This window comes from Phyllopteryx taeniolatus, chromosome 22, assembly GCF_024500385.1.
Source record: "Phyllopteryx taeniolatus isolate TA_2022b chromosome 22, UOR_Ptae_1.2, whole genome shotgun sequence".
Classification (NCBI taxonomy): domain Eukaryota; kingdom Metazoa; phylum Chordata; class Actinopteri; order Syngnathiformes; family Syngnathidae; genus Phyllopteryx; species Phyllopteryx taeniolatus.
Window position 1 is genome coordinate 8,900,686 of NC_084523.1, and position 105,208 is coordinate 9,005,893.

General features: G+C 46.7%; 10 protein-coding genes and 1 long non-coding RNA gene across 30 annotated transcripts; 5 read left to right on the forward strand and 6 right to left on the reverse strand.

The window, feature by feature from the left end:
* Nucleotides 1-4,580: 4,580 nt before the first annotated feature.
* ntn4 (netrin 4) lies at nt 4,581-21,362 on the reverse strand. Of its 2 annotated transcripts, XM_061762010.1 has the most exons (10): nt 19,413-21,362; nt 17,691-18,244; nt 14,183-14,461; nt 10,995-11,121; nt 9,844-10,029; nt 7,435-7,648; nt 6,449-6,537; nt 6,089-6,157; nt 5,846-6,013; nt 4,581-5,245 (listed from the first exon to the last, which is right to left on the reverse strand). In XM_061762010.1, the coding sequence occupies exons 1-10, from the start codon at nt 19,459-19,461 to the stop codon at nt 5,106-5,108; spliced, it is 1,875 nt and encodes a 624-aa protein (XP_061617994.1). In that variant the 5' UTR covers nt 19,462-21,362; the 3' UTR covers nt 4,581-5,105. The 2 variants fall into 2 exon arrangements, with proteins under 2 accessions (XP_061617994.1, XP_061617995.1); XM_061762011.1 differs by lacking the exons at nt 4,581-5,245; nt 5,846-6,013; nt 6,089-6,157 and adding an exon at nt 6,197-6,310.
* Nucleotides 21,363-21,526: 164 nt separating this feature from the next.
* snrpf (small nuclear ribonucleoprotein polypeptide F) lies at nt 21,527-22,627 on the forward strand. The gene is made up of 4 exons (XM_061762029.1): nt 21,527-21,683; nt 22,053-22,178; nt 22,241-22,305; nt 22,403-22,627. The coding sequence occupies exons 1-4, from the start codon at nt 21,681-21,683 to the stop codon at nt 22,467-22,469; spliced, it is 261 nt and encodes an 86-aa protein (XP_061618013.1). The 5' UTR covers nt 21,527-21,680; the 3' UTR covers nt 22,470-22,627.
* A 798-nt stretch (nt 22,628-23,425) lies between these two features.
* Nucleotides 23,426-26,819, forward strand: amdhd1 (amidohydrolase domain containing 1). 5 transcript variants are annotated; one of them, XM_061762024.1, is made up of 9 exons: nt 23,430-23,708; nt 24,514-24,620; nt 24,694-24,758; nt 24,817-25,094; nt 25,522-25,747; nt 25,818-25,942; nt 26,013-26,106; nt 26,177-26,337; nt 26,505-26,754. In XM_061762024.1, exons 1-9 carry the CDS (start codon nt 23,569-23,571, stop codon nt 26,608-26,610), a joined length of 1,302 nt encoding a protein of 433 aa, XP_061618008.1. In that variant the 5' UTR covers nt 23,430-23,568; the 3' UTR covers nt 26,611-26,754. The 5 variants fall into 5 exon arrangements, with proteins under 5 accessions (XP_061618004.1, XP_061618003.1, XP_061618008.1 ...); XM_061762020.1 differs by having other exon boundaries at nt 23,426-23,708; nt 25,522-25,942; nt 26,505-26,819; XM_061762019.1 differs by having other exon boundaries at nt 23,428-23,708; nt 24,514-24,758; nt 26,505-26,819.
* LOC133471907 (tetraspanin-9-like) lies at nt 26,735-29,761 on the reverse strand. Of its 2 annotated transcripts, none has more exons than XM_061762027.1 (9): nt 29,622-29,761; nt 28,595-28,631; nt 28,444-28,523; nt 28,169-28,360; nt 27,706-27,780; nt 27,540-27,641; nt 27,327-27,458; nt 27,060-27,143; nt 26,735-26,987 (listed from the first exon to the last, which is right to left on the reverse strand). In XM_061762027.1, the coding sequence occupies exons 1-9, from the start codon at nt 29,640-29,642 to the stop codon at nt 26,916-26,918; spliced, it is 795 nt and encodes a 264-aa protein (XP_061618011.1). In that variant the 5' UTR covers nt 29,643-29,761; the 3' UTR covers nt 26,735-26,915. The 2 variants fall into 2 exon arrangements, with proteins under 2 accessions (XP_061618011.1, XP_061618012.1); XM_061762028.1 differs by lacking the exon at nt 29,622-29,761 and adding an exon at nt 29,068-29,086.
* LOC133471901 (endosome/lysosome-associated apoptosis and autophagy regulator family member 2-like) lies at nt 29,645-40,345 on the reverse strand. Of its 3 annotated transcripts, XM_061762009.1 has the most exons (23): nt 40,205-40,345; nt 37,946-38,159; nt 36,979-37,099; nt 36,662-36,851; nt 35,916-36,063; nt 35,752-35,841; nt 35,392-35,497; nt 35,174-35,323; nt 34,504-34,592; nt 33,949-34,129; nt 33,283-33,411; nt 32,972-33,062; nt 32,798-32,900; nt 32,587-32,724; nt 31,675-31,947; nt 31,443-31,616; nt 31,135-31,339; nt 30,955-31,051; nt 30,787-30,888; nt 30,349-30,475; nt 30,103-30,281; nt 29,865-30,030; nt 29,645-29,783 (listed from the first exon to the last, which is right to left on the reverse strand). In XM_061762009.1, the coding sequence occupies exons 2-23, from the start codon at nt 38,054-38,056 to the stop codon at nt 29,712-29,714; spliced, it is 3,042 nt and encodes a 1,013-aa protein (XP_061617993.1). In that variant the 5' UTR covers nt 38,057-38,159; nt 40,205-40,345; the 3' UTR covers nt 29,645-29,711. The 3 variants fall into 3 exon arrangements, 2 of the variants coding, with proteins under 2 accessions (XP_061617993.1, XP_061617992.1); XM_061762008.1 differs by having other exon boundaries at nt 32,582-32,900; XR_009786441.1 differs by lacking the exons at nt 29,645-29,783; nt 29,865-30,030; nt 30,103-30,281 and having other exon boundaries at nt 30,349-30,487; nt 32,587-32,900.
* klhl42 (kelch-like family, member 42) lies at nt 38,430-41,531 on the forward strand. The gene is made up of 3 exons (XM_061762018.1): nt 38,430-39,570; nt 40,212-40,405; nt 40,655-41,531. The coding sequence occupies exons 1-3, from the start codon at nt 38,711-38,713 to the stop codon at nt 41,101-41,103; spliced, it is 1,503 nt and encodes a 500-aa protein (XP_061618002.1). The 5' UTR covers nt 38,430-38,710; the 3' UTR covers nt 41,104-41,531.
* A 127-nt stretch (nt 41,532-41,658) lies between these two features.
* On the forward strand, nt 41,659-51,690 carry nrip2 (nuclear receptor interacting protein 2). 2 transcript variants are annotated; one of them, XM_061762026.1, is made up of 6 exons: nt 41,659-42,662; nt 46,888-47,163; nt 48,265-48,347; nt 49,273-49,367; nt 49,444-49,496; nt 49,573-51,690. In XM_061762026.1, exons 1-6 carry the CDS (start codon nt 42,507-42,509, stop codon nt 49,672-49,674), a joined length of 765 nt encoding a protein of 254 aa, XP_061618010.1. In that variant the 5' UTR covers nt 41,659-42,506; the 3' UTR covers nt 49,675-51,690. The 2 variants fall into 2 exon arrangements, with proteins under 2 accessions (XP_061618010.1, XP_061618009.1); XM_061762025.1 differs by having other exon boundaries at nt 49,273-49,496.
* On the reverse strand, nt 42,597-46,988 carry LOC133471911 (uncharacterized). Its single transcript, XR_009786443.1, has 3 exons — nt 46,897-46,988; nt 46,724-46,795; nt 42,597-42,659 (listed from the first exon to the last, which is right to left on the reverse strand). It is a non-coding gene; the product is annotated as an uncharacterized LOC133471911 (long non-coding RNA).
* On the reverse strand, nt 49,641-59,464 carry itfg2 (integrin alpha FG-GAP repeat containing 2). 5 transcript variants are annotated; one of them, XM_061762013.1, is made up of 12 exons: nt 59,410-59,464; nt 59,154-59,333; nt 58,358-58,453; nt 58,004-58,280; nt 57,782-57,921; nt 57,484-57,650; nt 57,321-57,415; nt 57,130-57,183; nt 56,759-56,850; nt 56,558-56,675; nt 55,691-55,864; nt 53,185-54,889 (listed from the first exon to the last, which is right to left on the reverse strand). In XM_061762013.1, exons 2-12 carry the CDS (start codon nt 59,247-59,249, stop codon nt 54,627-54,629), a joined length of 1,572 nt encoding a protein of 523 aa, XP_061617997.1. In that variant the 5' UTR covers nt 59,250-59,333; nt 59,410-59,464; the 3' UTR covers nt 53,185-54,626. The 5 variants fall into 5 exon arrangements, with proteins under 5 accessions (XP_061617999.1, XP_061617997.1, XP_061618000.1 ...); XM_061762016.1 differs by having other exon boundaries at nt 54,688-54,815; nt 59,410-59,455; XM_061762017.1 differs by lacking the exon at nt 59,410-59,464 and having other exon boundaries at nt 54,688-54,815; nt 58,004-58,172; nt 58,239-58,280; nt 59,154-59,310.
* A 2,918-nt stretch (nt 59,465-62,382) lies between these two features.
* Nucleotides 62,383-64,043, forward strand: ascl1a (achaete-scute family bHLH transcription factor 1a). Its single transcript, XM_061762068.1, has 2 exons — nt 62,383-63,343; nt 63,432-64,043. The coding sequence occupies exon 1, from the start codon at nt 62,790-62,792 to the stop codon at nt 63,327-63,329; it is 540 nt and encodes a 179-aa protein (XP_061618052.1). The 5' UTR covers nt 62,383-62,789; the 3' UTR covers nt 63,330-63,343; nt 63,432-64,043.
* Nucleotides 64,044-65,089: 1,046 nt separating this feature from the next.
* Nucleotides 65,090-97,418, reverse strand: LOC133472104 (uncharacterized). 7 transcript variants are annotated; one of them, XM_061762465.1, is made up of 15 exons: nt 97,239-97,418; nt 94,050-94,115; nt 90,437-90,605; nt 88,401-88,658; nt 87,871-88,170; nt 85,959-86,132; nt 82,431-82,616; nt 80,535-80,587; nt 79,836-79,932; nt 76,224-76,418; nt 70,265-70,335; nt 70,079-70,189; nt 69,705-69,802; nt 66,461-66,530; nt 65,090-65,455 (listed from the first exon to the last, which is right to left on the reverse strand). In XM_061762465.1, exons 1-15 carry the CDS (start codon nt 97,338-97,340, stop codon nt 65,204-65,206), a joined length of 2,202 nt encoding a protein of 733 aa, XP_061618449.1. In that variant the 5' UTR covers nt 97,341-97,418; the 3' UTR covers nt 65,090-65,203. The 7 variants fall into 7 exon arrangements, 6 of the variants coding, with proteins under 6 accessions (XP_061618449.1, XP_061618446.1, XP_061618445.1 ...); XM_061762462.1 differs by having other exon boundaries at nt 88,401-88,709; XM_061762461.1 differs by having other exon boundaries at nt 88,401-88,769.
* Nucleotides 97,419-105,208: the final 7,790 nt, after the last annotated feature.

A 105,208-nucleotide genomic window follows, 5' to 3' on the forward strand; every position in this document is an offset into this window, starting at 1 on the left:
AAAAAAACATGAACACAGTATTTAGAATGCTTTAATATAATAATGAATTAAAACTAGTAGGCTGAATAAATACAGTTTAGTCATATCATGAACTGAATTTCTAATTCTAATAAAAACATTTTTATGGATCAGGGCGTGGGTGGATGTTATCAGGCCAACGTCAGTGAGGTTGTACCTTTTTTGTCTGCAGGTGTAGCAGCTCATGCAGGCCAAATGGGGGCTGCTGGTGGCACAGCAGATCCTATCAGTGTTTGGCCCAAAACACTTTGTTGTTGATATGTCGCCCCCCCCCCCCCCCCCCCCCCCCTCAATTTCAGGCTGTTAGAAGGCTTGGAGACTGTCACTACTTGTACATTTTAATTGGAATTTCGACTTTAATTCAACATGCACACAGGTGTGTGCATGTGCGTGTGCGTGTGGGGGTGGGTGGGTGAGTGGGTGGTGTGAGTCAGGCTAAGAGGTATGTGTTGATGTGCCATGCAATGCCTGTGAATCACTTGTAATGTTTTTCTGGCTGCGTGTCTCGCGGGCCTTCGTGTCAGTACATGCCAACTCTTCCTCCTCCTCTTCACAAATACATTTTTGTGTCACGTTAACGGACGATTAAATGTATGCTTGACACCTCTTGCGTGTTTATTTAAGTTCGCTTTTAATTGCGAAACAGCGCTTTTGATCATGTTTGACCCACCGGGGAAAATGGAGCAACGGTCTTGTCGTCCACTAGTAGGCATTGTTTCTACATTAGGCTTTTGTCAAGAAAGTTTGGGATACTTTAAAAAAAATATATATATTTGATTAAATAGAGCACAAAAATGTCCAATTGATCATAAATGATAAATAAATGTCAGTTTTTCATAATGGGCTTCCATTGTTGACTATTGCTTTAAAAATGCAGGTCTTCTACTTAAATAACACAGACGAAATATTAAAATAAATAAATGGCAAATTCAAACTGGGTGGGTGCAGATTTATCTGGATTTTCTACCCAGTGGACAAGCTGTTGAAGTACAGTTTTAACTTACCCCCCCCCCCAAAAAAAATAAAAAAAATAAAATAAAATAAAAATAAATAAATAAACCATACAATTTTCCAAAGTGAGGAATCCGATGCCATTTGTGGCTTTCTTGGATCTCTCATTTGCTGTTATAAACACACTAAATGTTCCAAAAATATTCTATACATTTTGTGCTTACAAGCACTAGTCTATAAGCGTTACCAAGCATTTAAAGTACGACTATCTCCAGAGCTCTGGAAGACCTCAAGGTTCCGTCCTGAGGGTCCTCAAATTTGGTAAAAGTCGCGAAATCTCAGTTGCCGTTCTAAACACAGAATGTGAGCATGTGCTACAAATTAAATACATATGTTATATTTTGTAAGTGGATGTTATCAGGCCAACGTAAGTGTTTGCTAAAAGTAGCTAATCGAGTGTAATCTAACGTTAAAGTGAAAGGCGCCGGCATGGTGGTGTTGACACAGTTGATGCTTTACAAACACATCACCTATAATTTCGACACCAAGCGTCTCAATGTGATGTTGGCTCACCATCTTAAAAAAAGTGTGCGTGTATGACATCAGGCCTTAAGTAATAATAATCAGCGAGTATCTCAATGTCAACATGGGCCCTCCCTGTTCTGGCTTGCTCTCAAGCTACAGAAGCATTCCTGATGCATGCATGTGTGCGTGTGCGTGCGTTTCGGTGTAATTAAGCAGCGCATGGTCGCTCCTGGAGGGAGGAGGCACCTCCACGGGATATTTTTAGGCGACAAGGAGTTCTCGCCTTCACCTTAATCTTCTCCTTTCCCCCTGGGAGCGAATCGCAGCTGGCGGGATAATGGCCACCAGCACATGACTCGCAGATCCACTTCCAAGAGGAAAGATTTGAATTTTCCTCAGTTTTTGCAGGAAAAATACGACTATATTCCTAAAATTACTTTTTATTCACAAATACTTCAACTTTGTTATAATGAAATTGCAGATTTATTTTTACAAAAATGTGAAGTGACAAATTTTCAGTTAAAAAACTACAACTACTGCATTCTCAAAAATGTTCCTAAAAATAATTCTTGTCAGATCATGACTTTTTCCTTTAAAAAAAAAAAAATAAAATAAAAAAAATAAATAAAAAAAAGAATATTCTAGTAAGAGTACAGCACTTTTGTGGGAAAAATATAACTCCACTGTATTCTTTTAATTTACAACTTTTTCCTCGAAAAAATTACTTCATTCTCGTAAAAATAGACTGATCTTCTAAGATTTAAACTCCCCCCAAAAAAAAAAAAAAAAAAAAAAAAAAAAAAAGGTGACGGTGTTATTGCATCGCCATGTGTCTCGGAGGAGAGCGGCGTCGTGAAGAGAAAGAGGAAGGGCGGGGGCGCATTGCCCCGCACGTCTGCGGGGAGCTGTCGTGGGGCCAATGACGGCGCAAGAATGCTGACGGGACAAAAGGCCATAACTGGCTTCTATAGCGGCACAAGCGGCCCATTGTGCGCTTACAGGCACGCACGCAACAGCGCACAAAATCCGGAAAACTACCGTATAGCGCGGCCACAGCGGGGAAACGCTTTCCCACAACGTCGCCCACAGGATGAAGGTTCCGGGAACTTTTGGCTCTAAGAGGGAAGCGGCGAGCCAGCATTCTTGGCTGCGTTGTGTTGTTGTGTCTTCACACCTAGAAAGATTCCCAGCGCATGGACATCCTCGCGAAAGCAAACAAGACAACAACATACAAACAACACACCACAAAGGGCCAGGTCATTTATAGATGACGTACAAAAAATTAAAGTGTAAACGACGTAAAACGACGTTTTTTTTTTCCATTTTTCATTTCAAAATGTTTTCAAATATTTACAATCAATTAAACAATTATCTAGTAAAATATATTTTAAACGTTTTTTATTGTTTATTTATTTTATTTTATTTAACAAATCAGCTGATTAATAAAATAAAATGTACCTTTACATGTAAAATTGTTTATTTTACTATTTTAAAAAAAAGTTACAATAAAGCCATTACCCAATTTTAATGATATAAATCAATATATTTCTAATAAAAACAAAACATGGCTAAATTAATTAGATAAAATTGTTTATTTCAACCAAATAATAGTCATTAGCTATTATATATAATTATTTCAATTATTATTAACCAGCCAATAATTTGATTTAAAAAAAAAAAGTTTCTTTTACTAATATTTGTATCTTTTGATGGAACAAAAACCCCCCAAAAACTATTGAATGAGCTAAATGAATGAATGAATGAAGAACAGGACTGGCATATTTACATATGGTCACATTCCCGGTTCCCGCGTTCACCTCGTCTGGAATCGTCCTCCTGGGGCTGCAAATCTGTGAGCGGCCACTGCAAAATCATTCAAAACAACAACAACAACAAGTGAGTCTGCTCACCTCTGGCCGTCACACAGGTGAGCCACCTCGGACGAGCCAAGAATGCGTCGGCACCTCCCGGCCAAGCGCATCACGGGCGGTGGGCGGAAACCAGCCCAAACCCAAACAGCGCCGACGGTCGAAATTCTGCGGTGCCGCGTGAAGGCGGGCCGGCTCGGCTGTTTTGGGAGCCACGCTGACGGATTGGCTTCACCGGCCACGACAGAAAGCCGCGGTCGATAAGGATATTTTTGACAAATCCGTGTGAAGAATGTCAAGGCCTGCACGGCGAGTGCTCGAAAACAAGACTAGAAGGCCGTTACACAAAAACAACAGCGAGACAATCGGGAAACAATACAAACTGTCAAGTTAACCAAGCAAATTCCGCTTGTTTGTTTATATGTCAGCAAATTTTGCCAGGTAGTTTTAGTTTTGTGGTTAAATATGAACATGTTAGCCTAGCCTAGCTTCAGTTTCTGAGCAAAGTATGTCTGTTTGCATCAATTGTTAGCTAGATAGCTTCAGGTTTTGGGGAGGGGGCGTGGGGGAAGTTGAGTAAAGGTAGCTAGCAAAGTTAGCCTCGTAGCTTCAATTTGCTCGGGCTACGAGAGCAACCTTAGCCAGGTAGCTTCAGGTTTTGAGTAAAGTTAGTCAAATAGTATCCAGTTTGAACAGTTTTTGCGAGGATGGTAGTTTCAATTATCTCATAACCTTGAGCAACTTTGACCAGATAGCAGGTAGCTTTAGCCTAGCTTCACTTTCTCAGCAAAGTTAACCTAGCACCTTCAATTTTTTCAGGTTATGTTAGCAAATTTAGCTAGGTAGCGTCCGTTTTTGAGTAAATTTGAATAAAGGTAGGCAAGTAGCTTCTGTTTCTGAATAAAGTTAGCTGAGTAGCATCCATTATGTGGAGTCTATGCGATCATGTCAGCCAGTTAGCATCACTTATTCACTAAACCTAAGCGAGGCAACTCGATGTAACTTTTGCCGAATGCGCTAATAAAATTACCCAGATAGTTTACTTAGCTTGAGTCCTTTTGTCGCACAGTATTCTTGGAAAAGAAATACATGAGAAAAAGTCATGGTGCGTTGATAATTATATTATCATTGCATTGAAAAAGCCGTCGGGTTGGGAAACAGCGCAAGTGTAATGGTGATATGATGCTACATAAACAATACAAGCAAAAAAGTCTCATAAAGCTGAAAAAAAATTACTGTCACGTGACAATAATAATATTTATATCGATATACAAACAACACTGTACAAAGAGCACAGAAGGGGAGGAAGGAAGGACGAGTGGCAACGAGAAGAAAAAGAGCTGGACTGGGACTGTGCTCGTGCTTCAACTCCTCATTCGTACGCAGGCGCACACTCAGGCAAATACATTCACGCTCGGGAGCGATACGCCGCCATTTCCACGCAGGCGACAAACCTGGACTGGCGAGGACTGAACCACCTGCAGTGGCTTGTATGGCTTCTTCTCTCTCACTGTTTGTATGTGTGTGTGTGTCCACTGTACACATTGTACTTTGTGCGTGTAATTGCGTCTTTGTGCGTTCATATTCCAGTCCAGTCCATCTTGCTGGTTAAAGTGCGCAGAGACCTTTTTTCCTCTGAGGTCAGTCCAGGTAACAACCCCCCATAATGATAATCCACGTTTCATAATCCAGGCGTGCGTGGAGGACGTCTGCGGGGCAAAAGTCTTACCCGCGTGTGCGCGTCTACCAGTTGCAGTCCTTCTTGAGCAGCGTGAGCACTTTGCGTCCCAAGCTGGACGTCCATGGCTTAACGAAGCTCTTCATGTTGACCAGCAGGTGGCCCCGCTTCCTGTCGGCGTGGCCCGCCACCAGGTACTCCGCACCTGAAACGCGGCAGGACAAACGGTGCCACCAGTCAAACGGACAGCAAGCCTTCATGTCCAACTTTAAACCACACCAAAACATATTTTCGTGACATTTTTAGAACGATTGGATTGTTTTATTCACTACATTGAAAATAGTCCTTTTTCTCCTACTATGAATCCCTAAACCTGTCTTGACACCCTAACCTTGCTTAAAACCACAATCAATATATGAAACCCTAACTCGCGTTTAAAAGCCCAATCAAGGTTGAAAACCCTATTCCCAGTTTGAAACCCTAATTTGAAACCTTGCCACTTATTCAAAACCCCACTCCAGGCTTGAGACCATACATTGAAAGCCAAACTGCATCTTTAAATAAAATAAATCAAAATATTACATTAGATAACCCGAACCCTGTCTTGAGTCTTTAACTTTGAAGGCCGACCCCTTGTTGAATAATTCCTGTGTGTGCGTATTTATTATGTTAAACTGCATCTTGAGCTCAACAAGCGTGTCACAATTAATGATCAACTAATCAAAAGTAGGACACGGCCACACCGGGATAATAACCACGATAACGTCCGCTCGAGTGCAAGTTATCGTCGACCTCGCAAACTGACCCGGGTTGAGGATGGGGCAGGTGCAGCCCCGGGCCGTCCACGACTCGGGGTACAGGGTGACGCGGCCCCGCTGGAGCTTCACCTTCTGACTCAGCACCTTCTGGACCTTGGCCTCCACCTCGGCGTGCGAGCCCTTGTCGTGGGCCGACAGCACCTTCACCTTCAACACTGAAAAGCGCACACAGCGTCACCGTGACATCATACGCGCGTCCGCTCGTCCGCCGCGTGTGTGTCGTGGCTCACCGTACGCGTAGTTCATGGTGCAGAACAGATGACTGTTGGTCAGCGGCTGCTCTTTGCACTCGCACTTCTCTGCGGGGGGCAATCACAGCATCTGTCAGTCAGTGTGTGTATGTGTGTGTGTGTGTGTGTGTCGTCCTAAGAACTCAATCCCGGTGTGTGTGTCCACTGAGGAATGTGCCTATGAAAGCGACCGGTGGGGTCCATGACATTGTTGTGGGGGGTCTGACTCATGGGACACACACACACACACACACACACACACACACGAATCATTGTTTTGTGTCCTTCTGAGGTCCGATTTTCATAACTGGACGGTTGAAGAGTGGGAATAACAACACGCGCACTCATACGCACACACACCTGAGTAGTGGAGGGCAGAGAAGAGCTCGTCCACTCTGAAGATCCGGACGGACTCGCTGGAGTTTCCCTCCGAGTTGTACAAGTCCGAGCTGCAGCACAAAAAGCACACTGAGCGCCAAGCAAATGTTTTGGGACACTGAGGAATTGCTTGGCAAAAGGGAACGCTTCTCAAAAATGTGGGGTCCACGGGACACATTTCTCCCCCACACACACATAATCCCAAAACTAATTAAACAGACTACCATCTGTAGCCCTAACTGCCCAAAAAATAAAAACATTTCACAATAACAAATTCCTATTTTTTTTTTTAAAAGAAAAAGCTATTGTATGAATATAAACAGGATGAAAAGTCCTAATTTTACAAAGAATAAAGTTATATTATTAAAAGATTAAATTGTAATATATATGATATTAAAGTCAAAATTTAACAGGGGAAGTCATAAGGGAATTGCACCAATACAACTTTATAAAAGTAATAGACTCTGAAAAATAGGATAATTCTTAAAAAAAAAAAAAAGCTTTCTGTTCTCGAAAAAAAGACTAATCATGTAACATATTTTGTTCAACAACAACAACAACAAAAACTGACTATCTTTGCAAGGATATCAAATTTTTGTGAAGCTACGTCACAGTTATATCAGAGCTTCTAAAGTAAGTTTGCATTTTTTCTTTTGAAATGATACGACAATCATTTATTGCTAATTATTTCCACATTTGGTGAAAACACACCTAGTACGCAACCAGTCTCTAGCCCTGCCCGGCTGCACCGACGTGGATTTTGGCCTGTTTTACTGCCACGGAGGATTCTGCACCAACCCACCGGGGAGGGTCCTGAGCGTCTACCGGCCTCTGAAGCCCTATGAGACTTTTTTTGTACTTCAGGACTCCATAAATAAATGAAACTTGACTTTTGCAGACCCCAAAGTAACGTTTCGCAGGCCCCAGGGGCCTATATATGTTTCCAAATACTTTAGTTTGTGACTCACGCGAGTACGCAGTCGCCCGTGAAGGGGTCGCAGTCTCCAGCGCAGTCGCACGGCCGGCAGCCGTACTCGTGGAAGCCCCAGTATCCCACCATGCACCTGTCGCAGTGGGCGCCGCCCACGCCCGGCTTGCAGATACAGTCGCCGTTGGCCGGGTCGCACAGCGCGTCGCTGGCCGCGCGCACGGCCATGGAACCCAGAGGGTGACAGTTGCATGCTGGGAGGAGGGAAGAGGGAAGTTAGCCTTCAGTTTTCGAGTACTCTTGAGCAAAAAGAGCGCAATAGCTTTGAATTAGCTTTGTGTTCTGAACAAACATTTGTTATGTCTATCAATAATCCATTCGATCTAATCTCGACAAAGACAGACAGACTAACACACCAAAACACATCATTAAGATGAAGCGTGAGAAGATAAACAATACACCCGAGGCATACAATAGCAATAAAACCATAAAGATAGCGCATTTAGGGAGTTTACATTTATGTGCCTTTTTACGTGCTTATCTACTGTGTTAATGTTCAACAGAGATTGCAGTCAGCTCCATGTTATGCAAGCTAATGTGAAGCACAAATACTTGAGTACCTCCCCGTCCTGCTGTTTTGCTGTGTACCAGCTTGTGTGGCGCATGACAAGATTGTTTTCCTTACGCCGCCCCCAGCCAACTCTGGTATGATCAAAATGTTACTTGCCACGGAGGGAAATTCCTCCTTTGTCGGCACGAGAGGAGAGGATTTCAAAACCTTGATCTTCTTTATCCTCAGTCACACGCAGCCCCCCTTGGACACTTCATTAGGTACACCGAGTGTGCACTGCTGCTCATATTTCGCGCATCTTTTCTAGCTTACAAGTCAAAATATTACTTTTTTTTGGTTTGTTTTTTTTACTGTCAACCACATAGCTTTGCCTTACAAAAGTCAGTTCAGCTTAATGCTAACAAACAACGCAAAATGCAGTAGACGGGCTAATGAATAGAATCAGTGTCGCGGTGTCATAACCCTTTGAGTTGAACACAAACGGCGGAGCAACACTTGTAGACGGACAATAACACAACACGTACAGGCATATAGTTGCGAAAAATGAGTAATATTACTGCAGCTTAGTTAGTCATAATAATATATATATATATATATATATATATAAATAAAAGGTCTGGTGGTCACCATGGTTACCATTAAAAACGGCGCATTTATTGAGGGTAAACACGGTGTGCTTTGGGATGCCCTGGTGTATTTTGACAGTTGTTTTGGAGACATACAAATAAACACACCCACATATATATGCACGCTGCAGCATACCTGCAGGACTGAGCTCACAACGAGGTCACATCTGACAGATAATCGCTGGCGAGAATGTAGCCAGCGCTGCGTGTTTATAGATGGCTATCAGGTGTTTACTCAAGACTCGTCTCATCGGCGGAGGCCCGGCAGTACGCCCGCCGCTCGGCCCGAATGCGCACGCGCAGAGAGGACCCCGCCGCCATCTGATGATTAACTCCGGCGTAAACCTGACGTCTCACACACACACGGAGGGCCAGGTGCCCATCAGGAATCGGCGTTATCCAGCAAGCACGTCCCGGCTTGCGCTCTTCCTCATTCCTGGCGAGAATGAGAACGAGCGCGTTGGCGGCGCGCTCCGAGTGATGATGATGATGATGATAATGATGATGATAATTCACGCTGCATTAAAAATGAGTGATTCTCAACTGGAAAACAAAGTGCCATTTCAAAAAAATATATATCATTTTTTGCATCACGAGGAATTCATTGTGGCGCCTTCTGGTGTGTGCAACTTGGCCACTAAGGGCAGTATAATAGATTCATGGCGACACCAACGAAGATTGTCACGACGACTGTTAAGCGACTCAATAAGAGGAGCTCATATTAGTTGTTTTTCACAGAGGATAAAGAATATATGCTTGGGAGTATTGTTATATCGTCTGTCTACACGTGTTGCTACACCGTTTGTGTTCAACTATTTGTCTTGAAAAAAACTCTTAAGTCAGGTCACTCGTATCTCAAGGCGCCACTGTATCCATGGAAGCAACATTTCCAAGGGCTATTTTTGAAGAGTATATCCTTTTTCTTGTACTTTGTGACAACAGTGAAATGCGCGTCCGCTGTGCGAAATGATGCTTTTGAGACACGTTTCGCTGCCCTCAGGGCTCATTCTCGTACAAATAGCTCACATTTCGCCTGCCGTTTATGAAGCGCGTGGTCACAAAACGCGCACAGCTGCACGGAAGACCACCCAGCGCTTTGTCAAAGTTTTTACAAAGTGCTGTAAATATGCGCTGGAAAGTGCCGTGATCTTGTCACAAAGCTATAACGTCGTCGCTTTTCTGCGCTTAATCCCTTTTTAATTGGAGTGTGTGTATGTGTGTGTGTGTTTTACTACGTGCGAGTGGGTCTTACGCTTGCAAGAGTTGGAGGCCGTGTGCGGCCGCCGGGGGTCCCGGTAGAAGCCGGCCTTGCAGTTCTGACACTGCCGCCCCTCGGTGTCGTGCAGGCAGTCGCAAACGCCGCCGCTGCGCTGGCCCGAGTCCCTCCACGCCGACCAATCAAAATGGCAGCTGTGAGCGTGTCCGTTACACTTGCACTCTGGCGGAGAGAGAATGAAAGAAAGGAAGGAAGGAAGGAAGACAGGAAGAAAAGAAGGTGGGTGGGTGGGACGCACGCGAGGAACCAGTCATAACAAGGACTCAAAATACTGTTTGTATCTATAGTTACAGTTACTATTTACATTAGCCGGCTAATTAACTAGTGCCGTTGCTAGCCGACTGCACGTCAAAGCACCCGAGGCTCGCACTTGTACCTTACCAATATGGCTGACCGACACACGCATTTGACGCATTCAAATGTCACGGTGGGCGGCATCTTTACATGAGACTCGTCAGACACTTCATTAGGTACGTCTAAATAATCTCGTGACATCCAATTTAAAAAATGTGTGTAAAAATGTCTTTACATTGATAATTGTGCCTCAGTTGCAGGTTTTTGGCAGCCATATTGGTGTTGCCTGGTCTGGACTAATTTTTCATGGTGTTGGCGTGCCTAATAAATTGTCTAGTAAATTGAACGCAGTCGGTCCCGACCAGTGCTGTCCAAGTTCAATAATTGGTGCCAAAATGATTATTTATTTAGGACAAATAATATGTCTTTGTTCATCTATCTATGCCAGTGATGTATGGTGACAGGCAGCAAAATTAAATGCTCTTCCACTCGATGGCAGAATGTACAATTAACTTGTGTGTCTGCCTGCTGCCGTTCATACGACAGGCCTAGACTTCACACCAAGTTGTGAGTAAATTGACACGAGATCATCATCATTTCAGGATATTTATATATAATTTGGGGGAATTTTTCTATTTTTGGCAGTGTGCCGTGAGATTTTTCTACTGTCAAATATGGACCTTGGCTCAAAAAAAGGTTGGGAAACGCTGGTCAAATGTCCAAATGCAGCAGGTCGTGACAGGGAACACCTCAAATGCGTGGGTCGGGCGGCCATATTGGTCAGGTACCAAAGCGTGCGGTTCAAGTTAAGGCGCAATTCTGTCTCCACTCACTGCGACACTCGTGCGGCGCCCCCGTCAGGCCGTCGGCGGGCTGCCACGGCCGGTCGTTGTAGAGCGCGGCGCAGCGCTCGCAGTGCTCCCCGGCCGTGTTGTGTCGGCACACGCACTTCCCGTGGACCTGCCGCACATCGGGGCGAGGGAGGGCTTCGTTAGACACACGTTTGACGGGACCGACGAAGACGTCGCTGTTATGGCGAGACTGTTTTTCCCACGTGAGACGCTACGGCTCGGGCCCCCCCACCCCCCGATTCTTCCTCGCTAACCCGAGCCCACGCTGCTGCTTCTTTTTCTTGACAACTTTTCACCCTTTCGGAATATCCTCCCAATCCATCGCTTTCTCTGGCGTATTCCCTCCACTGAAATTACTGAATGGGGATTGATTGTTTGGCTTCATCGCTGGAAACAATAAAAAGGGGGCTCGGGTCTGAAAGGCCTGTGTGTGTGTGTGTATGTGTGTGTGTGTGTGTGTGCATGAGAAGAGTGCAAGTATGCAGCACCGAGAGCACAATAACAATCTCCTTGTCATTCCTGAGAGCTGGAATGCCATGTATGCTGGATAATGATTGAATGGGGGGGAGGAAAAGGGGGGCGCAAGGCATCTGAGGAAGCTCTTTATTTGTTTGCGTTACACCGTGCTACTGCTATGTGGGACACACACAGTTATACAACTTGGGACATGCGAACAAAAAGTATGTTTGCTAAACTCCAACTTTGTTTCCCACGATAGGTGTGTGTGCGTGTGTGACGTGTTGCCGACTTGAGCCGAACACGTGACGGGCCCAACGTGTCCCCTATCTGAACTGACCTTGGATCAGCTCGCCACACACACACACGCACGCACGCACGCACACACACACACACACACTCACACACAGGCAAAGTATTTTTGCATCGCATGTATGCGTCCCGATTGTATATAATTGACAGGCTCGAGACTGTTAACATCCTTGTAAAGTTAAAATAAAAGTTTGGCGAAAAACAGTATAATGCTCCAGCTCCACTATTCAGTACTACATAGTTCTCAGTCTTTGCAAATTTTTTCAGCAATTGTCTTCAAACACGTAGACTGCAAATAGAAACTAATCTCTGAATTCACTTTGCAAGGTCGAGGTTACATCATTCATTTTTGTAGATTTAGCACCCCCAAAAATGAGCAGATCAGCATTTTTCGGAGTGAGAGGAAGCAAGTAGCAGCAAGATTGTTAGATTGTAGCAATTAGTCCAGCCACTGTGTGTGTGTGTATGCGTGTGTGTGTGTGCGCGTGCGTGTGCGTGTGGCTGTCCAGGGACGTCATTATGACCGTGTGTTTATGACTTAGCTTTGTGGCTAACTAACAGACAGTGTAATCACTCTGAACAGAAGTTCCCTTCATCCAAACACACACACACACACACGCACACACGCGCACGCACACGCACAGTCTGGACTCTAATGACTCAGCTTACGCACACACTCACACTGGTCTGACTAGCCGTGTTGCTTTCCGTTGGGTTAGCAACTATTTTGAAGCATATTAAAAGTACGGATCTGCACTACAAACACACACAGCGGATATTACACTGTGTTACATTCATTTCCTGGGACTGAGCCTGGTCATAACCAGAACCTATACGGGCTTAGCATTTAAGCTAACCCTCTGTCTTCAAGCACGGGTGTCCAACTCAAGAGCCGTGGGCCAGATGTGCTCCTCCGCATCCTTTTAGTTGGCCCCAGCTCAACTTCTGGCTAGCGGACATCATGGCTAGCTAAATATACGCTGTACATGAAAATACAATACATGCGGTGAGTCGTGGTGCTTTTCTCGCTTGTATATCTGTTACGATTTTGCCGTCGAATGTCTTGTCTCAGTTTTGTTTTGTTCATTTCGTTTCACAATAAGATCATTTTCTCATTTTTGCGGGGTTCAGAAACCGGTGAGAGCCATGTTCTATCGCTGATTACTACGGGACGGAAAAAGCTAGAAACGAACTTTTGAAAGCAGAAAGACTCATCTTTCTTTTGGTAGGTTGGGTGCCCTCGTCCGCTGTCTTGTTTGGGTTTGGCGAGAGCGCACGCCACACAAAGCCGACTAGCGCGGGCGGCGCTTATATAACCAGCGCGCGCCGGTCCAAAAGGTGTCCAGGTGCCAGTCGCGCTCTCTCGCTCGCCCTGGAGACGCTTGAGAGAGGATTTGCTGCGCCGCCGCACAAATATTCGCGCAGAAAGAATCTCGCCTCGCAAAATACGGCAACAGCCGAGCAATCAAATATCAAATTACCGTTGTTATTATTTTTGGTTTGATGTGCCGAGCGAGGATTGTCGGGCCCTCGAAAGAAGGAAATCAAGTCAGGAGATGGATGTTTGCGTGTACGCTCGCACCTTCATCAGCGGCGTCATTACGCATGAAAAATGTCATCTTTGCTTTCGAGCCAGAAGGAAATGTCGCTGGGCGGGGCCAAAAGATGGAAGGGAGCACAAAAGGTGACCGACGTGCCAGCCGCCAGCGTTAGTTTTCTTGAGACGAGTGGCAACACAAAGCGAGACGGAGCGGCCGCACCGACCGCTAATGGAGCGTTTGCATCCGTTTGACAGTAACGAGGAAAACAAAAAGGTTAGCATGAGGACGGACAACAAGCGAAAATGTCAAAACAAAGCCACGAGTTACGGCTTGCATTAATGCCATCGTGACTCAATCACATCGCGTATACTGCATATTCCTGCAATATTTCTTTTGGTGTACCAAAATACCGCATCTGTACTGGAGCACTTTTGAGCACCTTACTGTTGGGGTACCAAAATAACGCATCGGCACCTTTCCGTTGCTGTGCGCCGAAACAACTCATCTACACGTTGTCACCTTTGGAGTGCCAACCGTTTTGTGAGAGCTACTCAAAAACCAAGAATAATAATCATCAACTTGTTTTTTTTTTTTTTTTTTTTTACTTTTTGGCACCTTCTTTTGGATTTCTAAAATAAAAGCATGTTTTGGCACCTTTCTGTTGGCTTACCAAAATAACTTTTGGCACCCTCCCATTGGAGTACCAAACATTATGTAAGGGCTACCCAAATAACTAATCAGCTATTAAAAAAAAGAAACATAAAAGATCAAAGTAAAAGCTAGCGGTGGCTAAGAGTTTTGCACTGACTGCCTCTCGGTGTCAGTAACGAGTATACGGAAAACGTTTTCTTGTCGGCTTACCACGTGGTTGGTGCGGTCCCGGACGGGCTGGTACCCCGGCGCGGGGACGCACTGCTCGGCGTGCCCGTTGCAGAAGCAGCTGCCCTTCACGATCAGGTCGTAGATGGCGAAGTGGCGCGTGGGCGGAATCTCGCTCGGCGCGGCGGCGTCTTTGGCCTGGCACGGGCACGGCTGGCGCTTGAGCAGTCGGATGCGGACGTTGGTCACCCGCAGCTGCCGCTGGCCCTCCGGGCCGAAGGGATCCAGAGACTCCCACTTGGGGAGGGTGCGGTAGATCACCTGCGGAGGAGAATTTCAAAATAAAATATCCATTCGAGGCTTCCTGTGAGGGTAAGGCTACCAAAATAAAACATCATTTCTTTGTTTCCCTCCACCCTCTCGATGGGATACCACCCATTTTTGGACAGGTACCAAAATAACTGATTTGTATTGTGCCACTTTTTTTGTACCCTCTTGGAGTACAAAAATATTTTGCACCCCTCTGTTGGCGCACCAACCCATTTTGAGGGGTACCAACTATTTGAAAGTGAATCAAAACAGATCATCAACTGTTTGGCACGCTTCTGTTGGAGTACCAATCATTCTGAAGCCTCGCAAAAAGGTAAATTTGTACGATAGCAAGTTTGCTCACCTTTCTGTTGGGGTACCAAAATAACCGATCTGTTTTTGTGCAAACAATTATTGAAGGGTCCCAAAATAAGAACTCTGTACAGTGGCACGTTTGGGCACTATGACGTCTCTCATTTGTTATTTTGGCGCTCTAATCGTTGCATCCCATCGTCATGGCAACGTGACCACGAAGATCCCCTTTATGGGCTGGCGTTGCCACGGCGACGGCTGCCGCCGGGAACCAACGCCCTGAGGAAAGTGCGTGTTTGCAGTGTGTGTCTTCATCAAAGTGTGTCTGTCACTGGTGTGCGTACGTGCGTGCGTGCGTGTGTGCACCGTCCCCTGATTGGTTGGCCCGGCGGGTCCCGAAAGTGTGATGGGAGGAGAGCTATTAATTTCCCGCTTGTTGCAACAGGCGGTGGGGTCGCGGCATTGCGGTGGCCGATTAAGGGAACGCCACAAATGAGGCGGTGTACGCTGCGGCGGATGGGGTGGGATGTGCCGAGGGGGGGGGGGGCACGCCCGTCTGCGGGAGAGCACGGCCAAACAAAGACGGGAGACACGCGCACATAACTCAGGACGCCACAAAAGGACTGAGACAGTGCGGCCATTCCTCGGCAACAAACACACATGTGAGCGGCAACACATTCCTTTGCAAAACGACACAATTGCAGAAGACATCCTCTTGGGGTTTTGACGAGTGCTCATACTTACAACTCAACTCATTTTTTGCACATCTGTGTTGTCCCACTTTCTGGCACCCTTCAGTATTCTGAAACAACAGATCTCGACTCTGCCACTTTTTGCACCCTTCTGCTGGCCTACTGTTTATATATGTGTGTGTGTATGTCTAACCTAAATAGAACCTTTGCACCATGTTAGCATATTAATGATTAGCGCTCAGGGTGAGAAAGGTTCCAAACGTTTGGGTGACCGGGATCCAGATTGGACTTTTTCAGAGGCCCGAGGCAAGCGAGCGGGTTCACCGGGGGCCACTCGTAATATTCCGAGCCCGAGTTCCGGCCTGTGAAGAAACTCAAGTAAGTCTGGCTTTGAGGCGGCTAATTCCATCAAAGCACACGGGACTGTAACCTGGTAAACGGGCACAATGGGCATTGTGGGGGGGCGGGGAGGGCGTCTGGCTCCTAACATCCATCAGAGCAAACAGCAGCAGCGCTTCCTTCCCAGCAGACATTCCGCTGACTTGAAGTGTTTACATGCAAGTGCGGACAGCCTTTCGCGACACTCACACTCTTCCGACCACATGAATTCATACGGGTGGACGTGAAAACGTCGCTCCCCGGCGTAGCGACTCGCCATGGCATCTTTATCAGATCCCAGAAAGGCCCCGGGTCTCACACGCGAGCCGACGCGAGCCGCGAAGCCGTGAACCCCCGCCGGAGGTCGGCCCGCGCGCGACGTCCTCGTCGGCTTACGTTTGAATAACTCAAGGCGTATTAATAACAGCCTGGAAGGCGGGGGCATAAGGGAAACAAAATCTTTTTATTGTCTATGTAATTGAATAGCTCCAAATTGGTGCCAAAATCAAATTACGTCAACTGGCGTTGGTGGTTAGGTGGTATGTTGGCACCCTTCAAAATGCTTCCTAACAAAGCAGAAGGCTGCCAACAAGCGCCGCGTGACCGGTTTCAATAACTTGCGGCATATTGATAACAGCCTCTCAGATTTAAGCGGGGGCAAAAACTTCCTAGTCTGAGGACTTCAATAGTTCCAAATTGATATCTAAACCAACGACGTCAACTGTTTTGGAGGCAAAAAGTAGTTATCAGCTATTTTGGTAACCTTCCAAATACTTTGCAACAAAACAGAAGGCTGCCTAAGGGTGATATTATACCGATTTTAATGTTAATGACTCACAACATATTGATAACAGCCTTTCAGATTTAAGGGGGGGCAGAGATGAAAAACTCCTTTATTGTCTATGGACTTCAACAGTGCCAAATTCTTATCTCACCGTATCCCATCCAAACCAAACTACGTCAAAAAGCTGTTATGTGTTATTTTTGATGACTTCAATATGATCGGCAACGAAGCAGAAGGGTCCCGAAAGGCCGTACGATAACTCACGGCGTACTGATGACACGCCTGCCAGACTTCAACGCGTGCATTGGATAAAAAGGCTTTTATGGCCTACAGACTGAAGAAAGTATGAACAGGCAAAGGCACACATTACAGATGCGCACGCACACACATCAGCTCTCGCACGCCTGTTCAACACTCACTCGTGCACACACAACACACCCTTTTTGCGCGCAAGTCTGACTGCGGCGTGTTGCGTGAGCATCTGCGTGGATTTGTTCCAGTAGGACGGGCCGCCATCAAAGATTTATTGCGCGCGCATTTCTCGCCGGCGATGACATCATCGCAATTTGACCCCAATTATGTGAACTCTCGAGGTATTTACATGCTTCAAAATGCCCACCCATTAATCGTTCAGAGGCGAACCAAAATAAAGGACCTGTGCGGTACCACTTTTGGGCACTCTCGTGCCACCATTGAACAGGGCAGCAAAATGACGCATCTTTATCATGCAAAATCTTCTTGTTTTGCAAAGCATTTTCAAAGGGTACCAAAATAAGAGCTCACAGTACCACTTCCGGCACCTCTGAGTCAGGCTACCAAAATAGTAAATGACTGATGATTTTTGGCACACTGCTATTACGGTAGAAACCAGTCCACAAGGCGGTACCAAATCAAAGGATCTTTACTCTATGACTTTTTGGTGCCCTTCTGTTGGGGTGCCAACCATTCTGAAAGGTACTAAAATAGTCCAAAAGTTGCTTTTGGGCTGTCTTTCTTTCCAGTGGGTGGTACCACACTTCCTCTTTCTTTACGTTAGCACGGCTAGCACGTTAGCGTTCGCCGTTGCGGGTCTCACCTCCCCTCGGGTGCACGGGTACGCCCTCGAGTACTTGGACGTGCAGGCGGCTCCACGCCGCGCCGACGCGGCCGCCTTGCCCTCCGGGATCCCGAACGCGGCGCTGCAGTTGCGGGCGTAGTACTGCAGCGTGTGCCACGTCCGCCCGAAGTCCTGCGAGCGCTCCAGCGTCATGGCGGCGGGCCGCGGCGAGCGGAAGACGGCGATGAGGTGCGTGAAGTAGAACTCGGCCTCCAGGTCCAGCTGCACCGTCTCCGACTCGACGCCCTCGGCCGACTGCCACCAGGTGTCGGGGTGGCGGAAGGACGAGTCGGACATGGCGCCCGCCAGGTGGGACAGGTGCGGCAGGGCGGCGTTGCACCGGGCGCACTTGGCGGCGCCGCACGGCGGGCCCGGCTCGGCGTAGGCGCAGTAGGGCTCGCTGCCGTTGTTGCCGCACACGCTCTGCGTCAGGACGCGGCGGCCCAGCGCCAGGTTGCCCATGCGCGGGTTGCAGGCGCGGCTCTCGCAGCGGGGCGCCACGCCCGCGCGGGGCGACGCCTCCGACGGGGCGCCTGAGGGACGGGGAAAAAAAACAAAAACCCAAAAAATGTGAGAAACGGTCATCGTCACAATGGAGGGAGGGAAGGACGGATTGATGAATAATGAAAGATGGATGGAGGGAGGAAGGGAGAAAGGAAGGACGCAGATTCAAAAGCCTCATTTGAAACCCGAACTTGAAATCCGAACCCTATTTTGAAACCCTCCTCTGAATTCCCGAGTTTGAAGTGGTCAATGAACGTACTGTGAAGTTATTACGAATGACGTTTTCCGACGCAGCCTATAAAATTCTGAAGTTTCAGAGAGAGGGAGCGTACAAGCCGAGCGGAGAGGACGCAAAAGAGACGGCGGCGCCGTCGTGCACCCGCCGGCCTCCGACCGTGACGCAGATGCAGTTTGGCAGCCGGGCGGCGTTCGGACGCGCCGCCTCGTCCCGCCCGCTCCCATTTGCCGCGTTGTTCTCCTTTTGTGCGTCAGACGCCACACACGTTGGCTCGTATTAAAAATGAAGCCTCGCCCGGGGAGCGCTCAAGCGGCGTGTTTTCCTTCCACGGGAGCCGCCGTTGAATTATGTAACTGTCTGCAGGTGGGGAGAGGTCGCCCGTCCGACGCATTGTGCTCATCGCCGGGGGGCAAATTAACACTTGTAACGCATCTTCTGATGCCAGACTTCAAGCCAAATCCCAGGAAATCAACAACACTGAAACTCTTAACATATTCACTGTTACTGCCTTCATTGGTGAGATTAAGATGAAAAATATGAGCTCGGCGATGTCATCGTTATTGCAGAACAAAAGCTTAACGTTGAATGTAAGTTGGACAATGTGTAGTAACTCTTCTTGTCATGTCACGTTAAAATTGACCAATATTCCAAGGGGATCAAATTAATGTCACCTCTTCATACCAGACTTCATTCTAAATCCCAGGAAAATATCAACTGTGGAACACTAACATATTTAGGGTTTATTGTGTTCATTCACGAGATTATGATGAAAAATAATCAGTCGATGGTGTTATTGTTATTGCAGAATTTAAGTGAAACACTTAATACAAGTGGGACACGGTGTTAAAAGTCCGCAGAAACTTCTCTGGGCATAAAAGACTCAAAATGAGAAATATTCCAATGGACTTCAGCGTGGAAGCGACACTTCAGCTGCAGTCCAACTCGAGAGCGGCACTGACCTGCACCTGACAACGCGGCCGCACTCATCAGCAGCAGAAGCGGCAGCATGTCGTCTCAACTCCGACGCGATCCGCAAAGAGGCGTTGGAGATGTTCTGCAATTTCCCCCCACCCCCCAAAAAATAAAAAATAAAAGTGCGCAGGTTCCAATCCGGTGCGGCCACTCTCGGTCACTCAGCTGAGATCCGGTGAGGCGAAGGCGCACGGCAGCCGAGGAGGAGGAGACGAGGAAGCATGATCCCGTGAGGAAGAGGAGGGAGAGGAGCGAAAGTCCCGCTCGTGTGCCGCCGCTCCGGGAACGGCAGAGTCTTTCATTTCCACGCGCAGCGCTTCGCCCCGCAAGTCGAACTGAGGAACACACACACACACACACACACACACACAGCTCCTCCTCCTCCGCGCTTGCGCTTCACTTAAAGGAACATTCCAGCTCCTCACACATCCACGGCAGTGGAATGAATGTTCATTTCCATTTCTGTGACACTGTCCGGCCCAAAATGGCTGCCCGTGCAGCTCACTCGCTGATTTGCACATTTTTTCATTTTATTAGCCAAAGCCTCGTTTAATATAAAAGGAGCGCTTCGGCACCATCTTGTGGTATCTGGTAGCCAAGGAACTGTGTTGAAGTCAACTGAGGAGCTTCAATTTCAGTGCATCGTCGCCATCTTGTGGCCCTTATAGGCAATTAGAAACCGATTTAGGGGCGCCCCAATCACGCGCAGATTTTCGCTATTCGCTAAAGACTTGGACACTTCATTAAGTACGCCTGCACAATGCAATATAACATCTGTCCGCAAAAATTGCAAAGACCTTTCGGCAGTATGTTTATTTTGTTGCTATGCGACACCATAGCGAGGTGCGCCTAATTATTATCTCGTTATGCAGTGCAAGCGACAAGCGCGATGCGTCAATCAAAACGAATTACTTCTATCTTTGCAAAGGACACTGAATGTCATTCGATCGCGTGTAACTAATAACGTGTCCAGTGAGTGTGCGTTACGAAAAAGGGGATTGTCGCACCCTGGTGGCCACTACTGGTATAACACGTCGGAAAGGAGTTTTCTCTCGTTCCATCTGGGTCCAGGCCCATTTGGGTCGAGCTCCGGCGGACACAGCACGTCTGCTGCGTGATGGGACCGCGACCTCCATTTTGCGCCCGTGACCCGTGTCCAGTGACGCCACCTTCCCACCTGTTGCACCTTTTGTCACTGACGTCAATCATCTTTTTCTTTTTTTTTCCCCGCCGATTATCTCTAAAGTCGGGATAATACTTTGCGCAAACGGAGCCGTCGGCACGCACGTCATCATCATCATCACGCCGTAAGTGACACGGATGCTGATGGACACGCTGCCTGTTAACAAGTCTAAAGTATTCCAAATATGCGGGAAATTATCAGGTTTAAACTTGCCAGATGGCTCAGCGACACTCGGCTGCGTAAAATGGAGGCACACCTTCAAAAAATAAAAATAAATAATAATAATGTTGCGCCTAGAGAGAAAGAGCTGCGCACACACAAAAGCACCACGACCCATTTATGACAATCGCTTCTTTTCGAGCTGCACTTTCTCCACCGGGGTCGAGCGGATGTCAAATATTTCTTAGTGTGCGTTATAAACACGCACTACAACAAAAGTGACAATTGTTTGGGGGCAATTAGGTGACTTTTTAATCAGTGACACTGGGCTTTAAATGAAGAGGTTCGCCAAATTGCTGCAACGGAGAGTGCGGGTGGCGGTATGCACGGTGAGCATGGTAAACATATCAATGTATTTGCTTTTTTTCTAAGTCATGGCAATACGCAAAAGTTGAATTAAGGTAAATAGTCTCTTTTTGTTTTTTGAAGATCCTCTTTTTTTTTTTTTTTAAACCAAAAACATTCAAATATGACTGCGGCAACGATGCTATAAGGCAAAGGATATGCATTTAAAAACATTTTTAACCTCATCTATGAATCCGTCCGATTTTAAATTCTAAATGTGGCCCTTGAGTACAAAGGTTTGCCCTCGCCTGTCTGTTCTAGATGTTAAATAATGTGAAAAGCGTTGATAACACGTTTAAAAGCACTTTTTTTTTTTTTTAGGTTAAGAGGAGTTTGCTGCAATGACGCCCTCCCGCCGACGGGCGGCAGTGTGTAACGACAACAACTTCAAGGAGGTCAACACCTTTTACTTCCGGTTGGGCGGGCAGCGTGAGTCCCAACGCTTTTGTGACGACAAGCTAACTAGGAAACTCCTAACTAACACGTTTACACTTCTAACAAGTCCAAAATGGTGAGTTTGATCTAGTTGGTCCGCATCGCTTTTGTGGAGTTAAGTTCGTCATCTCCGCGCGCTAAAAACTGCTGTTTTTTTTTTTAGCCGGTTAGCAATTAGCCGCGTTAGCTTCTTCTTCTCCGTGTGTTCCAATGGAATGAATGAAGCGCCTCGCATCCACTCATGCTAACATTATTAATAGACTAGCTCGATGACTTACATTTAGAACGCCGTTAGACATTTTGCCTTAATTTTGGCCACTGGTATTTGGTATTTGGAGTACAGGATGTCCCCAAAGCCTGCACACCAAACACCAAATGTTTTGAAGTGGACGACATTTTCAACAACATGGCTTCATAATATTTTCATGTTGTTGTTGTTTTGCAGAGTTTACCGCTGAACCCCAAGCCCTTCCTGAACGGACTGACGGGCAAGCCGGTGATGGTGAAGCTGAAGTGGGGCATGGAGTACAAAGGCTACCTGGTCTCCGTGGACGGCTACATGAACATGCAGGTGAGCGCGGTGAAGCATCAACTGAGAAATGCGTCAACTTAGCTTGTCACGTTTGCGGGCAGCTGGCGAACACGGAAGAGTACGTGGACGGAGCGTTGGCGGGTCATCTCGGGGAAGTCCTCATCAGGTCATCCCAATTGAATCTAGACGAAACGGGATCAAAAGCAAGTGGAAATGAAGCAGCGAGACTGACACATTGTTGATTTATTTGCCCCCCCCTTCAGGTGCAACAATGTTCTGTACATCCGAGGTGTCGAAGAGGAGGAGGAGGACGGAGAAATGAGAGAATGATTCCAATGACGGCGACGAGTGTGTGTGCGCGCGCGTTTTCACCGTGTGAAACCAAATGAACGCTTGATTTCTTTGTTGTTGTTTTTTTTTGTACTGTTGGAGACCAACAATTTTTGTTCTTGTGAGACAATAAAAACATTGTACACTTTGTTATTAAACTGGACACGTGTTTATTGAAAACATCACATCCAAATTTGGATTGTCGTCAGGAATAGAAACTGAAGATTAGTTCAAAGAAAGTGTAATAGGTCAAAAGTAAATAGATGTAGGAAAAAACAAGTATAAATCTAAACTATACAGATGAGTAAAAGTAGATTATGTACGATACGTTAGTTAATTACTGCACTTGACAGATAGGGCTACCCACTGCATTTTTAGACTTTATACATTTATGGCACTCTTCCACTGCATGTTTAGTTGTTGCACTTTGTAAAATGACCCCTGTTGCAAATTATTAGACTGACTTGAGAGATTACATATTGATTTACCGTGCTTGGAATTGTTGCTTGGAGTGATACAAGAAAAAAGTTAACATTCCGTCATCCAAAAATCAATGAAATTTGCGACAACAAAACAATGCAGAAAGGAAGAATTTATAACTTTTCTAGTCCCGCCCTCTCCAATTTCAATGTTCACAGTAGTTTGTCATGAATGTTAAATTTAGCTATCGCTACCAAGAGAAAACAATGATATACTTCATTCTGGGAGACTGTTAATTATTGCAGTTAAAGTCAAAGTATTACTACAAGTATGACTATTTTCTTGTTTACTGCACTTTAGACTTATCGGGTAGCTAGTCTTACTGCACTTTATTAGACTGCAAGTTCATTATTGCACATTATCAGAGCACTTGTTTCATGACTTTAAGCTTGTTTATTGTTCAACGAGCAGACTTGGCCTTTTTCATCTCGAATGACAGATGGCATTCTTACCTGTTTTTCTTTTTTGGAACTTTTTTTTTTTTGTTTGTTTATTTTTTTAGCCCCGCCCCTCGTGCACTTCAACCTCTGCTGCTCAAATATTTGTTTGAAACAACCAGAAAGAGAAGGCAGGCTGCCCTTTGAAGCGTTCAAGGCACCTAAAGAGAAACACGAGCAACATGTCGGTGAAATTGAAACTGCTGGTGAAAAACGCTCAGCAGGTGCTGGTGATTTGCAACAATGGAGAGAAATACCTGACAAAAGGCGACAGCGACATCCACCTTCACGTCATCCACAACGGAAGTGTGGCCATCGGCAGGTTAGTGGGGAAAACAATCAACAAAAACAACAACCTAACAAGGTTCCTGTGAAAAGTTCACTTTGGATTTGATTGGCATCCAGCAACACTCCAACAGCGCCCCTGCAGGCTCACGTTGGTCACTGCCCAACGGCACATGCCAATCAACTTCTTTTCTTTCGTTTTATGAGCATTAGCATTTGAACGGTGATTTGTCCTTTATTTAATGTTATCGATTCCATCCATTATCAGCATTCGTATTTAAACTTGTATTGGTGATTTCATTATTATTTCTTTTTTTAATCAGCATTTGTATTTAGTTTTAAGGGTGAATTTTAATGTACTTCTTAGTTCTATTTTCAGCATTAGTATTTCAAATTTTATTAATTTGTATTTTCCACGTTATAATAATGAATTTTAATATATTTTTGTCAGCATTTATAACTTCAACACTGGATTTGAATGAAAGATTTCTTTTAGTCAGTATTAGCTTACTTTTAATGGTGCATGGAATTTATTTCTATTCATTATCAGAATGACTTTTTATAATTTAACATTTTTGAATTTTGATTTAATTTAAATGAATACATTTTTGTGACGAGCTTTATTCATCATGGTTTTCATTTGATGTTTCAGTGATGACATGAGCGATGGTCCTGCACGCTTTAAAATATGGATTTGGGTTGATTTTTAGTTTCTTCATCAGTAATGGGCCTCGAGTCCATTTTGTCAAGAAAAAATGTTTTATGAGGTCTTCGAAAGCATTCTGAATGAGTTATGGCCCAGCGGGCTTTGCAACTTTTTTTGGGTCTTTTGCGCCGGCCAGCGACGGCCTAATTGAGGCGGCGGGTCCAGCCGATGTCATGGAGCGTCGCTATTCCCAAGCGTCCTTCGATCGCGTGATCGACGCCGCGGGAATGTGCGTGCTGCCCGGTGAGTGTCGGCCATCTGCGCTCACCGGTACGCTTATTGATGATGACGATGACGATGACGACGCTGACGGCAGGCTTGGTGGACGCGCACACTCACCCCATTTGGGCCGGCGACCGCGTGCACGAGTTCGCGATGAAGGTAAGCGCGTCGACGGCGGCGGACCGACGATGGCGGACTGACGGTGTTTCCGCCGCAGCTGGCGGGCGCCACCTACATGGACGTGCACCGCGCGGGCGGCGGCATCCACTTCACGGTGGAGCGCACGCGGGCCGCCTCGGCGCGCGAGCTCCTGGCGTCGCTGAGCGGGCGGCTGGAGCGCGCGCGGCGGGCCGGCACCACCCTGGTGGAGGTCAAGAGCGGCTACGGCCTGGAGCTGGCGGCCGAGCTGAAGATGCTGGAGGTGGTGGAGGAAGCCCGCCGCACTCTGCCCATCAACATCTCCTCCACCTACTGCGGCGCCCACGCCGTGCCCAAGTACGTCTGTTCAAAGGTTTAGCCGGGAACCCGATTTGACGATTACGTGACGAGGTTTGCCGCAAAAAACACATTCGCAAGTGTAACTGCGCCACGCAGCGTCCGTAAACAATCTCCTAAAAAGATTGAAGCTGTTGTTGGTTCATTTTGCTGCTGCTTACACATCCGTTTCTCCCAAATTGTAGAATGTGTACGTTTACTCAGGTCTCAAATAAACGCTATTCTTCTTTTATTTTTTAAGAAACAAATACCAAACTCTCACAAAGGGGGAAAAAACCCCAAGAGAACAAATGCAAGACACCAAACCTTTCTAAATCCAGTCATACATTTGTGGAGTGATTTTGTATTCGAAGCACGTAGCGAGTGTTGTGTGTACGAAGTGCGAGCTGAATGAAACGTGCTTACTTGCGGCGGGCGGACGAACCAGAGGGAAGAGCGTGGAAGAAGCCACCCGCGACATCCTGCAGGTTCAACTTCCGGCGCTGAAGGAGCGCATGGCGGCCGGGACGCTGCGGGTGGACAACATCGACGTCTTCTGCGAGGAGGGCGTCTTCGACGTGCCGTCCACGCGCGCCATCCTGCTGGCGGGCAAGGACATGGGCCTCAACGCCAACTTTCACGGGGACGAGCTCAGTCCCACGAACGCCGCCGAGGTAGGCGTCCGCTCGGCGCGCTTCCGGCGCGCCGCTTTTATCGCACGTCTCCTTCGCGTCCCGTCCGCAGCTGGGGGCCGAGCTGGGGGCGCTGGCCGTCAGCCACCTGGAGGAAGCGTCGGACCGGGGCATCGCCGCCATGGCGCGGGCCGAGACGGCGGCCGTCCTGCTGCCTACCACGGCTTACGTTCTCCGGTAACGCGCACGCAAACTCACGACCTTTCCCGAAAACTCCCGTTGCGCTGACCCCCGCACGTGTGCCCAGGCTCCGCCAACCGCGGGCGCGAGCCATGCTGGACGCGGGCGTCATCGTGGCGCTGGGCAGCGACTTCAACCCCAACGCGTACTGCTGCTCCATGGTGAGTCCGCCACGTGTAGCGCCCGCGCCTTACGCGGCATTCCCGATCTCGTCTCCCCTGCCGTCGCCAGCCCATCGTCATGCACCTGGCGTGCGTCAACATGAGGATGTCCATGCCCGAGGCCTTGGCGGCGGCCACCATCAACGCCGCCTACGCCCTCGGACGCTCGCACACGCACGGCTCACTGGAGGCGGGCAAACACGGCGACCTGCTGCTCATCGACGCCCCGCGGTAAATATCTTCATACGGTCAAGCCCCTGGCGTTTTTCTTGTTTCGTCGTGAAAAGCTCGCCTACGGGCGGCCGATGTAAGACGCCGCAAGATGGCGGGACGATTATTACGCTGTTGTCAATCGTCACAACGAAAAGGGCGGGGCTCTGATTGATGTTCACGTGCAGGTGGGAGCACCTCATCTATCAGCTGGGCGGACATCAGGAGCTCATCCGCTACGTCGTCGTCAAGGGCGACGTCGTCTACGACAACCGCCGCACGCTGCCCTTGTGAAGTCTTCGTGTAAACGACGGCCCGAATTCCTCGCCGATTCGTCGCATCTCGATGGACTCGATTCGTCGTGAATTTAGTTCAGGGCAAATCTCTTGGGACTTGCATGGAGAACAAAAAAACTGCATAGACTGTATGCTTTTATTGAACATGTCAGGAGACTTAACACTGGTAAGAAATATTTTGGGTATAAAAGTGATTACTCGTTAATAAATGAATGCAGTGTTATTGCAAACAAAAAGGAGTAACGTACGTTTGTAAATATTGAGGTGCGGCTACGCTGTCCGGCGAACGTAGAATGTACCGGCTCAGGCTCGGTACTTCTTGCCGGCGCGGTGGATCTGCTGGTACAGCGTCATGGAGAAGGCCATGCCGAGGAGCTGAAAGCGACACGGGTGCTTACGGCGCGCCGCGGCGTCACGGGACGGCGGCCGGCCGAGGTTTTGTCTCACCTGAATGACCAGCACGCACATGGCGACGGTGCCCAGCAGGTGCTTGTTGTCGTCCAGCCACTCCTCCACCTTCTCGTAGCAGCCCTGAAACAAACGCAAAATGTCACTCGCGACCGGCGTGCCATCAGTGCTCTGAATTGACTCCAAGTCACACCCCAAAATGAAAAGAAGAAGAAGAAGAAGTTATTTAACGTGACATCATTATTCAATCTAGACATTTCTGAGTTTTGATTTTGATTGTAAATACATTTGGACATTTGGACTGACCCGCGTCCACAAGGTGTCGGAAGCGTTGCGCCCGCACCCCAAGCGGACGAGCTGGCAGCAGCTGTCGGGAACGCCGTTGACCTGGAGCGCCGCGTGCCAGTCGCTGGAACTCGTCACGCCGCAGCAGCGCCACTGCACGCGCACACGCCATCCAGACATCAACGTCGCCCGCGGATTTTCCTTTTAATTCGGCCACGTGACAACGCCGCTCACCTCCTCCTGGATGGCGTTCCAGGCGTCCCTCAGGCCGGCGTTGTTGTCCGTGTTGTACAAGACCAGCCCGTCTTTCAGATCCCGTCTGGCGTTCTCGCCCACCTGCGAGGACGCCGGCCAACGGGTCAATTGCGCATTAACAGTCGCGTACGCGAGAACGGCCTACCTTGTCGGTGTAGACGAAGAAGAGGATGAGGAGGATGAGCTCGGCCAGCAGGATGATCAACAGGACGATGAAAAACTGGGACACATTTTTAGGATGAAATCCGTGCTTGAGGAATCATTCATCGCGACAGAATTACAAGAATAGCGACCCGAAGTGCCTCACGTCAGTCAAGTCACAATAAAGACAAACAAGTTGTTTTTTAGTATAAAAGACAATTTCTTCCGCCGGATACTAACAAAATTATGATTTTATTTTATTTTTTGCATCTCATGGTGTCAATTAGTGTTTGCAAATTTAACATTTGCGCTAACCGCGGCATATTTACGTCACGCACTTGCGTGCGTCCCTTTTAAATGTGAAAAGCACAAATTAAATAAGTTGAAGTTCCTATTTTCTTGCATTTTAAAGTGACATTTGCCAATTTGTCCCTTTTGGCTCTGGCGCGGCGCCCGCCGCGACTCACGCTGAGGAGGAGGCACTTGTTCTCCTTGATGGCGCCCAAGCACCCCAGGAAGCCCGTCACCATGACGACGGCGCCCAGCGTGACCACGAGGTTGGCGGCCGACGGCGACGGGAAGGACGGCGACAGCGTGGCGAAGTCGCCCTGCGACACCGACAGCCACACGCCTACGCCCAGCAGGCCGCACCCGCCCAGCTGCAACAAAGACACAGACGGGTCACTCGCTCGGCCCGGCGCGTGCGGGACGCCGTTTGATTCCCTGCGAGTCGGTCCGTCACCCAAAAGAGCAGGTTGAAGAGGAAGAGCATGTACTTGACGCAGCAGACGCAGCCGCGAGCCATGGTGGAGCTCACGGGACCTGAAAGAGGAGACTTTTCGTCATGCGGCCTGTATATGGATGTTATGACGTCACAAATGTGACAAACTCACCACTCGAATAGGATGACCGAGGAAAAACTAGGACGACCTGGAAAATATTGAGAGAGAGTTGTGTCACAAACAGGATCTGGACTCATTTAGGCATTTTATATTTCTCTATATGATGAGTTGAGTCAGTGGTTGATAATGAAGCCATCTTGACGCACAGTGCTAAAATAACAGCTTGAAGTGTGTTACTATCATTCTGATCCTACGCCAACATTATCTTGATTTAGTGTCTCCAGCTGAAAACAAACTTGTCACGTGACGTCACTGAAGTCAACTTCAAATGACGCTTGAACAAAGTTCTCACTTGAAAAACGAATTGCTGCCACCTTCGAAAGCCCAGTCGGTCAGACCACTGGTAAGATTGAAAAACAAAACTTGTAGCCCACTTTGGAGGTCTTTCTCGAAGGCCAAAACCGTTTTTTGCGCCATGAAAAATCACAACAAGCGTAGAGGGAAAATGACGGACTATTTCTTACCGCGCTATGAACTGAAGCTCGTCATTCCGCGGATAGCTGGCCAATCTTCATCTTTCACATGCTGCTTATTGCGGGTCAAGTCGATTTAAAACGAAAAACGAAACTCGTAGACGACGGAGAACCTTTGCAAAGTTTAACCGATGGCCGAGGAACAGCTGCAGTCGGAGGAGGTTCTATGTGGGGAGGGAGGAGCACAACGGCGGAGGGAGACGCCGCACAAGGTCCCGTTTGTGCGCATGACCGGAATCTTTCGACTTTTTTTGTTTTAAAAATCGGGTTTAAACATATGAACTACCATATACGACGCTTATGTTTGTTTGCTCAGCTAAAATAATTTAAAAGACAAATGTAAGTTATTACTACTATTACTTCCTGTAAAACTCGTGTGTAAACACTGCCACTCCCAAACGGCGGCAAAACACGGTACTGCAGCTGGATGACAAAATGAAGGAATAATCACACAACCGATCTGTCATAAAGGACTTTATTAAACAACACTGATATAAATACATAACTCTCAACAGTAACCCAAATAAAATGTACAAAAGAAATACCGCTTGTTTCCCCCTCAACATCTCATCGCAGTTGACAGATGGAGGCGGACTGGACGGAGCGCTTGGCGCTGCGGCCACGCTGGCCGGGGCCTAACCCAGCACCCAGCAGTCCGCCCGGGAGCTGTTGAGCTGCACAGACTCGCTGCTGTCTTCCCCTTCATGCTGAAACACACCATTTGGGACATTTTGAAAGGAGACAAATGCCATTAAATCCTATTCTATTCCAAACTGGCATCCCCTCACCTTGTTGGCGATGGCGCGGAGCTTCCCCAGCAGGGAGGGCTCACGGGTGTAGACGGCGTCGTCGGGGTCGGGGTCCTCGCCCTCGTCCAGGCCGCAGCTGTCGGCGGCGGGCAGCTCGCTTTCCTTGTTGGCCGACATCACCATACGAGAGTACTTGTATTCCAGCCTGTCGTGCGCACACTAAGTCACGTGACGGGGACAAAAAGTACGAGGGCACGGCTCCCGATCGATCAATCACCTCTTGTTCATCTTCCAGAAATAGCAGGTGAGGGCGACGAGCAGCACGGCCAAAATCACTCCGCCTCCCACGCCCAACTTGAGCCGCAGCGTGACGGACTCGCAAGGGGCGGAGCTTCTGGGAGGCAGCGGGACGCCTTTGATGCACAGCTTGGGCTCGTTCCACAAGGAAAAGGTTTCCTGGAGACACAGCAGGCAGATCGTCGGGCACTGGGATGTCGCATTATTGATGTGCGCGGGCGGGTACCTGGGTGCCACCCTTGCAGGCGCCGTCGAGCTGGTGGTAGTCGTCCTGCGTGCAGAGCGGGCAGGCGCTGGCGCTCTCCCACAGGAAGTGGAAGGCGCAGCCGTCACATGTTCCTGCAGGGCAGGAGCTAGAAAAACATCTTTTTTCAAATGTCGTTTTTACTCGATATAATAATCAATATTTTGTATTTTTATTATTTCTATTTTTTGGTCTAATACTTTGTATTAATTTAAAATGTCCCTGATATTTTTACATTTGTGTATTTTTCATTTGATTTCTGTTTTTAAAACTTTGTCAAAAAGTTAGATATTTTCAAATAATTGAATGTTCCGGCTCGTTCCCAAACATTTTTCGTTTTAGCAGTATCGTGACGATTCTGACAACTGCGATAAAGCAGCTTCCCGCTTTCCTTTTCGGCACACGATGTCATCGACTGACCTGGGCACAGAGAGCTCGCCACGTTCCGATTTTCGGGGATTACAACGAACCGCGATGACCGAACTACGGCCTCGATCGCACGAAGCCGTCACCCGTGTCGACCTGAAACGTGGAAAATGAATAAATCAATTGTAAGTTGGACAGAAATACACAAAAGTATTTTTCTACCTGTAGAAGAAGTTTATATCTGGAATATTGTTGGTGTTTTCCGGGAAGAGCTCGGCATCGGCGCTCACGCCGTCGAGGAAGCGCTCCACCGTCGCTCCTGCGGGAGGCGCCGAAAACCACACCGGTGAACAGCAGCGCAAAACGCGGTCGCCCCGCCCATTTAAAAGTCGACGTACGCACCGAGAAACGTGTCCGCCAGGCCGACGGACTGCGAGGAAATGGGCGTCCGGAAGCCGCGCCGGTCCGCCGGGACGATGGTGGACTGGCAGATGAAGCCCTCCGCCGCGTCCGCGAGTCGGGCGGCGCCGGTGTCGCCCCGTCGGTCTTTGCTGAACACGCTGTTGAAGTCGGTCAGGTTGTTCCTGCACACCGCTGCTCTCCTCCCCTGTGCACACACGTCGCCGTGGTTACGCTCGCACGTGACTCTATTACCGGAGACGGACCGTGTTACACGTTAAAAATTCCATTTTCAGAGGCGGCGGGATTACCTGGTGCCCGCACAGGCTGATGTTGAAAAGGTGAAGGTACTTGGTGCCCTTGGTGGTGAAGCCCGGCTCCAGGGTGAGCGAGGCCACGTCGCTCAGCGCGCCGAGGTCGTAGGTCAGCGTGCGGTTGCCGTGCGTGTGCGAGAAGGAGCAGTCGCTGTAGCAACGGGAATGCTCCTGGAAGACATCACCGTTTGTTTTTTTTGATCCGCACGCCGGAAAATCTATCACTCACCCGGTTGGTGACGCTGCCGGGCCCGCACGGCACGCACGCATCGCCGCCGTAGGCGTGGCGTCCCGCCAGGTGCGTGCCGGCCGGGCACTCCTCGCATCGGTTGGTCTCGGCGTGGATGTAGAAGCCCGGCGGGCACGGCACGCACGAGGAGCCGGCCCGCCGGGAGTTCTCGGGCACCAGGGCGCACGCCCGGCAGCCCGACGCCACGCCGCCCAGCACGTTGGTCACGTGGACTGAGAAGAGCTTGACGTTGTCGCCGACGTAGTGGCGCACCTGCACGCGCGGGACACTTCATTAGGAACGCTGGCATTGACTTTTGATTACGCCTCCCGCTGTTTTCATCTTTCATCGCGCCGTCATGAGCAAATTATAGGTTTACGGATCTGTGTAAACACCCGACTCGGTTTCAATGTGACGTGATTACAATTGAGTGCAAAAGTGCATGTAAAATATGTTTAAAAAAATGGTCATCTTTTTAATCGTGATATTTCTTCTCTTTATTTTTGTAATTTATTTTATTTTCTCCCTTAAAATAATACCTTTTAAGCAATAAAATAGGAATGCTCATCTAATTGTATTATTCATAATCAATTATAATTAAACAATGTTTTATTTAAAAAATATCTCAAATGTACGTGTGAAAATATTCATTTTACTCATGAAATTGAAATACATTATTTACAATAAATAAGGAGATTAAATGCAAAAAAAAAAAAGGGAATTCATCCATTTTCTGTAACATGAATGAATGCAACCTATATTACGGGACTTTTTTTATTACGGGAATTGTAAAGCCTCGGTGCATTTTGGGTCTTCACGTGCGGTGGGTGGCCAGCATCTGGACGTCCAGGTCATATTCGCAATATGATTTTTATGATACACCGCCAAGTGAAAGGAAACGTTTCACCGTACGTCCAGAGCGCGATTGGTCCTCTGGAAGGCCCACGTGAAGGTGACCGAGTCGTTCCTGCTCACGCTGTGCGAGTACGACTGGCGACCTTTGCTGCCCTCCCACGACTCCACCACGGTGGTGCTCTTGCTGCGCACGTCCTGCAGGGGGCGACCCGGACTCGTGAGAAACCCCGCCCGCCGCTACGAAGAGCGACGTCGGCGTCCCGCTCACCGTCATGAAGTAGAACTCGCAGTCTCCAGCGCAGACTGTCTCAAACTCGAAGGCGATCTGAGCCACCTCGCCGCCGCTCACGCCCGACAGCGAGGCCGGCACCCTGCGCCCAAACGCGACAGCGCTCTCGTTCACACGGCCGCTCGCGTTCGCGACCCGTTCGGGCAGCCTTACTTAAAGCCGGGCACTTGCAGGCTGAGGATGAGGTAGTCGTTGTCCGAAGAACCGGCGCCGCTTCGGACGTGGTCGCCCGCCACTTCCCAACCTGAATATCGGCACGCACACAAGCACACACTGAAATGCGCTTCTCGTGCGCCGGGACCTCCACCGATGAGCTAACGTTCACATGTGGCTTGTCATTACGCTTGAGCAAAACCATAGGAACTTTAGCGTCCTTCTGGCCAATTTATTAGGTCTGGGAAGTTGTGTTGATTGTGTGTGTGTGTGAGTGTGTGTGTGTGTGTGTGTGTGAGACAAAGTCTTGCCGTTCATGCCGTCGCATTTGGAATTCCCCACGTTGAAGCAGGATGTCTTCATGTTGGAGGGCAGCACGTTCCACCATCTGTACTCGTAGCCTAGAACCGGCTCGGTGCCTGAAGGGCAACGCGTGCACACTACGCGCACACATACACACACACACACACACAAGCAGGACTTGACATTTTTGTAGCAACGCATTTAATAAGCAGGTTGTCGACGACAACCCGGTGATCTAAAAATCACCAGAGGGCCTTTGTGTAAATCAGTACCAAAGAAGTCGCTGTCAGTGAAAAAAGGTTAGCGACCCGTGTCGTAAAACGAAGACGCCCTTTTCAGGATCGTCCGGTCTGTGCGGAGACTGGCTGCGTCGTGGGCCCTGCAGGTTGCGGGGGCGTCTGGCTCTCCCCTCACCGGGTGAAGCACGACAGCCCCGTACAAGACTAATAACTCATGTTTCATTGTTGTAGATAATAAACATCAATTATAATACGAAGAAACAACAGCGGCAGCTTCAAAACTCCACTGCGACACAGTAAAACTGTTCCGGCATAAAAGGGATTCAGATCCTCCAGTCTAACAGCCAAACAGGACAAAGAAAAAAAAAGGATCGTCCGGTCTGGCCACATTCCAGGATGGCGATAACATCGCAGCGAGTTTGTTTTGGCCGTTACCGTAAGTGCCGTCCGAGCGGGTCCCGGGCGGGCACGGCGAGCAGGTGGAGTCGTTGCTGTTGTAGAAGCCCGGGTTGCACGGCGGGCACGGCTTCACGGGCCCCGCGGCGGGCAGCGCCACGGCGGAGGTGGCGTTCTCGTCGCAGATCTTGGGCTCGACCCAGCGGTACACCGCCTGCGTCTGCGGTGGGAGGGGGGGCGTGGGGACAAAAACCACCGACTCATCGCTTACAACATTCGGGACACCTCTACAATCCAGTAGATGCGTTCAAAGTCAATATGTTGATTATTATGATCGTTGTTATCGTAAAGTGCTCAATTGTAGTCTACCAGGTGTAAATTGGTACACCACGTACGCACTCGATTTGTTACAGTGCTGCAATTTGACATGCGCCAAGTTAGCGTCCTGGACCATCGCAATTTTCGGTTTGCATATTGCATTGCCCCAAACTGCTTACTCACCTAATTATCATGTTGCGCAAACGGCTTTGGGGATGTGTGTGTGGCCTGGTATGAGGAACCAGGAAGTGCTCGTGTGTGCGTGGGCGCACAAACCTTCCCTTTGCTGTCGCAAGGCGTGTGGATCTGGAAATAGTCCTCCTCGGCGCACGGCGGCCTCGACTTGCACGCGGCCCAACCCTCCACTGAGACGCACGCAACAACATTAAAATTACAAACTGATCGTTCGCTAAATTCACTTTTAATTGGGGCGCGAGGCGGAAATGGAGCGGTCTATTTTCTCGGGTGGCATGACTCAGCACATGCAGTTGCGACAATTCATTTTCATCTTCTGTTCAGAGTTTTGTTTTGGAACGGAATCGATTTTACACACACAATGACATGAAAAAGGATTTTGGGATGGTTTTGGGGTGACGTTATTTATAAACAAACAAACAAAAATGTGAGCGTGTGAATATTTACTGTGCTGCATGCACATTTGATTTCTTACTTTGTTTTATTTGTAATTAATTTGCAACAATTTCCCCAAAACATTTTTCATGTCGCCGTTACGGGGTGTTGTGTGTAGAATTGTTTACCCGCCCCTCCCCCAAAAAAGAATTTCATCCATTTTGGAATAAGGCCGCAACAACACAATTTGGGAAAAGTGAAGCGCTGTGAATACTTTTTAGTGCATCTGGAAAGTATTCACAGCGCTTCACTTTTGGAGACTTTTAGAATGTGCAAGCAAGAAATGAGACCGCGGCAAACGCGGACGTCACCGTACGCGAGTAGTGCTTTTCCGGGCAGGCGGCGCAAGAAGCGGAGCTCTTGCCGGAGAAGGTGTCGGCGGGACACGGCCGGCAGAAGGACGAGCCGGCGCTGGCGCTGTACCAGCCGGGTCGGCACGGGAAGCACTCGGACGTGTAGGCCACACCTTCGGCGCACGCAAAGTTAACGAGCGTCCCCGCGGAGCTTTCGGCGCTGCCGGACGGTAAGGGTCACCTTCGATTTTGATGTCCTTGAGCAGCACGGGTTTCGCCATCTTCACGCCCACCAGGATGCCCGTGGTTCGCCAGTACAAGATGTTGGTGCCCGCCCACAGGTTGATCTGCAACACAATCAGTCACACGGACACTTCGTGTGTGTGTTTGTGCAAGGACGTGTGTGTTGCGCACGTGTGTATGCTTCGTGTGGTCGTGTTTGTGTTTTTGTATGTGTGTGAATTTACACGTGTATCGTGCACATCGTGTATGCCCGTGCGTCGTGTGTATGCATGTGTGTACACGTGTATTGTGTGCTGCGGACGCGCGTGGGTATATTATGCGTTGTGCGTTCGCGTTGGGCTACGGCTTCCCCACTGACCGTGTGCGTCCCCCATTCTCCGTCGCCGGTGACCTCGATCCACTTCTGCTCGTCGCTTTGGCTCATCTCCTGGCACTGCTCGTTCTGGACCTGAACGCACACGCGCAGCCCGTGACGCGAAAGGCGAGCGGCGGCGCGGACGCGGCGGCTCAAGGTTCGCTCACGTAGAACTGGAAGAAGATGTTGCTGTCGGGGTACTGGTAGGTGAAGGAGACGGAGCCGCGCTTCTCCAGGTGCACCATGTAGACCAGCGACACGGTGCACTCGTCGCGGTTGGACTCCAGGTACACGCCCCGCGGCGTCCACGTGGAGCTGCCGGCGAAATACGCACACGCGTCACGTGGGGAACGCGGCGGCCACGCGGCCCGCCTCCCTCCCTTCCTTCCATCCTTTCTACCTACCTTCTCATCTCCCTTCCTTATTTCATTCCTCCCTTCTATCATCTTTCCTTCATCCTCCTTCGCTTTCATTCCAATCTTAATTCCTTCTAACATTCTTTCTTCCTCTTTTCCTTCATCCTGCCATTTTTCCTTCCTGTCATACCATCCTAGTTTCCTTCCTCATTTCCTTTATTTTCATTTCCTTCCATCCTTACTTCTTTCCTTCCTCCATTTATTCCGTCCTTCCTTTCAAATTACCCATGTTTCCTTCACTGCATTCTTCCTTCCCTCCTTTCCCACCTTCCATTCTCGCTGGCATCCAGTCTTTCTCCCTCCTTCAATCTCCCTTGCTTTCATAGCATCCTGCTTCCTATGTGCTTGTTTCCTTCCCTACTTTCCATCCTTCCTTTGCTAGCCTTCTTGTTTCCAGCCTTCCCTCTTGGCTTCTTTCCTGCCCTTCATCCTTCCTCCCACCCCGCACACACATTCCGGGCGGCCGCGGTCGTGTTAACGTAAAGGCGGCGCCGTACTTGCTGCACGCCTGGAAGTCGCCGTCGGGCGGCCTGGCGTCGAGGAAGCTGGCGATGCTGATGAAGCCGGCGGGCAGGGCGTCCCACTGGTCGAAGCGCAGGCCGCTGCCCAGCGAGTAGGAGCCGGCCGCGCACGGCGTACACGACTGCGAGGACATCTCCAGGAACTTGCCGGCCGAGCACGAGAAGCCTCGACAAAGAGCCGCAAAAAACAAATGAAAAAAAAGGAACAACTGCACAAAAACTAAACGAGTTGAGGAAGGGGCAACAGTTCAGCAAAAGGTGACACGGGCGGACCCGGGTGGCGCTGTACTCACTGCAGTCGGTCCCTCTGCTGGGGGGCGGGAGGCCCGAGCAGGTGCCGGGGTTGAGCGGGATGGCCACCCGCCAGCGGGAGCCCGTGTTGTCGCATTCCGTGTACTGGTAGTAATAATCCATCTGCGCACGGAACACACACCCGAGCGTCAGGAAAGCGCCGCTCGTCACGTCGCCGGCGCCCACCATTGATGCACGGCCGCGGGGCCAAAGTGACGTCGCTGGCCCCGATCGCCGCGGCGACCGCCACTAAGCGCGCTAATGGGCCGGAAAGGTCATGTGCCACCCGCTCGTTTCATGCACATTTTTGCCTGAGGACCAGCGAATGCTTACTTCCTTCGCATGACCGCCACAACATCACAAAAATAGATTCTAGATATTTTCGCCGGGCACTCCGCTTTCCTCCCGCATCCCAAAAACCTGCGTGGTAGGTTGATTGAAGACTCTAAATTGCCCGAGGAACGGCCAGCTCGTGCGGTCTGCCGGTCTCCCGGGTGACTCGTGCGGGTTCCCATGACGACTGATGAGAGGACGAGAGGAGGGGGGTGCGGGCAATAAAAAGGCGGCGACAAAAAAAAAAAAAAAAAAACAGAACCGAGCGGAGACAGAAGGCAGAATGAAACCAAGCGACAAAAACAAAGCGCATTATATTACACGAAATGCGAGGACAGTTGAATGTTGCGTTTCAATGTATAGGAGAATGCAGAAGAAATGTTTAGTGCACTGCAAATACTGGCTATTCATCACTGCCAATAATATTTTTGCACTAACTCTACAAATACCACAATAGCATAACGAGACTAAATTTAGGAAAACTAAATATTAAAAAAGCTCTCACAGTGTCCATCAACACTTGACAGCTGGCTCTTGATTTCACAGCAAACCAACGCTGGTTGACATATAAATCTAAAATAATGAATGCTATTCATAATATAATATGAATATGATATATCAATAGTGCGCGCCCACCTCATCGCACGGCGGGAGTGTCGTGCCCGCGTAGGTGGCCCTGAAAGGGGCGATGATGGGGAGCACCAGCAAGCAGCGGGGGAACCAGGAGGCCCACGCCGGCTCCCGCATCCTCAACTCGGATCACGAACGGCGGACGGCCCGCTGCCTGGAGCCGGAGAGTCGAAGTGGTCCGGGCGTGTGGCGCCCAAGTCATTGATGCAACGCTGTCTGACTGTCACAACACACACATAGACACTGACGTCAAGTCACACGGAATGCAGAGATGACATTTCCTGCTTTCAAATTAAAAGTCTATCGGCGGCGACATACATGTCATTTTCGGGTGTACAATTAAAAGACTTAATTGCAACATTCAGGCTTTGCTGCAAACCTGTTCGACGAGTTATTTATTGTGAAAGAAGCCAACAGCGAATTATGACCAGCCAAACCGGACGGGCCGCTGTGCTGTAGCGCTCAGTCACCGCCAGGTGGCAGCAGCGCACCGCAGTTGCGCAATAAAGCCACCGACGAAGAAGAGCGCTCGGAAGCAAAACAATCCCGAAGTTGCCAGTGAAGGCTCGCAGAAAGAATGAGACGGAATTCACCACGCTCACTTTCGCACGTATTTCACATCACATAAATAACAACTTGACTATCCGGGAGCCTTTGAATGAACTCTCGTAGGGTGTTATTGCGCGGGAGCGGCGTATTTGGGGGCGGTTCTGTCTCGTCTTGTTAGCTGCTTAGCTTGCCCGGCTCGAGAAAGTTCCTCGATGACGACCTATGGGCCGAACATGGCCATATTTGGAGCGCTCCACGCCGGTGAGATGTAAACAATGTCCAGTCAAGCCGGCCTGCTCGAGACGCACTCTTTTCGACATGTCATCGGAGCAGAAGATCGCCATCGTGATGGAGGACAAAACGTACGAGGTGAACAAGAAGAAGCTGATCGAGAAGAGCGACTACTTCCGTGCGCTGTACAGCTCGGGGATGAGGGAGTCCACGGAGGACTCGGTCCAGCTGCAGGGCCTCAGCGCCCCCGGCCTGGAGCTGGTGCTGGAGTTCATCGACACCTCCAAAGTGGAGATCGCCAACGAGACCCTGGAGGACCTGATCGAGACCGCCTCCTTCCTGCAGGTCACGTCCATCCTCAAGCTCCTGACGGCCGAGATCCGGCTGGACAACTGCGTGGCGCTCTACAGCCTCTCTGAGGTTTACGGAACCCACGAGCTGCGTGACGCCTGCCTCGAGTTCATTAGCTGCTACTACCACCCCGTGATGAGACGACCAGAGTTCCGCAGCCTGCCCCCCGCCGTCAGGGAGCGGGCGAGGGAGATGCGCATGAGGGGCGTCGCCACCTTGGTGGCCACGGGGGACTTCGGCAGCCTGTGCCTGGACGCGCCGGACCGGAACGAGCCCTGGTCCATGCTGAGCTACGGCGAGGCGGAACAGCGCTGGAAGCCGCTGGCCAACAACCCGCCGGCGGACGGCATCAACGTGCGAGGCTACGGCTCGGCCGTGCTGGACAACTACCTCTTCGTCGCCGGGGGATACCGCGCCAGCAGCCAGGAGATCTCGGCCGCGCATTGCTACAACCCTTGCAGGAACGAGTGGAACCAGGTGGCGCCGCTCAACCAGAAGCGGTAACGTCGACGTGTCCGAAGCGGCAGTTTGGCACGTAGGCTTCAGGCTGTTTATTGCCGCGCTTACTTCAAGTAAACTTTCAACAAAGAGAATTATACATTGTGTATTTCGACAAAACAAACAACATTTTGCGTTAGACAAGTCTGCTTGATAGCTTAATGCTAACAAACACTACAAAACGCCATAGACAGGCTAACAAATAGCATCAGTCTCGCGCTGTTGTGAAACTTCAAGCAGCGGCTATTTGAACGCAAACAATGAGGCAACACATGTAGACAGCAGCTTTGTGATCGTCTCCATGTTTGTATTACACTGTGTGCATTACACAGTTTGCCGCAGGTGGCAAAAGTACTCCATCTGTACTTAAGTAGAGGTTACAGATGGCCTCCGTGCTTTAAAAACAACAAGTACAGATTCTGAAATGTATGTTCGTACAAAAGTTAAAATGAATGAAAAGACAACACGTTCACCACACATCTCCATTTACGTCGAGGTTGAAAATAGTAGCAAGCCTATTTGGACAAAGTAAGGAGTAGGAAGCACAGGTTTTGGTTTTTGTTTGTAAATGTAGGGCATACAAGTGCAATTGTTCAGAAAAAGAAATATTCAAGTGCCTGACAAAGTCGCACTCACCACTCAGGTCCAACTTCAAGCTTCTGGCCGTGCAGGGGAAGCTGTACGCCGTGGGAGGCCAGAGTCTGGGCACGGTGGAGTGCTACAGCCCGGAGAACGACTTCTGGACCTGCGTGTCGTCCATGCCCGACCCGCTGGCAGAGTTCTCGGCCTGCGAGTGCCAGGGCATGATCTACGTCCTGGGAGGGTACACGGCAAGAGGTGGGCGCACGCGCTGAAACCGCAAATGTGCGTTACTTTTACTTTTTACCGTTACCTTTTTGCGTTTTTGAAGTTTATGTTTGTCCAAATTTCCTGTTGTGTTGGCAGATATTTCTGCTTCAATGAACTAATATATTCCTCATTTCATGACTTTTTGTCTCACTCGTATCTTCAGGCACCACTGTAATATTTAGTTTTTTAAGCCGTTTTTTAGCAGTGCAGGTGTTACGGTTTTGTCTCTCCCAACAGTGAGGAACACCAACCTCCTGCGCTACTGCCCCGCGGCCGACGCGTGGACGGCGTTCCGCCCGTGCACGGTGCACGTGCGGAAGCAGCAGATGCTGTCGGTGGAGGACACCATCTACCTGGTGGGCGGCTACACGCACAAGCTGGAGCACGCCCGGCGCTGGCCCAGCGAGACGGAGGACGTGCTCACCGTGCAGTCGTACAACGTCACCACCGGCGAGTGGCTGCAGCTCAAGGAGAACACGTCCAAGTCGGGCCTGAACCTGACGTGCGCGCTGCACAACGACGGCATCTACATCATGAGCCGGGACGTCGGGCTGTCCACCAGCATGGAGCACCGCGTCTTCCTCAAGTACAACATTTTCTCCGGCGCCTGGGAGGCCTTCAGGCGCCTGCGGGTGTTCGGGCAGAACATGCTGCTCTGCTCGCTTTACCTCCCCAACGCGCTCTGACAGGACCTGAGCGACGAGGCTGCTGACTCGCTTGTTACCATGACAATCAAGAGTAAACACACCTACAAATTGAGGCCAAACCCAGCTAACTTGCACTTCATATTTCACACTCCACACCATCAGGGGGCAGCATATGAGCAGTGAGATGGGAAATGCTAACTTCCTTAGCATTGTTTGATGTTGAAACTCGGGTTAGCGGTCAAAAAACAGCCAATAGTTGGACTGTAAATGAAATGAACAGAAGGTCAAACGGTTTCAACTGTAAAAGAGCTGTTGAAAAGCAGAAAAAAAGTATTGCACATGTGCCTTCTCCATTTGGAACTTGATCCCGACAAAAGGACAAAATGACCAAACCTGCCTTTTTTTTTCTTTTTCTGTTGCTAAAGCAGACTTACTTTGTTTCAATAAAGGTGTTTTTCATTCTTCAATTGTTTGAAAACATTGAGAATTTTTGGGATGAATGATTTGACACTTCACTGACAAAGTGGACGCTCGGGTCTCTGTGTTGTTGTCAATTAAACATTTTTTAATTAGACGACTTATTTAGCAACCTCTGATCCCCTGAAAGGTGCTGTATACATCTAAGTTAACTTAGATGTAAAAGGAAGCTCTGGATGGTTAGAAATACGTGGCGTTGTGAGCAAGTGGCCAACAGAGGGCGACGAACCACCCGGAAAGCCAAGCTAAATCACAATCCTCAAGACTCAACAATGCAAGTTCACAATCTATGGATGATCATCTCCGCCAGTCAAAAAAAAAAACATGTACAGGGGGGAAATGATTTAAAAATAAAAAAAGTACTGAAAATCGGATGAGAAATGCATGTAGTGTTTAAAGGTGGCCAACAGAGGGCGACAAACACCACCCAGAATCCAAACCTAACTCCACCTTCACAAGGACTCAAGAATACATGTTAAAAATCCACACCAGACTTGAGTCATTATCTAAAAATGCATCTTAACATTAACGCAGACATTTAATTCAGTGTTTACTGGTGCGGAAGAGAATCCGTGTGACACGTTTGAATCAATCGTTGCTGTACGATTGATCGGCTCAGGCCGTGCGAGGTCGCACGTCGCCTTCACAGCGGGACCACTGAGGCTAATTTGCAAGCATCCACCGCGACGCGAGATCCAAGTGAGCAAACGCTTGCTCTTCCTCGCCGTCTGACAAGAGGAGGAGGGTCGAGGGCGGAGAGAAAGCGAGGGAGGGAGGAGAATCCGCTCGGAAGGAGGCAAAGAAGCGAAAACGCGCAGGAGGATGCTCATCCAAACCAGACCATCAGCTCGGAGTAACACTAAAAATATACACTGTTCTCCTTGAAGGGCAACATTCCTACTTCTCTCTGGTATTTTTTATTTATTTTTTGGTGGGGGGGAGGCGGGATTCCAGTTTTGAAGACCATGAGTGAGGCCAAGAAGAGCGAGCTGGCCATCCGGGATGAAGCCATCCTGCACCAGCAGCGCCGTCTCAAGCAGGCCACTCAGTTCACGCACAAGGACTCGGCTGACCTGCTGCCCCTGGACGGTCTCAAGAGACTGGGCACGTCCAAAGACCTGGTGAGTACGCACATCAATCATGAACTAGTGTCCATGTCACCGGTGCCTCTCCATGATTATTAAAGCAAGCAGCAAGTAGCGGTCAGCATGGGAGAGCTCACTTATTTTCTTCTACTTCTCTTTTATTCTAATAAAAAAAAACACTAGCGTCACTAATATTAGCTTAAGATTTATATAGCGCCTTTCAAGGGACCGAAGGACGCTTAACAATAACTCATGGTGGTAATTAAAATGTTGAGTATGGCCACCAGCTGATTGCAAAGGGCAGGTGATGAAAGATGACAGTCGAGGTTCTGACAGGCAGGCCAGGATCTTTGTGGGCTGGACAAAGGGTGGGAACGTCACGAAGGCAGCTAATGTTGGCGCTAACGTCTGGCGATAACCTCGGCCTTCATTAGCGCTAACGCTAGGCCTGGTACACACATAAGGATTTTGAACATCTTAAAAGATTGTTTATCTGCTCCAGACCCCACACGTGAAGATTTAACAGTTTTGGTGATATGGTGTGGTTTGTTCCGGTAATCTCAACACAGAACACCACACACATAAAGATTCTGTTCCACCACGATCTAGAAACAAGTCCTCCACGACAGAAATCGCGCATGATCAAATGTGATCTAACAAAAACGAAAAAGAATCATATGCTGCGCCGATGTTTCCCGACATTCTGTTTCACGTCATGATTCACGTGGTCATGACTCAGGAGTAGTCGGATTTCCCCATACACATTAAGATTTCTGGTCGTAAATATTGAACACATTTAATACTTGAGATTGTCGGCCTGAACCGTTTCGGACCCTATTAACGAGACAAAGAGGCTCCTACCACCCCTCACACCAAATGATAATCTTATAGGATAATCTTATAAGACATAAAATAGTCTGGCGCTTGGGATAAAGGGATAAATTGAGACAAAAACAGCCCAATTATCTTTATGTGTGTACCAGGTCTTTGAAATAATCCTGGAAGCTAACTGCTGAAGCTAATCTTGGAGGTAATGTTGGAAGCGGATGTTAGAGGTAATGTTGAGGCTTACATTGGAAGCTAACTTCAGAATCCAATGTTGGAAGCTAACATCGGCCTCCCTTAGCTCCAAGAACTCCAATTTAGCTCTAATCACTTTGCAACCCTTTGTGTGGAAATGTCATAAAAATTGAATAGTGCAGCGTATTGGCATTATATATTTTGGTAATCCTTGCTAGCTAACCGCGCACGGAATTGCTGGGGTTATTTTTCCTGCGTGGGGCGCGCAAAGAAGTCTCCAGGAAAGGAAATTTGAAATACCATGACTCTCGCTTTGAATTGCTAAAACTCGATTAGCTTTGAAGAGCTTAACACGCGAGTCATCCATTAGCCGCCTGTGCCCCAGCCGCTACATAAGGCACCCGGGACGCCTCTCGTGATAAAACCAATTATCTGGAATGACGCTCGTCTCGGCGCTGAGGGGTAAAAAATACAATCTGTCAAGCGTGGCGTTGACGACTTGAGCCGGCGGGAGTCAAAATTGTCCTCCATTAGACGGGAGCCTGGGTCGCTGTTTAGCTGCTGAATACATTTGAAAAACTCGTTAAATGACAAGAAAGAAGGTTCCGGAAGCATACTGATGACTCGTCAGGAGTTCTGCGAGTCTCAGAACGCATCTATCATGTCTATTTCTTTCATCCTTTTAGCACATATACTTGACTTCTGTGTGAATAGTAGCAAAATAACGTACGGGAGTAGGGTATCTAAATAGGCGGAGCTAAACAGAAGGGTCACTTCCTTGAAGCGCTGTCAATATTTCCGTATGCACTGTATACGAATACATCAATAATCCTGTCCTAATTGGCAGCTAAAAGCCAACCTACAATAACAATAACATGAGATGGGCATCAACAATCCACCGCTGGCCTTTCCGCTCCGATGTGTAATTCAGCAGCGTTGGTTACGCAACGTTTGTTTTTGTGCTCTTTCGCCCGAGGTGCTGAGCGGCTAGCATCAGCGAACTTGGGGGGGGAAGGCCGCACTCTAAAGCGAGGGAAACGCCGTCTTGAGACCAGGTCACAGACGACACGTGCTACCCGAGGGGGCCGCTTCATTATGTAATAGTATGCGCGTTAAATGTACGTAAAAAGCACAGACGTGTGGGAATTGCGTGTTTGTGAAGTCAACGTCTAAGTCCCGTGACACACAACGACACGCCACCATTTTGTGCAAAAAAATGGCACCTTTGACAATTTTTGCCAAAAGTCAGCCGGGAGAGACTCCAGCTCATTCGCCATATTAACAAGGATGAGCGCTATAGAAAATGTACGGATAAATGTTTAACGTGTCCCACAAATTCTACCTAGCAACAAAGCCATACAGGACAAGCTGTAACCCCCAGGTATGTTGCTGCTTGCCCGCTGCCCAGCGTAAATTGAAGGGAACGTGGTGTTCAGAAGATGTTCCGCACGCGGGCAGATGGTGCAGAGTTGACTTAATCCTGCAGCAGGTGTTTTATATTCATCTCCAAATGTGAGCTTTCCCAGCAGGCAGCAGCAGAGCAGAGCAGAGCAGAGCAGAGCAGCACTTCAAAGTCAAGCACACTCACAGGAAGCCTTACAGCTCAAAAATCTAGACGGCTTAAATGCAGCCTGCATCATTTGTATTATTAGCCGAGGGACAATTAGCTGTGTAGCATCAATGTATACGTGGGAGTGAGACTGTGTATACGTGGGAGTGAGACTGTTTTGTGCGGGAAGACGCACAATAGCGGGAAGACGCTAAAAATATTCGGCATAAACAATTCCAACAACAGTGACGTGCAAATAGATACGGATTGTAATCACTTGTCAAATGTTAAATGCTAACTTGTCGGCAGCTAGCTACAGGCTAACAACCTCTCAACAGTTGAGTACAGTATCAGCTAACGACGATTCAGTAGCTAAATAACTGCTGTCCACTTGTCAAAAGCTAAGCGCCAACTAGCCTGCAGCTATCAACAGGCTACCAACTAGTCAACAGCTAAGCACAGTATCAGTTAACTTAACACATGGTTAACAGCTAATCAACTGCTATCCACTTGTTGAAGGATAACCGCTGACTAATCGACAGGTAGCAACAGGGTGCCAACAACTAGCTACCTGACGGCTAGCTTCAGGCGAACAACCAGCCGCATCTAAGCGCAGTATCAGCTAAGAAGGGTAAACAGCTAAATAACTAATGGCTACTTGTCAAACGCTAAATGCTAACTAGCCAACAGATAGTAACAGGCTAGAAAACTAGTCAAAAGCTGAGTACAGTAATAGCTAACGTCTAGTCAACAGCTAAATAACAGCTTGTAGCTCTTCAGTTGCTAAAATGAAAAGTGCCAGCCAACTGCTGGCACTTTTCAAGTTTTCACTTTACAAGTGACAGCTAGCTACAGGCTACAAATTGTCAACCACTAAGTACAGCAATAGCTAAGAAATTGTAACTACAGGTCAACAGCTAAGTTGTGTGTCAAAAGCGAAGTGCTCGCTAGTCAACACCTAGCTACAGAGTAAAACAAGTCAAAAGCTAAGTAGAGTGCTAGTTAATGACTGATCAACAGCTAAGTGTCTGCGAGCGGCTAGCCCCTCGTCAAAAGCTAATCGCTAACCAGTCAAGAGTGCAGTAATTGCTAACAATTGGTTAACAGCTAATAAGCAGCTATTCACTCACCAACAGGTAAACAGCAGCCAGCCACTGATCACATTTTCTTTTGAGGTGTTTTCCTCTGTCCAGGAAAACAGACGAATGGCATAAATTCAATTTATGAATATAATTCAATTTGGCGCTCCATTGTCGTCTGTTTGTGCTCCGGGGGTCTGCAACCCGACCACAAATCACGTTAGGAAGCAAGCTGCTAGCAGGCGGACCATAGTGTCGCCACTTTATTAGGTATGAGCCACAGTAGTGAAAAATGGAAGGTATTAATTTAATAGCATTCTGTAGGCAGCAGATGAAAAACAATGGCCTCAAATATGGAGAGTAAAGGGTTTAAAATGAAGTGAAGGAGGGAGTCTTTTGGCTTGTTGGTGCTCAGCCAAGCAGACAATGCACTCTCTTCCTCATCTTACCGTCACACGGCTGCCAAAAACGACTCCCTGGTCCAACGACGGCGTGGAGCTGAGCTTCTTCACAGATGGGCGCTGAAAGGCAATCAGAGACATGGGCAGACATGAGAGGACTCGATTACATCTGTGACACACATCAGCACACTGATCCACTCTTATTTCCATAGCAACCCCACAGCATCGTGCAGCGGCGCTTCCTGGAGGGCAACATCACGCGGCTGCGGGGCGAGGCCCGAGACCCCGCCGCCCACGTCCGCTCCCCGCTGGCCGGCACTGCCGGCGAGGACGAGGAGGACGAGCCGGCGGACGGCGTGGACGAGAGTGCCGACGACTCCTCGGCCGAGGAGAGCGAGAAGAGTCTCCAGTCGGACGACGACGATAGCGGCGACGCGGCGGCGGCCTCGGAGACGACACGCCTCACGACTCTGCTCGTTCACTGCAAGGTAGCCAAAACCTTTGTCTACCAATCAAAACACGGCACTGATCGAATGTTTTTATTTATTTATTTATTTTTACAAATCTCACAATTTAGTGTCATCCATCTGTCAAGGTTCAAATTTGGTAGCAATCGCTATGAACAGTCCATCAATGGCGGACCCTAGGAAACGACCTACATGCCCTTTAAATGGCAGACGTCCCGTGTCTTGGCAGGCATGGCTTCTTCAGACTTTTTGTGGGTTTACTCATGAAAGACATGCCTGCCAAATTTCCTGCTCCGAAGCGAAACTGAAATTTTCACAATTTCCAGGGTTACTGTATGGGCCCAAACAACAACCATCCATCCACACGTTATTGATATATTTAATAAGTCAACCAAGTGAAATATTTGTGGAGCTTTTCTGCAATATTCAGCATTTGCCTTTGCTCATGTGCACCATTGCTAAATGCTGTGGTTGCACGGTTACTCATCCAGCGTCTATTTTTAAACTTCCCGGCGAGAAAAGAGAGAGAGATTTTAGCACGGAGACAAAAGAAAAAAAAAAAAAAAAAAAAGGTGAGCCTTTGTGGTGTCGCTGATAAGCTGCACTGCCTCTGTGGACAAAAAGAACTAGGCTCAGCTTGAGTACAGCAAAACAATAGGAAAAAAAAATTGCTCGCCTTTTTGTCCAAGGGGAAAATAAGCCGAGGAGCTGAAGTGGACCAGCTACTGATTTATCAGGCAGGCAACCCCAGCTTTGAACCAAAATGGACAACTAACTGTACTCTTTGGGGGGATAGGGAGTTGCTTTTGGTGGGCTTGCATCCAGGACCCTTCAAAAATTAAATTCAAATTTTTATTGAGTTTCCGACTATGTTGAAGGTGATTTAGCTGCTATAATAATCATAAGAATTCAAAGTACTGCGCTGGTGACCCCTGACTTGACAGGCCTGGTTAATATTTGATGGCGCAGCATCATGGTTTCATGTTTAACTCCATTCATTATAGATGATTAACCACTAATTGCTTATCAGTGTCAAAGTTTTACAACAAGTCAGCACAAAATGTGGCATCCATTTTGTGTTTTGACAACAAAAATGCTTCACTGTGTGTGTCCCGTCTGCAGTGCTGTGAGAGTGACGTGAAGGTTTCTTTAAACACCAGCAGTGCGCACAACCGCATCTCGCCATCCTGCTGCCAAAGGCTCGGGTAAGAACCCCGACGCACTCGCTTATTATCTGCATTTTAATCCAAGCAATTAGCGTACTCGTGTAGCTTTAGGAGCAACATTTAAACATACAGTGAGATGCATTAAAACATAAGAATGAAGTGGTAGAAGCACCAAGAAAAAGACTGACCATTATTTCCAAAAAAATAAAAATAAAAATGTTGTGGTTGATGCTGTTCCACTCCAGGCCTGTATGTGGCGGCAGTGCACACTACGAGTTTGCCGACGGCGCAACAAATGAAGACAGCGACGCGCTAATGTGAAATGATTTTCATAATTATTGTGCCGCAATTTCCTGGATCTGCACTTTTATCCCAAATATTATTCAAATCATAAAATATACAATGACAATATTTAAATGAAAAATTTATTGATTATATTTTGATGTTAAATTAATATAGTAAATGTATTTACATTAACAGTAGATTTTTATTGTATTCATGATAATGCATACTACTATTATTACTTAATTGCAATACATAAGTTAGTGGTATGATATCATGTTATCCTGATATAATATTTTAATGTTTTTTGTTTAATACAGTCCATTTATAAATGTGTATTAGTTTTACTTGATTATTTGTTTAAATGATATATAGTAATATTTGAGTGATACAATATAATGTCATATTTTTATTTAAGTAAATTTATATATATTGATCATATTTTGTATTTTTTGTGGATACAAATTATTATTATTTTTTTTTTTACATAAGATCATTTAATAAGGACAGATTATTTGAATGGAATATCATTTTTTTTTAAAAACGCAAAATGAAATGACGTTAGGTTGAACTGTGGAATATTTCCATAAGTGTTTTCAAATGTGGTTTCTTACCTGTTGTTGGCTCTGCGGTCCAGTTTGGACTTTGTGACGAAGATGAAGTTGTTCTCGTGTTCCCTCAGCCTCTCGGCAACCGGCCGGGACGGAAGCGGCTCGGTGAGCGGTCTCAAGCTTCAGCTGGGCTCCAGGACGATCCAGTGCTCTGCTTTGGTCCAAGGTACCAATGACAACAACTTTAAAACGTATACTTTGTTGAAGAGCTTCAAAACCCGTGCGCATCTTTTCCCTCAAAGAGGACGAGTTGAGCGAGCTGAGCCTCGGCCTGCACACTCTGCTCCGACTCAGAGTAAGCAGACAATAGTCCAAAAAATACAAATAAACATACGACGACGAAGTAATATGATCATACTTGCCTTCCGCAGTGCTGTCTGGACCTGAACCGCCGGGTCTTGAAGCTAGGGGGCGTCGTCGAGGAGCTTCCCTTCTTGAGTGACGACAAACTCGGCAGCGCAAAGAAGGTGTGAGCGCCCCCTGCGGCCGTGCTCGCGTCATCGTCGTCGTCGCGGCGGAATGGGATCGCCCGGGCTGTCGGACCTCGTGTGTTGCACGTCGTCGGACGAGCATTAGCCGCTGAAAAATTACCCTCGTTGGATGAGCCCATGTGTGTTAATTGGAGCTTTTTTTTTTAATTGACTCAATTGAGGTCATTGAGCAAAAAAGGGAATTTTTGTGATTGGGCTTCAATCAATTAATCAATTTTTAATTACAAAAGGTACACAAATCACTTGTTAAAGCGATAAATTCATGTTTTCTGATTGACTTTTTTCCTCGCCTGAATGTTTAATGCAAAGCGAAATATGAATGAGCAATTGTTAGCTTAGCCTAGCCTTGCTGAGCATTAGACCAAAAAACACACTGCCAATGAGTCATGAGCTTTCTGTCAATTCTACGTTTTTGACAAAGGCGAGCTAACTAGCAGTGGGCTATGCCAAGCTAACGACCGCCACGACACACTCAGGCAGGAAGCGGCTGCGCTCGGGAAAAGGCAGATCGAGTGTTTTGTCCTCCCGCTACCTCCTTGTCACACAAAGACAAAATCATTTTAAAAAGCAATTAGCGGTTTGTTAGCATCGACATGCTAACGGGTGTCCACGTGAGCTCCTTGAGCCAGTCGCACACTTGCCAACCTCGTCCTTTCATATTTCTCAAACCGATTCAAATTATTCAACACATTCAGGAATCCTAGGAACTATTTTTCACATTCCCAAATTTTCATTTCCTTCACAAAAGGAAAAATTCAACAGAGATGTTTGCCAAATTTACAGTCTTTCTTAAAATTTCAACCAATTCAAACCATTCCACGATCAAAAAGATGAGTTCATTCAAGGTTACTATTGGATTATCTGCAAAAATCGCATCTAGATTAGTTGCACTTGTTATGATTATTGTCCAGTCCCATTGAGAAGTGATCCTTTTTGTTGCTGTTCAAGATCATGCAACGTCCCGCTCGGTGTGCGACTGGGTTTTCCATTTCCTCCCAGTAAAAATAGTCCGTCAGACGTTTATATCCGAGTCACACTCGGAAATACGAAAACATTCCACGTGCATGACGTTGTGGCGTTCCGCATGCATGTTTGTGTACTCGTCTGATGGCGTGAACCTCGGAAGTGTGTGTGTAGCGTGTGTGTAACGTGTGTTTTTCCGGCTCACACAGGATGGAAAAAAAAAAAAAAAAAAAAAGCCGAGCTGCCAAACAAGCTGCCTTCCCACGCCGCCTTTGTCACATCTACAAAAGCTTTGCATCTTTTTTGTGATCATTTTGCGCATTTTAGCACCTTTGAGACCTCGACGCTTTTCTTAGCCAACTTTGGACAAAGAGCGCCGCCTGACTTTTTCATTTAGTTTTTAAGAAAAACAACAAATAGCATGGTAGGTTCTTGAAAACCACAGATGTATAGTTAAGCAAATCAATTATTTCAATAAGCTAAAGAACGGCCAAAACGATGACAAGTCAGTCAGTCAGTTAAATTGACGAGTATGATGATTTTCCTGACATTAAAAAAAAATAAAAAATCCTCGATCTAAATCAATTTGAATATCGTGGTAAACTGAATGTATTTCAGTTCGAAAAGAAAAATTCACGTATAATATCGCCACCGAAATGCGTTTACCAGATAGGCTAACAGCTAGCCTAGCTTCTTCACTTCTTCTTTGTATTTTGCTCCGTGGCACCATGCTGCCTCTCGCAGGTCAGTCCAGGAACTACGCCACACTTCTGGTCTCGCGCCGAGCGAGATGTCGTAAAAAGACCCGCTTACATTGATGAACACTTGCTTTACACGTAAATGTTAATTGTTAAACATCTGCGGTTGGCAGATAATTGGCGCAAATGCGAATTTTTTTCGTTTTACTTTTCACCTTCCACGCTCCGTCTACCAGTGACGTTATGACAGAATTTTATTTTTCGTGTTTCTTCTTGCTCTTCTTCTGTATAACAGTATTTTCTCTGGCAGACAAATAAAAGATATGTATTCTGGCTAGCTCTATGCATCTTTTTCCCCTTTGAAAGGGAACACGTGGAATATGTCTTCTTATCTGGGTGCAAGCAGACATCTTGTGGCTCGCCAAAGGTTAGCTCACGCCCACTCCCATGAACGGCAAAAAATAAAGCTCAGACCGCGCGACTAAATAAGGACTCTCGTCCGAGGTAGGGAAACAAATTGCTGTCACGACATTTAGCAACATGAGAGGCTCTCAAATACTTGAAACAGCTCGCAATAATCAACATTATTACTCCTTTTGGAATTGCTTACATTTTGAGGGCTTTCCCATACTAGCCCCTCCAGGAATGTTGGAAAAAATTTAAAATAATTCAGCCCCAGAAGCCTGTTTCACTTAGCAACATAAAATTTGGCAGGTGTGTCGGTCATGCGTACACCCACAAATAAGTCTCAAGAAGCCATTCTCCAAAAGACACAGCAACTCTGCCATTGGGGTTTGAAGCGAACGTTTTCGGGCCAACTTCCAGGGAACCTTGGCCCTTGGGTTTTAAAGAAAAAGTCAGCCCACGAACCCAGTTTCATTTGGCAATATGAAATAAGATAGGCGTGTCTATCATGAGTTGGCCCACAAAAAAGTCTGAAGAAACCAGGCCCGAAATGAGACAGGAAATCTGCCATTTTGCTTTGAAGTGACCATTTCGGGGTCATTTTGGCCATTTCTGGGGTTTCTTCAAAGGTGAGAGATTTGGGGGAAAATTCCTCCCCTGAAGCCAGTTTCACGTAGCAACATGAGAAATAGATGCGCAAGAGAGTCTCAAGAAGCCACGCCAGAGAAGACACAGAGAGTCAGCCATTTTGCTTATTTCCAAGGGTTCTTCAAAGACAGGCTACTGGCAGATTTAGTCCCACTGCTACCAAAATGGAACCTTGTGAACAACAACTCCGAGTATAATTTGGGGAGCAGGGCAGCGAAGTTTGATGTCTCGCCATAACACAGGAAACGCTTAGAACTCAACTTTTATAGAGATTTAAATGCAGAATTTGTATCTTGGCTCCAATTAGACTGAAGAAGTGGCCAAAAAGAGCCAGCACAAGCCATCTTCTCCTTAATCCTCCCCCGCTAGTGAGGTCTCTCCTTTCTTCAAATTGAGCTGGTCAGGCACATTTGCTTTTTTTTTTTTTTCCCCCCCCCCCCCTCATGCCGGCGACGAGCCGAACACGACAACGGAAAAATAAGAGAAGGCGTGCGAGAGAAAATCCCCCGCTTCAGTGAGCCGCCTCGCTCGCTCTCTTTTGTCTCACCACATCCTGTTAGTGAGCTAGCAGTGATACCTTTGCAATAAAAAAAAAAAAAAAAAACACACACACAAAAAAAGCTATTTGCTTCTCAAGCACAACCAGTTGAAGTAGCAGCAAAATGGGAACTTTATTCTGTGCGCGTCCCAATACTTGTGTAACTAGTGAAGCTCAGCTGGTCTCTTTGCAGGGAAGCCAACATTGATCGACCCGCCTGTACGCGAGGCTTATGTAACGCTCCCCAGAGAGAGAGAGAGAGAGAGAGAGAGAGAGGGAGCAAGAGAGAGAGAGAGACCCGTGAACCAGCCAGACAATGAAAAGCTCATTTTAAGTCCCACTCTCGCTATATTTTCACACACATGCTCACAAACCCTAGGGTGCACGAGCATCATGCAGGGGGTGCGCCGCATTAAAAGGTGCTATAATATGAGCATTTAATATCTAAAATAATTCGGCCCAATGAGCATTTGCATTGCTGAGTCCTGTAATATTTGTTGCATTATTTTTTAATTTTTAAATGTTACGCAAAACCCCCCCGAAATCTGCCTCTGCAAAGCTAACAATACTAACACAATAATAGGTAACACAATAACAGGCTTATTATTGTTGCATGATACGGGTCAACGTATTGGAAACGGCTCTCGTCGGCGGTGTCAGCTGATGAACTTCCCGAGGCGAGGGGCGCAGCTGCCTGTCGCTGCTCATCGGATCAAGCTTACGTAACGTGCTCGCCAACCAAAACGGGTCCAAAACAAGCAAGGAGAGTCTTGCTAGGGGCTTACATTTCAAAAACAACCAACCCCTGACCTTCCTTCCCAGAAAAAGTTGTTCAGGGGTGTGAAAATTGATGCACCTCACATTTTATCTTCACATCGGATAGACGGGCCAGGTCATTTGTCGATCAAGTAAAAATAATAACCATCATTGTAATTACTCAATTAAATCCATCAATCAAACAATAATTTAAACATGCATGTAAAACGTTTAAATGATAAAATAATTCATGCCATTTTTGAATTGTATCATTCATATTTTTTTAACCTATTCATTGTTGAATAAATTGAATGAATGAATTTTAAAACTGGAATATGTGAAATTGTTTTAGTTGTATTTTAGTATTTAGTATTTTCAATGATTCAACAATTTATTGAATGAGATGAATAAGAAATATAATACGTTTTTTTCCATTTGTACATAAAATTAATATTTATAAATGTTGTTATAGACTATCTGATGTATATTTAATTTTTTTTTCGAAAATTGAACCCCGGTCCTCAGAACTGTGAGGCGGATGTGCTACATTCACAACAATATATTAAAAATAAAAGTTCATTGAAATAGTAACTGTATTGTCGGCATCGGCGGGCCTCATTGACGACGAGGGTACGACTCTCCTGTCTGCTGGCGTCGCCCTTTTAAAACACGCTCGTGCACGGCGAAGCCGCTAAAAATGTCACAGGTCCGACCGTTGCGTTGAACGCGCTTCCAGTGCGCCGCGGCGACATGACATCGAAGGTCGGGTCAACGCGAGACGAGCGTCGTCGTTTTTATTTTTCCATCCGCCGGCACGTGCGCGCGGCTGACCGTCATCCTGGCGGAGGTTACGAAATGTCTTTGAGGAGAAGAAGATTGACGCGTGGGAAAGACGGAGGAGGAAGTGCGGAGTGACTGAAGCGCTTTCACCGGCCTGTCACGTTTGATTGGCGGCCGCTTACTAAAAAAGAGGAGGAGGAGGAGGCGTGCTGCCAAGTGTTTATTAGCATGCACAAAACAAGAAGAAGACGAAGAAGAAGAAGAAGAAGATCAGTGCGCATCCTTGTAGAGGACGTCTGACAGCAGAGATCTGACGGCCGCCGGGTCCTCGCCACCTGCGGAGAGGAGGGGCGACACAAACGAAGACCTCTTAGGGTCCTCCCGGAGTTCCGACTTATGCCGATGTCCGCTTGAGGCAGCAGAGAAAGAGAAAAGAAAAAAAAAAAACTCAACTTTTACCCCTCACCACAAATTCATTTTGTTAAAATTTGGAAAAACTGCCAATCATTGTTTTCAAGATTGGTTGCTACCCAAAAAGGAAAAAAACTCAAGAGGAAAATGGGAAAAGCAATCGGAAAAAAATGTTTGGAAAAAAGAGAAATACACTCTTAAATTCACAGATTTGTTTCTGAATATATTATACACGTATGAACGCAACTGCGGAAAAAAGGTGCAAAGCACTCCATTTGTGGAGGTATAGTGTTTCAATTTTTTTCTACATTTCAGTTTTCCGGATTGTTGGGGGCGTGGCTAAAACCGTGCCTAGTGACACACTTAACGGCAGGAAAAGCCTACAAGAACATCTGAACTTTATTTGGGGTTAATCAGAGGCACTTTAAATGGCGTCATACCAATCAGATCAGTTCATTCTGAACAAAGCCACATCCCCAGTTATTAGAGGGTGTGCACACTTGTGCAACCACATTATCTCAGTTGTTTATTTTCGGTGATTTTTATTTTTTTTAATTGGGTTGTACAGGAAAGTTTTGAAATGATTTATCTTGGTCTCCTTTTTTGTATCGCAAAAATCTGGCATTTGAACAGGGAGGGGTGTGCAGACTTTTCCCATCCACTGTAATTTAATCATGTCTCCCGAGACTCGTTTTCTCCGTTAACAAGCAGCCTTCTGAGGTGCCGCGCCGCTGACCGCGCCCGACCGGTGAGCTCCGACCTCGGCCGGCGACGAAAGCGAGCGTAAGCGCGTCCTCACCGACTCCGAGCGCCGTCAGCCGCCGCCTGAAGTCGGGCCGCTCGTCCAGCACGCGCAGCAGGTTGGTGGACTCCATGCGCTCCAGCTGCACCTTCCAGTACACGTAGATCTTGTGGTTGAAGCTGACGTAGACCAGACACGGGCTGTTCTTGCCCTCCTTGCACGTGTACTGACCTGCGCACGCACACACACACACACACACACACACACAAACACAAAACCAGAGGAAAAAAATATTAAACCAGCAAATAAATCACTTGCTCATGGTAATAAATCTTGAAAAAAAAATGAATAAACATTGGATATTATATTTCAGAAGTTAATTAGGTAATGAAAAATTAAAGGAGATGCTTTACATTCGAATATGTTCATATTTAATTGGCTTTATATATTGAAGTGGCACAAAAATAATCTATTGCAAGCTGGATGGAGAATGTGAACCTCTCTGCTGCCACCTGTTGGCCGAATGAGGTGGGTTATGTTTTCATTTTGTTTTGAAGGCAATGACACAAACATCCATCCAGCTGCTACAATGATGCAAATTAGAATCATAAAATAGAATTTGAAAAATGTAAATAAAATAAAAGATAAAATAAGATGTATAGAAATCAAAAAGTTTGAAAAAAAAAAGGAAAAAAGAGACTGATTCCATTTTATCTTCACTAATCAATCAAATGGTTTCCATTTGGGAGTTAACATTACTTTAATAAATACTATTTTTCATCTATGAAAACAATGATTTAAAAATCTATTTTAAGTAATTCGTTTGAAAGATCCTTTCTTTTCGGAGATTAAAATTAGTAAATAAAATTCTATTTCAAGAATGAAAAATGAAAGAAGAAAGCTAAGACGGAGGCCATTTCTCACCCGCGCAGAAGGCGTTAACGTTCTCGTCAAACTGGAAGCGCACCACGGCCCGGTTGTGGTCGATGATGTACGTCTGGCCGTCCCAGGCGCACGCCACCACCTCCTCGCGCCCGTCCCTCTGAAATCGTACAAACGGAACCTTGGAGTTCTTCCTTTCTGAGAGTACAAAACATCAAGACACAAAATGGCGAAAATTTTGACCGTGACGTCGAGCTTCTGCAGGGCGAAGAGCTGATGGTCCACCTGCACCGACCACAGCAGCTGCTCCGAGCTGTCCATCAACTTCAGGGTCCCTGCAGCACACGAGCACACATTACGATTCCATTTTGGGGGGACATTTTCTTTTCATTTCTCATTGGAAAATGGGGGAAAATTCAGAACAAATGCTGTATCATTTCATCCAAATGCCTGGGTGGAGGTCGGCGCTCTCCCGGGTGTCATTCCATTTCATCCCGGGGGTCTCATTTTTATTTATTATTATTTCCTTTTTTTTTTTTTTTTTTAAATCGCACACCGGCGGCCTCGGGGGAGGTCGCATAATCCCGCTCGTCGTGAAATATTGATGCGCTTACCGTCCAAAGTGCAGAGAGCAAACAGGCCGCATTTAGAAGACTCCTCTTTCGAGCCTGTTAATGACACGTCATCAACGTAGAGCGTACACACTAATTAAATCTCGCATTAATTTTTCAGATAACTGGGCGATTCCCAAACAAGGAATGGGCTGAAGAATATGACGTACGAAGGAATCAATTCAATGTGTCACCTTTGCCGATGCTCCCGATGAGATGCGTGGAAACGTTCTTGTTGTGGATCCGCCCGGTGGTCAGACGGAGAACGACATCTCGAGAGGGCCCGTCGCTTCAACGCGACAAAAGCGACTAACTGAGTTGTTCACATTTCCCGAGATCTCGCTTGCGTTTTCGTACCCGGCGGACGCGGCCCGCGCGTCCTCCTCCCCGTCGGCGGCGTCGCAGGGGGGCGGCGAGTCCCGCTGCGTCCACGAGCAGAGCAGGACGGCGTAGCCGCAGCCGGGCTGCGACACCATGAGCTCCGGCAGGCCCTCGGGACCCGGGTTCACCGACAGACTGTCCACCTGAAACACGCCAACGTTGTTGAATTCGGCTGCTAGATATCAATAGAATTTGAGCGGATTTCCCCAAAGTCAGCAATCTTTCCACAGGGAAAATTGACGAAAAGTCCAAAGATTTTCCAAAAAAGTGGAACCTGTCCTTCCAGCAGCCATTTCTTGAGCAGAAGCAGCTGACCCGATCCCGCGTCGGAAGCGTCCGAAGGTTCTTCCCATCGGAACGCTCGCACCACACGGTCGGTGTAGCCCACCACCAGCTCGCTGCGGCCGTCGCCGTCTAAGCCGTGCGGGAATCGAAACGTTGAGGAGAAAACGGCTGCAATGAACGCGACGGAGGAACAAGACGGAGCCGCCGGTACCGATATCGCTGATGAGGATGACTTTGGTGTTGGCGGGGATGTGCTGCGTGAAGAAAGGCTTCTGCTCGTCGGCGGCGAAACCTTCGTGCTGACCCGACGAGTCGGCCTTGGCGGCGCTCAGGTCGAAGAGGTGGAACCAGCCCTCCGCTCCCACGGCCACCACAAAGTTCTGCGCCCGAACTTTTCGTGAGGACCCAATGGCGACGGCGGCCGCGCGCTCGAGTCTCAGACGTACCTTGCCCTTGTTGCGCACGTCTCCCACGGCGACGCACGTCAGCTGAGGAAGACCACGCTCGCTGGGTGAGGAATTATTACGGCGGTGAACGTGAAATGAACGGAGCGAGCTTTGCTGACCGTGCCCACGCAGCTCCTGGTGATCCAAGCCTTGCTGTCGTCGTTCTTGTACACGTGCAGCTTGCCGCTCGTGTCGCCCACCACCAGCTCGTTCAGCTGCACGCGCGCGCAAATGAGCTCCGACGCCGACGGACGAGTGGCGAAATGCATTCGGGCGAGGGGAAGGGAAGGGAAGGCGCAAGGAAGGGAGGGAGAGGGAAGGGAGCAAGGAAGAGAGGAAGGAAGGAGGGGAGGCAAGGGGAAAGGAAGGGAGGGAGGGAGGGAGGGAGGATGACGGAAAGGAGTAAGAAAAGGAGGCAGTGAGAATGAAAGGAAGGAAAGAAGGAATGAAGGAAGAAAGGAAAGAACGGAGGGAGGAAAGAAGGAAGGATGGGGAGAAGGAAGGAAAGAAGTAAAGAAAGATGGAAGGAAGGGAGGCAAGAGAAAAAAAGGAAAAGCAGATAGGAAGGTCACGAAGGAAAGAAAAAAAACAAGCAAGCAAGGAAGGAAGAAAAGCGGGTCTGAGTTAATGAAGGCAGCGAAGAAAAGAAGTAGGAAAGGATGACAGGAAAAAAGTGGACTTGGAGGAAAGAAGCAGGAGCGTCAGAAAAGAAGAAGGGAAGGAACCAAGGCAGGCAGAAAAGCAGTTGGATGTAAGGATGCATGAATGAAAAAGCGGGTTTGAAGGAAGGAAGGAAGGAAGGAAGGAAGGAAGGAAGGAAGGAAAGGAAAGGAAAGGAAAGGAGGAGGTGGCAACGAAAAAGATGCCGGACACTCAACGCTAAAAGTCATGCGAAGCAACGTTTTGACAAGTTACCGTGTCGTTGTCGGCATCTCCCAGGCAGATGGCGTGAGGGAAGAGCGTGCCGGTGAAGTCCAAACTCACTCGCTGCACGTAGTTCAGCGACCTCATAATGTGCTTCTGGAGCCCAATTAGAAACCCGCTCGTCAGCTGCTGCTCGATTTCAATGAAAACACAACCTTAAAAAAAACCCAACTATGGCATTCTTCAACAGCCGATTCCCAACGTGCAATAATTAAAGTCTTTTTTTAAAAAATTGAAACAAGCTTACTTTTGCTTCGTGGTTCGCTAACTCAGTTGTCGCTGGTAAACAAAGTCACGTGACCAGCCACAGTACGGAATCGCAGGAAGGACGGAAAGCACTAATTCGCGAATTGGCTTTTACCTATTATGTCCACAGGAGGGCGGTGTTCGCTACAAGTTGTCATGCACAGACGATGAGATGAGCAGGCCATGACTGTTTGCTCTAAAAAGACTTCAGAATAAAAAATAAAAAAAACATTTTCATGAATGAGTCTTCATTGTGAAGGACTTTGGTATACATTTGTGCTTGAAAAGTTCTGTAAAAATGACGTTTGATTCGATATGTTGTTGTTTATTGATGCTCTATAAGACATACAGGAAGCTGCAGTTAAACACAAAAAAATGTATGCATGCAAATGCACTTTCTATTTAGTTCTGTTACGTATCTGCAGTTCTATTGTCCAAGGTTCAAATCTACTTCCTTTACATTCCCAAAACATGTATGTGAGTTACACTGAAGAAATGATCCAATTCAAATCTAATCATAAAAAGGTTGTTTGTTTGTATGTGTGGTGAGCAGTCCAGGGTGTACTCCACCCGGAAGTCATCTGGGATAGGCTCAACCTTAATGAGATCAACTGCTTAGAAAATGGATGGATGGATAAATGTGTTTTTTTTTTTTTCAAATAATCTCTAAGAGTGATTCTCAATGAGTGGTGGTGAAAGAGCTCCCTCTGGTGGTACGACCCCCAAAATCACGGCCAAAGTACAACAGTACGATTGAACTTTCAAGTTCAATACATTTGACCTTTAAGAACTGAATGTTTTAAAACACTTATTTAGAAAGAAATGTTTCTCTAACTTTTATGTGCAATAGATTTTAATGGAACCATTATTTCAGTACTATTTTTTCAGTAGCTGAAATGCAATACCTCTTATCAGCAGGATTTTCTGATTGGCGGATTTCGCCCTGACAAATAGCATTCTGTTTAAAAAAAAAACGTTTTTTTTTTCTTATGAATATAAAATTTTCAGATGGGAATTTTTGCATTCAGGTACAGTGCATAATGTCACAGTGGCATTTTCTTGTTTTCATTGAACATGAAGGCCTACTAGCTACTAGTGATTCTATTTCTTGTTCGTTAAACAGTCCCAGGGAGCGTGTGGAGAAGGGCGCCCAGATGACCCCCCCCCCCTCTCCCGTGGGCCAGCCTGTGCACGAGCGCACTGGAAGTCCCCACAAAGCGCTAATTGGACTCTGGAAGCGGCGAAGAGTGCGCGGATTGGTTTCACAGGGGCCGGCCGTGGCGAGGGGCTGCGGGCCCGGCCTGAATAGAACCCACGCTCCTTTTCGAAACTCCCTTGCTGTGCCAAACACAGAGGCAGGAATAAAGGGAGGGAAGAGGGGGGGGGGGGGAAATAAAGGGCAGTATTGGTGGAGTGAGAGAGTGGGGGTCTCCTTCAATGCAAGCTTGATTTTGAATGCCACTACCAACGCAGAAAATTGCACAATTTATTACAATCCCTCTTCAGGACACAGGGACAGGAATAAAGGAGGGAGTATAGGAAAGGGAGGGGGGTGCAGAGGTGCATGAGGGAGGGGGGCGTGTGTGTGTGTGTGTGTGGAAGGGGTGGGGGTGGCGGGGGCTCCACTTTGCTGTGTTTTGTTCCACCCTGACTGACAAGTCTTATTATGTCGCACTCTCCCAAAGCGACAAAAACACACACAGCACAGCGCCTGCTGGACGCTACTGTAACACTAGCAAGTGGAGACAATTGCACACAAAGACCCACCCCCTCACACACACATCCAACACCCTACCCCCCAACACACACACACACACACACACGCATACCTTTTAGCCCCACCCACCTCTACCACTTCCAATCAAAGTGGAAAATTTCAGCCTGGAACATCAACAGAGGATGCAACTCTTCTCTTTTGCAATTTTTGGAACAAAATACAACAGAAAATTGTGTGATTTCTAATGTTTACAGAATGTGATTATATCATATATGTATACAAATCAGCATTGCTCTTTTTGTTGTGTTTTTGTGTAAAAAAAAAAAAAAAAGCAGGCCCACTGGGAGAAACTCAGGGTTCAGTGTCTGGCACCTTTTTTTTTGTTTTGTTTTGCAGGGTCTTTTTGAAAAGTGACAGAACATACTCAAAAAGTGTAAATTTGTTGTTTTAGAAATGCTGTGATGGGCATATTTATACTCTCTTAGAACATAACACATTTTAGATGAGTTGAAAAATGACATTTAAATTGGAAATAAACTCACAGGGTTTATTTCACTCATCCTAGTATATTTACTATAGTAAAATCTCATGAAACAACAAAACAGAGCAGAAATATCGTTAAAATGTCAACCTTAACGACCACAATGTATGCATTTGATTTAAGGAACATATTGAGCAACTAGAAAATGCAACAAGTGAGACAAAACAAGGAAAGTAGGGCATGAAAAGTGTTAAAAATATGCCACATTTTTTTTTGCATTATTTTGAATTGTTCTTTTTTTTTTTTTTTTTTTTTAACTTTGTACAAATGGAGGGAGACAAACAAAGTAAGACTTTCCTCGCTCACTGCTTGCTACCTTTTTTTTGTGTTTTCACGGCGCGTATGACAATCAAGCCCTTGGATGTTGAAAGTGGAACAAAAAGAGACCAAAACAAAAAGAGACAAAAACAAACGCCACTTTGAAATGATGGCGACGCAATGGGAATGGAAATATTTTGCTTTTATGTCTGACGTGTATGCATGTATGTATTTAGCTATATCATGCACTGCGTATGATGGGAACTTGGATGTTTTTCACTGCACTTGTTTTTCGTCGCAGACACACAAAAAGAACGCACACACGCACACACACACACACGCTGTTTGTTTAGTGCTCCAAGTGGCACGCGTCAGGTGGGCGGAGCCAAGGTGTGGCCACGCGGCCGGCCGTTGAAAAGCGGCCGTCTCTTGTCTGCTGGTCACACTCCATGCACGACGCGACGCGACGCGGCGCGACGCGACGCGACACGGGACGCACGCACCGAGGAGACGCTTGCGTCAAACCACGTGACCGGCACGAGCGAGACACGCACAGAGAAAACTTTCATTGAATTAAACATTGATTTGAATTTATTTTTGGGCAATATTTTTGTTAGCGTACAAGTGTTATTTTCCCCCAAAAACTTTTTCACCCCAATTTTCTTTTTTTGGTTCCACGAGCGACAAGCACAACAACGTCCAAACTTTGCGGGAGGGGGAAAAAAACAATCAATTGCTTCTCTGCTTTTTTTTATTTTATTTTTTTATTTTTTTGGGGGGGGGGGGGGGGGGGTGTTTCCCTCAACTTTCTGTCACTTTAGAAACTTTTTTTTATTTGTTGAATTTCAAATTGTCGGCGCGCACCATGGAGCTCGCTCCCCCCGCCTGCTTGTTCACCGCGCAGAGCGTCCCGCTGAGCCCGAGCGGCAAGCCCGTCTCCGCCAAGCGGCCCCGGTCGTCCTCCCCGGAGCTCCTCCGCTGCAAGCGCCGGCTGAACTTCGCCGCGTTCGGCTACTCGCTGCCCCCGCAGCAGCCTCACGCCGTGGCCCGGCGCAACGAGCGCGAGCGCAACCGGGTCAAGCTGGTCAACAACGGCTTCGCCACCCTCCGCGAGCACGTCCCCAACGGGGCGGCCAACAAGAAGATGAGCAAGGTGGAGACCCTCCGCTCGGCCGTCGAGTACATCCGCGCCCTGCAGCAGCTGCTGGACGAACACGACGCCGTCAGCGCCGCCTTCCAAGCGGGCGTGCTGAGCTCGTCGCCCGGCGTGGCGCAGGCCTACGCGGCGGCGGACATGAACTCCATGACCGGCTCGCCCGTGTCCTCCTACTCGTCGGACGAGGTGTCGTACGACCCCCTCAGCCCGGAGGAGCAGGAGCTCCTCGACTTCACCAACTGGTTCTGAACTCCTACTGCCGGGTAAGGCCGAACAACCTAAACTAAGACCCCCCCCCCCCACCCCTCCCCGACATCCGATTAGAACCGAGCCTTGTTTCCCTTCACACAGGAGTAAGGATGCAGTCCGGAGGAGGCTCGAGAAGCACCCAGCTCTGGATTTTAAAACAAAACAAGGACCGCGAAAGACTCGGAAGGGGGTCTGGCGACCACACCCCAAAAACGAGCAGCACATTATTTCATATTCACAACAAAAAGCAAAAGAAACTATGCTAAATCCAATCAGCCCGGAAATGCTTCCAAGTTCGAGAAAATTCTATCAAATGCTCTGTTCTGGTTTTTTGTTTTTTTTGCTTTTGTTTTTGCAAATATAGTAACTATTTTTCTATATGTAAAGAGATTCATAGACCTTTTTTGTACACATCTTTTTGTGTTTTTGTATATATTTTGCTTACATCAGTCTATATATGTCACGTGTATTATTCCTTCAGCTTGTTCCCTGAACGCCACACCGACGTGTCTTATTTAAATATGTCAACTTGTCCATGATCAAAACTTATTATGCAGCTAGTGTCCAAACAAGCCAGCGTCACGTTGGAAACTATTGTTAATATAATGATCATCCGAATAATAATAATAATAATAATAATAATAATAATAATAATGTTGATGATGATGATGAACATATCTTCTATAGTGCAACAATAAATGATTTGCTACTGAATTATATTGTTTGTCCTTCGGAAGCTTTTTTTGCGGGAAGGATGCTGCACGCACACACGCACGCACGCACGCACACACACACACACAAAAAGCACAAATGGGACATGTTTGCTCATTGTACACACAATTGAACACTTCATCGTTTGCAGTTCAGCTGTAAGTGAGCTTTTGTGGTGGCGCTAATCATCCTCGTGAGCCCCGAAACGACGTAAATACACAACAGGAGTGTGCACAAGTTGAATGGAATCCCGATTTTGGTGCAGCACAACCAGGAGAAAGAGTGTGAGTGATGTGGTGTGCCGCAAGAGGGGCCAAACCAAGTTTGACAGGCGAGGGTTAGGGCCCGGGAGCTCACGGCGTGTGCCCGCCGCCCAAAAACAAGCGCTTTGGTGTGCTTGTTTCATTTCAGTTCCAACCAATTGAAAAACAGGGCAGGATGCAAATGAATTCAAACGCAAGAAGAATCCCTGCTGAAATGAATGAAAACAATGGCCGTCCAAGTGGCCGATTGCCGCATTATTTGTCATTTCGCCGGCGCTACTTGAACGCCACACGCCTGCTAAATGTCAGCGTGACGAGCGATAAAGAAAGTATACTTTTGCGGTGATTAGTCTGAGTCCCAAGTTCGCGCGCGGCGGGCCGTCAGAGCGCGTTAGGGTCCGTCGGCCGTGCGCGGCCGTGTCGAATTGCCGACAATGGCGCCGTCTAATATCTGATGGGCGGATTATTCATTGTCGTATCGCCGCATTTGCATGAGAACCCCCGATGAGCCCGCCCCCGTGCGGCACGGGAGCCGCGTTGCATACACAAAGTGAAAAAAACTACTGACTGTATTTCCAAGTGGACATGGAGAATGGACAACTATGACCGAGTCAAGGTGTAAAGTAGGTCAAAGTTTCACGTCGGCAAATATTGCCAAGGCAAGGTTAAGGAGAGGTCAATATTGCCGAGTCAAGATGTCGAGCAGGTCAACGTTGCCGAGTCAGGGTTCCGAATTAGAACCAAGACTTCAGGACCACAGACAGCAACCTGCACTGACTGTTTCGTTTTGTTTTGGCTTTTATTTCTTTATTGTTATTTTCATGGGACATCTTTGATCTTTCAGGTCAACACACTCACAGGACACTTCATTAGGTACAATCTAACGACTTCCAAAGCCGCTCAGAGCTGCGAGGCGTCGTCGAGCGGGTCGGCCACGACCGACGCGTGGATGAGCGTGAAGAGCGGCAGGTAGGCCAGGAAGTCCAGCAGGTCCAGCGGCGGAAGGTTCCGGAGCTCGCGCGCGATGGCCGCCTCCCGCTCCGGGCGGACGCCGCCCGCCTTCAGTTCCAGCAGGAGCTGCTCGGCGCTGATGAAACCTCGCCGGCCGCCCGAGTCCGCTCGCTGCTCCTCCAGGAGGAACAGGAAGAGCCGCTACAATTTTTGAGATTATGAGTGATATTCATATGTACATCATGTCAACCTCATCCGACCAACTAAGCAGGGCTGGGCAAACTTTGTGCGCGTGCGTGTGTAGTTATGTGCGAGTGCGCTCCTCAGGCGGGCGTCAGATTACCTCGGCTTGTTTGTGCTCTTGTTGGAGTGCACCTGTTTGCGCAGTTAATACAGGCTGGATAATAATTGCTGGAGGAGGAGGAGGGTAAGGGACGGGGAAAGGTGGGGGGGGGGGGGGGGGGTATGGGCTGCCACTAATCCCCACCCTGGCAATTAGCCAATTTCCTCCTGTAAAACCCGCAGGATAACAACGCTATCCCTGACAGCTCGGCCACGATCAAGCTCAACTACCTGCGAGGCGGACGGTCTTTTGTGTGTGCGCGTGCGCGTGCGCGCCAAGTCCAAGGCGGGGCGGCCTGGACGGCGTGTCCACCGCGGGCACTTTAATGAGATTAAGGCGGCGCTAATCTGTGAAAAGGGAAACGCAGACGCCTCCTTCCTCCCGCTGGGGAACGCTGCGTCATCGTTACGCCCGCGACAGATGACTCGCTTTATTTTGGGAGCTCTTAGCAACTTTGGCCAAAAATGTCAACAACCAAAACCCAGCCTAGGCAGAGCCGTGACCTCCTAAATTCCAGTCCGACTCTATGGAGTGAAGCGGTCTTGCGTTGGAAAAGTAGGCAAATGTTGCTGAGTCAAGGTGTAGAGGTCAATATTGCAGTCACCATAGAGTAATACCGAGTCGTAGTAGAACGTAGGGGAGTCCCTTTTGCTGAGTCAGCGTCTAGACTAGATCAACATTGCTGAGTTGAGGTGTCGACGAGATCTACATCGTTGAGTCAGGTTGTCAAGTAGTTCAATATTGCACAATGGCTATGTAGACTCGGCCAATATTGCCAAGTCAAGGTGTAAAGTCGTTCTGTTTGGCCTGGGTGGTATGTAGGGATGAGTCAAGGTCTCGTGTAGGCAAATCTCAAGTGTTACCTTGACTTTGAAGAGTCGTGCTTCCAGAGAGCGAAAGTCCATGTCGGTGACCAGCGACCTCATGAAGTCACTGCAAGAGGGAAAAAAAAGACCACGGCTCATTTTGGTGCCAGCGCCGTTTGGCGGCTGACGTCATTTTGGCGGGTCTCGTGCCGCGTTGCGTTTGCGTCGCCGTGATGGTAAAGTGTTGTGAGTTCATTGTGGTTGCTCAGCGCGGCCTGGCTGCCAAACAATGCGCGGGCGCACACGCACGTCCCGCCACAATAACGGCTACAACTGCTCTGGGGAAGAGGGGCGCACGGGGGGCCGCCGGAGCTGAGAGGGTGGCCTGTTGGGGTGGATGCTGAGGGAGGGGCAGCGTGCGGGTGACACCGAAAAGTAGGTCTGGCGGGACAACTAGAAACAATGGGGGATTATTTGATATAATGTAATATTAAAAAAAAAAAAAGCGGCTCACAAAATGGATGGATGGATATTCTGAAAAGAACATTTTAGAATGAGTCCCAAAAATTCCTCCTTGAACGTTTTCTACGCGCCACGAGAATGTTGAGCCCATCATCAGCAGGAGGCCTTTTTCATGAAAGATTGATCCTCTTTTTAAGAGTCAAGAAAGTAGTTTGAATTTTGAAATGGAATTCAAATAAATAGGAAAAAGTATGAACAAGAGGGATTTTTGTTCAATAATGACATTGCTAGTGATAATAATTAAAACAAATAATTTCATGTAATATCAATTTCAACTATTTTCAGGTTTTTGTCATCATACATTTTAACCTTACAAAGAATTATTTTAACTAATGTAATATTTTTCAAAATATTTTCTCAAGTAATAATTTTTGAAATAATTACAAAAGAAAAAGGAAATCTCCTGATTTAAATGGCACCATGCTTGGGTGTATTCTTCGCAACCTTAAAAGTATTTGCCCATTACAAACAAGATGGATTTTTTGTGTGAAATATTTGTAAGAATTGTAAAATAGTTTTTAAAAAAAAAATCACATACTTGAAATGGAATTAAATTATTCAATAAATACTACAATCATAATATATATTTGCAGCCACTAGGCTGCATACATTAGGGGGAAAATAGTTGAATATTTTTAAGAGTCATTTTCTAAAAATTGCAAAATTTAAATGGCAATATTCGACATATTGAAATCAATATTTTTGGGGAGGCGGAGGACAGTAGAAGCAAAAGGAGTGTCCAGCGTTAACGAGCCCCTGCCGGCTGGATGCGAAAGAATGAGCGAGCGCACGCTACGCCTCAGCGCTCCTGCCCTGTGATTGGCCGCGGGCCGGCGGGGTCTTTTCGGGGCAGCTTGACGGCGATGAGGCGGGACAGGGCGGCTAATGATCATTAATTGCACTTGGTTAGAGGTAAAAGAGTCCAAATGCTACTGTGTGCCGAGGACAGTGGCGCGAGAATGTCTCACGTAAAGGCGGCTGCGTGCCATTTTGCCTCCCCGGCCCCCCGCCGGGCGCACACAGCGGCCTTCTTGCTTACGCAATCCCCTCCCCAAAACGTTTTGGCGGTCTCCACCAGCGTCTCGCGACCTACTTCGAACCGCCGCGTAGGGCGGCACCGATGACGACTTCCCGTCGGCGTGTTTCGTCGACGGCCTAACGGGCCGGGGGGTCATGTGACTCGAGCGCCCTGTGAGGTTTGGCGGGAGACACAACGGGATAGATTTTTTCCTGCTGCTGTTGACACATCACACTTCTGTACTGTCATTTTGGCATATTTATATGAAAGGTCAGCTTTGATTGACAGTATTCTTCGTGTTTTTGCGGTTCGGCTTTTTCTCCCCCCGGCAGGCGTTTCGTGCGAGCTTCGCGGGCACAATCGATGCAAATTGGAGACGCCTGCTCGGCTTTCAAAGGGCGGCGAGCGTGAAAGAAAAGGCCGATTGTGTAAGTACAGTTGCAGCTCGCACGTAAAGCGGGATCAGACGACGGCGGGATTGGCCCGGGCCGCAGGTAAGAGGATCGGATCGGGATGAGACGGCAGAAGGATGCTCTTGTTCTTCTCCCCCTCGCTATCGTCCGCGACGATCTCCTCGCAACGCGCGGATCTTTCCAATCCACCGGCGGCCGCGACAATGAGCCGGCCGTAAATCTCGGGCCCCGTGACCCCGGCGCTGCCCTCGCAGCGGCGCGAGGACTCCGGGAGCGGGCCTTGACCCCGCCGGGACCTCCCCGCTCGGGTGGCTGCGGGCTGGCTCCCGTCACAAGGAGGCCACCAAGACCCCCGGGGCAGCAAGACGGACGGCGCTGTGTGTGGGAATGTCAGCCATATTGGGGGGAAACAAGAACAAGGCGTTTTTGTGTGCAGACATTTCTGCACACCAAAGTGCTACGTGAGGCTCGCAGCTTTTGGAAAATGTCTTTTCTCTGATTCTTTTGCGACAACAAAAGCAATGACGATGAGAACACGTAGAGTATGCAAGTTGTAAATTGTTATATGATTTGGCAAAATATTTCTGTGAAATGCTATACGTAAATATATATATTCAGCAAACAAAGAATGCCCGTTGTTTTTTAATGGGCAAAACGTGCAAGGATGATGCTATTGAAGGGAGCTGAAAATTGTCTTCTCAATTTTTATTTGTACTAATAAGACATATCTACATTATTTGATGACAACAACAACAAAAATCCCCATTTTTCAAATGGGAAAAGCTTAACAAAGAATACCTCCAAGGATGATTATTAGTATATTCAAAAATTAATTTCTAACGACTAAATATAAGTAAAAATATCAAATTACTTAAAAATTAAATCTGCATTGTTTATAAAAAAACAACTAATTTATAATATTAACCCCCCCAAATGCCTTGTGTTTATAAAAAAAAAATATATATATCCTATTTCTATCAAATTTGACTTGCTTTAAATGAAATTTGCTTTGTGTATGCAGAGTCAGCAATTATAATGTGAAAATTAATTTAGGAACTTCGACAAAAAACTTTGAATGTATAAGCATTCAAGACATTGTATATCGAATGTCATCAGATTGTCACGTGTTGTTTTGTGTCGTATCGTGACCTAATGTTTTTACCTATTAAAATTCTGGAATGACTCATTAATTTAGTTTCGATAAAGATCCAAGCCTTGACGGTGTTCGGCTCTCTGTGCCTGCACGGAAGAGGTTTCTTTGGGGGGAGGTTTTTATGAGCCAGTCACGAAGAACGACCGTCGTATCTGACTCGTGTTCTTCATATTTACGGCGGGGTCAGCCACTTACTCCATGGCGGCGATCTTCTGCGCCAGGCTGGCAATCACGGCAAAGAGTCTCACGTCCACCAGGCCATCGGTCACGCGGAAGTCCACCAGGGCCAGGATCTAAAAAAAAAACCATGGTGTTTAAATATACGATGAATATTTAAACACCAAAATGTTCAACGAAACCATCAAAGAACAAAAGTCTGCTAGCTTGGTGCTAACATATAATGCGATATGTCATAGACGAGCTAACAGAAATTAGCATAGATGTTACGGTAATTGAAACCTTCAAACAAATGCTACTTGAACACACACGGCTCAGAAACACAAAATAAAAAAATACAAAAATCAGCAATATAGCGAGGAATCCTTTAAACCGATGGAAAACCAACCAACCCTGTAGACGTAAATCTCCTCCTCTTCGGACAGGATCTCGGCCGGGATGATGCGCTTCAGGGCGTCCACCACTTGGATGCAGGAGATGTAACCGTCAGCGTCAGAGTCTTCCTACAAACACACTTGGATGGTTACATCGGGGCTGCCCCAATACCTTTGCCCATACAAAGTGTTGAATTGACTCACTGCTTCGAAGGCCTTTTTGTACTCTTCCAGCTTCTCTGGACTGAAGATACAGTACTTTGCCAAAAAGTCGACTGCAAAGACAACAAGAAGACGGACGTTGAAATTGATAAGGACTTCTAAGGACGCCAAAGTATGAGAGGGCTAGAATTGTCCCCGTCTGGCCAGCATGGGGTCAGGCAGGCAGACAGGACGATGCAGGGCGAGGGGGTCCACTTGGCCCGAGGGTGTGTGTGCGAGGGTTAATAGCTCCTTCCGCAAAAGCGGCTTAATAGATGTCGGAGGAGTCGTAGGGGAGGCCGCCGGGACAAAGAGTCTTGATTAAATTCCCAAAAGGACACCACAGCATCAATATGCTAATTTATTCATGATCTTCCACGAGGGAGGCCCAAAGAGACACAAACAATGGCTGGTCAGTTCATTAGGTACACCCGCCCCATCCAACGAGATCACAAAGTCTTTCTTTACCAACGGGATGGTGCACAAAATGTTGGCATTGTTTGGAAATTCAGCCCCTGAACCCAGTTTCTTTTAGCAACATGAACATTGCCAGACTTGTCCATCGTGAGTAGGGCCACCAAAAACTCTCAAGTAACTAAGGCCCAAAAGACACAGGAAGTCTGTCAGTTTGCTTTGAACTAGATATTTTAGGGGTTATTTCTAGGGATCCTTTTCAGCCCCCAAAGCCAGTTTTACTGAGCAACGTAACATTTGGTAGACAGGTCTATCATGAGTAGACTCCCCAAAAAAGTCTCAAGGAGCCATGCCTGGAAGCGCACAGAAAGTCCGCCATTTGGGTTCAAAGCAACCATTTTAGGGTCATTTCCACCTTGGATTTTGGGGGGAAAATTCAGCTCGCAAAGCCAGTGTCAGGTAGCAACATGAAATTTGGTAGACATGTCTATCGTGAGTAGACCCACAAAAAAGTCACAAGAAGCCATGCCCAAAAATCAACAGGAAGACAGCCACTTTGGTTGAAAGCAATCATGTTAGGGTGACCAACTTTTAGATTTCGTCCAATGGCTTCTGAATGAAAAAGTTTTTGGACGGCGGAGTCTTGATTGTGAGACATTCGAGTTTTTGTCAGAAGTTTGATGACTCTCCTTAAAGGTCCGAGCAATTCCAGTAGCTAAAGTGAGCGAGAGAGTGACAATCATGAAGGGGGAAGGTTTTGGCTTTTAAGCTGCTGCTACTTCAATTTAGCAGATGAGAGTGACCGTGCCGCATAAAGGACGTATTCATGGACCGTGGGGGGGGGGGGGGCGGCAGACTTGATATCGGTGCGGTTGACTTAAACCTCTGGACCGGCGGGCTTTGTGCAACTCGGGCCATTTATCAGCTTAGTTCTCATCCAAAAGCGGGCCTCCGCCTTTGTCATGCAGAGTGCGACATTGGCGTGCAGTCAACTTGACTTGTTGAAGCTTGATGGATCCAAAAAAAAGACGGGAAAAAAAGCTCCAGCATCTGTTTGCAAATATCTGGCAGGTCAGCTGGGTTTAAAGATGGCGAGGCGCTAGTTTGCGACTACCTGCTCTGTCTTGGTGAAAAGGTGGGGGTGAGGGCCACAAAAGGTGCAGTGGAGTGAGAGATTGAGGGAGGACCAGCGGCGGGACAAAGCCGGACTGGAAAAGCTCCCGCCTGAGAGTCTTATCTGATTCCACTCCAGCGCCTGACGCCTTTTTTTTTTTCTTCTCAGCAGCACAGGTTGTGCCTTTGCCGTCAAGCCGAGCAGAAAATGTTCATCAGCCAGACGACCGGCTGGAGAAAGACGAGACAGAAAGAGAGAGCGAGAAAGACACTGGACGCTTCAGTCCTTCCTGTTTTGGTTCGGCCATAACGCAGGCATGGCCGGAGACACCTATGGGGTCCTGAGCACCTGCGGGTATGTCAAACGACATACAGACATTTATTTACGTGCTCCCTCTTACATGTTCCAGTTCAGAAGCGAGGAAGCAACTGGAGATTTTTGAGGGAGGACTGGCTGACTCCAAAGCAAATGCACAAACTCCCCCGTGCTGCCGAAAAGCGGCTCGGTCTTCTGCCGTTTGGAAAAATTGCGTGAGTCTACACGCGGGCTTTCCAGGACAAATAACAATTGCTGTCCATCATTTCAAAACGTTGTCCGTCATGAGCGGCTCATTGAGCGGTCGCTCGCGGACGTCACGTTGGCCAGATGAAAAATGTGACAAATGCGCCGACGCACTGCGTGGGATTTATTTTCTGCCTCCTGTGGTTGCACACGCACGCGCACACACACACACGCGCGCACATTACCATCTGTCTCTCCATCGTCACACACACACACGTACCAGGTAGTTTAACTTGACATTTTGTCCATTTTAATGTTTTTATTTAATTTCATTTTTTATTCATATGACGACTTGAGAAACATGCCAATCAAATCAGCGCTCTCGATTTTCTTCATCGCAAATATTTTTTCGGGGGCGCTTATGTAGGCCGATGACGTTCTCCCGCCATGAACATTAAAAGAGAGCAGAAAAAAAAAAGTGGGGTGCGGTTGGGGGTGCAGAGGGGATGGGTCGCCCTTGCTGAATGTGAGCTTTGTTGACAGGAATTACGGGACACTTTGGAAACGATGTTGATGACGAGCTGAAAACAAAACTCAAGTCTGCCACAGATGAAGTGCACGCACACAAACAAAGTCAGCATGCAGCAAACAATAGCACACTTGAATGTGTGTATGTGTGTGTGTGTGTGTTGTGTGTGAATGTGTGAGAGTCTGAGTTTCTGCGTGTATGTGTGTGAGTTAGTGTTCGTGTGATTGTGTGCGTGTAGGCGTGTATGAGAGTGCGCGTGAGAACGTGTGTGCGAGCGTGTGTATGATTCTTTGATAATGAGTGTGCGTTTGTTTGTTGTGTGTGTATATGACAGTGTCAACGCGTGTGCGCGTGAGAGTGCGTGTACAGTCAAGGTCAAACAAATGCAGCCGCCACGCTCCCGGGATCTGGCCGCACGCCACCGAGTTTCGCACGCTGACGCACGCACGCATGCACGCTCCCCGCCGACTGATCGGCCGGCTCGGCACGCCCACCTTTGCGCCGGCGTAACAGATGTGCGCCGATAACCTTCACAAAAGCCAAATCACGGCCTATTATGACAGGGCCGCTCCCTAGCACGCCGCCGTCGACGAGGCCCATTGTACCGCTTTCGACAGATGCGGCGCCCGCGTCGCACGCCGCCCACCGCTCGTCAATGGCGGCCGACGGGAAAGCAAACACGCCACACATAAAAGGACTTGTTGCCTCCATTCATCGCCTTTAATTGCTCAGAGGTGACTTTTTACCTGAGGCGAGTGGGCGGGGCCTAAGTCGGGCTGACCGTTGGCGGCCAGGTATTTGCTCGCCTTGTTGTTGACACAAAAGAGAGAGAAAAAAGACGCTTTACTATTATTAACAGATTAAAACGACATAGCACAAAATGGACCAGGTTTACGCACTCCACTACATTTCCCCCGGGCACTGCTTGAAAAAAATACATACGTTTATATAAAGGTATACAAGTATTTACATATTGCTATTTTTGTCATTCTTGTTATTCAAGGTGTTTCTAATGATGAAATAAATGTAACAAATTAAGTCAAGTTTTAACAATCATTTTTTCTTTTTATGAGAATTAATATACTTGCAGGTTGACAAAATGTCAAAACCAAACACTTTCTCACCATTTTTCCGTCCGTTACACACGTACAGTATACGAATGTCAATTCTTTTCTTTACTTTATTTTTTTGTCACAAGAACGTCCGCGCGCCACATAATTAGCTATGCAAAACTCCAAAAGACTGCAGGGCGCCGACACCAGCACTTGGCAACAACAAGAGAAACAACAGTTTGGCGTTTAGCATACGGAAAGTGACGACATTGACGTGCGTGAATATACGGCAAATATATTTGAATGTTTACGCACGTCGGTTCATTTGTGCAACCACAGCTTGTATTTTTTTTGTTTTGTTCTTAACTCGCAACAATTCGGCCCTTTCACAGCGCTAATGAGGGGCCGCCGCCACAAGTGTTTGGACGTGAGCGTGGCAATGTGCGCACACACATACACTGTGTGTGTGTGTGTGTGCTTTTTAAGGGAACACATGCAACTAATCCCCCCCCCCCCTCCCCAAAAAAAAAGGAAAAGAAAGAGATGACAGATTGTACCAGCATACGCAGTGTAAACACGACACACCCTGTGCACTTTCCAACGACAACCCCAAACACACACGCAGGCGCGTGCGCACACACACTAAAAAACGTTTGTTCTGAAGCATCAAGATTATTAATTTGCATTGACGCAGACTGCATGGCCCCGAGAGGTATTTCTAAAATGTCGGTGACCTTATTTAGCTTCACCGGGTGGAATAAAAAAATAATCTGGGTGATACATGGTGGTCATCTACAACTGAGGTTGTAGGTAAGGTTAAAAATAAATAAATACATAAATAAATCAATACACGGAAAATATGCAGAATGATACGTTTTCTACAATAAAAACAATAAAAATGTATTTTTAATTTTAATAAATTAAAAAAACAATCTCACATTTGAGATGAGAATGAGAAAATTTTAAATGTTAAATGTATAGAGCAAATACATTAGAATAAATGGGTTAATTATTTAATGTGATATGCAAATGACAAAATAAAATACATTCATGTAAAATAGTTGATTTTAGTAATAGAATAATTACAAATTCATACGTTAGTTTCATTGAAATTAAACAAATTCTAATAATTAACCAATTATTTTATAAAATAAATGACAAATTTAAAATATACATGTATATATACTGTACATAGTTTATGTGATTTTTTTATTTATTAAGTAAATTATGTGCCAATTATTTAATAAGGTAAATGAAAAGAAAAAGCTAAAATCTATGCAGCATAGTGAATTCTAATAATAACATGAGAATGAGGACAAATCAAATTAATTTAATCATGATTCATTTACCACTGATTTATTAAAACAAATGACAATTGTCAATTGCTTGTGTGAAGTTGTTTATTTTACAATATTATTGACAATAGATCAATTAACCAATTACTTAACAAGCTAAATGGTGGCCAGCTGCAAGCGTCCTCGCCAAACTGTCCAATCAGAATCCAGGGTCAGCGCTACTCACGAGAGAGCAGCTTGACCCAGTCGCTAAGGACCCCCAACCCAAACCGCCCCCTTCAGTCGTCCTCATCAGCCTTGACCTGAGGTGCTGGCCGCCATTGTGGCCCGGGTGGGGGGGGGGGGGGGGTCCGGAGTGCTGGCTAAAGTGATGCTCGGCCCCCATAAAAAAAAAAAACAATCAAGTGCACTAATTGACGGGGAACATTTTCAGAGAGCGGCAAAAAGAAAAAAAAGGGCGGTTTCGTTTGTTTTGAAGAACAACCTGCCTTTTTAGTAGGCACACGTTGGACAAAAGAATTGGGACACCGACAGGGAGTCGAAGTCGCAAGAAAACCAAAGTTTTCTGAATGGCGGAAATTCCACCATCTCCGTTCGACAAGTCGTAGTCATTTCTGCGTGTCCCAATACCTTTGTCCACATATATTCCATGCGGTTATATGATCAGGTGTCCTGTAAAATGTGCTGCGTTCATTTTGCTGTTTTTTCCCTCCCAACAATTGCTTAATTATACATTCAATTCATACACCGTTATTCATTTGTTTTGTTTACACTCAAGCTAGATTGTAACTAATACAATGAAAATAATAGAATAGGATAAACATTTGAACATAATGCATTTCAATTTTCATTCGTTCATTCATCTTCCGTTCCGCTTATCCTCACGTGGGTCCCTAAGTTTATTCATTACAATTAGTGAGACAATTAAAGAACGAGAATAGAGACTTACTTTATTACCAAAATAAACTATTTTCCGTACACGTTTGCATATTTTATGAAGTGAAAATTACGATCTTTTCAATCGTAGTGTATGATAACTACCGACAGGCAGACTCACAGTCGTCAAAGTCGGAGCAGACGTGGGCGTTTCCGGGGGTCTGCCCGGAGGGGTCCTGCAGCCTGTACAGCATGTTCAGGACCTTGCGCTTCCTCTGCTCCACACTCCAGTCCTTCTCCTCCGCTCCCACGTCCGCAAGCTCTCCCGGAAACGCCTCGGTTTGTTCCCAAACACCCGCAAGACCCACATCAGAACCTGCAAGGAGGTTAAAAATGCCGCTCGTCATATACGCTCAAACCAGTCCAACTTGAAAATATTCTCAAAAGTTAGAACATCTCTGGAACCGTTTGGCCACATTCAGAAATTGCTACTTTCCCCACAATTCCACATTTGCCATGAAAATGAATCACTTTGAAATGCATTTGACAAACTGAAGTCATCGTTCCACATTTCTCAACCGATTCAAAGCATTCCAAATTTAAAATCAGGACAGTTTAGAAAGCATTTTTTCCACATTCATCAAATTTCCATATTTTTTTTAGTACTCTGCCTTTGCTAAGACGTTACCTTAATCATTTAAATGAATATTTTTTTTTCAATCTCATATTTCCACAGCTTCCACATTTGAATTCATTGTCCAGAATTTCAGTTCCGCATCAGCTCTTCAGCATTCACACCTTTTGTTGTTGTTGTCCTTGAAAGCAGCACGCATCTCCCCTCAGGAAGAGTCCGGAAACAAGCGTCCATTTTGTCACCGAGCAGCCAATTAAGAGTGCCATTTTGTGTCCACACAAAGAGCGCGCACTCGTGCAGCCAGAGTTCACACGTGGAACATTTTGGATTGCTAGCTTCAAGTAAGCGAGACGGACGGTGGGTCAGCCGCCGCGATCGATGGCGGCGGCGGCCATCCGGCACGCTGCACACAATCACACCGACGGGCCCGACCCGCGTCCAGGCACCGCGGATGACGGGAAGGACAAGATGAGGAATGTGTCGGGGGGGGGGGGGGGGGGGTCATTACGACGCCACGTCAAGCAAACGTCCGACTTGATGCATGTGGCAAAACCGACTCAAACCTTTGAAAAAAGAAAACAAATATCCTTTGCTTGTCCAACCCGCCGGTAGAAACAAAGCTAGTGGTTTGCAAACTTCTAATACAAAAATGACCCCCTTTTTTGTAAGAAACATTACATTGAAGCTAGCAGATAACTGGAGTGCTATGATTTCCTGCCCTTGTTTAAGTCAGAACTCATGCAGCAGCAATTTTGGACCAACGGGGAAAGCACTGTAGTCATGCAAAATCTGATCTCTCTTACATAATTGATATTTTTAGTAAGAAACAGTGCCATGAAGCTACTACCACCTACCTGCAGAAATATCCCTTCTCCTAGGTTGAGTCAGAGCTGGGGCAGCAGCATTTTTGGAACTCTTTAGAGGGTTCGGTCATCCAAAATGAAATCTCTAACACAAATGGCAATTTATTAGGATCTGAAAAATATGATCTGTTCTCCTAGTTCTGGTCGTAACTCAATTTTGGACCAGCTGGGGATTCTTTAGAAGGGCCCTGGTTATCCATCCTGTAATCTCTTATACAGTACATAATTGACCATTTCTTTAGTAACAAACGGTGGCACAAAGTTAGCACCTCACTGGAGAACTCCGATCCCTTCTCCTAGGTCGAGTCAGAACCTGGGCACCAGCATTTTTGGACCAGAGACTTTGGAGAGGATCTGGTCATCCAAAATGTAATCTCTAACACCCAATTGACAAGTTTTTAGTCAAAAACACAGGCACTGGGCAGGTCGCTGTGACAACCGCTGCATCTGAACCCCACTGGATTTGGGGGTCAAATCCCCTTACAGCGGACAACAAGCGCACAAGTCGCCCCGACACGAGGACAAGGCGAGGGCAAGGCGCTCCGACTTGTATCTCTTTCTTTACGCGTTTGGGAAAAGGATGGGCAGCGCTAGGACAATCGGCGGGGCCGAAGCTATTCAGCGATGCCACCCAGAGAACTCCCCCTCAAAGAATGCTCAAATTATTATTCATGGGGCTCCTTTATGCCGCACGTCGGCCTCTCAATCAGGCCTGACAAGTGCCAATCAAAGGCCTGCGCAGTCCGGGATGGTTTAAGAGCCACTGGAGGATTCTGGGGAGACAATGCCGGCAGACAATGGCGACACGGCTACTCTGTCAGTGTGTGGTCCTCGCGCTTACGCCGCTAAACTGCGTCCTCGGCCAGCTCAGATTAACGCTCTTTTGTGGCGAGCCGCACGTCGCCGTGATAACGTCTTTGGTAGCAGCTGAATGCTAACGGCTGGTAGTGGCGGGGATTAGTCCAGCTATGAATTCCTGATGAGCTCAAAGGTCTAATCGCGAGCCTCGCGGGGGAGCAGACGGCGAAGATTCCCCACAAGACTCGGCCGAGTGGAAAATCTGTGATTTTGTCACGCAGATGATGTTTTTTTATTAAGTGGCAAGGCAGTAAAGATAGCAACAAACCAGACAACTAGGATCTCTTCTCATAGTTCAAGTCAGAACTCGGGAATAAGCATTTTGGAACTGCTGCAGAGTCTTTAGAGGCTCTGGTCGTCCAAAATCCGATATCGAATATCCAACTTGCACTTTTTTAGTCAGAAACAAAAATCTGATCTCAAATACAGACATATTTTCAGAAAGAAACAGTTCAGTGAAGGTAGCAAATGGACTGGATGCCTATGATCTCTTCTTCTGATTCTAGTCAAAACATGGGCAGCAGAATTTTGGACCAGGGGAGGATATTTTAGAGGGGATCTGCTTGTCCAAAATCTTAACTCACTCAACTCACAACCAGAAGCTTTTTTGTAAGATAGCACTGGAGAGGTGCAGGAGCATTTGTGGACCAGTGGGAGAGAGTTAAGAGGCTTCAGTAGTCAAAAATAGAATGATTAATAAAAAACTGACAAGCTTTAAGTAAGCTTGCACTAGATAAATAAGATCTGCTGTCCTGGTTCTAGTCATAACTCGAGCAGTAGCATTTGTGGTAAGATGAAGAGTTTTTAGACGCTCTGGTCATCCAGAGTCTGATCTCCTACACATACTGTAACTAAGACATTTTTACGAAGCTTGCACTGGAGAAATAACATCTACTCTCCTGTTCTTAAGTTTTTCCACAAGATATCATTGGAGAAATATCATCTTGCCTCCTAGATTCTAGTCATAACTCGGGCAGCAGCATTTTGGAGTAGCTGGAGAGTCTTTGGAGTCTTGCTGCACAGATCATTGGCCTATCTGGTGGTCACAACGGCATCAGAAAATAGCGATTGTGGAAGGAACCTCCATGACGAAGATGGGGGGAAAAAGACAGATGTGCCGGCGTGGGAGGAGGACCCGGTCATCCTGACCTTTCTCCTTCGCTTCGACAAAAAGGCACGTCCACAGGTAAAGACGATATGCGGCGGCAAGGCCAGCTGGCTGTGGCGAGGATTAGGCCGGCTTAAGTGTACTGGAGAAGAGGGACGGCCAAAACCAGCGGCGACAAGCGAGGGAGACAATGGCGCCGATTACAAGCCGGCCCGCTGCCACTGAGGAGAGCTTTTAGCAGATCACCCGCTAATGAACAAAACCGACTCGCCGTGATTAACTTCTGACACGCGTGTGCTGTATACGTCAAGATTTAAAGGGGTACAGCACCTTGTTCAGGCGAAGATCTGGATGGGAAACAGTCAGGTGACGGACTCTGGTTTATGAGCCGTGATGAAGGAGACCTGGAACCTCCCACGGACCAATCCTGGAAGGATGGACAAATGAAATCTTTCGGATTACTTCAAACAAAGCTTCACGGTACATCCTAAACCAGTAACTCTCAAACTTTTTATACCAACAACCACTTAAAAAAATACTTAGTTCTCCAAGTAGCACCATCAGGACCAACGTTAAAATACAATAGCGTCGTAGGCCATCAAAAACGAGACAGAGGTATCATTGCTAAGAAGAGCACTACCAGTCAAAGTGTTTCAAAACTAGTAGGGTATAGTTCATATTATTGTAAGCCACTGTAACATTATGCACAATCTGAACATTAAAACATTCACTGCCATTGACGGCTTTAGAAGTCAAATATCTACGTTAACTGGGAAGGCTGGCAGTGAATGCGTTTCACTACTGTGCTTCAATATAGGAAAAAAGAAACGGATTCAATTGAAGTGGATTGTAGATAAAAGTTAATCAAACTGAAACTAAAGACCTGTCGTTCAGTGAATATGATCACTTGAGATGACCGATGCGGGTGCTGTCGTGGTGTTTTTTCTTTTGCGCAAGGTCCCTTTTCATGAAATGGGAGGGGTGGGGTATATGATGTGGGGGTTAGGGGGAGCCAGGTCGGTCACTCACCGACTTGCCATCTTCCGGGACCTTCCGGGCCGAGTCAGGAGTCCTCATTGGACCTGACGTGGGGGTCAACGTGAAAGCAGCTCAGATCACAGGAAGTCATTTGTCTGCGGTCGTGTCGGGCAGCCTGGCAGATATGTGTGCGTGTGTTTGTGTGTACATGAACGCTTACCTCAGGCACACACACAAACACACACTTATCTTTTGTAACGGAGTATGTGTTCACAGATATGAGTAATGGCGCACATCGAGCCGAAGCCGTGTGTAATCTGTGAGCAAATAGCGGCCCTCAAAGACGAGCACCTGTCTGCAGGAGCGTGCCAGGTGCAAACATTGTTAGAGTAAGTGGGGGGGGGGGGGGTGAATAAAAAAAAAAAAAAGAAAAAAAAAAAGCACAAGCTCATTGTTAACATTCATACAAATAGGAGAAGTCGTGTCTCGTGTCCAGATCGTGGGGTTTTGTCAGCGAAGACGGGGTCCCTGAAGTCACCTCACCGTGGAGTCCCTCTTGGAGATTTAAAACTATTTACAACAATTTGTTGGGTTTGAATGTCAAGTGGAAATAGGATGCAGTTTTCTCAGTCTCAACTCTCAAATCATCTTTCCGCAGTGAAGTGAATGGAAATGTCAATAATGCGTTCCAGCCGCCCCAAAAACCCGACTAAAATGTTTGTAATGTGTTTTTAAATAAATAGCACTCTATAATATTGTACTTCATAAAAGCATGCAGTTTTGACATAATTACAGTAAATAGATTGTAGAAAATTGAATTGTTTTTTCCACATTTTTTACTTCACTTCCAAAACTATTGTGCTGCTCCTCCTGGTGTGCAGACCTTGGCCACCTGGGGGCAGTACAATACATACATTCGGATATAATTTGAGACGGTCACTTTCTTTGCAGAGGATAAAGAATATATGCCTGTGGGTATAACTACATTGTCTGTCTACATGTTGACGCCGTTTGTGCGCAAATATCCGTTGCTTAAAGGTTATAACACGGTCACATAGATGCAATTGGTTAGCCTGTCTATGGTGTTCTGCTTTGTTTGTTAGCATTAAGCTAGCGTATAATTCAAAGGCAAAGTTGCATGGTGGTTTGAAATAGTGTGTAATTGTCTTTGTTTCATGTTCACTTTGACAGTAAACTCCAATTGGGAGTGGCCATAAACAGCATCTGATTGGCTACCACGCTACAGTTAGGGCTCATAGCGCCACCTGTTGCTTCGGAACGCACACCGAACCCCGCCGAGCGTCGTTATGGCCTTTTTACGAGCCCATAAACGAGTTTATCTAGCCGTTGCGCGAGCGGGCTATCTGTGTCGGACTTTCCCGGGTTAATGATCCACGCCAGCGGTTTGATCTTTATGAATATGGCGCATGAATATCGGGGGGGGGGGGGGGGGGAGAAGTTAAGCCTTCACGGGCGGGCAACACTTGAGACGCTAGCCGCCAATAAAGCCAAGGCGTCCTCGCCATGAATAAAAAGCGCGCGTACACGCACAGACACACCTGTCTGCTTATCGAGCCATCTCGCCCAACAATAAAAAAAAACAGAAGTAAAAAATATTTTGTACTCGGATTTCATGGAATTACATGTTGAATAAAATACTAAAATAATAATACAATAAGAATGCTAATGTAATTAATACAATTAAAAACAAAAATGCAAATGATGAAAATAAGTAAATAAAAATATGACAAAGAAAAATGAATTAAATAAGGAGCATGAATTAAATAACACAAAGTTAGCAATATTAAGAATATGGTACATCAAATATCTTACACAATCAAATAAATCGAAATCAAATCAAAGACTATTACTATTATGCAAAATATAATACCGATATAACTTGGACACAAATACTAGCGGCTGAATTGTAAGTGTAAGGGGCAATACCTGCCGAGGTCAACGTGACATCACGGCGGGGGCTCCACGCGGCGGGGAGGATGCGCTCCGGGTTCTCCGGCGAGCTCGCCGGCGTCGTGCGCCGCAGCAGCAGCAGCTGCACGCGGGACAGCGAGCTCAAATCGCCCGAATGGCGACCCACCGACAACGCCGCCAGGCCCGCACACAACCGCGTTTCTGAAAACAAAATGTTTCACATGGATTTTCCGATTTGCAATAAATCGAAAAAAACCCAACAATTCCATGAGATAAATTAATTCAAAAATACTGACGACTGAATACGGATTCTCACTTGCTAGATTATTATGGATAATCATTTTTGATGGGAGTTCATGAAGCAATTATCGAATGTGGTGATGAATGTTCATTTCTGGCCTTTTGAATGATTTATTGAAGTGGATTGGGAAAGTACACACGCGCGCACGCGCCGCGGTCACACCCAATTAAAAGCGGCTCAGTGACAGTGTGGCCGGGTGCCCATGCAAATCCCTCCCGGCCCACGCTGGATGGGTGTGGAGATGGAATTCCACACGGAGGGGGATTTCAAATACGCACACAAATGATCAGAACCACGGAGAGAAATTCAAACGGCATGTCGACTGGTGCTGGGAAAAGCTTTGTGGGACTTTGCGAGAGGAAATCCGGGGATCACAACAACGACGGCGGCGGCGGCGGCGGCCACACTTCCAGAAGCTCCATCATTAGCCAAAAAGTGACTGAAAAGACTGAAGGAAACAGAGTAGCCCCACCCGCCACAAAGCGGGGGCTAATCTGGGGGCTAATCCCGCCGTTGCCACCCACTCGTACGCGGCCAGCCGGACACACTGCTCGGAATATTTGCGGGAAGAAAAAATGAATTTCATACATCAATAGCAGTTGGCTTCTTTGCATTCAGCACTCTGCTCATATGTGATGTTATTATCATCACTAAGTAAAAAAAACAATGAAGTCATCATACATAATATTAAGACTAAACCATAAATAAATAATTGAGCAATGAAATCCTATAAATAATGAAATAAAATACAAATAAAAAATATATTCTGCATAATTGACTGATATGTAAAACTAAATATTTGTATAATAACTAAATAAAGAAAGAATAAAATAAAATTATTTAGTAATAAAAAGTAATAGAATAAATACATTTATAATACGATAAATATATATATAATCAATAAAAATATATTCAATGTACTTTTCTTGTATATTTCATGCAATGATAATTACATGAGGAATAAAATTCAACAATAAATAAAACAATAGTAAAATAGTATTAATATTCAACATATAACTAATAAAATATGAAAATTATATATTACATAATTAAATAAATATGTATATATATATATATATATATATATACATATTCACACACACACACATATATATATATATATATATATATATATATATATACATATACACATATATATATATATATATATATATATATATATATATACATATACACACATATATATATATATATATATACACACACTTTTTTTCTTCCACTTATATTTTATGCAAAAATAGCATCAGAAACAAATATAATAATGAATAAAATAATAAAATAGTTTTAAAATAGTTCATAATAATAGTTTAATAAAACGTAATAACACTAAGAACATATCTAAATAAAAAATAAAAGTAAACAATAATTTGTTATTACCAAGCAATAGCAATAGCAATGTGAATACTTAGATACATTGTTTTTTAAAATTTGTAATACATTTGCAAAAAAAATAAAAAATGTTCAGGTTGTCATTATGGGGTGTGGCGGCACGGTGGCGACTGGTTAAAGCGTCTGCCTCACAGTTCTGAGGCCCGGGGTTCAATCCCCGGCCCCGCCTGTGTGTAGTTTGCATGTTCTCCCCGTGCCTGCGTGGGTTTTCTCCGGGCACTCCGGTTTCCGCCCACATCCCAAAAACATGCATTAATTGAAGACTCTAAATTGCCCGTAGGTGTGAATGTGAATGCGAATGGTTGTTCGTTTACTATGTGCCCTGCGATTGGCTGGCAACCAGTTCAGGGTGTACCCCGCCTCCTGCCCGATGACAGCTGGGATAGGCTCCAGCACGCCCGCGACCCTAGTGAGGAGAAGCGGCTCAGAAAATGGATGGATGGATTATGGGGTGTCATGTGTCGAATCTTGTAGCAAGAAATACATTTCATCCCCTTTGGAATGAGACTAAAACATGACTATACAAGGAAAAAGTAAACCTCTGTGAATAATTTATGAATGCACTGTATTTCCTTTTTTATAGCTTTTTTTTTGGGAGTTGGGGGGGTTGTATTGCACTGCGGTTGCTGCGGCAGCGGCCCACCCTGATCCTCCCACGGCCTGGGGGGCAAAGGTCAGGGGGGTTCAGACAGAGGTTGTGACAAGCAAGTAAGCATGGAAGCAGGTTAAACACCTTGTCAGGGATTAGTTAGGAGGGAAGTCTTCATTTGACGACACCGCACGCACACACACACACACACACACACAAGCGTAAACACACACGCGTACAACACGTGAGTGGTTTTGTGCACTTTGGGCGGACACGGAGAGTCGCCCAGATGATCTGATCCACGTCGGAAGAAGCAAAGTGTGCCTAATTGAGACATTAGTCGGATGGAAATACGACGACAACAACAACAACAAAAAATCCTAATGTCCTCATTATCGTCGGGGAGTTCCCACTCAAGTGGACGTGCCCGATTGATGAACCAAATAGGACTGCGCTTCACTTTTTCCACATTTTCTTCTATTGCAGCCGAAATTCATTTTTTCCTGCCTCAAAATTCGACACACGAAGTTGCTGTTGCTTAATTGTAGGACATTTCTTCATAAATAAAAGAAAAGAAAAATATCACGTGAACATACAACACATGAAATTAATTCCATTTCGGAATAAGCCTGTAGCATAAAATGTGTAAATTGTACAAAATGGAATACATTTAAAATATTTAACTATAGTGAATGTTCTCCCCCCTCAAAATTATGCACAAAACACCCAATAATGACAATGTGAAAATGTATTTGGCACATTTATTAAAAATCTACAAAAACTAAGAAATCCTATGTAGATACAATACATATTGTGGGTGTGGCAACAAAATGTGTGAAATGTTTGTGTACATTGTGATTTTTCTTTTTGTATTTGCATAAATGATTTCATTAAGTCATATATCACACTCAAAATTCTACACACAATTGATTTTGATTTGTGCAAACAAATGTTTTTAATCAGAAATCAAATAGGATTTTGAATAAAAATGCACTGAGATGATAGCAAAATGACATTTTAGGGGGGTTAGTTTTTTAAAGTTTTTTTTTTTTTTTTTTTTTAATTAATGATACAATACACGATATTTTTAAGAATTTACAAAACAAAAATGTCCCCAAATTTGAAATATCTACAGTATTTTAGAAAATAAAATAACAAAAAAGACCGATTTGATTGTTGGTGTCGATATAAATATGCCTGAATTAAGAAAAAATGTTGTTAAATCCGCAATTTTTTTGCATACCGTGGAGAGGCGAGGCGCCGCTACTCGACAAGTCGCCCGCTCGGTCCAGTGACGAGCGGGACGGAGGCGACGAGGGGGCGACGGCGTCCAGTTCGTCGAACAGGCCGGAGGGAGTGCGGCTGAATTCCGGGTTCGAGTCCAGCGACGCCGCCGCCGTCGAGCGGCAGCATCGTCCTGCGGGCACAGAATCGCCCACAAATGATGCAATTTACACTTAACTGCCGTAATAGGCTTCAGAAATATGATTCATTAAAAAAAGAAAAAAAAATCATTACATTGACATATATTCAATCAATTTAGTACAGAAATGCACCGCAAATAGTTGAAATTTTTTAGGGGTTACCTGACTTTTTTTTACCCGTTTCATCAATTAATTAGATTAAAAAAAAATAAAGCCTTTGAAATTATGTAATGTTGAATTGGAATTTAGTAGGATTTAGTTGAACATTTTTACTTTTTGTTCATCAAGTAATATGAAAAGAAAACTGAAATGAATGAATGAAATTGCAAAAAGTGTTTGTCATCCATTTTTGTGGATGGGAAGAAGGAACTAAAACACATAAACAAGTTTGAGGTGTAAACAGGTGAGAAATTCCACAGATTCTCTCCCGAGGACCTCATCTAACTAAACGCGTTGTTATCACAGCCGAGATCTCGACCCGAAAGTCTTCTCGGGTTTAGTTAAATCCGTTCTCCGACCTCCGTGAGCGAGCGAAGACCCTCGGGGTCCGAGCGCGCTCCGCCGGTCACGGCTCGGAGGCTCAAAGGTGTCCCCTCCGCAAGTGCCGTTCTTGCCTTTCAGGCCTCATGAGTAGAAGAGTGTGCAGCTGATTCAGTACAAAAATGCAACGGAATTAGTAGCAAACTGACATTTGTATTTATATATTTTAAAAGTATTGCAATTTTCATGCAATTTAATCATTTCTTTGGCTAATTGATAGCATTTATTGTGTTTATCAGAACTGCGGCACTTTCAAATGATCTCGATACATAGCACTGGTCGACCATGTTTGTGGCGGCAGTTTTATCGGAACTGCTAGCCAGCGTGTATTATAAAGACGGCTTATTATGCTGCTGCGGCGAGCTCCATTCTTTAGCTGCTGAACGTAATGAAGCGGTGACACTCGCCGTGAAGAGAACAGCGGGTGACGATACAGCGCCCCTGCCCGCGGCCCCCGCTCGCTCGCCCGCCCGTCGCAGGGACAAAAAAGAGAGAAAATCCTCACACAATTTCCACATTGTTTGCCTCCTTTCACAAAGTTCCCGAAGAAGTCAGATGTCAGCGGCCTGGGCCTTTATCTGGGCCGCCGACGGTAAATTGGCGAGCGCGGGAAAAGGACGGGCCGCTATTCTGTTGTGGCGAGCGGCGGTCTGCGTGGATTTATGACCGTCGCCCTCTTCAGGCGGGGGGGGGCGCCTTTGAACAGCGAATTAAACGGTACCAGCTTATCACAGACACTGAAAAGTGGGGACGGGCAACACATCTTTTTGTCTGTCCAGTGGCGACGTCATTAGTGGCATTAGTTTTATTCAAACAACAAAAAACCAAATGTCGTTTTTTTAAATAAGAAAAACATCACTCTATTATGTTGTACTTTATAAAACCAAAATAATGACATAATTGAATTTTTGCTTCAATTCAACGGACATTGTGCTGCTCCTTGTTGTGTGTGCGCCTCTGCCACCAGGGGGCAGTAGTACAAAGATATCAGAGGAACTTGCTGCCAAATCATGTTAGAGATTGTGACAATTACACCACCTTCAAACAGGAACTAAATAAACCAGACCTGTTTATTTATCATGGGTAAACTATTTTCATGTCATATTTCTACATGTTCTGTCCATTTGTCATGATGTATTGTCTTTTTAAACTTTTTGAAAAGGACCAGTACGTACGTTTTATGGCTCTCACCGTTTAAGGAGGAGATGGGAGGTAGCACAGGCCAGCGACGGGGATCCGCAGAGGGGGTCCATCTCGCCCCTAACCTGGGACTCATCAGGGAGGAACTGTGAAGGGAGTCCAATGGTGAATTAACCTCTCTGGAGGCATCTACGGGACGATGGAAGGTGTCTTCGGGTTCGATGGAACGACGGCGGACGATAGAAGGTGATCCGGGTGGTCCGGAATCAAACGGACTTGAGCGATGATTTCGATGACCGGATCCTTTCGGAAGGTTCGGTGATGCAAGTGAGAAGCTTCCCAACCTTGTATCTTCGGCAAAATGGACATTAAAAGATTATCACGTGCATGAATCAGATAAGGAAGGATGAACTGCAACGTGATCAATCATTATATAGAATTACACATGCGGACATTTCACAAGTCATCTTATACTGTCTGCAAGCGCTTGGATTACCAGTTAAATAATTCATTCCAAAATAAAATGAGAAAATAAAAACTAGCATGGCACTATGATGGAGGAGGCTAAAGCTAAAGCTAACCAAGTAGCACGCTGCTCCGGCCGCTCGCCAGGTCGACGCTGCGGCTGAAGAGACTGGACGACGGACGACTGAAGTCCGACGAGGGGGCGGCTTCGGAATGCTCCGACCCAGTTGGACGGAGGCAGACTTCCCAGTGAGGTTCTCCCGGGTCGGGTCCCTCCACCTGCTGACTTGCACGTTTCCCACCTTTGGGAACAAGACCACTGTGGATGTCGCCGGCGCTGCTCTGTGGTCTCGCGGGGTCAGCGTGCAGGGAATCTGGTTTACGGATGGCGGAGGATGGAGGAATTGGCGGAATGTGAGGTAAGCCTGGAACAACATATCGCAATTCTTCACGCGGTCTTCCATCAGCTCTCACTTGGACTGATCCTGCAAAGACAAAACATCATGAAATGCAAATAAAAGAATCTTGTTTTTGTGACGTTCAGGTCATCTGTTGCTGACGTTCCCATTCCCAGCGGCCGCAGAGCGACAACTCGTTTTCCCTGCTGGGCGAGCGAACAAAAGCCGAGAAAAGAAAAAGCGCTCCGCCAGGCGCGCAGCAGCTGCCGCGATTCCCAACTTGACAATGGCGACGAGGCCCACGTTGGATTCAGATCAGCCAACAGCTGGAAAAACAAACTAAACGAACGCTAAGGCTAACAACTAAATGACTCAGAGAGGAAACAAATTTGAATCCTTTTCCACCATTAATGTGACCTACAGCTTGTACAACTCACTCTTTACATTTTTTTTAAGAGGACAAATGAACTTAAACAACTGAGATAAGGTGGTTGCAGAAGTGTGCCCTCTTATAACTGGGGATGTAGCGGTTTAGAATTAACCAATCACATTCTTAACTCATGTTAGGTGGGAGTCAGCCCACACTTGCCACCATTTAAAGTGCCTATGATTGACCCCAAATAAAGTTCAGATGTTCTAGTAGGCTTTTGCTCACATTTTTGCTTTCTAGCAAAAAAATGAAGGTTTTCGAACTGTTCATAATTCCTTCCACCTTGGCTAAGGCCCCAGTTCAAGCTGAACAATAACAGCACCCAAATAAAAGTTCGGCTGTTCTCGAAGGCTGTTACTGACATTGTTTGTACTAACACTGAGTACTATTTGGAACTGTTCATAATTCCTTCAACCTTGTCGAAGGCCCGAGTTCATGATGTAGAATAACAGGACCCAAATAAAGTTCAGATGTTCAAGTAGGATTTTCCTGACTTTTTTTTCCAGCAGAAGACTGAAGATTTTGTGCTAACACTGACTGCGATATGGAAGTATTTATAATTTCTTCCATCATTTACCTACTGATGCACGCAATTAAGACTCAGGGACAATTTGAAATCTTCCTCCTGGCAAACTTCAGCTTTTCCTTTCCAAGCCTCCTGCACAAACATGTAATCCCTGTGGCTCCGCCCCTTTCCCTTTGGCCTCTCTCTCCTTTCCCCTTTTGCACACCCCCAATTCTTTTCAGCGCGCTTACTTTCTTGGTCGACCACTGATTAGACGTGTATATGTGTGTGTGTGTGTGTGTGTGTGAGATGGAGGGTGTGGGGTGGTGTTAGACAATCTCCTCTTGTTTCCTCCACCAAGAGGAGTCAGCACAGGGGATAAAGGGAACACATTGCAGCACTGCTCCCCTTACAATGCGCCGCCATTCCCATCTGTTACGCATGCACACCAGGGTCCAAGCGTGTGCGTGTGAATGACATGTGTCGGGGCGTACGAGCCACGCCGGCTCGCTTCAGGGCAATTGCGAGCGGGCCCGGCGCCATATGGCGGAATCATGACTTTTTAGGTCGCTTGTGCTGAGATATGCACCCCCGCTCCCCTTTCCCCGTACACTGAGGTGCGCGCCGGACGGCATGCCTTCACATCAAAAAGGCGATGCGCAACTACCCCCAGCCCGCACCCGTTATGCCCACCAAGAGGGCGGCGCTGTTTACACTGACGCAAAAGCAGAGAGTGGGATTAAAGCAGGCATGCTGGAGCATTTCATCCCCCAAATCACAGAAATACATTGGTCAATTAAGCAGGTAAGTTAGCCTCACCGGACGGTGCTCGGCAGGGGCGAGCTGCCGGCTGCCTGCCCGCCGACGGAGGCTGCGGTCGCGGCTTGGAGCTCAGGAAACACGGAGGTCTGAGGCCTTGGCAGTCGGAGTTCATGTGAGACAGGAAGCGAGGACAAAGCGCCGATGGACGCTGGGGACTAACGCGTGTCTGACCACCAAAGGAAGAAGAACAATTACTCATGTTGTGACATATTTGAATGCGAAATGGAAATATTTTCCTGTTTTCTGCTTTTTTTTTCTTCTTTTATGCATTAAATTAAATGCAACAAAAAAGATGACTTGTTATTTTTTCTTTTAAAACAATTACATGAATTAAAAATAATTTTCATGTAAATCATTCAAGTACAATATGTACTTAATTCTCTTTCACTGTGGTTGCAGTTGGTATTTGTGCACTACATCTTACTATACTAAGAGCAATTAGAATTATTATTTTTTTTTGCCATGCTAAAAATATAAGAAATATAACTTAATATATGAATATTCCTCCGTTCCCCGGCTGAGTTGAGCGAGTTCAAACGCCGCTGGGCATCTCTGGCGCGGCCGTGTGGCCACCACAGCCACTGCAGCGACTGCTTGAGTCGCCCATGAAACAAGGTGGAGCCCCAAAAAGGTGCGCAAGCAGCCACAGTGACCTTTCCACAGCAAATAAAAACAAATGTCCTTGTGTTTGACTTGGATTTAGGCGAGCCGCCCCCCACCCTTTTAGCACACCATGAAAGCAAACATGAGCGAGAGTGATGGCGGGATGGATGGGGAAGAGGGGTGCGGGGGTGCGGAGGGTGGGGTATGTGTTCGCTGTCTCGGCCTCACACAGCTTGGAAATCTCCTCCGCTCAGATGTGCAGCTTTAAAGATTTGCATTCTTGTGATGTACACGAGCGAGGCCCAAGAACAAGACGCAGCCCCTCATTACCTGCCACTCAGGACCCTCAAAAGAGGTGGAGCCATGTCACACGCCAGCAAACTTTTCTCTTTTTTTTTTTTAAACCCTGTCAAGCAGCCAAGTAATCTATCCCAAAATAATAGGAACAGCTCTCGGTGTCTTGCGTTGATCTTTGGAATGGAAGCAATGCAGGTGTACCTAATATTTTTGGCTGTGGATTCAATGTTAGATTGCCATATTACGAATTTATGAAAGAAATTAAGGATATGATTTATTTATACATGATATTTGTATTTTGGGACTTTATTTATTTATATTTTTGATTATTTATAGATGACACCTTAAATGAGTTATCATAATGACTGGGGAAAATTATGAAAAACCACCTCCACCTCCTAAATATGATTCTTAAAGAGTCATCAAAGGGATGACCGCAGCTGTGACACGCTCCACTCCCGTCACCCGGGAAACGTGGCGACCTCCTGGCGTCCGGCGACCCACGCGCCGTCCCCGCGCGCGCGCACGCACGCACGCACGCACGCCAGCGTCATTAGAGGCCACCCCGTGCCAGCGCGGCGACGGCGGACAAGCCGACGCAGGAAGCTCGTCTGTGGCGTTTCGTCCGCCCACTCACCTCCAGCGCCGGCGTACGTGAGCCGATGCAGATGCACTTCATTAGCCGGCGAGGACACAAGCGCGTCTATGTCCACAAACAGACGCGCACGTCTTGACAAGAAAGCAGGCTTGGGCCCTAACAAGGTTAAGCCCCAAAAAGATACTTTTGAAATCAGGGACATTTGTGTTTCTGCGGGGTCTAATTAGCTTTGCTGCAGGCTTGGGGGCTGGCCGAAGGTTAGCGGCTGCTTCGGGGGGCCACACTGGGCCGCATTGTGGCCAGGAGGAAAATGTGATTACGGGCCGGAGTCAGAAGCCAGGCTCGCATGCGGCTTAGCCTCCGAGGCGGCGGAAATGTGGGACTTTGTGGCCCGAGACAATGAGCTCGCTTTGCGGGAGACCTTCGGGAGACCCCCGCCTGCCTCGCCCGAACAGAAAAACAGAACACAGTCGCAACTTAAGCTTCCTTTTTAGGCACGAGTGATTCAATCAGGGGTGCATTAAAACAGGCGACAGTCGAATTTTGATTTGTACATCATTTGGATTTGGATTCATTCATTTTCATCAATGAAACAATCACATTCATTCTCAGTTCTGAAATCAGCTGTTTCGAAAAAATACATTCTGACAGGCAGTGAAAGATCACATTTTTCTCATTTATTTTCCAGACATTTACAGTACCACATTCTTATTTTTTAAATGATTGACAGGCATTTTTGTCCATTTATTTGTGCTTCATTTTATTTTCCTGTATATTGCAATACAAAGGTCACATGTAAAAATGTGCTCTGAAAAGAATATTGCAAATGTAGTTTAAATTTTTTTTTTTAACTTTACCCTGGAACTAGGAACTTTTGACTTTCAGTCCCCAGGGGAATACTACCAATAATAATAATAATAATAATAATAATAATAGTTCTAGTTAAGGTCCAGGAACTACAAGTTCCAAGAACTAAAAGTTCATGGAACTTCAGGTTGATGGCACCGTATATTTCTTTTTCTGAATTGTAAATAATCAGACAGTTAAATGAGGTCGATGGTAATTATCATGTTTCTTCCTGCCCACAAGATGGCCGACTGCCACTTTTGCCGCCATCTTGGCCGCTTGTTTGGGCACCTGTGCATTCTGACGCGTGGCCCCGGGTGACAGAAGCACCAGACTCGTTAAAAACACCTATTTATTCCACTCTGGCGGGCACGAGCGGCAAGGATGGCCCGGTATGCAAATGAGGCCGGCGTAGGCCGTTTACTTGTTTGTTTAGCCGGAGGCCGAGACAGGAAGTCTGCCGTCGGCACGGCAACCCTAAATAGTGCACGCCATCCGCTCGCACACTCTTCACAACACAAGAGGTACGAGTGGGAGGACCCGCTGCCGCGCTGATCAAACACGACCATCCACACACAGCCATTTTTTCAAGCTTGCGGCTTTAATTCTTATTGTTTCCTTGGCAACTAAATCCACTTTGGGGGACTTTAACATACTTAAAATATCTCCTAAACTGGCAAACAAGCGTATTCTGGTAGAATTGTACTTATTTGAAGGGTTTTTAGAGCGGCCTTTTACTGTGGGCAGCCTAAGGCACACCTGTGCAATAATCAGCATCTTGGATTACCTCGGCAAAGTGCTCACTACAACAGATTTGTGTACAATATTTGCGAGAGTATTTTCGTGTACGTCAGGTGTTTTAAATTTTAGAACACTGGAACCTCGATGCTAGTTTTGTTCGCTTGTCTATGGCGTTTTGCATCGTTTGCCAGTATTAAGCTGAAGAGACTTGCGATGTGGTTGTTTGAAATACATAACGTGTAATTCTCTTTTTTTTCTTTTGACAGTAAACTTCAGCTGGGAGTGGCAATAAAGCGCTCGAAGCCTTTTTTTTCAAGAATTGTTCACAATCTCCCAAACTGCTGCTTGTTGTCGAGTTCACTGCACCTGTACAGTGCTCGGATTTCAGATTTTTGCACGCAAAAAACTGCTCGTATCGGGAAAATTGACTAGTTGGGTCACTCGTATCTCAAGGCACCGCTTGTACTGGTGTGAACGCCTGGTGTGTTCGTGCGCATGTGGGTTGGTGCGCGTTAGATGACTCACAGTCCGGCAGGAGACGGGCCTTTCCCACAAGACGGCCTTGCTGACAAAAGACACAAAGACCGGCCTCTGTAACGTGCAGAGAAGCAGACACGTTGGTTTTGATTAAAAGTAGCAGCAGAAGACGAGTACAGTGATGAAGGACGACCCCCCCCCCCCCTTCCTCCTCCTCACTGAGGAGTATATTAATAAGCCCTCTGTCTTGATTAGCGCCACCACTTGATGGAGTCTGCTCTCCCACGCAACAGACCAATTCGCTCCATCTGCCCCTCTGACTTTTTAACTGAGTTCGGAGGTCTCGTGGCCCGGCCGGGGGTCCGCCGCTTTAAACCCTCGCGTCGAGTCGTCCATCACGTCTGACGTGCGGCCGGAGCTCGGCACGCCGCCTCATCCATCTCACGGAGAGGCTGACTCGCGCCACACCGGGGTTCTTTTATGTGGTGTCACCTCAGAGCAAGGGCGGGGGACGCAAGGGCGACAATACCATCGGGGCGCTAACCCCGAGGAGCAGACAGGGGGCAGCGTTGAGATTAAATGCAAATATATTGTACTCTACTTAAAAGTTAAGTTCGAATTTTATGGCTGCAACACGTTCCCAAAAAACTGGGACAGGTGGCAAAAAGGAATGCTCATCAAACACCTGTTCGGAACATCCCACAGGTGAACAGGCTCATTGGGAACAGGTGGGTGCCATGATTGGGGAAAAAAAAAGGAGCTTCCCTGAATTGCTCAGTCATTCACAAGCAAAGATGGGGCGAGGTTCACCTCTTTGTGAACAGGTGCGTGAGAAAATAGTCCAACAGTTTAAGGACAATGTTCCTCAACGTACAATTGCGAGGAATTTCGGGATTTCATCATCTACGGTCCATAATGTCATCAAAAGGTTCAGAGAATCTGGAGAAATCACTGCGTGGAAGCGGAAAGGCGGAAAACCAACATTGAATGCCCGCGACCTTCGATCCCTCAGGCGGCACTGCATCAAAAACCGACATCGATGTGTAAAGGATATCGCCACGTGGGCTCAGGAACACTACAGAAAACCAATGTCAGTCAATACAGTTCGGCGCTACATCCGTAAGTGCAACTTGAAACTCTACTATGCCAAGCAAAAGCCATTTATCGACAGCACCCAGAAACGCCGCCGGCTTCTCTGGGCCCGAGCTCATCGAAGATGGACTGACGCAAAGCGGAAAAGTGTTCTGTGGTCCGACGAGTCCACATTTGAAATTGTTTTTGGAAATTGTGGACGTCGTGTCCTCCGGGCCAAAGAGGCCGTGTTTGCGCGTGCGACGGGCTGCCGTTTACCTCCAGGTACTTCCTGTGCTCCGATCCACGTCAAGCAGGAGGCCTGATCGAATTACCAATTTTCAGCTCATCGGCAAAGTGCTGGCTTCTCTTTGACTCCCGTCGCCATCTGCTCGGCCTCCTCTGGGGAGCCTGGCTCTCCACTTGGGGATGTTTTATTAATTCACCTGATTACCCCCGCAGCCTGCCACTGGGGGCTATTAATATGCATTTCATTGGGGTTTGATTAGCAGCCGCTTGAAGACAAAGCGGCGAGTCAGCGCTTTTTTTCCCCCCCCAGGGTTTTCATGCTTTGTACACATCAGCTTTAGTCGTTTTCAATGTGATGCCACAAGCTTGGCACGCCTATCTTTGGGCAGTTTTGCCCATTTGTGTGTTCATTAATTTGTTTTCCCCTCAAAATTCTAAAAGTGAAGCGCTGTGAATCCATTACAGAGTGCATCCGGAAACTACTCCCAGCGCGTCACTTTCCAGAGGCCCTGTGTATGTCACGTGGGCGGAATTCGCCTGCAGCGTGAAGACAACGACACAGTCGCCAGTTTTTTTTAAAAAGCACCCCACAGGCAGGACCTCCATGGCACAAAAGAAGGAGGCCGGCAACCTCAGCATGCGAGAGGTCAGCCATAATCAAGCATGAACGCAAGCATCCGACCAATCCTTGGCAAAAAAAAAAAAAAAAAAAAAGGTTTGGGCAACGGGTGTTGCGTTGTGTGCCTGTCGGGGTCTGGGTCAGGGCGGCTGACAGGACCCTGTGACCCTGAAATGAGCTCCAGGAGTCACTAAAGCCCCCTGCTGGCGCAACAGATCTCCTTTTAGGTTTAAAATCTGCCAGCCTGGGGATCAATAATTCGATGACTATGGGTGCAGGCGTCACTTTCCGAGGAGGGCGCCGATGGGGGATGCGGCGACAAAAGCCGAGCTGACAATGAGCCGGACCGGTGGCGCGCCAGTAGATAACCTACTTAACATTCATTAGTGTCACAGAGGTGCACGGACGGCTGGCCACAATCTGAGTGATCGGTTCCCCGCCCGGCATGGGCTCGCATTCAGCAGAACGACGGCAAAAAGATCAGCAAAAGTCCAATGGAGGATTCTTTCTGGTGTTTGAAGATGTGTTCAACATGAATCCGTCGCGGCGTCTGGCAAACCAACTGGTTGATCACCTGCACGGTGGCAAAATGGCTCCTTACTGGCCACTTTTGCAATGGAATCTTTTGATTTTGGTTTTTGCTGAGGAACTTGATTAAACAACAATAACAACACAAAATGTGAGGTACTGGCAATATTTGTGGAAATTGATTATAAATGTGTGTGGCTTTAAAAGGTGCGGCCTGGCCCTGGTGAGTGACGTGGGTGTCAGCGAATGAAAGGAGAGTTGGGCTGTTATGAGTTCAGGTTAGCGGCCATTCATTCTCAAAATTATGAATTTCCACATCCATGTAAATTTTGCCTCCTGTGTGATTCTCACTCTTGAAATGAATAGCACGCGCGGACCCAAGGAGTGCTTCCACTCCGTCCATATTCGGAAAACAGTAGTTTCCTGCTGGAGACTTAAGTCCGCTATACTCGCGGTCGTACGATGACGTCGGTTAGGAAAAGCCGAGCTGAATCCATTTGAAACAGTCCGGTCCTATCCGAAGTTCGAAATAAAGCACCTTTTCATGTCGCCTTGATCAATGACATTCTCTGTCCAGAATTTGGACATTGTTCTTCTCAAAGGAATGTCTCACAGGGAGTCCACACCTAAAATTTGGAACTGCATAAAGAGGTCTTTCGGATCGAAAGTAAAACCTACGTCTAGTTGCCTCCTACTTATGCGGCGTACCATGACCTGGACGACTGAGAATGTACATAGACGTTGGCAAAAAGAGCTGGTTGACAACTCACCCCGAGCGTCTCGGGCGGCCAGGTGCAGGGGGGACGCCTCGGCCTGGACAACAGCCTCCGCGGACGCTTCAAGTCCACGTTTCTGGAAGCCACGGAAGACATGTCGTCCACATCTAAGTACCAACTTTGCCCATGTCAAGCCTTTTGGCCCACCCCACCTTCACTACAGCTGAGTCATGGACAAAGTGTTTGATATGCTCCACTGCGGGTGGTGAAGCCTCCTTGAATAGCTCACACGTGTTAATTATTACCACCAACTCCTCCTAGCATGCACATGCTTTTCCTTTCCAGAAGGAGTCACGGGGGTTGCGATGTTGGAGGGGGCACGGAGCTTAAAAAGTTGGCGAAAAGCCTGTTTTTCTTACGTAAACTTGTTGTGGATGGACCATTTACCAGCAAAAGAAATTACACAATAGAGTACATTTTCGATTATACATTTTTGAGAGTACATAAAAAGATGGCGAAACAACATACATGAAACGTAACGTTACGTAACACGATGTGGTGTAACACGACGTGGCGTAACGCGGCGCACCGTAATATAACGTGAAGTGGCGTAATGCGACGTGCCCGAACACGTCCTGGTGAAACATCTGCCATAATAGACGGATGGATTATTTACTAGGATTTACTGGCAAATACAGAATACAGCCAAGTATAATAACCTAACATAACATGTAACGTAACGAAACACTACGTTGCTGTAACGCAACGTGCCGCAACATAACATAATGAAACACAACATGCAGCCATATGCATGACGTGCCGTAACACAACGTAACACGACATGTCGTGACATTGCAACATTTTCTTCATATATACGCCGTTGATTTTTACGCCTGAGTTCCCGATGATTTGGATTCATTCGTGACTGACTTTGACATAATCCTGTTCACGAACAAATACAAGCTTGTTTGTGTACATTACCTAGAATATGACGAGGCTTTTCCGTGCCAGAGGTGAAAGGTGATGAGACAAAGCCGGGGTCAGGTTGTGTCTGCGGTACAATAGCACAAATGTCCCTGCTCTTAATTACATTAGGGTCATATAGTGGGGAGCTGTGTGCAAACAAGCCAGCCTATCAAGCACACAAATCAGCGTTTGTGTGCGTGCAAAGCTTATTATGTAGAGTGCATCTCAAAGTGGAGCTTCTTCATCTTGTGACGTGTAAAGCAGCAAAATCCAGTTAAATGGCACACTGGTGTCATATTACTGCGCCTGTGGACCAGCGAGGGGCCAGTTGCCACAGCAACCACACCAAACATCCCCCCAGAGCCTCTCCTCTTTTTCACTATATGCACACACACACACACGCGCGCAAGACTAAAGCTCTGTCTCACCTCTGCTGGACATTTGTAAACACTGCAAAATGTTTTATTTAATTTCTTGCATCAAGAAGCAAGACCTACTTGGGTAACAAGTGCTCGGTGGAGCCGCTGCAGTGCATTTTGGGTAATTCAGCAGCGACAATGGCAGTTGCTCAGACACGCAAAAAAACCAAAATGAGTGCTTTTTTTTGGTCAGAATGTCATCTAATCCATGCATCCATCCATTTTCGGAGCCGCTTCTCCTCACTCGGGTCGCGGGCTCAATCAAAATAATAACAACAAACTCATAAGTAAGATTTAAGAGCAGATGTAACTATCTGCAAAACAACAAGAATAAAACTTAAAAAATGAATTCAACGTTACAAAAGTTATTGAAATCATTTTCTAAATTGCCTGAATAATAATAATGATCAAATGTGGAACTGACCTTTGAGAGGGAATGGACTTTGTTTGTTATTACCTGCAAAACAAAACAAACGGTGGGTACTGTTTACATTGTATGTGCTGCACATCAAATGAGCATACATTGCTGATTTAGTTGATAAAAATAGTCAAGGAGCAATTATGGCTATTCTTTCCCAGGAAGACAAAGAGAGGCCAAAATAAACACATACGTATGCAAGCATACAAAGGCTGTCAAGGAAAAAGGTCTGAAAGCAGCATGACGAGGCTTTCACGCTGCGGCACACCGGGCGCTGCCCTTTGGCGCCTGCACAATCAGAGAGCGCTGACCTGCACCGGCTCCTGCGGGCGCACTCCACACCCCGTGCGAATCCCCCCCCCCCCCCCCGGTATGCTCCGTTATTTCCTCATCTCATCAATCTGTCAGTGAAGCCTTTTGACACGCTGTGCAATATGCCAGTGCCATTTATTTCAGCCTATCTCAATATGGTTCCAGCTTTTTAAGGTTTGTCACCTCGTCCAAGAGGTCTGGACCCCCCGGCTGGTGCCACGGCATCCCGGAAGGGGGCTCCCGGATGGGGGGGGGGGGGGGGGGGGGGTGGATCCTAAATATAGTTGCTAGCAGCTGTGGCAGCTATCAGGACAGGAATTAAGTTATTGGGTCCGACATATGAGACATTATTAAGAGCAAATAAATGTCCCTTTTTTTTTTTTAAAGAAAGAAATTGAATTGACATTTTATGGGTGACTGAGGTTTTGTGTAATTATCTACAAAATAATAAAATAGAATAAAACAAATATAAAATGTAATCACTGGAACTGACATTTTAATGGAGACAGTTACCTTGTAATTGACTTCTAAATACAAAAACATTCACATTAAATAACTGCCACTGATATTGAAGTTGGGAGAGGGATTTCTTTAGCAATTGCCTGCAAAATAAAAACTAAAATTAAAAAACTGGAACTGATATTTACGTTGGGACTGAGGTTTTTGCAATTATCTGCAAAATAAATAAAATAGAATTGATATTTAAGTGGCAGTGGATTTTTTTGCAAATATCTGCATAGTAATGAAAATTTTTTAAAAATACAATTAAAATTAAATAACCTGGAAATCACATTTCAGAGGAGGTGGATTTTTATTTTGAATTTACTTTGAAAATAATAAAGAGTAAATCAATACAATAAATTTTAAGCAACATTTTTGTGTGGATATTTTTTGCAAATACTGGTACTTGTTAAATTAAATTCGAGAAAAATAAAAATAAATTGGACATTCCACAGGTGCTGGATTTTTTTTTTTTTTTTGAAATATCTGCAAAATAATAAAATAATAAATAAAATGTAACTGAAAAAAAAACATTCTCACTAAAATGAATGTTAATAATGCTACTTGGTGTTTCAATGTGAGTTTGAAACTCTGCTCCTCAGTAGTTTAACTTTGCAGACCAAGCAACTTTTAGTATAACCATGGCAACCGTGCTGTTTTTTGTTTTTGTTTGTTTTTTTGTTTTTTGCTCCTGGGGGTATAAGAGTGAGTTGGAGAAGCACTTTGTGGACAAACGTATTGGGCCATTCCATCTCCAGGAAGTGAAAATGAGAAAAAAGAAGAAGAGATGGGGTAGTTCATTTGTTTTGCAGATGGGGGTGGGGGGGGTCCTGGGGCGGGTCGTAGGGGGATGTACTCAACTCACTCGAAAAGAGACCATTCAATTTATTTTCAAGTAAGGATGAAAGGACGACTCCAAACTATGTGTGTCGCCTATTCAGGACTTAAAAAAAAAAAAAAAAAAAAGACAGCAAAAAAAAAAAAAAAAGTCTGGGGGACTTGTATTGGGGGGGGGGGGGGGGGGTTTGCATAAATTTCATACATACAGCAGACAAAGTGATTGTCGCCTCCCCCTTGCCTCTCCCCCCAAAAACTTTTCTGTCCCCCTCTAGAAAACACTTTCCTTGCTGAATGGCCACCTATTAGTGACTCCATTATGGCCGGCGGGCTCTTGAATGGTTCCTCACTGTGTGTCTTTATCACAGTCGGGCCATGAATGCAGCCTGCCCCCCCACACCAATGACCCCCGCACCCTCCCACCTCTGTTGTGTGTTCCAGGTGTGGATGGTTAAAGCGTGTGCTGCTCCTGAGCATTGATTGTGATTTTTGTTGTTGTTTTTTTTTTTTTTTGCGTTATTTTACATGCATCAACTCAGCGGTCCCCAAGATTATTTGCACCACAGACCGGTTTCATGTGCAGCAGTTACCTGCGGTATTGCAGAATTTTAAGCCTCTCTCACACACTTTAAACACATTTAAATGTATCAAAATACACTTTTCAAAGTTTTCTTTAGCACCTGTTCGCATTGCTTTGCTGTCAAGAAATGGGAGACTATCGTACAACATCACTTCGAGGAAATGAAAGAAAAATGTCATTCTCTTGTTTACGGAGCCCGTTCAATGCTATTCGGGTTATCATGCCATCAGAATCCGATATCAGCATCTGGTTTTAAAAATAAAAACTTCTTTCAGACTCTGATCAACAAAAGATGTTTTCCTTCAGACTCTCTGTGGTGCCAACTACGAAATGTCCCGGAGCCTGGTAGCTGATCTCCATATTACCAGCACCTGCCTTAAAAACAAAAACAAAAAAGTGAATCACTGCACAGCGCTTGGGTGCATTGTTGCCGGATTATTCCGGAGTTCGTCGGAAGAAAGAGAACGTACTAAGAGGAGGGGGCCAAAAGTGGCTTCTTCTTTTTTTTCGAGCGAGAGGCCCAAAACACCTGCAAGAGAGCCTGATTGTTTATCTTGACTTTATCTTTTCTCCTAAATACCGCCAAGTACAGTAGGCCCCTGAATGCAACACTTTCTATTCATCAGCGGGCCCTTTAAATAACCTGTCACGCTCTTTACAGCCGCACAAAAACTACTTTTCTGGAGCTCTGAATGAGCCCTGGCACAAAGCGCGCAGTGAGTAAATATCAAGTGGAGTGTTGATACACTGAAGAAGAGTTGGGCCGGACTTTATGATGAATATGGACGCATTGTGGGGCGGCTGTGGCGCTCACCTCCGCAGGGAACCATCTGCTCGCTGTCAATGCATCACCTGCTCGGTTGAGCCGTTGCCACGGCAACCGGGGCTGCTGTGGATTAGTTGGGCAGGGGGGGGGGGGTGGGAGGAAGACCGGGATGCCGGCAGTGGACGACTGTCGTCCTCTGGTGGCGGACGCGGTCACGGAGCATAACATTTGGAGTTTGTTTGACTGACAATCAGTCATCAGCTCCGCATTATGACAACGATGACGGCGTCTTTCGTGTTCCAGGAAGCGGAAGCGCATTGCACTTGGAAAGCTGAGTAAACACAAACCTGAGGACAGGAAATGAGACGCACTTGATGAGTGAAGCGCCAGCTGTGTATGTCAGGAGCCAAGTACAGTATGGCAGAGTTTGGCAACCCCCTCCCATTTTTTCAAATTCTTTCAAGGATAATCCATAAACGCCACCTGCTTAGAGCCCCTCGTCCACAGGGGGCACCCAAGAGCACTTAACTGCCAACAGAACCTGACACAAACCAAAAAGTTACGTTTGGATAAAGGTACCTTGTTACAATTACATCTGATTTACTTTGTTGTTGTTATTGTTGTTTGACGAGAGTAACGAACCGCAAACAGGTGATAGAAACACTGTATTAAAATACAACAAATCAATGAATTCAATATAATATAAAATAAAGGGCCCGTTTTGTTTAGAGTGCCTCGGAGGCGAGCCTTGGCTTGACTCTTACCCCTGAGTGTCAGCCTTAGCGCCCCCTTAGGACCCAGGCCACGAGCCGCGGTCCGTCGCTCACCTGCGGCGACGGAGGAAGTGTTGAGTGACAGGTGAAAGTGACCACCGCGCCTGTGAGGGGTTAACACCTTTTGTGCGTGATCAGGGAGGCAGCGAGGAGCAGTGACCCCCCTCATCAGGTGCGAGGGTCCGAGTGGGCCACTTCATCCATTGAATCTTATCTGCATCTTCAGCACACGGTGTTGTTTGGGATGCGAAGATTAGCGAAGAAGACAAGTGTCCATCTGCAGGGAGTACTTCCTGTTTACACTTGTCCAGATTGGGGAGAGGCGTGGCGGTCGATCCTGGGAGACTTCCTGTCAGGGCCACGTGCGAGGGTGTAAAAAGTCAATTATGCGAGCCAGTGGCGTGCGGAAGGACGGCTGCCCGTTCCCAGCATGCAACGGTGGCGGGGGTTAAGAGCCGTGGAAAAAAAAAAAGGCTCCATTATGCCGAGTGAGAACGGCGCATGTGGCCGGGTGTCTCACAAGTTTCGCTCTTTTCTCCGCTCCCCCTTCTAGTCTCTCCGGAACAATGATCAGTCCCCCGTCCCCCCGAGGAGAGAACACACCGACGACACTCCCAGGAGCAGTTCATTAAATCTTGGGAATCTTGTGAAAACACAATCAGGAGCCACGCAGTGACGCTACGCTTGGCTTCCTCGCTCCAACTGGGCTTTTTCAACGACTGGGAGACAAACGACCGTGAGGCCCTTTTCCACTGCCACCTTACTGTTAGCAACTACGCTGCATTCTAGAAAAATGGGAACACTCAGACCTCCGAATACGGAAATGTAATCCTACCCAAAGTCAGAGTGACCAATGTTAGACTCTCGCAACAATGCACCCCATGAAATGAATTGAAAACTATAGATATCTTAATTATACGAGAAACTTCAACAAATCTAAACCAGAAGAGACCATCCAGCAATGCTTTAATGCGGACTGTTTCGAGGTTCAGTGACGAGTATGTTTTCTGTTAAAAAAATGTAAATACATTTTTTAAAAAAGTAAATAAATTGACATCTTGACCAAGAAATTATGGGACGCATCCAGGATTTACAAAGTGCTTTAATGCGGACTCTTTTAAGTTTCATCGACTAGTAAATAACAAAAAGTTGACATATTAATCAATAAATAGTGGGCTCTGTCCTGCATCACAAAGCGGGCTCTTTCAAGTTCCAGCGAAAATACATTTTCTCAGGATTGCAAGTAAATAACTCATATGACATCCAAATCAACAAATAATGGGATGCGTCCTGCAAAGCAAAGTGCTTTAATGCAGACTTGTTCAAGTTCCAGTGACTAGTTATTTTGCTTTTAAGGAATGCGAGTAAATTCATATATCATGTCATCTTAATCAACAAATAATGGGCTGCCATAATTGTTGGCCACTTCTGCACTTCCTGTTGACCCGTCCAAAAGTGCGCCTTTGCACGTCATGCCCAGTCCTACACTGCCCTCTTGTGGCACCTGTTCCTGTCTCAGCTTTACAAATGGACTCGTTGGGAAATAACGAGTCCTTAGTCACCATTAGTACACTAATAAAGCTGCCTATTGATCAGAGAAATGTGAACTGATGAAAGGGCGGCAACACGCCTAACACCAATTGCCGATTACTGACTAAGTTGTGACTGGTGCGAGTCCAAAGGAGACCGAATGGACCTTCATTTCAACTTTCACATGAATCTGACGATCCAGCGAGAAGTTGCTCCAGATTAAATCGACTATGAGCGGTTTCCTGAGCAAAATAGGCCACGTTGTCTCCCTGTGAGTTATTAATAACATTTTGTTACGTAAATACTATAGACTGTGACCTGAAATGCCTTGGTGCCGAAAGACAAAGGTAAACGATGAAATTTAGCGGGGTCATCACACTTTGGCGGAGGAGGAGAACGAGTGTGGAACTGAAAATTTACAGAGGTTAAAAAAAAAAAAAAAAACGATCAAATGTGAATATAAAATAGTAAACTTACAACTACATAACTAATCCTCATTTTAAGTACCTTTAATTATAGTTAGTTGAATTACAATTAACAAATGATCCTAAAGCTCTTAAAGTAGCTGTCATGAAGCCTCTTCTAAAAAAAAATGTAACGCTGGACGCTTCCGTGTTAACAAGCTATAGACCCGGCTCAAATCTCCCTTTCATAGCCAAGATTGTTGAGAAATGTTTCATCAACTCAGCAATTTCTTGAATTTCAATGGACTTTTTGACAAACTTCAATCAGGTTTCCGAACTCATCACAGTACAGAATCTGCTCTTAATACTGACTTGGGAAAGGTGTCAATTCTTGTCTTGTTGGATCTCAGTGCGGCTTCTGATACAGTGGATCATCATATACTGCGCAGCAGGTTGGAAATGTGGGTAGGACGAAATGGAACAGGGCTTAAATGATTCAGGTCCTACCTGGAGGAAAG

Excerpts from the sequence above, each read along its gene's own strand:
- ntn4 (XM_061762010.1), bottom strand. The coding sequence starts at position 19,461 with ATGCTGCCGCTTCTGCTGCTGATGAGTGCGGCCGCGTTGTCAGGTGCA. Across the intron at positions 6,538-7,434 it reads ACGGGCGACTGCGTACTCGC|CTCGGACTTGTACAACTCGG; the intron begins GTGAGTCACAAA and ends TTTGTGCTGCAG. Across the intron at positions 6,158-6,448 it reads CTCTGCCCTCCACTACTCAG|AGAAGTGCGAGTGCAAAGAG; the intron begins GTGTGTGTGCGT and ends TGCCCCCCGCAG.
- snrpf (XM_061762029.1), top strand. Across the intron at positions 22,179-22,240 it reads ACGGCTACATGAACATGCAG|CTGGCGAACACGGAAGAGTA; the intron begins GTGAGCGCGGTG and ends GTTTGCGGGCAG. Across the intron at positions 22,306-22,402 it reads CTCGGGGAAGTCCTCATCAG|GTGCAACAATGTTCTGTACA; the intron begins GTCATCCCAATT and ends CCCCCCCTTCAG.
- amdhd1 (XM_061762019.1), top strand. The coding sequence starts at position 23,569 with ATGTCGGTGAAATTGAAACTGCTGGTGAAAAACGCTCAGCAGGTGCTG. Across the intron at positions 24,759-24,816 it reads TGCACGAGTTCGCGATGAAG|CTGGCGGGCGCCACCTACAT; the intron begins GTAAGCGCGTCG and ends TTTCCGCCGCAG. Across the intron at positions 25,748-25,817 it reads GTCCCACGAACGCCGCCGAG|CTGGGGGCCGAGCTGGGGGC; the intron begins GTAGGCGTCCGC and ends TCCCGTCCGCAG.
- LOC133471907 (XM_061762027.1), bottom strand. The coding sequence starts at position 29,642 with ATGTTGAGGGGGAAACAAGCG. Across the intron at positions 28,524-28,594 it reads TCGGTCATCCTATTCGAGTG|GTCCCGTGAGCTCCACCATG; the intron begins GTGAGTTTGTCA and ends CTCCTCTTTCAG. Across the intron at positions 27,781-28,168 it reads ACAAGTGCCTCCTCCTCAGC|TTTTTCATCGTCCTGTTGAT; the intron begins GTGAGTCGCGGC and ends AATGTGTCCCAG.
- LOC133471901 (XM_061762008.1), bottom strand. The coding sequence starts at position 38,056 with ATGCGGGAGCCGGCGTGGGCCTCCTGGTTCCCCCGCTGCTTGCTGGTG. Across the intron at positions 35,498-35,751 it reads GAGAATGGGGGACGCACACG|ATCAACCTGTGGGCGGGCAC; the intron begins GTCAGTGGGGAA and ends ATTGTGTTGCAG. Across the intron at positions 31,340-31,442 it reads TCAGCCTGTGCGGGCACCAG|GGGAGGAGAGCAGCGGTGTG; the intron begins GTAATCCCGCCG and ends GTGTGTGCACAG.
- klhl42 (XM_061762018.1), top strand. The coding sequence starts at position 38,711 with ATGGGCCGAACATGGCCATATTTGGAGCGCTCCACGCCGGTGAGATGT. Across the intron at positions 39,571-40,211 it reads GCGCCGCTCAACCAGAAGCG|GTCCAACTTCAAGCTTCTGG; the intron begins GTAACGTCGACG and ends CTCACCACTCAG. Across the intron at positions 40,406-40,654 it reads GGGAGGGTACACGGCAAGAG|TGAGGAACACCAACCTCCTG; the intron begins GTGGGCGCACGC and ends CTCTCCCAACAG.
- nrip2 (XM_061762025.1), top strand. The coding sequence starts at position 42,507 with ATGAGTGAGGCCAAGAAGAGCGAGCTGGCCATCCGGGATGAAGCCATC. Across the intron at positions 42,663-46,887 it reads TGGGCACGTCCAAAGACCTG|CAACCCCACAGCATCGTGCA; the intron begins GTGAGTACGCAC and ends TTATTTCCATAG. Across the intron at positions 48,348-49,272 it reads TCCTGCTGCCAAAGGCTCGG|CCTCTCGGCAACCGGCCGGG; the intron begins GTAAGAACCCCG and ends GTGTTCCCTCAG.
- itfg2 (XM_061762013.1), bottom strand. The coding sequence starts at position 59,249 with ATGAGGTCGCTGAACTACGTGCAGCGAGTGAGTTTGGACTTCACCGGC. Across the intron at positions 57,184-57,320 it reads CATCGGGAGCATCGGCAAAG|GCTCGAAAGAGGAGTCTTCT; the intron begins GTGACACATTGA and ends TGTCATTAACAG. Across the intron at positions 54,890-55,690 it reads GCTGACGGCGCTCGGAGTCG|CGGACATCGGCATAAGTCGG; the intron begins GTGAGGACGCGC and ends TGCTGCCTCAAG.
- ascl1a (XM_061762068.1), top strand. The coding sequence starts at position 62,790 with ATGGAGCTCGCTCCCCCCGCCTGCTTGTTCACCGCGCAGAGCGTCCCG.
- LOC133472104 (XM_061762461.1), bottom strand. The coding sequence starts at position 97,340 with ATGTCTTCCGTGGCTTCCAGAAACGTGGACTTGAAGCGTCCGCGGAGG. Across the intron at positions 76,419-79,835 it reads CAGATCTTCGCCTGAACAAG|GTTCTGATGTGGGTCTTGCG; the intron begins GTGCTGTACCCC and ends ACCTCCTTGCAG. Across the intron at positions 65,456-66,460 it reads CACGACTCTTCAAAGTCAAG|CGGCTCTTCCTGTTCCTCCT; the intron begins GTAACACTTGAG and ends CAAAAATTGTAG.